The sequence below is a fragment of the Equus przewalskii genome, chromosome 11 (assembly GCF_037783145.1).
Source record: "Equus przewalskii isolate Varuska chromosome 11, EquPr2, whole genome shotgun sequence".
In the NCBI taxonomy this organism is placed as follows: Eukaryota; Metazoa; Chordata; class Mammalia; order Perissodactyla; family Equidae; genus Equus; species Equus przewalskii.
This window is the reverse complement of record NC_091841.1, coordinates 17,232,335-17,376,513: the sequence shown is the minus strand read 5'-3', so window position 1 is coordinate 17,376,513 and position 144,179 is coordinate 17,232,335. Positions and strand designations below refer to the sequence as shown.

Sequence of the window (144,179 nt, the reverse complement as noted above, 5' to 3'; positions counted from 1 at the left end):
CCTGAAGATGTCTGGAATATGGAAGAAAAACAAAAGGAGATTCTGACCAATGTCTTCAAATGTTTCAAAGCTAAAATGTGAAAAAATAACTGACCTTGTTTTCTGTGTTTTCAAGAGAGAGAATTAATGCCATTAAATTAATAACCACAGTAAAACCAATTTCTCTCCCTAGTGTCCAAAAATAGAATAGTATGAAGGACTCTTAGCATCCCTGGGTTGCTCAATTTCACTAATAGGATATAAGAAGGGGCTATAAAGATAAACTTTAATGTAAGTAAAAGGAAGTGGGTGACTCCTGAGGAAGAATGTAGACAAAACAAGAAAACTTCATGATGTCTCTATTCATTTGCCATATTCTGTGACTAATCCTCATATTGGTAGAGAGCTCTAAGATCACTTTGTTGTTCCTAAAGTATCCTTTTTTTTTTGAGGAAGATTAGCCCTGAGGTAACTACTACCAGTCCTCCTCTTTTGGCTGAGGATGCCTGGCCCTAAGCTGACATCCGTGCCCATCTTCCTCTACTTTATATGTGGGACGCTTACCACAGCCTGGCGTGCCAAGCGGTGCCATGTCCACATCCGGAATCTGAACTGGCAAACCCTGGGCCACCGAGAACCAGAATGTATGAACTTAACCACTGCGTCATTGGGCTGGCCCCTATCCTATTGTTTTTAAATTATTTTTATCTTTCTCAAATCTGAGAACTTATACATATCTAATGGATTGGTTTAACCACCCTTTCAATAAAAGTAACTATTATAGTAATTAAGTGGCATACTCTAACCTTCCTAACCAATAAGGATTTGGTTCAATGTAAGATTTACTAATTCTTTCCTGCAAATGAGACCTTTCAGGCAAGCATATATAAGTATGCAAATATAGCATACAATAGGAAATAAGAAATTCAATTTAGAATAGCCTCCCAAATCCAGTATGATATATACATATATAGCTAGAGATAGAGATTGTAGGGGAGGAAGACATTTCCTCTACCCACTCTAGGTCCTTCTGGCCAGACAACTAATTAAATTCACATGAGACAGAATAACAGGAGAAATTTAAACAAACCTTTATAACATGTATACATGGGAGAGACCCAGAAAAACTGAGTAACTCACCAAAATGGTGGAAGCTCTCACCTTAAATACCATCCTCATGTATGGGGTGGGGGGAGTCAGTTATGAGAGATTACCAGAAAAGCACAGTAAAGAAGAGTAAGGTTATTATGCAGATTTAAGTCCTTGCCTTCTGCATTGATAAGAGTTTCTAGAGATAAGGTCATCTCCCTCTCTTCCTGGTATAGAGAGGGAAACACCTTTACAGATGGAAATTTCCTTTACAAATGTAAATATCTCTTAACAAAGGGTAATTTCTACTTTTCAGAATGTCTCTCATGTCTGCAGTTATTAAAAGTAACCATCCCAAAATAACCCTCCTGCCAAAGAGACATATCTTGGGCTGGCCAATTCCAGTCCCCGACAAGATATACAGATATAAGTATAGATTTAGACAGATATATAGATAGATATACCTTTGAGAATGGAAAGCATGAAGTGTATGCCCATGACTAGTGCTCTGTGTGTAAGATAACTCTCAATTAATGTGATTGCTGGCAATTGTTTTCATCTTTCTCTGATATAAGCTGAGCCTCCAATCGAGCACATATTTCAGCAAATATAAAAGAGTTAAAGTAAACCTGATAATAAATCTCTTAAATCTCAATTTAGTATTATTTCTTATTACACAAGGGACTATATTTTTCTTAAGTTTATTCTAATTTGACACAATGAGAAAAAAAATATTGGTTTTCCTTGCCCCCAGCACTGCAAGTTCAGTTCTCATCTATTTGTGGTTCCATTCTCAACCAAACTATATAAGAACTGGTAGAATTTTTTTCATAAGGTAGGTCTGGTAGTACAGAATCCTTCTGCAAAATATCAGGAGAGGGTATGAATATGTCTTTCCAAGTGACACAAGTAGAAAAACCACTAGATGGCAGAGTGACATCATAGTTTAAATCAAGACACTAAAATCTCAGTGTATTAATTGCTATAAAGAGAGTAATTGCTAAAGAAATAGAAAACAGTATGGTCATAGTATGACTAGACGTTAAACATAATTTATTCCTTCCCTTTTCCCTTCAGGGATAAGGAAATACATGTGCAAAGGTGACAAATTACTTGACCCAGTTCAAGCATCAATTCAACTTTTATTTTTATCTTGTTTTCCCATTTATTAATTTTAAAAGTGGAGTAATATATTGGTTATTGGTCACTTACACGATCACACAGTTTGAGTAATAAAGAACATTAACAGTTCAACTCAATTCATTTATAATAAGTAAATATACAAATAAAAAGGGGATCAATAATATATACAGATATTAGTTTAAAGATAAACATCCTTACAAAAATACAAACCTTCCTAAAAGCAAAGAGCAACAAAACACACTAAATGTCAAAAAGTCATTTATCTAGTTATATATACACATATGAGTATCACATATCCATATACATATGCATGCACGGTATGATGTAAAATACCATATGCACAACCAAATAGTACAGAACTGAAACAACATATTGATTATCTTGATAGATTTAATGACAAATTTAAATTCAACACTGTACTATATGAGAAATTAATACACGAAGAAATTCAGTAACATTAAAATTAAAGAATGGTAGTGATTCCTGAATTAATTTCATTGTCACAGAAAATATTCTCAATGGTTGAGTCCTTAGACCCTTGCTGTGGCTTGCTTTATGATCCAGAAAATGATCAATTGTGGTAAATTTTCTATGTGCACTGACAAGCGTGTATGCTGTTTTTGTTGGTAGTCATTCTATGAAAATTAACTAGGTCAAATATGTCAATTAGATCATTTAGAACTTCTATATCCTTAGACATTGTATTGCTTGTTTGTTAATCAATTGGAGAAAGTATGCTGAATTCTCCCATGGTGATGAAAGACTTATCTATTTCATCTTATAGCTCTGGATTTTTTCTTTACCTATTTTGAAGGTCTATTATCAAGTGTATGGATATTTGAAGTGTAAGCTCTTCTTAGTAGGTAGAGCTCTATATCATTATGAAATGATCTTCTTTATGTTTAGTAATTTTATTTTACTTAAAATGTACTGTGTCTTATATTATTGTAGCTGCATGGGCTTTCCTCAAATAGACTTAGCTTTGTGTCTAGTTTTATAATATTTAAAGTAAACACATGCACAACTTACTACCCAGAAATATACCCAGGTCTATACCTCACAGAAATATTTATGTTCACCAAACAATATAACAAGATTCTTCATAATGCCACAATTTGTAATACCTGAGAGGTAAAAAACTTAAAAAGCTATCAATATTTTTGCTTTTAAAATTTGGGGTATATTCAAAGAAATTTGTAAACAAGGTGAATAAACATTATAAATATAGCACCAATCAAAAGAAACTAGACACAAAAAAGTGATATTCTGGATAGTTGTATTTAGGTAAAGTTAAAAATAGATAAAATATTTGTGTTATAAATTTAAATATTTGTTTTATTTGAATGAGACAAAGTTGGTAAATGAACATGATCAAGTGTGCTTCTGAGTTTGGTTAAAGCCCTGCTTCTTGATCTTTATGCTGGTTACAGAGATGGGCTTGTTTTGTAGAAACTTATGGTGCAGTTCATGCACATTTTTGTATACACATTAAAACCAAAGAAAAAAATAAAAATTTGGTAAAGATATTAGACGAAAGCAAATAAAATGATTCCAAAATCATGACATGTGACAAAACAAACACCATGTTACAAAAGCTAGAATCCATAATGAAGAGATAGCAATTATTAATATTTATATACCCAATAACAAAGCAATAATTCCATAAACCAGAAACTATAAGAAATGAGAGGAGAAATAACAGAGACTCTCAATTCAAGACAAAAGCAAAATAAAAAAGACATTTAGTGCTAAGGCTATAACCCCAAATAATACAATCACATATATATCATGGAACTCCAGTAATAGAAAATACAATATTTTTTCAACTGCAAATAAGCAGTCATAAAAGCTGACTATATTTTAACCCATGAGTAAAACCACAATAAATCCAACAAAAAAGATAAAAATATAAATAGTATGCCCTGAATACTAATAAGTACAAGTATAAATTAATAACAATGTTTATCAAGCAACAAGGCATGTCGTTTGAAAATGTAAAAGCGTGACATTATAAAATAACAAAGGAATAATATAGACCAGAACTCCAAAATTACTATATGAGATATATTTAAGGTAATTATCAGAAGAAATTTTATGGAAATATGTACTGATAACATAAAATGAAAATAAATAAACATTCCAAAGTCCTAGAAAAAGACCTTAAGATAATAACACCACCTAAAATTTAATCCTCTCACTCATTCTCCCCAAAACCAATCAGACCAGAGAGGGCAAATAAATCTCACACACTTTTTGCATCACTATGAGGACGTTAATCCTATCAAGTGGAAGATGCCTGTAAGTAGAGAAATATTTAACAAAGGTGAAAAAAATTATCTCTGGCCCTCAAATTACCATAATTCTCTGTGTGATCAGTGAGGAAATCTGAAGAAATAGTTTAGAAAATAGCAAAGGGAGGTGGAGATCCTATTAGTGAAATAAAACAGATAAAATCAATGACAAAATTCCTCTTATGTAACCAATAATTGAAAACATGTACAAAGCCTGAGAGAAAACAGCATTGGCTATAGGAAAAAGGCTAGTAACCATATAGGATTTGAGGTGAAAAAATCAGGGAAAAATATTTCTAATGGAAAAGAGGGAAGGATAAAGAGGACAGTATCCTTTAGAGTTGCAATGGATATGAGAAAGAGGAAGTATATATATATTTATGTATATATGTTGTTTATAAACCACACATACACACACACACACCCCCTTCATTTCACTATACTGTCGAAAGAAAACAATAAAGCAATCTTAAACCAGAAATCTTGTAAACCAAAAAAAAACCTTCAACTTAGTCCACAAAGTTAATAAAATGTCTATATCCATAGAATGCTACTATAAGTATGGGGGTGAGGGACATAAAATGAGTCCAAATAATAAAAATGTCCCCAAAATAGTATGACACAAAATAAGCAGGAGGAAACTCTACCATAACATTTTAATTGAACTAAATATCTTTAAACAATAATTTGGAAATATTAAAAATATGTCTTGAATAAAAATTTTTAAACAACATAAACAGAAAAAAGATTATACCAAAAAAAAGTTGATTGATATCAATAAAGAAATTGAAGAAAAAATAATAGAATAAAATCAATGAAATTAAATTTGGTTCTTTGGATACAGCACTACAATTGGTAAATGCCTAGCTTGATGTATCAAAAGAAAAATCACGAAGAAAACACTACCAATACCTACATTTTAAAAGGATAGCTTATAGATATTAGAAAGATAATAAACAAATATTATAAATAAATTTGTCATTTTTGTCCTATATCTCAAATTTATCTTTGTGTCTTTAGATTTGCTGGGACATTTCTTATTATGCCAGACCAATGTAACAAATATGTGAAATAAAATGAAAACATTTCTGATACTGTCTCATACATTTATTTTCAAATATACTACTTTTAAAGCCTTAGTGATTTCAATTGACAATATTTTATTTCATATTTTTGCATATCTGCTCATGAGAGAAATTAATCAAAATTTTTAAATCATTTTCTTTAAAATTTGAAACTTAGAATGAGATCTGAATATTTCAATATTTTCCTATATTCTGGAAAAATAAACAGTTTTATAGAATTCATTTTAGATCACTCAGGCCCCAATATTTAATAAAATCCCACTCTCCATCCTTGTTGTAGGGTAAAGTAGGAAGAGAAGCTAATTATCATTCTGTTCATGAAAATGGAATAAATAAATACCTCAAATCAAGTTTTCTATTTCTTATAGTGAGTATCTTGATATACTAAAATGGCAAATTCAGCACCCCGAGCTGTCTCTCCCCCATAGAATCACCAAAAAAAGCAAATACTATCAGAACAAACTTTTTCAGAAAACTGGAAAACACCAAAGATATACAGCAACCAAGGTGATGCTAAAACAAAACAAAAAATAAAAAGTAACTTAAAAGTAATAGGGAAGTTTTGTGGCATTTTTACTTGCCCTTGGCTGCTCCTTCCCTGGTGTGGTTGCAGTATTGAAATTTTAGCCTGTATCCCCAATGTGAGATTCTGAACTCTAGTTCTGGAGGGAGCAGAAACAATCATATTTGCAAATTATTTTGTATGTGCATACTAATCTATCTGGAAACTACATGAAAGACTGATGCAAAGTGCACATCTCTGTTTCATCTAACATAGAAATCTCATGTGGGAAGAACATCGGCACTGCTTGAAAACACTGCAGGATGAATAACAATCCACTGATGTCTCAGCTCCAGAGCAGAAAGCAGAGTACAGTTTATTTGGGCAATTAGGACATTCAAAAGCACCCTTGCATATGAGGGAATTTGGAAGATACAGTTATGTTCAGGGCAAGATAGGTGCTCAGAAAGAACTTGAGAAGACCCTAAGCTTTCATCTTGGGCAGATCCCTAGGTTCAGTATAAGCCTGGCTGACTGTTGAAAGAGTGTCCCAGCATTTAGCCAATCTGCAATGACTGGAAGATAAGTTTATACTGTCTACAAGAGACTCACTTTAGATCCCCAGAAACAAATAGGTTGAAAGTGAAATGATGGAAAAAGTTATACACTGCAGATTGTAAGCAAAAGACAGCAAGTGTGGAAGTAGTACCATCAGACAGACTTCAAGCCCAAAATGGCTACAAGAGACAAAGAAGGAAATTACACATTGATAAAAGGGTCAGTTTGTCAAGAAGCTATAACAATAATATATATAATATATAATATATTGATATTATATTATATAATATATACAAACACACATCAAATAACAAAGCCCTGTTAAAAATTCAACTGTGCAAATTTTTAAGATCTTAGTGACTCTATTCAATGATTCATTAATCAGGCAGCATCCAATCTAGCAGTACAAAGGAGCTCTGAGGAGCTATACAAAATGAAAGACTTTTATTGACAGAAGGGATCAGAAACAAAGAAGTTATAGTAGACATAAAAGCAGATTGGATCCTGCAAGTTTACTTTCCTTTAGAAAATGGCAGGGATCTATCATGCAAACTACCTAACTAGTGCTGATCAGATGATTCCTGATTAGCTGGTTTAAGATTCCATTTTTGGGTGAGCATAAAATATAATTAAGTTAAGACTTGGTTTGCTGACATGGGGCTTAGCCCAAGTGACTCCATTTTTGGCATGTTCTCTTGTTTTTGACAGCCTCAAGGTATATGAAGGAAAACTTGACAGAATTGAAGAGAGACACAGATAGTTATACAATAATATCTGGAGAATTCAGTATGCCACTTTCAGTAATGAGTTAAACATCTAGAGAGAAGATCAGTAATGAAATAGAGGCCTTAAACAATACTTAAAATAACTAGAGCTAATATATATATATATATATATATATACACAACATTCCACCCAACAGAAGCAGAATACACATTCTTACCCAGTACACAAGGAACATTATCCAGGATAGACCATGTGTTAGGCCACAGAACAAGTCTCAAAATACTTAAAAAGGTTAAAACCATCTGAAATATCTTATCCAACCACAACAAAATGAAGCTAGAAATCACTAACAGAAGGAAAACTAGAAAATTTACTCATAAGTTGAAATTAAACAGTACATTCTTAATCAACCAAAGGGCCAAAAAGAAATCACAAGAGAAATCAGAAAATTCTTAGAGACAGATGAAAACAACATGACACATCAAAACTTGTGGGACATAGTAAAGGGAGTGCACAGAGGGAAATGCATAGCAGTAAAAGTTCACGTTGAAGAATAAAAAGAATCTCAGTCCAGCCGCAGTGGCCTAGTGTTTAAGCTTAGTGTGCTCTGCATCAGCACCCTGGGTTTGTTTCCTGAATGCAAACCTGCATCAATCATCTGTCAATGACCATGCTGTGGCAGTAGCTCACATACAAAAAAAAAGTGGAAGATTGGCAGCCAATTATAGTTCAGGACGAATCTTCCTCAGCAAAAAAAAAATAAGTAAATAAATAGAATAAAGAATGATCTCAAGTCAATAATCTAAGTTTAAGCCTTGAGGAACTAAAAAAAAAAAAGAAATACAGCAAGCTAAATTCAAAGCTACTAGAAGGAAAGAAGTCAACTGACTCAAGACGACTTAGAAAATTTAAGTATACCTATGACAAGTGAAAAGATTGAATTAGTAATCAAAACCTCTCAACAAAGGAAAGTCCAGAATCATAACGTGTATCAATAAAAAATAATTAGAAAACCGGATACAGAAGGGAAGTTAAGCAACATGGTACAAGGCATTTATAGAAAGCCCAATGCTAACATCATACTAAACGGTGAATGACTGAAAGTGTTCCACCTAAAATCAGGAAGAAGATAAGGATGCCCACATTCACAACTGCTATTCCACATTGTGCTGGAGGTTCTCCCCAGAACAATTAGATAAGAAAAAGGAAGAAAAAAAGCATTCAAATTAAAAATGAAGAATTAAAACTTCTTCATTCAATGATAGCATGCTCCTATACATAGAAAATCCCAAAGTATCTGAAAGAAAGTTACCAGAGCTAATAAACACATTCTGCAAAGTACAAGATCAGCACAAAAATCATTTGTGTTTGTCTACACCAGGAGCAAGCAATCCAAAAAATGTAACAAAGTGATATACAATAGTATCTAAAAAAATAAAATTCCTAGGGATAAATTTCACCAAGGAGGTGAAAGACTTGTACACTGAAAACTACAAAGCATTGCTGAAAAAAAAATTAAAAAATCTTTAAATAAGTGGAAAGGTATCCACTTATTCCACTGTTCAAGAATTGGAAGACTTGATGGTTATAGAATGGCAATGCTACCCATGGATCTACAATTATAAAGCAATCTCTATCAAAATTCCAACAGCTTGTTTTTTTTTTCAGAAATAGTCAAACTGATCTTCAATTTTGTGTTAAATTCCAAGGGGCCTCAAATAACTAAAGCAATCTTGAAAAAGAATCAAAGCTTGAGGACTCACATTCCTTAAGTTAAAAACTTACTATAAATCTATAGTAATCAAAACAGTGTGATATGACGTAAGGTTAGATATATGGACCAGTGGAGTAGAAATTTGAGACCTGAAATAATTCCATAAATCTATGATCTATTAATAACAAGGGTAGCAGATGAATTCAATAAGGAAAGACGAGTCTCTTCAAAAACAATACTGGGACAACTGTATTTCCACACGAAAAAGAATGAGGTTGTATCTTTATATCACACTATGTACAGTAATGCAAAAGACATGGATCAATGGCCTAAATACAAAAGCTAAAACTGTAAAAATCTTAGAAGAAAACAGAAGGGTAAATCTTCATGGTCTTGTGTTTGGTAATGGATTCTTGGATAAAATAAAAGCATGAGCAGCAAAAGAAAAAAAGAAAACCAGTTGGATTCCATAAAAATTAAAAACTTCTCTCTGTCAAAAGACAGTAAAAAGACAATCTACAGAATTGTTAAAAATATTTGTAATTGCGTATCTGATAGGTGATTGATATCTAGAATATGTAAAGAACTCTTATAACTCAACAATAGAAAGACAAACAACCCAATTGAAAAATGGGTAAAAAATTTTACTCAACATTTCTCCGAAGAAGATATATAAATGGTCAATAAGCATGTGTAACAATGATCACCATCATTATTCATTAGGGAAATGCAGATGAAAACCACAATGAGAAACCACTTCACACTCACTAGGATGCTAATAATAATAATATCAATAATGGAAAATAACAAGTATTAGCCAGGATGTCTAGAGTTTGGAAACGTGTACAGTGCTGGTGGGAATGTAAACTGGTCAGCCACTATAGAATAGAATTTGGCAGTTTCTCAAAAATATATGCATGCAATTATCATGTACCCCTACTAGTTATAGACCTAAGATGATTGAAATCATGGATTCAAATAGATATTTGAACACCAATGTTCTTGGCAGCTTCATTCCCAATAGCCAAAAGATGCAAACAACCCTAGTGTCCATCAAAAGACAATGGATAAACAAAATGTCATATATACATACAATGGAATACTTTTCATCAATAAAAATAAGTGAAACTCTGACACATGGATCAAACTTAAAAATATTATGTTAAGTGAAATTAGCCATACACAAAAGAATAAATATTGTGATCCCACTTCTATTCAAAATCTAGAATAGGCAAAATTATAGAGACAGAGTAGATTATAGGATATCGGTGGCAGAGGGAAGTGGGGATGGAAAGTTATTCCTTAATAGGTACAGAATTTATGGTTGGGATGATGAAAAGATTTCGGAAATTTATAGTGGTGATGGTTGCACAATATTGTACATGTAATTAATGCCACTGAATTATGCACTCAAAGTTGATAAAATTCCAAGTTTTGTATATGAGCAATTTTGAAGAATGTGGTCTATGGAGCTTGAAGAAAATGCTATCAGAGAAGATTATGTTACTAAGAAATTGGTTACAATATAAAAAGAAGTAATCGCAAAAAAGGTGTAGGAATATCTTCCATCACAGGGACAAAGTGTATCAGGAGATTGCTTATGATGAGATGAATTATTGATAGAAAAATCAAGAGTCAAGGACACTGAGAAGGAAAGGACGACAGATTGTGTTCACTTTTTAAAAAGTTTTTAGTAGATAATAGGAGATGCACGATGGAATATTCAGCATCCTCCACAAACTATAAATTGAGACAACATGAATGCTTTTCTTTTACCTGCGACTAAAATTTCTTCTCTTTCTACTCCTTTCTGAGGTGTGAGTATTGTGACCTTTCTTTCTAGGTCACCAGAGCTTTCCCACAACTATTTCCATATTAAAATGGAAGCTGATCTGATCTTACTTTCCATATACACACAAGAAAAATATGACTTGATCTATAAAATTATTTTTAGGTCTTTAAATAAAGTTTAAGAAAAAAAAGGTCAGCTTCACCTTGGTCAAATTATCCCAATGGGAATTCCCAAACTCACAGAGATACTACAATAAATTTCTGCAAGTTAAGTATCTCCCAGGTAAAGCTGTTTGGAAATCGACAGGAACCACATATTGTCCCTGTTTTCGTTTTTCCCTGAGAATGTGATAGGTGTGCCATTTGAGGACAGAGGAATAAGAGTTGCCAACAGAAATGGTGAAGATACCAGTTTCCTCTTTTGAATATTGCAATAAAAGTGGTAAAAGAGTTATGAACTTGCTGTAAAAAATAGCTGGACACCTTACCTTACAGAGAAGGTAACTTCTATCTTCAGGATTTCTCACAACTATTTGCACAGTGATTTACTAATATATATTTGTTGAATATATTAGGTTGATTCTGAGTATGGCAGTCATGCATCACTGCATGTACCTTAATGCAAAAGCCAACTATCTGGTGAGTTGGACACATATTGTTTTATTTAAGCAACCCACAATTAATCACTGTTTATAGGTCAACAAAAATATCATGTTAGAATATATGATTAAAATGTCAATTTAATGATTATTTTTGACTTGACTCCTGCTTATTGGAAAACTTTAGCCATAAGTTGCATACAGTAACCTGTTGAAACTATTGTTCCATCTACCTGGTAATGTAGAGTATCTCTTGTGGTTACACACTTTCTGTAAAATCCGTATATGATAATTTACCCTTTGTGTGTCAATTGCATAAAGGAATTCAAAGCATGAGACTGACAATTGTTTTTTCATGACTTGAGGAAGGTTTAGGGGAAATAAATAAAGCAGAAAGTTAATGATTTTTATTTCATTGAAAGATTTAGAGAAAATCTGATGAGGAAAACAGGAAATACAGAGTGTGTCAAATGACTCTGTTCTTACGTCATGTTAATTGTCTGAATGTGTCATAATTTATGTTTCTTATTTCTGTATTTAAACATTACCTTTCTATTACAGTTCATTTAAACCTTGGCTCTCTGTTAAAATAGGAAATTAATGACAATTATCTAAATATCCTTCCAGGATGGGTGAAAAGATAGAGAATAAAGTACAGTCGGGTTTATTTCTGCACATTTTGGGGGCCACCAAGGGAAGAGACTACCAGGGTGTTGAGGAAAGTGACCTGAATTTTAACAAGATCATACTCAAAATTGTTGTCTCTGTTACAGGCTCTTAACATCAGCTCTGATATGAGTTCCCCTACATTGAACCCAGCATATATGGGGTTAAAACTAAAACCCTCCACCCCCTTTCCTGCTTCTCTAGCTCCACTCATATGTAAATACCTGTTTCTTTAAACTTGGACTCCTTGAGCTTTACAACTAAATGGGAGTTACAAATTGTTAAAAGCCCAGGTGGCCTGGAGTTGGAGGCACTCTAAAGTTTAGCTAATCATGTGTCCTTGAAGTTTGCCAGGAAAGACTCTGTCTCAAGAATATCAAGGAGCGGGGGCTTCCCAGACCTCAACTCCTCCACTCCTGGCGCTGGCACCCGCCTCAAAGAGGAAGAGGAGACAAAGGTGAAGGGCGCCCACCTGCCATCCTCCTATCTCACCATCCCCCCTGCCCAGCTGCAAGCAGCCTCTCAAGGCCAAGTGCAGGCTGGTGGAAAAGCACCCAGCTGCACAAGCTACATGTTCCCTCTCCCCTACCCAAAACCCCAAATAAAAATCCCTACCCATTCCTCATCAGGAAACTAGCAATTTTTGAGGCATGAGCCCTTGCTTTCCTCCCTGTGCCTGGCATAGTGAAAATCTTTCCTCTTCCACTCAAGACTCTGTTCTCGTTGTTTGGATTGGCATCGGGTTCAGAGACCAAACTTTGGGTTACATCTCCACAGTTAAACCAATGGATGAAGAAATGGGGGAAGGTTAAGGGTTTGGGTTTATGTGACAACCCCTGAATGATTTTTGCTAACAAACAGGGCACTGGGAGAAATCAGGACCATTCTAAATGACTCTCTCTGTATCTCTATAATTCTGAAGTAAATCTGACTATAAAAATTTTTATATCTTTTCAATACCTGGAAAAGCAATTATAATGATAATGATATTTAATTAAAATGATCTTCCATTTCATTCTTTCAAACATTGAAAGTAAATTTAGTGATTAATTTGGCAAATACATACTGATTAGTTAAAATGATCAAAATTTGGTGTGGGCTATAGAGAAGAAAATGGAATTAATGTTTTAATGCTTGATATCAGATGTCATCGGATTGATTAAATTATGAATGTATTATCTGATTCATCTAATCATTCACTGTTTGAGATTTAATCATCTAGTCACAATCTTGCTGTGGGAGAACCAGGTAACCATCCAACTAAATGAGAATTTCCGTGAAGCTTTGGTCATCTCAGGCTTTTGCCCATCTAGCAAAATACCTAGTGATGTGGATTAAGGCTGCCCCAGCTAGAAAAGCCCAAGGTGACCTGGCCTACATGCCAAACTATACAACCCAGTGGACTTTTTTTATGGTATGAATTAGGACTGCCCCAGGGAGAGAAGCCCGGGGCATCCTCACCTGCATGCCGATCTATATGGCCAGATTCGTATCTAAAGTTATATGACCAAACAATAACCAGACCCCATCTGCACTGAAATCATTTAATGACTTTTTACATCATCTTTTCTTTTTTTCCAGTAAAAATAAGTCACGTACCCATGCCTCATAAAATTAGCCCTAACCCTCAACTCAGGGCAGCAGCAGGAGCTCTGACTGCCCGTGGGTCTTGTCCCCACGCACCAGCTCTGCCTGCCCATGGGTCCTGTCCCCATGCCAGCGGGGGCAGCAGCAGGAGCTCTGACTGCCCGTGGGTCTTGTCCCCACGCACCAGCTCTGCCTGCCCATGGGTCCTGTCCCCATGCCAGCGGGGGCAGCAGCAGGAGCTCTGACTGCCCGTGGGTCTTGTCCCCACGCACCAGCTCTGCCTGGCCATGGGTCCTGTCCCCATGCCAGCGGGGGCAGCAGCAGGAGCTCTGACTGCCCGTGGGTCCTGTCCCCACGCACCAGCTCTGCCTGCCCATAGGCCCTGTCCCCATGCCAGCGGGGGCAGCAGAAGCGGCGGCAGCAGAAGCTCTGACTGCCCATGGGTCCTGTCCCCATGCTATTCCACACTATTCTCTAAATAAAAGAGCACTGCTGCCAGATCTTGAGAGACTAAGAAATCTTTCTTTCGACTCCTCGGCTCACCGATCCCGCATCATTTCTGGTGGCCCGTACGGGGAATTGCTTCATCGGCTTGTGAGCTCGAGTTCTGGTAAGTGCCCTTTTCTTCCTTGTGCCTTTCTCTTTTTCAAGGATGGATCTAAATTCACTTCTCCATCGGGAACTTTCTTGGATGGCTGTATGAATCCACGTTTGCTGCCCATGGCTACTCTATGGGGCAAATTGTGGCATTCAGCCTGAAGAGAATCAGTACCTTAAGCCTGAGGGTGATGGAAAATGAATTAATCCATTCCTTCCTGCTCTTTTTCAAGGATGGATCTAGATTCACTGCTCCATCGGGAACTTTCTCGGACAGCTGTATGAATCCACGTTTGCTGCCCATGGCTACTCTATGGGGCAAATCGTGGCATTCAGCTTGAAGAGAATCAGTACCTTAAGCCTCAGGGTGATGGAGAATGAATTAATCCATTCCTTCCTGACTCTATCTCTAATAGACAAATTTTACGTGGGCGCGGGTCGGCCACTTAAGTCATTAGGACGGCCGCCAATCTCCAAGACTCCCGTGGAAGGTTTCTTTTCCTAAGGCTGGATTGGGATCCCTCCCTCTGGCACCTGACCATGCTCTGAACTGCGAGGAAAGTCCCACTCGGGGCTCCAGTTCAAGGAAAGTACCAAACTCTAACCTTTGGTGGAGTATGGGGACCCCTTCTTGGGAGAATGGCTCTAGGATGCAATTGGGTAGAATGTCCCCCAGACTGGCGGAAAATTCCTCACTGTCTTTCTCTTTCTCACTGTCTTTGTCCTTTTATCCTGGGGACCATTCACCAGGCACCTATTACTGCCAGGCAGAATAGGGAAGATGTTCAAGGGATGCCCCCATTATCCCTTGCTACAGGAACACCAATGGGGGGATTTTCAAGGTAATGGCTCCTTTTCTCTCTGGGACCATTCGCCAGGCACCTAGTACTGTCAGGCATAATAGGGAAGATGTTCAAGGGATGCCCCCATCATCCCTTGCTACAGGAACTCCATTGGGGGGATTTTCAAGGTAATGGCTCCTTTTCTTTCTCCTTTTCTCTCGGGGACCATTCACCAGGCCTATGCTGCCAGGCAGAATAGGAAAGATGTCCACCAGGCACCTGTTACTGCCAGGCATAACAGGGAAGGTATACAAGGGATGCAATGCCGGGGGACGCCCCCATCACCCCTTGCTATAGGAACGCCACAGTAGGAACAATGGGTAGGACGCTGCCCTAGGTTCAGGGGGGATTTTTCATGGTAATGGACCCGTTTCTTTCATCTCTCTTAAGAGTTACAATGGCCATTTTCGTCTCCGTTTGAGCTTTGCAACTGGGAAACAAATAAATCTTTAAAGAGTAAAAGGCTCCACCCCTGGGAGCCCCAACTTTGGGTTTCTGGGCCTGACCAACCCAGCAACCCTAAGTGGGGGTGCCCTCTCTTGACAGTTGACTCATTGAGTATTTTAGTCACATACTGAGTCGGTTATGAGGGTAGGAGACCTGTGATTTATTCTGTGAACTGTCGTGCTAGCGTATTGTGCCCCAGTACGGGAACTGTTGTGTGACTCTTATCTTGGTAACCCTCTGGAAGAGGCCATGAGGGTGAGGTCTGATCTCTTCTTTACCTTTCTTTGTCTGTTTTGCTCATCATCTCTTCTGTTGTCACCAAGTCGAGGTTAAGTTCAGGCTAGACCTGAGCAGAACCTTGACCATCTGTAAAATTGGAAAAATAAGCCTTTTGCCAGGGATTTAACTCTCCAACCTGGCTCTGGGAGCCCCAGCCTCCAGCCAGTTCCAGGCCTTTGCCTCCTGCTTCCCTACCTCAACTTTGCTGGCTCAGAGACAAAGTGCCCAGGCTGAGCGGGACTTGACTAAATCTTATAACTATGTCAACACCCGCAATCGGCCTCTGCACACCCGCAATCGGCCTCTGCACCCTTTCTCCAGCTGCTGTCAGTCAGACACTGGCTTTACTGCCACGGGGAAGGCTCCTAAGCATCCCCAGAGACCCACCCTGTGGATGCATTCTAACTCCATCTGGGAGAAAATTTGAGGGGTTTCTCTGTGCCTTTGTGATGCAGTTGGACAGGTAGATCAACCTGGAATGTAATTTGAGTTACAATCCAGTTTCTGGGAAATCAAGAGCAACTGTCCTTAGAAAATCCTTGCAAGACTGGAAATACAGCTCTAGAGGCAGTTCAGATTCCACCTAGTTCCTTTATCACGGAAAGGATTTTCATCTCCCCTCTCCAGGAACTACTATCTAGCCCATCACTAATTCCTAAGACTGAAGAAAGAAAAAAAAAAAGAAATAAAGAAAGAGGAGGGGAGAGGAAAAACAGCCATAGGCGTGCCCTTGCCAAAAATCTAGCATCTTGAGTGTCTCCTCCACAAATATTGGTAAAAAAAACAATAGCTGTGCAGTCTCTGTGTACATATGTCTTATGTATGTTATATGTGTGACATTTTTACCTCCTGATGGTATGGCCAAATTAAGAGCTCGGTTTAATTGGCTTAAAGTAAGCGCTTACATAAATTCTAAATGTAGTAGAAATTAATCCAATGTCTTTCAAGTTAACGTGATGTGAATTAACCTTTGGTAAATGAAAGCTTGTTTAAGTTTGTTGGTTTGATTGAAAATATTCTTGTTGCCAGAGTTGTCGGTATTTGCATACGATGCAGGCCTGCAGCCTGGGTTTCCTAGTCAAATAAGTTCACATTGTCTGTTAAATTCATCAGCAAAATAATAACTTTAAATGATGACCACTTTTGTCTAATGTCTCATGAAGTTTTTGTGGGTACAATAACTGTTTTATGGTCTGTATACTTGGAAAAAAAAAAAAGCCTCCAAATTGTTTTGATAACAATCTTGAGTTTTGCCAAGTTAAGTTAAATGATAAAAATCTGAGCATCTGGGTCACTTTTGGATTGGATAGAACACAAACCTTATTGCTAAACGTATCTATCTACTTTTGGCTTCTTATTGCAGAGAGGCTAAAAGTCTTCAGCTGTTTTATTGTGAAGTGGCATGTTTCTAGAAATTATGAAGTGTTTAGAATGCTGGTATAAAAGACAATTCGTAATTGCTTACCTTTTAGCGTTTACTAGGGTCTGTTAAGGGTTAAAAGTTCTTATTAACCTATATAATTAAAGCTCCTGGAAATTAATAAGGAAAACAGTTCTGTATTCAAGGAAAGTAAAATGTATGTTTTCAGTAAAGAAGGTACAAAGAATGGAAATATTTTGTTTGATGGGTTAAGAAAGATAAATTTGTCCTAAAGTACTAGAAAGGAATAAGAAAGACTTTGGGACAAATTCTGAAGGCAAAAAGAAATTTGTAGAAGGTTTGTGAAGGAGAAATTTTGAAAGGAGTTTTATCCCTGGTCAAGTAGACTAAGATTAAAGTAAATTCAATTAAGTGAATGAGTTTTAATGTTAAAAATAAGCTGGTATAGAAATTAAAATTTGGTTTTCTCTCAAAGGATAATTTTCTTGAACTTTTGGCCTGCTCTAACTCTACCTAAAAGACAAATCTGTTTTGTTAAAATAATGACTGAGGTCACTCTTAAGATTTTTGACTCTTTCTGCTATCACTTTGAATAGATACCTGAGCATTGTTTCACAGTGAGCGTTGTTTGAACAAGTGTTTTAAAGTCTTTTGGTATTTTTGACAAGCTTCTCGTCAAAAATATTCAAGTCCTGAATAAAAGGGTTTCTTTTGAAAATACTAAATTACATGGGAAGCACTGTCAAATAAGTGATGATAAACTTTCTCAGGTGTTATTATGTGGGTAAATGCTATTAATATAGGCGTCTTAAAATTATATAGCATTCCTAAAATTTTGATCTGTCCTGGTTATCGGTTGTAATTCCAATTGTTATCTTGAAGTGTTGTATGTCACAGAAGTAAAGTTTCTTTGCCAATTGCCCCTTTGAGTCTTTTGTCCATTCACAGATAGTTGCTGTTTTACTGATGCTTTTTGCTTTTGCAAATATGTTTCATCTTCAGAGAAATTTCTGGAAAGGATTATGACACAAGATTCTAAACTACAGGTTTCTGATAAACTTTCAGAGTGTAAAACTGAACTGGGTAAGAAATTACAAAATTCTAACAGAAACTGAGCTCATAGATCTGCTAATAGAAGGTTAAACTCAATGATCAATTATACAGGACTGTGTGAACTGATGAGGATGATTATAATTTTTTATGACTTCTGTTTGAAATATTGCTGAGTTTTGATGTTTTGTTTTGTTTTCTCATATTTAAGGAAATCTTTCTCTCTTTTCTGTTATGCTAACTATGACTTACAGCAATTTGGTGAAATTATACCTTTGTCAGCAAACTGAAACATTTGTCTTTTTCTCCCTACCTGATCCCTCCAGAATTTGGAGACTCTTTGTGAGTATGGTTATTTCGTGGCAATATAGTTATTTGCATAAGTTCAATAAGAATTTGGTCTCCTTATAACAGGACACATTGGTAATCTTACTAAGGCTTTGACTGGAATGTCATATTTGAGAGAAATCTACAGGCTCAGATATGACAAGACAGCTTTTCAGGAATAAAGATTGGATTTCTGGAATACAGCGACTTGGAAACATGGGCCTGGTACCTTGTTTACAGAGATTCTGGCAATCTTACCCGGTAAGTAAGGAAGCCTGCTTGTCTGGCAGGTGCAAGGAACCTCAAAATGTTTTGGGGGACCTCGAGAAGAGAGAAGTCCACCCAAATCTGGAGGTACTGCAGGCAAAATCTGATGGCAAGTCCTTGGCTTAGCTTTTCTGGCCTCAAGAGGCCTTTACAGTTCAATCTGAGATTCCTCATAAAAAAAAAAAATTCCAGCAAAGCAGATTTTAAAAAGCCTGTATAATCAATTGGTATTCTTGCTGCACTTATGTAAATAATTGGCAGACCAGTTCATCTTAATTTGGCTATCTTTTATAAAAATGAGGGTGATTTTAGAGAGAAAAAATTATGTTTCAGTAGAAGGTATAGTACACATTCATGGATATTAGATTCTAGCTCTTCTCTTCTGCAAGATTCATCTGTTACTAATCATAATGTTTCCTTGTGGCCATCTATCTCTGATCCCTGGGAGTTCCCAGGCCACAATCAAACCTTTTCCTTCAATACTACTGCCAAAACACTAACTGGATTTGCCTTGTCACAGGTGGATCATAAACGACAAGTTCCAAAGGTAAAGTCCCCAATTTATTGATACACACAGGATGGACTATATCAAATTTGGGACGAATATATTTGGCTCACTCCTGCTAGTGGTCAACTCAGTCAAAAGGCCACTATATGTTGGGAACAAACCAATCACACCTGTGATATGTGGCCTAATAGCACCCGACCTATGGGACAAATTCCCCGTCATATGTGTTCTCATATTATAAGCTTAAAAAATACTGATTGGTTTGGGACTGACTGGGATAGACGACCAAGCACACGTTAGTTAGCCCCTAATAGCACTCAGTGGCTATGTGGCTCCAACTTATGGCCATGGCTGCCACCTGGATGGATTGGACGATGCACCCTAGGTTTCGTCTGGATGCAAGGTAGAACTACATTTAGTATATCTCCCCCTGCTAACCTACCCAACCTGCAACAGCGCTGGACCCGCTCTGTCTTCCACTGGTATGACCATCTTTCCTCAATTTTCCTTCCCCAATTAGGAATTGAAAGTGTCATCTTGCACATGGAAGTCCTAAACAAATTTACTATGAAGGCATTAAATGATACACAACATAGCCTTTCGCTGCTCGATTTAGAAGTGTCCCAAATGCGTAAGGCAGCCCTCCAAAACCGAATGGCACTGGATGTCTTGACAGCAGCAAAGGGGGGCACCTGTGCCATTATAAAAACTGAATGTTGTGTCTATATTCCTGACTACCATCAAAATATCTCCGGATTCCTGTCTGATATGAGCCACCAAATTAAGTCCATGTCTGACCCTCCCCTATCTCTAAATGACTGGTTGAACTCTTGGTCAGGTCCAGGTTTCTGGACTGCTATCAAAACCTTATTCATTGGGTTAATCATACTGCTTGTATTTCTTATCATAATTTGTTGTCTGTTTCGTTGTTTGTCTTCCGCATGTCAACAAAGTTTCACCTCCTGGACCACCTCTCATCAAATGATTCTCTCGTCCCCAGAGGCTCTGGATGCCTTGTCAGCCTTGGACTCCACGGGTGCAGTCTTCCGGTCCGCTGAACCTCCTACCTATACCTATGGCCCCATTTAGGGACAGCTCTACGACCTTGTACAGCCGGAAGCAGTTACAGAAGACTGACCGTCATCCATATCCCCAAAAGATTTCAGGGCCAAATGGGTTCGGGGGGGGGTTATGATGTGGATTAAGGCTGCCCCAGCTAGAAAAGCCCAAAGTGACCTGGCCTACATGCCAAACTATATGACCCAGTGGACTTTTTTTATGGTATGAATTAGGACTGCCCCAGGGAGAGAAGCCCGGGGCATCCTCACCTGCATGCCGATCTATATGGCCAGATTCGTATCTAAAGTTATATGACCAAACAATAACCAGACCCCATCTGCACTGAAATCATTTAATGACTTTTTACATCATCTTTTCTTTTTTTCCAGTAAAAATAAGTCACGTACCCATGCCTCATAAAATTAGCCCTAACCCTCAACTCAGGGCAGCAGCAGGAGCTCTGACTGCCCGTGGGTCTTGTCCCCACACACCAGCTCTGCCTGCCCATGGGTCCTGTCCCCATGCCAGCAGGGGCAGCAGCAGGAGCTCTGACTGCCCATGTGTCATGTCCCCATGCCAGTGGGGGCAGCAGCAGCTGCTCTGCCTGCCCATGGGCCCTGTCCCCATGCTATTCCACACTATTCTCTAAATAAAAGAGCACTACTGCCAGATCTTGAGAGTCTAAGAAATCTTTCTTTTGACTCCTTGGCTCACGGACCCCGCATCACCTAGTACACAGTAGGCATTAATTACAACTCAACTTTTCCTAAATCAACAGATGAATTCTATTTTCCATACTTGACAGATAAAAAGTGAAGTTCAGAAAGTTCACACAACTTGTCCAAAAATCAGACGCCCACCATTCAACGCAGATCTGAAAGGCATAAAATTTTGTTTAATTTTGTATTTCCATTCTGTTCAGGGTAGGGAGAAGATGAGGGCCTGGCCTTAACTCTCACCAAGATAAGATTCCTTTAGAGACTTAAGATAAAATATTTAACATCCTGGCAACAGTAAATAAACAACATGAAGCAAAGTAGTTCCAAGTGCCAAAAGAAAAGATGTTTGAGTAAAGGTTGCACGGTGGGCTGCAGTGGTCAGGGAAATCTATCTGGAACTGAACTGACTCTGATAGGAGTGAACAGGCCTGATTGGGAATGGCAAAATGTCCAGCTCCGCTGCTGCTAAGAGTAATTAGGAATCCTGGAGAAGAACACTTACATTTAACTATGGACACTGGAGATTTCTGCCTGGATTGCATAAAGGAAACAATGTTTAAGGAGTTTAAATTAGCAGGCTATGAAGGATCCAAAGAAATGGAGAGAGCCTGGAGGGTCTGCTTCTTTCTGGGAAAAAGGCCACTTTGTTGTGACTGTGTGGTTAGATCAGTTGACCTTAAAGGAGAGAAGAAAGACAACAACCGGAAGCAGTAGTTGTGGATTTATTCTGATGTGTTTGGAAAAAAGGTAAACAATTATTAATACTCAGCTGCTGATTCTTCTTAAGTTATGCCAATATCAGGGATAGGTCAGGCACAGAAGAGGTTCTTAAGGATCTAGTTCAACTCGCACAGTTTGCTTATGGTTAAACTGGAATACATAAAAGAGATGCGGCATACTAAAACTAATTGAGTTAAGAAGTACTAGAGCCAGATACAGGCGATAACGTTTTTTCTTGTTTTCCAAGTGATGTGAATTAAGGCTGCCCCAGCTAGAGAAGCCCAAGGTGACCTGGCCTACATGCCAAACTATATGACCCGGTGATTTTTTTTATGGTATGAATTAGGGCTGCCCCAGGGAGAGAAGCCCCTGTCCTGTCCCCATGCAGCAGCAGCAGCAGCTCTTCACTGCCCATGGGTCCTGTCCCCATGCCTACAGCTATTCACTGCCCCTGGGTCTTGTCCCCATGCAGCAGCTCTTTACTGCCCATGGGTCCTGTCCCCATGCTACTCCACAGTATTCTCTAAATAAAAGAGCACCACTGCCAGACCTTGAGAGTCCAAGAAATCTTTCTTTCGACTCCGCATCATAAGTAGTGCAGTATTTTAAAGGGTAGCTATTGATAAGTTGATGTTATCTATGTTTTAAAAATAAAGTATGAAATGGTTCTTGTACACATATACTTGTATCTTCTTAGCTTTCTAAAGAAATACTTGAAAGTAGGGGAAATAATACTTTCAAGTGATTCAAGAATGTAGATTATAGTTTTCGAGACATGTACTATATAGATTTTGTGTTTTAAAAAGTAAATTAGGGGCTGGTCCAGTGGTGCAGTGGTTAAGTTCACACATTCTGCTTTGGCAGCCCAGGACTCACTGGTTTGAATCCTGGGTGTGGACCTATGCACTGCTTGTCAAGCCATGCTGCGGCAGATGACTCACATAAAAAATAAAGGAATATGGGCATCGATGTTAGCTCAGGGCCAATCTTCCTCAAAAAAAAACCCAAAACTATAATGAAAGGTCTTTTCACATCTTCCATTCCTCTTTTCTGATAAACTAGATTGGGTAAATTTATGTGATTACAATTCTTTTAAAAATTTTGTATTTTTGTCTAAAATAGCTAAGTATTTGTAAAACAAAGTAATCTGCATTAAAAATGTTCCTATTTTCCTGAAAATTTCTAATCATTCCATTTATTTTTGACTTTCAGTCTGAAAACACACTCAACAGAATGGCATTTACATTGTCTTTTTTCAAACATGATTTGATCTGGTATTTGATAAAGAATTCACAGAGGCACTATGGGTTAGATCAAGTAGGAGTTTCAGGCTAATTGTGAGGGAAAAAGGCAAGAAAACTTGACTGATCAGCTCATGCAAGTTAAATGTGAAGTAAAGACTCAACTGTAATTAAAATTCATCATACCTCTTTTCATTAAATCACAAGAAGGTAACTTTTGCTCCACATTAGAGTAGAGCAATAAATTCTTTTAAATTATCATGAGTAATTTTAAAATGCTAAAGTGCAATTGTTAATTGAATAAGTTGGCTTATTTGACCACTATGAAAATCTTCTCTTCATTATTCAGTATAGAGGACATCAAAATGTCATTTTGTGGCAATTGATGTTAATTAACTCTACTCAAAACTCTGCTTAATGTACACAAATTTGAATGGTAATTCCAATGAAAGGAAAAAGGAGGAGGAAAGTATTATGGTTTTGACAATAAGTTCTAAATATATTGGTGCCAAAGTTGTAATTAATTGACGTAACATATTTTAAATACTGTGGTTCAAAGTTTTATACAACTGAAGTAGAGAAGAGACGGTGTGATTTAGTGGAATGGTTGAAAGATTTAGTGGAACGTTTCTCAAAAGTTCTTCCTTAGTCCATCTATGATGCTTGAAATTCTACCAGTAGGAAGCTATTTATTTCTCCTAAGGTTTAACAGTTTTTCATAAAGACGTTATTACAGTTGGTTCTACATTACAACAGTCACAAGGAGGAGGAAGTAAAAATGATGAGACTGAAAGAAGCGAAAGTCAGCCTGAGGTACTAAGACTTGTAATATGGAAACTGAAAGGAGGACGTGTTTGTGTTTTCAGAATGGCTGATTAGGAAGTGTTGAATAATTTGTGTACATCAGTTCAAAAGAGGCCAATTTATGCAAGTGAATAAGGCAATGCACGAGACTCTAAAGTCCAAGCTGCATCTACTATTATTATCCTCAACTGCCTTGATGAATGTCAAATACATTTGAGATGATAATACTTTGAAAAATAGAAGTAATCATACTTCCCTTGTTATCCATTTGGTTGAATGAAATGTAACTCTTATTTTGTGAATTAAGGATATTTGTAAATTAAGCACAAGAGAAATATAACTAACTGTGGCTGTAGATGACTGCCTCATGATTCCAAATACATTTGTTTATTTTTCTATTTATCACCTTTCTACATAGGACATATGGCAGGACATTCCTCCCATATAACCTTATCCACATATTAGACTTCATGTATTTGCATTTTTGTATCTTCACTCCATGTTTCATTTATCTGTGTATTTTCTCAATAATAAACACTGAGAACAGCGAAGAGATAGCTGATTTTTTCTTTGTTTCTCCAAAAGTACCATTTCTGTACTTCCATCTGGGCATAACATCCAGTTATGTTTGATAATACATGTTTATAGAATTGTTACGTAAATACACTGCATTTTACACTGCTAGTCCTTATCTCAGGTACCTAAGACATTTACCAGTAATTAATATTTTCAAGGAAAGAACAAAAAGACCTGCAGGAAAGCCTTTCTAAATAGAAATTAAATTTCTATTTTCTTCAAACTTTGCACTCTCTCCATTATAATTTGTCCCATGCCAAAGAATATGCATCACTATATTTAAATAGATATCATAAGAATTCATAATCTATCTATTTCAGGTGACTACAAACTGCTTGGGATCACGGAAAATAAGATTAACATCACAGAATTTATTCTCTTAGTACTTTCTCAGAAAAAGGAAATAGAAGTTCTCTGCTTTTTACCGTTCTTACTTTGTTACATTGCAATTTTGATTGGAAACTTGGTTGCCTTGATTTCTATCACCTGCAGTCAACTTATTAACCAGCTTACGTATTTCATCCTGAGTCACCTCTCCCTCTCCGATCTTTGCTTCACCTACCCCCTTGACAGTCAACTTAATCACTGACTTACTGGCAGAAAAGAAGACCATTTCCTGGGGCCGGCCCAGTGGCATAGTGGTTAAATTCGCTTGCTCTGCCTCCATGGCCTGGGGTTTGCCAGTTCGGATGCTAGGCACACACTTACACACTGCTCATCAAGCCATGCTGTGGTGGCATCCCACGTGGACGAACTACAAGGACTTACAACTAGGATATACAGCTATGTACTGGGATTTTGGAGAGGAAAAACCCAACATGAAAGGAAGATTGGCAACAGATGTTAGCTCAGGGCCAATTTTCCTCAGCAAAAAAACAGCATACCTTAAAAAAAAAAAAGAGGAAGACCATTTCCTACAATGGCTGCATGACACAGCTTTTTATGATGCACTTCTTTGGGGGAATTTGGGTCATCCTCCTCACAGGGATGGCCTATGACCGCGACAGGGCCATTTGCAAGCCCCTGTACTGCACTGTCATCATGAGCAGGCAGAAGTGTGATGCCATGACCATTGCTTCTTGTGCTGGGGGATTTCTACATTGCGTTGATCAGTTTCTCCCTATCATCCTTCTATCCTACTGTGGTCCCAATGAAATAGATCACTACAATACACAATACAATGTGTATTCTTTACTGAAACTGGCCTGCACTGACACAAGCAGAATCAGTTTCCTGGGTATTGCCAATTTGGGCCGGCTGGGTCTGGTGACTTTTGTGGTCTTGTTGATGTCTTATACTGTGATCTTGTATTCTGTCAGGTGCTACTTGTCACAAAGCTCTTTCCATATGCAGTTCTCTCATCACTGCAGTGGTCCTTTTTTTTGCCCTTCGAGTCTTTATTTATATTCAACTGGCAACTACTTTACCAGAAGACAAAGTGTTTGCTCTCTTTTACACTATCATTGCCTCCATGCTCAACCCTCTGATATATACACTAAGAAATGATGAAAAACCTATAAAGAAACTATGGTGCCATATCACAGGAAGTAAGGAAATAAATGGAAAGGCTCCCTGACTTTCGCTACAGAGCTGGTTGAATACATAACTTTCCTACCTTGAAATGTTTAAAATATATGATGCATGCTTATGTTTCTTGTATCTAGCAACAGGCATAGGCACAAATATGTGCAAAAGTATACGATTTCCTTGATTTACCCAGGCCTCCTCTCTGATGTGCTTTCTTTCCTAGTTTTCTGATTTATATTTCCTTGCCCTGTCGATCCTTTGGCTGTGTAACTAATTTAGATATTTAGCAGCAGACCATCAAAGGCAGTGTGCAGTACAAGTCAACACTGTGAGCCCATACAGCTCATTCTCGTGTATGAGTCTATTCAGTGAACCAATTCCAGCCACCAAACAGTGATAAAAAAATGATTCCTACTTTTCACTTGCATCACTTAGAGAATATTCTAAAAGATCTAATTTACTTTCCGCAACAATATTTCTCAAAAATTTCACCTTCTACTCTGATAATTTTGTACCCAGTGGCGTTCTGGAGTTTCTCACGTGCCCAACACCAGTACTCTTTCCCAAGACCCACATTAGCATGTTTTTCTTTTGTTCTAACTTACTTTCTTTCCCAACTCTCTGCATATATAAATCAACCCCTTCTCTCTGGCTAATTTTAGCACCTTACAGTGTATCAGTTATGTGCATGAGTTCCAGACCCAGAATTACTTACTCTGAGGACGTATGCCCAAGAAAGCATCTATAAATGGAAGCAATAGTAATACACACTCAGAGTCTAGTGAAGATTATGTGTGAAGGGCTAAAACACTGCTTGTCACACAGCAAGTGCTCAATAAGCATGAGCTGTTTTTATGGCCCAATCCCCTGTTATGCCTCAGAAAAGTACTCATGCTGATGATGACTTTCCTCTGGAGCAGTGCGGGTATGAGGATGGAAAAAGGTTAAGGAATGCTTACATTACAGTCATGCTCCTCTTACTGGTGAAATCAAATTATTCTCATAGTGGGTAAGTGGAGAATATCGTTTAAACTCAATGGGTAAGTTTTTTTTCATTCTAAAAGTTAAAGGCAGGGGGGCCAGCCCCATGGCCAAGTGGTTAAGTTAACATGCTCCGCTTAGGTGACCCAGGGTTTCCCCGGTTCGAATCCTGGGTACGGACATGGCACTACTCCTCAGGCCATGCTGAGGCTGCAGTCCACATGCCACAACTAGAAGGACCCACAACTAAAATATGCAACTATGGACTGGGGGGATTTGTGGAGAAAAAACAGAAAAAAAAAAGAGAAGATTGTCAACAGTTGTTAGCTCAGGTGCCAATCTTTTTTTATAAATAAAAGCTAAAGGCAGTTTTTTCAGTAGGAATTGGAGGAAATTTGCTCAATGTCAGAAATGGCTAGGAGCAAAATCAAGCCACTGGATAATTCATTAGGACAGAGGAGGATCTCAAAGGTATTTAGAAACTGCAATGACATGACACACTTGCATAAGAAACTGTTTTCAGGTTAGTATAGAAGGCATACTAACTAAAATGAGTTATTGTTGCTGAGGGTTCCCAAAATGGGTGAAGAATATAAGTAGAAAAATTGCATAATGCTGTGACTCAGTTTAAAATGACCAGAAATAAAACTTCAAATATCACCTGCTACACAGTCTTGAAAAATATCCTAATATAATTTCCTGGTTGTTCTTTCTCTAGTTCTCGACGGTTATTCCAAAGCTCCTGAGAGGGCTTGAACAGTGCACGTGTCAGAGAACAGCATCACAGCACAAACGTGAAAGATCACTTTCTGGTGTACAATTAGCAGGATTTCTGGTAAGAAGGCCAGCAAGGCCTTAAAGTCTGCCTCTGTTTCATAAGCTCTATCTTCCAGCCAGCCAGACTTGCATTATTGAAAAGTAAAACTTCAAAAATTAATACAAACGTTTCTCTTTTATTTTTATTTTTGGAATAAAAGTTTTGAACAGGGATTATTGGAGAATATGGAGCAAAAGACATCGGTAACACCAACCACTAAGCAGGGAATTCCTCATTTGCCTCCTTCACTCTTGCACTGGATCTCCTCCCTTCTCACCTTCTCAAGAGCATCATTTCATCATCACTTAAGTAATTAATGACTAATTCTCAGGTCTTTCTCCACATCAGCAATTTTTCTCTCTCCAGTTGGATCAGCAGTATCAGCATACCGCTGCAGGGAAACATGACGAGATTCTTTGCAATGCAGTGAGTGACCTTACTAGTTCTGCCATTCAGGTTATCCACATTTTATTGTCTTTGACTAGGATATTTTACGACTCTATAGCTAGAGAAGTCGACTCATAGGAAATGATAGCAACACAAATAATGCCTGCAAATAGAAATACAAATTGTGTACAGTGAAATACAATTGATCGTAGCCTTGTGGATATTTTGCTACTTTTGCATTCACTTATAGATTGATTTAGCAGACTATAAACGTGTGGTGCACTTTGTTCTTGACTGAACCAACGGTAATATCTTTATTTGTTTCTGCATTAAATACCAAGTTAGATAAAATCTTTGACATGTTCATTCATTATCTGGATGAAAATCACAATTATATCTTCTTTTAAAATTTATCCTTTAACATACTAAACTGTTAATTCTCTAATCTATAATAAAGCCAAACAGAAACCTCTTTTGTCCCTGCTTTCCCTTCCCAATTTCCCCAGTTCTGATTTCTCTTCTTCCTATGCTCTCTGTATCTGATTCCCTCTCCCCAGGTTTATTGTAAGCTCTCAAATCATATTTTCACCTCAACTACTTCACTGAAGCTGCTTATATCAAGGTTGTCAATCACTCCCCTATCAATATCTCCAGGATTTCACAGAGTTGATTGGTCTTTTTACTTCATGACATTTTGACTTGGATTTGGGGCCACCATACTCTGCTGGTTTTCCTTTCATGTCTAAAAATTATATCTCAGGTTTTTTTCTGGCTCTTGCTTTTCTTACTCACCTCTCTATATTGGACAGTCATGGAGCTCAGGCCTTGATCTTTTTTTTTCCCCCAATCTTGGTTATTTCATATAATTTAATGGTTTTAAATACTCTCTATGTGCAGATGAGTCCAAATTTTTAATCTTCCTACTCAGACCTTTCCCTTGAACTCACATACCCATCATTCCTGGCTGAATAATTGTAACAGCCCCCATTCTTGTCTCATTTCTGCTGCACTTGACCCCGACTTTTATTCTCAACTGAGCAATATCATTCAAACTCTAAGTCTAAGTCCTAGGTATGCATTTATGCATTATGTAATTGCTCTATTTACTGAATAGCTCAATTAAAATTAAAGCAGGGGTATCTGTGGTTATTTCACTGTGTTCTTAGAATAATGGATGGCATTAATAAATAGTGAATAAATATTTGTTGATTGAATACCTGCTAAATAAATATATGAGAAAATTTCCTAATGACAGAGAATATAGTCTTAAACATGGGGGGCATATTGATAGAACCATATATTTATCATATGTTACATTCTTTACATATATTTAGAAATCTTTCTGGGGTCCAAATTCTCTTCCAAAAAATTATGCGTCCATTCCAAAATCAGTTCCTTATTGACCTGGTATCTGAGAAGGCAATTCCTCCTTCAGAAATCTTATTTGCATACTATTTCAGATGTTGCCAAAAGCCTACCCAAATTTCTCCTTCTTTTTTATTACTATCAAACCTCTGAGATGGCTTTTGCTAGCAATTCTTCAGTCCTCTTTTGTAACTAGGTTAGTTATTTACACAGCTGACACCAATGAAACTTAGCTGGGAGTTTACTCTGGAATTCTGGGTCAGTTTTGTTTCCTGATAAATGTTTTTTCTTTCCTTTTGCTGTTCTTTATTCCTTCCTGAGACATGAACATAAGACTTTAGGTAGAGTAGCATTTTTCAGCCATAAGAGAAAATACTTCATGATAAATGTGATGGAGCAAGAATCTAGAAGGATTTTCTTCTGGATGAATTATTCAAGCAACCACATCAGCAACTATGTGATTCAGTTAACAATGTCATGGTTGTAAATAAACCCTATGTGCATATCGACTGTGTTCTTACAGATTTATTGTGATATTAAAAAAATTACTTGTTGACGTTCCTAAATTGTTTTCAAATAAATGTAACTAACAGCAATCCCAACTAATAGATACATTTTTTTCTTTTGCTTCTTCTTGAACACATTCTTCTACATAAACTTTAGGATCATTTTATTAAAAAGAAAAACGAAAAGTATCCCGATTTTTAAAGAAATTTAATTTATATATTAATTCTGGAAATTATTGTCTTTATGATATTATCTCCTCACCTAAACGTTAATTTATAATTCTGTCAGTGATTTTATGGCTTTAAATAAGTTCATATGGTTTTCTTCCTATTGATCCAGATATTCTGTTATTAAAATTTATTTGCAAATAACTGATTGGTTTCTTACTATTGTAAGTAGAACTTCTTTTCTCCTTTTCTAACTTTTATTCCTAGATTAGATGCAAGCTATTAATTTTGTTTATATATATCTTAGATCAAGCTACCTTACCAACTTTCTTATTAATTCTAGATATTTTGCCTATTGTTTTTTGTTTTCATATGTTTAGAATCTAGCCCATTTTACAGATGAATAAAATATCACAGAATTTTAGTGTCTTTCTCATGTAATTGATACCAAAAAATGTGTCTCTAACTCCCAGCTCAGGGCATGCTCCACTAAACCATTGCAGCCAATGGTTGATTTAAAGAGAGAGACATCTGAGATAAGCTGTTTCTAGGCTAAAAGCATAATATTCTGATTATATTGCCTGCATTATTTATTTATGAAGCATAGAACATTTTACATATGCTTTCACGCTTCATAAATAAATAATCCATCTAATATAGGAAGGGGAATTTTAGCTTAAAAGAAAAGAGCACATGCTAAATTGGGAAATACGGAAGGAGTTTTAACAATGTAATAAGTGGTAGTGTTAGAGTATTGAGGTAAACTTGAAGAAACTGAGAATTTAATGCTATAGTCAAGAAACTTAGAAAATAGGGTCTGAGATAATATAAATATAGTCTATGTTTAGCAGTCTCTGAATCAGGTCTCCTAAATATCCACTATTTCAAAAACATAGACAAAAAATGAAAAAAAAATGTTATTTAAAATGAATAAATGATATTCAATTCTCTCTTCCAAGAGTTAGGAGATTGAAATTCAAAGCTTTCCAAATTGCTTTATATTCAGAATAGAGAGGCTAGAATTGATGAAACTTAATTTAGTGATTAAAGGTAGACTCAGGGAAGAGTAGAGGGCAAAATGTTAATTGAAGGAAGTAGATACTGAGGAAAATAGAGCAAAATGGTAAAGATTAGGTACTTGTAAGAAACACCTAAATACTACAGAGTTTAAAAATATTTTACTATGATGTAAAACCCTGTTATTGCTTTAAGCCTATAGTAGAGTCTCCTGGAACCAGTAGACCATGCGGACTCTGAAACCAAGCTGTCTGGGTTTAGAGCCCCCTCAATCACACACACATCTATTGCCTAGGGAAAGCTTCTCAACTTTGTATCTCAGTCTTCTCAGCTGTAAAGGGGGAATAATAATGGTAGCTAACCATAGGATTAGCAAGTATGAAATGAGCAACAAATTAGAACACTACTTGGCACAGTAATCATTCAATTATGATTGACGTTGGATGTTAGCTATTAATGCATTTCCAGACACATCTTGTGGATTCTTTTGATGCAACAAAGAACCTGAGTGAGTTTTTTTAATCTAAATTACATGGAATAAAAAGATGTGAACAATTAGACTATACCAAGCATGCTTGGACTTAAGAGTACAGAGGCAGACAAACATCTGGACCAAAATTTCATCATCAAAACCAGGTTGATAAAGTAACATGGTCAAGGAGTTAGGCATATCCACTTGTTACTGCTGTAGATCAAAGGATAGACTTCAGCTTTACCCAGGAGGATACAGAATTAATGGAGGATAATGCAAATAACCTGTCAGTTGGCAAACACTTGTTCTGAAGATATTTTATCTCACCAAGAATAGAAAAAAAAACCCATAAAAGATAGTGAAAGAATATTGCAGAAAAAACGAAAAGGGAAATATTACCAGAAAGCTTAGAGAAAGAACATAACTCTTAAAATTATTTCCTGTGAGAACAAGAAAGAAAAAAATTTTGCTATCTTCAATAGGTTGCAAGAGGATGTCTAAAAAACTAAAGTAAAATGTTTTAAGGAGAAAGAATTGATATTAAAAAGGAAATGGATGTGAAAAGAGAAATATTTAGACTAGGAAGAATTACAGGAGAAAATAAAGCTAAACAGAAAAACTAAAATCAAGTCTGAAGGTATTAAGAAACAAAATATAAAGTGCTACAATCAAATAGTGAAGACTTGAGAAGATTTCTTGATATGGTGAAGAACATAAAAAAATAGATAAAATCAGTAAAGGACATTACAGTTGATATTTCAGAGAAATAAATTGATATACTATAAGAATTGTAAGTCTTCCTATCATTACATTCTGAAAACAGATTGATCAAAAGAAATTCCCATTAAAGATAACTTTCTTGAAATAGGAACTAAAACTTAAAAATTAAAAATTTAAGCATGCAGATATTAGCCTTAAAACATTGCTGAATTAAAAATAAACATAAAAATAGATCTATTCATAGACAACAGCTGTTTAAAACAATTTCCATGATAAATGAAAAGATCAGACAAACTGTCAGGCCGACAACAAAGTAAATTTTTAAAATGTTAATTCAATCACATGATCCAACTTTAGATCAAATATAAAGACAATATTTTTTTAGGTATAAAAAAGGATGAGAAAATACAATTATCTTGTAGGATTACTTAAAGACAAATTCAAGAGACAATCAAGTAACAAATATTTGTATGACATAAAAGAGTCAAAGATTTTCTATTTAATAAAACTTCAATAAATTAAAAAGAAAAAGATTAACAGCACTGTGCTCTTTTCTTTTGAATATACTATTTGTAGTTGTACATTTCTTTGTTTTCTTGTTTATTGTCTATCCTCATTGAGGGCAAAGACTATGTCTGTTTTATCCACCAGTATATGCATGCTCTACACTGAGTTTTATCCAACTCAGACTTTTTTTAGATTTAGGTGACAGTAAATACTTTTCAACGAATACATTAATGAGACCCTTTTATTTTGTTATAGTTTTCTATATTTTCTAAAATATACGCCTGTGTGATTTTAATCAGAACAAATAATATATTTTTGGAAAGGAGTTTGCCAGCGAGAGAGAAATTTGTAAGCTATCTGAAGAGCTGGCAGGAGAAGCCATGGGAGCAGATGGGCTTCCGGAAAGAACAGTCGTAAAGAAAAGGAGTGTTTTCCAGGCATCAATTAGAAATTCCAGCATTCTAGCAATCTTGCTTTTCTAGGAAAAGTTAAATCTTAAATTCTTGGTTTGCTTTGTATTTTTAATCATGACTATATAGTTCTCTGGTATTTCCCATTTCAGCTCCCCTCAGCCTCTTTTAGCCACCTGGTGGTCCACCTGTCCTGACATATGAGCACTGTGTAACATATTCTTATAATTCCCGTGTCTCATGTCTAATCTTGGTGCTTTGGATCTTGATGCAATAGGCAAATATAATTATTGACTTTGGCATAACTACTTACTAGGGAGAAATTTAAGCTACAGTTTAAACTTTGGCAAAGTATACTAATAGGAAATTTCTAAACCCTCAGAGATATTGAGAGCTGTTTTACATAGTGTGTTTTCTCAGAATTCAATTTAGATGCCAACTTGATATCAAAATGAACATATATATTCAATTTTATATATATAGGAAGAATTTTGTATATATAAATTTTCCACAGAGGCAAAGGTAAATATCAGAGAGACACTACTTTCTTTTTTTAGAAATGGAAAAATAGTTTGCTGAAAAAAATCTAAAATTTGGTTAAATTTCCCAAATGTGTCTCTTTTGATGGAATTCACAAGAGTTCTCTAATAAGACTTTATATAATTTAGATTTATTATTTATTGTACAGCAATTTTTTTTTTTAATTCTGAATTTAGCTTAGGTGGAAACCTCAGCTTACATGAAATCTGTCTGGTGAAATGAGCAGCTGGTAAGTTAAATTCAGTGCATATATGTACTGGTAATTTTCCTTAAAAGAATATTTGAATCATTCTGATTGTATTTAGTATTTAATCCCTCTAATAAACCTTTGGATGGAAAAAAGCCATAATCGTTAAAAAATGCTATTTTTACTATTTTTGGAAAAGTTCTGCTTTACTTTCCAACTGTAACAAACCAAGCTGTAATGAATTTAGATTAGTGCGTCAGCTCTTTGAGGTATTGGTGCCACATCCCACAGCAGCTATCAAAATATTACTAGATTTACTTGTTTTATTTTAAAATTTTTTTTTTTTTTTTTTTTTAAAGATTTTATTTTTTCCTTTTTCTCCCCAAAGCCCCCCGGTACATAGTTGCGTACTCTTCGTTGTGGGTTCCTCCAGCTGTGGCATGTGGGATGCCGCCTCAGCGTGGTCCGACGAGCAGTGCCACGTCCGCACCCAGGACTCGAACCGACGAAACACTGGGCCGCCTGCAGCAGAGCACGCGAACCCAACCACTCGGCCACGGGGCCAGCCCCTATTTTAAAATTTAATCACATCATTAGCCCTCCATATTCCATAATGGGAGAAAGTTGAATATAAAGAAAGATGTACCAGCCCAGCAGGTCAGTGGACAGAATGTCAGTGAAGGAAATCAATAAAAAATGATTAAAAGGCAAAATACCGGTACGATTCTAAGACTATGCAGAAGCAAAAATGTATGGCAAATTTTTCAGTCACCTACTTCAATGCATAATATCTATAGGGTATGTTTCTTTTTTCAAAGTTTAACAGAGACTTTTTTTTGAGATGAAGAAAAATTGTCAAAGAGGCTTATAAACATCCACCTAATTTGGGTAAGGTTAATGAATCCAAAGGAAAGGGGAAAAAAAGCATTAAATGGTTAGAACAAGCAAGAAGTTTAACTTCGGGTTTGTGGGGGTAAGGTTAGCTCAACTGTGAACAGAAGGTAAAAATTTGGTTTAATGAGAGAACATTTAACCAGTGTGAGAACCCCAGCCTTCAGATGAGAAATAATAGATTGTTCATGGCAGGGGAACTATGCTATGTCTTCTCTACCTACCTTCATTTATCCATGTTGAAATATAATATATTCTTAATAAGGTCTTCAAAATGTGCAAGAATAATAACAAGATGACATACTATTCTAAATTTAAGCTTATGCTCTCCAATATGACAAAAGTGTGTAATATCAATGATAAAAATATTTATTAAATCTTTAATCTTAATATATACCGATTCTGTCCTAAGCTTTTACATAAATTAATTCATCAAGTCCTTACAACAGACTCAAAGTCAATTATAGGACTACTCATTTTATAAATGAAGAAGTTGAGGTTATGTATTTTGCCTAAGATCATGCTCCAGGTGAATTTTAAAGCCAGGACCCCACCTGATTTTATATAGCTCAAGAATGTATCTTCATAATTGCTAGCATCTGCTGCTACTTGAATATCTTGAGTACCTCCTAAATTTGTGACAGTAGGGGGGTTCCAAAGAGGAAACAGGGGGCATTAGTATGTTTTGCAGCATTGAGCTTCATATGTATAGTTTAATTTGATTTCCACAGCAATCGTGTAAGTTAGGCACTGTGATGCTCATTTTATGGATGAAGGGAAAAAATACTCAAGGAGTTGAAGAATCTTACATTTAAATTTCAGAGCTGTGTTCCAAACTAGTGTCTATCTCCAAAGTTTCTGATATTTCCAATATTGTGAAGAGAGGGATACTACAAGATATAACTCAACCTGGTATGCTTACAATTTCCCTAGTGCCTTGATCTTACATTTTGTAATTGTAGAAGGTGGCTAATAATTATTGAATGTGTAATAATTTCCAAGCGCTGTTCTAAGAAATTTCTCATTTAACTGTTTTAACTAAAAAAAAAAAAAAATCACCCCGCGTGGAGGTATTATCATTATCTCAGTTTACAGAGAAGGAAACTGAGGCACGGAAATGGTAATAAAATTGTCACTCATTGATATTATATTTTCCATAGTCTCAGTACATCCAGGGGAGTAAGGGAGGCAAGAAGGAAGCAGACAGGTGTTTTCCCCAGACTAATGGAGAATCAGCAGTCACACACTATCAGAATCTGGGGAGATCTTCAGAGATTATCTAATCCAACTCCCTTATTGTATGGATGAGAGCCTGAAATCCTAGGGAAAGAACAATTAAACAGAAGGATGGGAGAGAAACTAGGAATTTTGTCTAATGATAGAGTACATTTACCAGATGATTACTTGGAATGCAAATATAACTGCTTCTATTTGAGAGACTATGAAGAGATTATTTTATGGAATTGTGCTGCTTGTGTGGGTGTATTCTCTAAGAAGCAAAGGGAGAACATGATAGAGAAAAGCAGGCTGCATCAATTTTATTGTATTGTGTTTGAGGGAACTATTTTGAAATTAAAGGAATCTACTTCTCTGTATTATATTTCAAACCTAGGCAACCATAATTGGTTACCATATATGATGTCATCAAGTAAGTTCTGAAAATTTAGTTATTTCGAAAGAGTAGATGACGAGCTAAAAAGGAAAAAAGTTTAAAAAATAAATGCATGTTGATCTTCAAATAATTTCTTCACTCCACACCCAGAGTCACAGTCTTGTGACAACAGTATTCAAAATTAGTTTATGATTTGGAATTTTGTGAGTCCTAATTCATTTGTCTGACATTTCAAAACCTTTGGTATTATTGACACAGAGAATTGAAATATTCCTATTTATTTGGCAAATTTGAACAGAAGTCGCATGTCTCATCAATCATTCAAATAAAAGAAACATGACAAAAATCCAGGCATTTTTGTTTCTCATGAAATTATCACTTAGGGATAAATGGTTATCAGTGTGAATTCCTGGTCCTAGTTTTATGTAAAAATCTAAGTGGACTTCCAGACTGCAGTGAACACATTTCTTAAATATTTTAAACTACATTTGAACCATAAATGTACAATCATATTTATAAAGATATTTTCAAATTAATTGAAGTCATAATCATTAGTGATGTAAAATACACTTTTGTTTATAAAATATTCATTTTTTCCTAAAAGTAAATACATTTATGGTAAAAATTTTGGAAAATAAAGAAAAGATAAATTGGGAAATTAAAATCTCTATAGTCCAACCATCATCAGATAGCCATTGTTAACAATTTACTTAAATTGATTTCTCTTGGATATAATGTAACTAAACATAAACAGAAAAATTTTTGAAATTTGGCTATATATTTCTCATAAAGAATCATCACTCATTCTTAAGTAATTCTAAAGTTAAAAAAATATTTTTCAACTACTTATCTCTTCATTAGCATTAAGTTTAACTTGCTTAGAGTAGAATGCATTCAATTTGATATAAAAAGCAGAAGGCATCAATGATGCATAAACATATGTGTTTTTGTTTGTTTTTGATGAGGAATATTGGCCCAAGCTAACATCTGTGCCAGTATTCCTCTAATTTTTATGTAGGATGTGACTCCAGCAAGGATTGATGAGTAGTGTGTAGGTCCGCACCCAGGATCCAAAGCCTTGAACCCCGGGCCACTGAAGTGGAGCACACAAACTTAACCACTCTGCCACTGAGCCAACCCCCAAACATGTGTTGTAATTCGTTTAAAAATGGTTGAACCAAGAATGACTTTTTAAAACTAATTTTGTTTTTACTATAATCCTGCAAGAGAAATAAACAGGAAAAGCAGAGTTGTGGCTCCATTATCCTATAGAAGCTACAAATAACTTTTAAGAAATATAAAAGTTTCATGCAGTAATTTCTACGTTATTTCCTCTTATAAGTCCAAAATGGACTACAAGTCAATTCAGAAAAATAATTTGTTCTTCAGTTTCATCATGAACTACCTGACTAATGGATGACAGCTTATTTCTAATGACATATTATTCCTTAAAGATTATAGAACATTGTTTACTTCCCAAATTTTTCTTTAGTTAATATTTATTTATCATTGACTATATGCCAAGCACTGTATAAATCATCCACACACCCTCCACCACTTTTGTGCTCTCCTTAGAAGCTGTCTAATCAGGTAAGTTCTATGGTAGCCTCCATTTTATATCCTACAGTGGTACATTAATGTGTTCACCCTACTTAACACTCTTCGGATTACCTCTTTTTTTATTCTTGATGAGTATACCTTCTTGATTTCTCACAAAAGAATTGAAATTACACAAAAGTTGGAACTTTAATTCACCATTGTATCCTCAGTTCTTAGAAGGATATTGGCTCTAGATATTCAAAAGTCTTTTTTTAAATGAATCAGTGATTCAATGGATCTCAAAATGGCTGAGGTTTTGAAAAATGCATTAGTGCCTCTTTAATTACATATTACATCTTCATTTTCTCATGAGTGATTTTTTTTTTTACTTTTGTTATTTCAGATAACTTTCTTGAGCATCAGACCATGGAAAATAGCAATAATCTTACTGAATTTATTCTCTTGGGACTTTCTAAGAACAAGAAAGTACAAATCCTCTGCTTTTTATTTTTCTTACTCTGTTATCTAGCAATTTGGTTGGGGAATTTGATCATCATGATTTCTATCACATGCAGTCAGCTAATTAACCAGCCCATGTACTTCTTTCTTAATTATCTTGCAGTCTCAGACCTCTTCTACACCTCCACTGTGACACCCAAACTTATGACTAACTTACTGACAGAAAGGAATGTCATTTCCTATAAAAATTGCATGACTCTGCTTTTTACCACACACTTCTTTGGGGGGATTGAGGTCTTCATCATCACAGGAATGGCCTATGACCGCTTTGTGGCCATCTGCAAACCCCTTCACTATGCCATCATCATGAATAGGCAAAGGTGTAACTCAATTCTCATAGCATCATGTGTTGGGGGGCTTCGGCATTCCCTTGGACTGTTTCTGCTTACTATTTTTTTACCTTTCTGTGGCCACAATGAAATAGATCACTATTTCTGTGACATATATCCTTTGTTGAAACTGGCCTGCACTGATACACACAAAATTGGTTTCTTAGTCATTGCCAATTCTGGTCTGATGGGACTGGTGATCTTCTTGGTTTTGATGGCCTCCTACTTTATGATCTTATATAATGTGAAAGCATATTCTGCAGAAAGCCGCCACAAAGCACTTTCTACTTGCAGTTCCCACATCACAGTTGTAATCCTGTTTTTTGCATCTGTCATCTTTGTTTATATTAGACCTGCCACAACTTTACCAGAAGATAAAGTGTTTACACTCTTCTACACAATTATTGTCCCCATGCTCAACCCTCTTATCTACACACCTAGAAATGTGGAGATGAAAAATGCCATAAGGAAAGTTTGGTGCAATGAAAGGAAAGCCAATGAGTTGAAGGCTATTCATCTTTTGATGTGAATTGACATCTTTACATTACACTCCCTTTCTTTAATTCCCTGCTGTTGATGGGAAAATCAGTCTGAACGTGTAAAAGTCAAGTCTTAACAGCTTCCATCAGTGGTTCTCTTTCATATTCCTTCCCTGATGTGCTTCCCTTGTTTTCACTCTTCAGTAAACTTTAAGTTCCATGAAAGTAGGTGTTTTGTCATATTTATTTCACTGCAAATTTCCTAGTAATAGGCAAAGTGTATAGCACATATTAGGAGCCCAATAAATATTTAATGAAGGAATATACGAATATCTTGTCATACAGCTTTGCTTCTTATCCCTTATAGGAGGCATTTTCTTGGTTGAGTGACCCATTTAAACATTAAATGCCACAATTTTGCTAATATATACTCCCTTCAGTTATTTCTCTACTTTAATATAGTTTGTCTTCATATTGCTATATCTGTAGACAAGGAAAGATTCCACTCTGGGTCCAGTTAGCCAGCTGAGACACCTAGAAATTAGGAAACATAGTACAGTATTGGGCCAATTATTTTAGGCTTATTCATATCTATTTTCCAATTTTCCAACAAAGTTTGAGTATGTGATAAATTTCTTACTCATAAAGTCTGTTCTTATAACAAAAATAGCTGATTTGTATAAAAATACTCAAATCACACACACAAACATGCACTGTAAATTAACACTTCTTACCAAAATTCTCTTTTTTCCATTAGTCTTTTGGTAGTGCTGAAAAAGGTTGTATGGAGGCAAAAGACACTGACAGTGCATATGCCTTTGTACTTTTAAATTTTTATTTTAAAACCTCCTATGTCAACCATTTTATAATGATTCCATAACATAAATCTCTACATTGTTTTATATATATATAGTAAAGTCACTCTATTCTGAGGGGAGAGCATTGTCTTCTTTATTACTAATTAAAGCCAATTAGAACACGTAATTTTAGATAAACAGCTAAGTTTTTTGGTAACACTTCACCCCTAGATTTAGCTGTCTCACACCCCCAATTGCAAGGCATGCTAGATCCTCACTGAATCCCCTAGGGGGAGGGGTGGGAGCAAGAACTGCCTCTTTACAGGATCACAGAGCATAGAGCAGAACAGCACCCAGCCTCTCCACAGGCAGGCACATCCAAAAGGGAGAGGCGGGTCCTGAGCCACATGCACTTTCTTCTAAACTCATTTATTAGATATTTCCTTCCTCCTACTCTGGGAGGGAGAAAGTGAGGGCTTGAGAGAGAAGTCTGTAGTGTGACTCGAGCTGAAACCCCTGTACATAGAAAAAAACACTCAGGAAAACAATTTCTCTCCATTCTCTCTTTCAACCCTCTCCTACCCCACACTAATATCTAGCACAATTTATGGAAAAATTCTCCCCTTCCTTCCTTCTTTGTCATGCCATCTTTATCAGCATCATATTATATATTCCCTAGGTTATTTCTGGCATATCTATTTTTTTCTACGAAACTACACTAGCAGTAGAAACAAATTGATAATATTATTGTTATTTTCTGTTGTGTTTTACTTTCTGGGAAAGCTAATCACTCCTTTTATCCCCCTCAAGATATATTAGTTACGATTGCTTGTTTGTCTTCCAAATGCACTTTAGAATGGTTTGTCATATTCCAAAAATGACACTATTGGGATTTGGGTTAGAGTAATAACTATAAATTAATTTGATAGGAATTGATATATTTATAATATTCAGTTCTCTCATCCAAAAGCATGTTATAGCTCTATTTATTGAAATCTTCTTTTATAACTTGCAATAAAATCTTGCCATTTACTCAAATAAATCTCATATTTCTTATTAAGTTATTCCTAGATATTTCATCTCTTTTGTTGTTATTGAGAAGGCAATATATTTTTCCATTAGATTTTCTCATTCTCACTAGTTACAGTTAGTATACAGAAAATCCAGTAATTTTCAGATATTTATTTTTATATGTGTGTGTGCATCTTTCATATATTGCCATTATTAATAGTAATAAAAGTATAATGTCTCATCTTATACACATTGGGTTGAAAAGTCAAGATATGAGGTGTATATTGAGTGTGGTTACAATTATCCAATGTCACACAGCTAGTAAATGGTAAAAGTGGGATCCAATCATTCATCTCTGCAAGATGCATTTACTATTAGAGGTACGTAACAGCTGAAACCCACCAAAAAAAGGATCAGAATAGCATCTCACATCCTATGCACACTCTAACGTTGGTTGCAATATTGGGCAGGGCAGAACCTCCCTTACTCTTTAAATTATTTTCCCCTTTATCTACTTTATCCACTATTTTTCAGAAGATATATATTTGATGCCTCAAAGTTCAGTATGCCTCTGAGATGACTATATCGTCCTGCTTGATAAGTCATGGAGGCTGGATTCATTATAGTTTAACTGGTTTGACATTACCTATACATGATCAAGGAGTAAACCACAACTGGTTTTGCTAAAAAAAAGGAAGAAAATATAAATCTCTCAAAATAAGTGGTTTTTTGACTTTTTAAATTCAAGTTTTAAAATAATGTTTGCCAATATCCTTCAATAGAGAGGAAATTGAGGCTTAATTATTAAAAAGATATTCTTGGGCCTGGCCTGGGGCCATAGCAGTTAAGATCACGCACTCCTCTTTGGTGGCCTAGGGTTCACAGGTTCAGATCCCAGGAGCAGATCCGCAGGCTTATCAATCCAGCTGTGGCAGGCATGTTAGCTCAGGGCTAATCTTCCTCAAAAAATAAATGTATTCTTTTACAAAGGGAATGTTTACAGTGACATATTTATCAACTTTCCTCAACACTGATGATCATAACTTTCATTCATTTTTCGCCAGCCAAAGCAATTACTTTTTTGCACTATATATTTTACAACAGCTTAACTCTATACATTTTTTCAGGGATCGGTCACTGAGAAACACGGGGTTTCTCTTCTTGGAAATCTTCCCTCTATACTTGGTACTGGCTTTAATGGATAGCTTGCTTCATTATCACAAAAATTTTATCTTCTTATAACCTTCTCTTCTTCTTTTTCTCTTTTAAAACTAGTTTATTCCCTTGCCAGCCAATCATCTATTCTATTCCCAGATGTAGGAAACCCTTTCTCCAATTAATCCTTTGCTTAGAGCAAAAGGCTTCCTCATAACAAAGAGACATATCTTGGAGAGGCCAATTCCAGTCCCCCACATCACTGAGGTGACCATTCCTGAATTGGCAGCTACAAGGGTACCAGTGATGTAGCTATCAGTACAGGCAACTTTCAGCAAAGGAAAATATATCACAAAATTAGTGATCAATTTCATTAGGATCACAGAAGGGCGACTTGATTGCCATTGAAAATTGAGGAAAGGAATGGACAGCCCCACTAGCCCAAGCAGCCAAGACTAGGAGACTGTATCTTGTCTTGTTCATGATAGTCATGGAATGGAGAGGTTTGCAGATGGCAAAGCAACGATCAAAGGCCATGACTCTAATGATGAAGACATTAACACTTCCAAAGAAGTGTATGGTAAAGACCTGTAATATGAAATTACTATAAGAAATGGTATTTCTTCTCAGTAGTAGGTCACCAATGAGTTTGGGTGTCACACAGGAGGTATAGCAGATGTTCATAAGGGATACCTGGTTGAGGAAATAACCTGGTTGATTAAAAAGTGGGCTGCATCAAATGGAGAAAACGATCAGGAGGTTTCCTATAAACAGGGCAACATAACAGAATAAGAAGAGTACAAAGCAAGGGGCCAGTCCTGTGGCCAAGTGTGTAAGGTTCTGCATGCTGCTTTGGTGGCCCAGGGTTCATGGTTTGGGTCCCAGATGTGGCCAGCTCCACTCTGCCCATCAGCCATGCTGTGGAGGTGTCCCACACAAAAAGTAGAGGAAGATTGTTATGGGTGTTGGCTCAGAGCTAATTTTCCTCACACAAAAAAAAAGGAGCACAAAGAAAAATATTTGTATGTTCTTATTTTAAGAAAATCCCAAAAGGATGAATTCTGAAACATTTCTCTGTCTCTCTATATATTTTAGTTTGTGAATATCTGAAAAGAAAGAAAACATTAATCTGTATAAAAATTAGTAGCATGATAATAACAATATAGGATTTGCCACAAATGGATTGACATGCATCGAATGTTAATATTAGTTATTCCTGATGTATAGAATTCAGTATATTTTTTGTCTTTTGGGGGGTTTTTTTTAGGAAGATTAGCCCTGAGCTAACTACTGCCAACCCTCTTTTTGCTGAGGAAGACCGGCCCTGAGCTAATTCCACGCCCATCTCCTCTACTTTATACATGGGACGCCTACCACAGCATGGCTTTTGCCAAGCAGTGCCACGTCCGCACCCGGGACCCGAACCAGCGAATCCTGGGCTGCCGAGAAGCAGAAGGTGTGCACTTAACCGCTGTGCCACCGGGCCGGCTCTGTCTTTTTGTTTTTTTAAGATTGGCACTTGGGCTAAAATCTGTTGCCAATATTTTCTTTTTTTCTCTTCTCCTCAAAGCCCCCCAGTACATAGTAGTATATTCCAGTTGTGAGTGCTATGATGGGACGCAGCCTCAACATGGCTTGATGAGCAGTGCCATGACCACAACCCGGATCCCAACTACTAAAATCCTAGGCCATCGGGGCTGGCCCCGTGGCCGAGTGGTTGAGTTCGCTCTCTCCGCTGCAGGCGGCCCAGTGTTTCGTTGGTTCGAATCCTGGGCGCGGACACAGCACTGCTCATCAAACCACGCTGAGGCAGCGTCCCACGTGCCACAACTAGAGGGACCCACAACGAAGAATACACAACTATGTACTGGGGGGCTTTGGAGAGAAAAAGGAAAAAAATAAAATTTAAAAAAAAAAAAAAAATCCCAGGCCATGGAAGCTGAGTGCGCAAACTTAACCGGCTGAGTGCCGGCCCCTGTGTCTTATTTTATAAATCAGTTGTGAAATCTAATGTGAAAAGAGTATAATGATATCATTTTTCAACATTACCATCAATGTAATTAAAGATTATTTTAAATGTTAGATTGATTTTAAAGAAACCATGTTATTACTGTTAATTACATTATTTAGATAACAATAAAAGTTTAATTTACATAATTAACAAAATAAAAATTTTTGCACATTTTAAAATATACTTGCCTTGTCCATAGAGTCAAAAAATGTAATTGCCCATTTTGAATTGTTTATTTCTTATGACTTTTACTAGAAATTTCATGTTTTTACATGTAATCTAGGCAATTAGAGTCAATAAAAGAAGATGATACAGGATGTAGCTCTAAGAGAGATTTGTTGTCAGCACTCAGTGACTACTGGTTTCATTAATCAATGGATGAAAGATTAATACATTTGCATATTTTGTACAGTTACTTATAATGTGATATTATTTATACAAATGGAAATAGAGTGGGTGGAATGCAAAGAATGCTCTATGGGAACTGTTTTATCCAGTGTTGATGAATTAACTCACACCTAATTTAGAAGCCATCAAACACAGTGATTCACAAATATAAAACCTGTGTCTTTAAGATCATTTTAAATGGTGAATAGGTAACTGATATAGCATTAAAAAATGATCCATACTATGACAAACCAATTCTACTTTAAATTATTATTAAATTCTAATGTTATCAAGGAGAAAAACTCAATTTGTCCCTACTATGAATTTAATATTGCTTTAAGGGTTCCTAACTATATATATATATTTTAACAAAGCAAAAATACTCATAGTTTTCAACAGTTAACAGTACTTAAATAGAGTGTAATAAATTTTTGGGTCTTTGATCAATTTTATCTTTATTATAGTTAATGCTGATTCTTTGTTTAGGAGATGGACTATTCTTTATTTCACAGATAAATTTATTTACCTAAAACAAATTTTTTTAAAGTTAACTGTTAGATAAGCAGGTTGGTGAACACTTAAAATATCTTTATAGTAAGAAAATTATCTTATGCTACAGAGAAAGTATGGTCTTAAGAATGAAATTAAATAGAATACATTTAACTAGTGTATAATCATCCTAAAGCACAGTGGAACATTCTCCAAGAAGAGTGGCATAATTAATTCATTGACTTATCAGATCTGTAAAATGAGTTTTAGATTGAGTAAAGAACTTCCTCTTAAGATATTCACTCTAGGTTTTTTTTCCAGTATCTAAATCTGAATGCAGAGATTTACAAACAATTATTTAAACAGATTTAGGTGAATTGTGTAAAATTATTTTTAAAATCTCAACGTGTCTTGGAATATTGTATACATTTGTAAGAGAAGTGGAAGTTAAATATACACTAACCATCAGGAATGCAAGAATGGATCGTCAGACTTAAAAACAAGTATTTCAAAATTCTTACAAAACCAAACATCTATTTTACGTCCTAGGAGTAATTTATTTTATGTTTATGCTTAAAATAAGTTTGGTTCAGAATGCAGAATATAAAGTGATATGACAACACAAAATTAATAGGCCTTTGAAACCTCTAAGAAATTATAATCCCAGAGGCATTTCTAAACCGATCTTCACCAAATGCCTCTGAGCCACTGTCCATGATAATGACCCTGGTGTCTCTGGCATTTTCTGGAATAACTTTAATTCTTTGTGTTAGCCTGGCTCGGGCACTGTTTCTCTGGAGACACTAAAATATTCTAGTCAGAGAAACTCTGCCTGGCTTTTGCGGATCTCACTTTCTGATGAAAAAGAGGACAAATAATGTAGCATAGAATAGTATTGTTAGCTTCCAGAAAGTATGAATTAAGAAAGGACAAAGAAAACCAAAGACAGACAGCTGTCATTCAAATGGGGATCATTATCAAGAGTAACCTACATGCACAGATTAGATAGATCAATAAAATCAGTGACCTGAAAGATCAGGACTGGAACCAGCTTATTTGTTTCCAGGGCCCAACACGGATGGAATAGTTGGCTAGAGAATGGAAGACGGGAGGAAAGAAAAGATAAAAGAATAGACATTCTACTCCCCATACACATATCAGGATACAAATGGTGTATCATTAAGTGAGGATATAATGAAAATATCAGAGGAAGTCAGCACTCAATATACAGCAAAACTTTTATTCTGGGGCCAGCCGAGTGACGTATTGGTTAAGTTCATGTGCTTTGTTTTAGCAGCCCAGGGTTTATGGGTTGGGATCCTGGGTACAAACCTACACACCTCATCAAGCCATGCTATGGCGGCATCTCACATACAAAATAGGGGAAGATTTGCACAGATGTTAGCTTAGGGGCAATCTTCCTGAAGCAAAAAGAGGAAGTTGGGAACAGATGTTAGGTCAAGGCCAGTCTCCCTTCACACACACACACACACAAAATATATATTCTATTTACCATTTGTCTCCTCTCTCCTATGCCATGTCATTTCTGCAGGTCGCACACACTCAAGTTCAGTTAACCAATTCCCCTCTCTCAGACACAAATCCATATATTAAAAGTTTCCTTCAGACACTAAAACTTCAGGAAATCAATTTTTATAGTATCTTATCTGATACAAAACATTAATAATAACAATAATGTCTTGAGAAGTTATTTCTTGCTTTAAGTTCATTATATCATTTCTTCTTCACAATAATGCATATTTTGACATAAGTAGTGTTACCTCTACTGTGCAGATAACAACACAAGCCTCTAGAGGTTAAATGACTAGCTCAAACAGCTACTAAAGAAAACAAAAAAAAGACACTTCTCTCTGTGAGTGAAAAAAACAGGTTTTTCTATGTTTATGACCTACCTCTAGGCTTTGAAAGTGTAGCAACCCTGAGGAAATGAGAGATTCTAGAACTTCTGAATGAAAGATATCAGAATCTTGTGTTTTACTGGTTTTCTCTTTCAACAGAATGTCTGATGTTGGCAAAATTTCTTCAACTTGGCCTGTGTCAATATGAAGGAGAAGATAACTGGTCACATCTCTACCAATAACACACACAAACATACCACGATACTCCTTAGAGATGTGTAGAAATACCTCATTTACGATCCCAATTCCTGAATTCATTTCAGATGATCTTAACTTTCTCTGCTAAGAGTTGATTTTGTTCTTTTCACCCTTCTTTTCTAGAATCCCCTGTCAATACCTTTGGTTTCAAGGGTTATATTGACTTATTTCCAAAATTTATATTTCTTTATAATTTTCCAAATAATGAAAAGTGGTAAAATTGCACCTAAGTATTAAGCACATGAAGGATCTACAAGGTTTACATGCATTTTTGAACAGATAATTTGAGAAGTGTCATTGAATTCCCTTCTAGATCTAGAAGTCCCAGAATGGCCAGAGGAGAAGTAACAGGATCAATTACAAGAATATATATTTTTCAAGTATATATTGAAGTGTAATTGAAATACAATACAGAATTAACATGTATGATATGAAAATGTTGACCTACGTGTATACCTATAAAACCATTGCTTAAACCAAGATAATGAACATATCAATAGTTCCCCAAAGTTTTCTCATGCCCCTTTGTAATTCTATCCTCCCACTCCATTCTCATGCCCAACAAAACACTGATCTGTTTCTGCAACAGTAGATTAATTTGCATTTTCTAGAATTTTATAAAAATGGAAGCATATTGTATGGGTTGCTTTTTGGAGGGGAGTATCTGGTTTATTTCACTCAACTTATATATTCTGAGATTCACTTGTGTTTTTTTATATATCAATGTGCATTCCTTTTTACTTCTAAGGTCATTCCACTGTATGAAAATTCCACAATTTGTTTATCTCTTTCCTCAATTTTAGGCATCTTAGTTGCATCCAAATTTGGGCTACCATTAATTAGCTGCTATAGTAATTCATGTACAATTTTTTTTATGTACAAAAGATTTTTTTTCTCTTGGGAAAATGTGAAGGACTAGAAAGTCTGGTCATATACGAAGTTTGTATGTAATTTGTAAAGAAATTTCCAAACTGTTTCTCAGTGTAGTTGTACAATTTTATATCCCCAGTTGTGGGGGTTGTAAGTCCTGCTTGTTCCACATACTTGCAAACACTCAGTAATTAGCCGTTCAAATGGGTATGTAGCCATATCATTTAGTTTTTTAATTTACATTTACCAAATGATTAATGATGTTTAGTGTATTTTCTTGTGCTTATGCAATGGGTATGTTTTCCTTGATGAAATATCTGTTCAACATTTTAACCCATACTTTTATTGGGTTGTTCATTTTCATCTTACTGAGTTTTGAAAGACTTGTATATATTCTGAATAGTAGTTCTTTAGTAATTATATAATTTTAAAATATTTTTTCCAGCATGTAACTTGCTTGCTCACCCTATTAGCTGTCTCATTCTTATGGCAAAAGTTTTCATTTAGATGAAGTCCAGTTTATCACTCTTTTCCTTCATAGGACATACTTTTAGCATCCTGTCTAAGAACTCTTTGTCTAATTCAAAATCATGATGATTCCCTCCCATATTTCATTGTAACAAATTTATACACTTGTATTTTACATTTAGATCTGGATCTATTCTGAACTAAATTTTATACAAGTTGTGATATATAGGTAGAGGTTTACTTTTTCTGCCTATAGATGTCCAATTATTCCATCAGTATTTGTTGGAAAGACTCTTTTCTTCACTGAATTGCCTACAGATCTCTGTTGACAATTAGTTGACCATAAATGTGCAAGTATACATCTGGACTCTCTAGGCTGTTCCACTGATCTACTTGTCTACCTTTTGAAAATAAGAAACTACTTTGATTACCATAACTTTATAATATACTTTTAAATCAGGTAGTGTAAGTTCTACAAGTTTTCTTCTTTTATAAAGTTGTGTGGGCTAATGTATATCCTTTCATTTTCAACACTAAAGTAATTGTTTATATTGCAAAACAATGCCTGCTTTAATTTTTGTGGTGGGTTTATTTGAGATTAATTTAAGGGGTATAGAATAGACCTCAATGTGGTCATGTCATCTGATCTATGAGCATGGATTGCTGTCTATCATTCTCTATCATTGTCTACTTTAATTTCTCTCAACTAAGTTCAATAATTTTCATGTACATTTTTTACACATATTTTGTGATATTTATTCTTGTGTCATATTTTTGATGCTACTACATATGACATTATAAACAGTATCTTCTGATTGTTTGGTTCTAGTAGAAACAATTTTTTATACATTGATATTATACTGAAATTTTGCTGAACACATGTTAACAAAAAAAAGAGTCATCAAAATTGGAAAAGGAGACATAAACTGTCTTTATTAACAAGTGATGTAGAAGCAATGAAATCATTCTGCTGATAAGACAAGTGCCTGGGCAGAGAGAAATGCTGAGACAAATGGGAACCAAAGCACAGTGCTGAGATTGGGTTATGTCCCTCAATGGACAAGGGAATAAACAAAAATTAGAAGACTAGTACCTCCTTAGTTCAGAAAATAAATAAGTTAAAAGACATTACAGGTGGTAGGGGTCTGCTGAATTTCATTCTCTCCCTGATAGACAGATGAGCTTTATGTTAAATTTTTAGCCTATCTAACAATTCATATTTTATTATTAGTGCATGATTGTCAAAGACAAAAGGAAAAGTTCTAGATGCGTGAGAACAATGTATACAGTCAAATAAGAGAAGATAATATTTTTCAATGTAATTCAGTAACTGTTTATTTACATCTTAATTTGTACCAGCTTTATTGCTGGAAAAAAGATACAAAGAAAAGTAAAGATGCAACACATAATCACCTGGCTCAGTCAAACTGGTAAAACGCAGTTCATAAGAATAAACACTACTATAGAGCAAAGGATTATTTGAAATAAAGTAAAGGTACAGTTGAATGCCAATGAAAAAACAGGGTAGGTATCAGAAATATTTTGGGTCTGTTGATGGATCTGTAAAATCTTCCCAAAGAAGAAAACATCAGGAGTACAAATTGTATGTAAGACATGGACCCTAAAGCATAAAGGTGGAGGTATCGTAAGCAGAAGGGATAGCAGAAATAAAACCATAGCGGTGAGATATTTTAGAGAACGTGTGGAGAATGTAGAGGGGTCCAGTGAAAGCACCCAAGAAAAGGGAAACATAGGATGAAGGGTAAGGAAAGAGGAAAATGACCAAGATGAGTTTCCTGTATGCCATGTACCATGCTAAAACTTCACACGCATCAGCCGAAGTAATATTACAACTTTATGAAGTATACTTTTACCCTATATAATAGATATTTTAAAAATATTTTTAAAAATTTAAAAATTTTAAAAAAATTTTTAAAATTTAAAAAATTGTTAAAAAAATTTCAAATAATTAAAGCAAATTGCAAAGGCACAGAGATACAAACTTACAGAGTCAGTTCACCAATTTGTCCCTGACCCCAAAGCCTATCATCATAACACCATACTTTCTTCCAGTTTAGTGATTTCTGAGACTAACTAGTTATACTCAGACCAATTTTGAAAAATTCTGATAGACAACTGAGAAAGTTGGATTTTATATCAAGGAAACCAGGGTTCAATATCAATTTTTGGAGAAGCTGGTGATATTACCAGAGATGTGCTTTTGAAGGACATGTCTTGCATTCCTTAAATTGAAGTAGTCACACCTGGAACTAGTCAGACCCTTTAAAGTGCAGATTGCATTCTGAATCACAGTAGCTTGCTTATTTGGTTCATATAACGCCAGATGTCATTTAGTTCAACTCCACAAAGACAGTTTATACGCTTTCTATAACATCTCAAAGAATAAATTATCTTGGGACACAGGACTGAAATTACAATGAATATCACCTTAGGAACTTTAAATTTGAATGTGCCATTTGAGACCATACCTTCCACATGGTGATTTTCATCTCCACATTTCTCAGGGTATAGATGAGAGGATTCAGCATGGGGGCAATCACAGTGTAAAACACAGAGATTTCCTTATCCTTGTTCTCACTCCCTGCAGGTAGAACATAAGTATAGATACAGGGCACAAAGAATAAAACTACAACCGTTATGTGAGAGCTACAGGTTGAGAGAGCTTTGCGTCGTCCTGCAGAGGAATGTGTCCTAAGATTATATAATATGAGTATATAAGAAGCTACTAGGACAAAAAAAATGGCAACCACCACCATCCCTGAATTAGCAATCACTAAGATACTAACAACATGAATATCTTTGCACACAAGTTTCAAAAGAGGCTTCACATCACATATGTAGTGCTCTATCTGATTAGGACCACAGAAAGGTAAATTGAGTACCATGAGCAGTAGAGCAACAGAGTGCCAAAAACCCACCACCCAGGCCATAACAATCAGCATGTTACACCTCTGCCGGTTCATTATGACCATATAGTGCAGAGGCTTGACAATGGCAACATAACGGTCAAAGGCCATGGATACCAAGATAAATATTTCCACACCTGCCAGTAAGTGGGCAGTGAAGAGCTGAGTCATACAGTTGTTATAGGAAATATTTTTTTTTGCTGCAGCTAAGTCCCTGATTAGCTGGGGGACCACAGTGGAGGTGTAGCAGAGGTCCATGAGGGAAAGGTGGCAGAGAAAGTAGTACATTGGTTGTTGGATTAGATGGCTGCAGGTGATTGTGAGTAAGATAATGAAGTTCCCCATTAAGACTGTCAGGTAACAGAGCAGGAACAAGAAAAAGAACAGCAGCTCTATTTGCTTATTTCCCCACAACCCCATGAAAACAAATTCTGTGACATTGTTCTGATTTTCCATGAGGTGGAGTTGAATTCACAGGACACAGAATAAACTCAATTCATCTGAAATGGACAGAATATAATACATCTTTAGTATGACTTTTTAAGTTTTGGGGGAGATTTATACATTAAAAAAGATGTAGGTCATACAGGATTTACTACAGACAATCTTTTCAATATTTTTTAGATTAAGGGCATCATTATATATCAAATGATATTAAATGAAAATACATAGTATGTGTGAACTTTTGTAAACATTTTGAATGAATTTAACTCATAACATTTGATACTCATTTCAGATATAGGGAAACAAAAAATTGGAAGGTTCAGTTAACTACACAAATTCATTAATATATCAAGTAGCAACCTAAGAAGAAACTGTCTGATGCCAGATTCCACGCTCTTGGGAGCTATGTAATATTATCCGCTGACCAAATAAGATTCCAGCTCTTGTCCACCTCTATAAAAGATATATTTATCCTTGCTATTAACTACCTGTATAAATATAAACAAGTTCCTCTTCTTCTCTATGCTACACGGAATTTATGTACAAAGTTTTAATCACACGCAAACAACCCATATCCTAAACTAAATAATTTACCTTGAAATAATAATAAAGGTTCTCAAACATAGAAAAACATAGCTGAATTAATTGAAAATTGTTTCAGTGACTCTCCTCCTTGACATGTTTGTCCAAGATTCAGAACATGGAGAGGCTGGAAATAGGGAACTGGAGGCACAAAGCTAGGCATCTGAATATAGGAACAGAGGTTGTTAAAGAAAAGCATCACTTTTTTGCTAATTATTCTAAAGACACATGTTAGAGGTCACTATTGAAATGCTAGAAACATTTTAGAGAGTTAGTTGTTTTCTGTTAACATGTTGAAGAACTCAGTGTGATTGAAGAATTACCTGCTTATTTTAACTCATATTTAGAACAGTGCTGCCATTTTGATGAAGTATACCTAGGAATAGAGAGTGAATATTTTGAAGTTATCACCTTTTACCCATAACCAAGGACAGAATATTCTCCACAGAAAAATCACATTTTTTTGACTGAAAGACTGATAATTTCAATTGTATCAATGGAGCAAAATATGATGTAGTGGACAGATCCCTCATCTCACGATCATGAAGATGAACATCCAGTCTCAGATGTTCTGTTAGTTTTTTCTTGTTAGCACTGAGCCATTCCTCCTCTCTGAGCCTTTTCTTCAACTCGTAAGTGGAATTAATAATACTGGATCTATTTGTCTTACGCCAAGAGTAGAATAAATGAAGCCCACGCAAAGAACATTCAATATAAAGAGCTTATGAATCTAACTTGTCAACCCCATGGAATGGTACTCCCACAAATGTTTGCAGAGCAAGACACTGTTGTACTAGAAAATAGAGATCGGCATTTTTATCAGTTAATTGGTTTTACCTGTGTATTTTTGAAATTTGCTGAAGAAGATCAATTGAATGACCCATTAGACTACATTAGGTTTAAGGAAACAATGTGAGTGTTGGTGTAAGGTTGCACTGGGTTCAAAGCAGAGTATAGCAAAGCACTTTTTTATGTATATATTGAGAATATCCAAACATGGTTTTTATTTATGTGGAAGTACCTGATCAAAGATGTAAAGAAATCTAAAGATAACTTTAAAATCATGGTACAAAACTGTAGAAAAACTAGAGAATCAAATTGTATACAGAATTGAATTTAGAAAGTGCAGCTTTTAGTTGAGAATATGTCCTGAGCATTGGTATGAGCCTCAGCATCTCTTGACATTTGGGCCAGTCCTGCCTAAATTACAATGATTGAACATAAGTTTGGAAAATACAGACTAAAATGGAAAATATCCTTCAAAGCAATGTCCATAGACTCTTTACTAGAAACCCTCTGAACAAACTACCTCATGCTGACGTAGCCACCAGATTATTTTGCTTCTAGTCTTCTTTTAAGCTACAAAAATCTCCCTGAGGCTCTTTCCTTTCTTTCTCTCTCCCCATTCTCTCTCTTGCTCCCTGTCCTGTCTCTTTCACACACACACGTAGGCATACACACAAACCATGCCCACATATACGTTTAGATACACAGGGTTGTTGGAGTGAGGAATATGAAGTCCACCTATTCACATACCTTTCAGTTGAAGACTGCCTCACAAAAATCTTTCCTTTAAACTTTATATTCTTTGAGAAAAATCTCTGTGAGGAATTTTTTGCAAAGGCAAGTCAACCATAGCTTGAAAGGAAAAAAATCATTGAAATAAGATTCTTGGGAAGTAGGATTTATGGCTAAGTGTATGAGGGTATATGGATAGTGTAAATATCCACTGAGGGCAATTTGAAATGGTTTTTCTGATTTTTTAACTATCAAATATATGTTAAAGAAAAATTGTGAAATTGAAAATCATGAGCTTCATTACTTGATGTATTTAGAGTAAAATGTTTAGATATCATATATAAGTAATTATACGTTCTAGGCATTACATTAATACTTTTTCAATTACCAACCATTTCATCTCCACAATGACCTGATGAAGTATATATTATTGTATTATTGTCTCTGTTTGTCAAATAAGGAAAGTAGAACCCAAGGTTACACAAGTGCTAAGGGGAAGTCTATCTAAGCCATTTCTCTAGGTTTTGGAAGCTCATACATTTTTCATTATGCTTAAATGTCTCCTCACACATACAAATAAAGCCTTAAAACCCTCGATTTGCCATCAAATTATTATCTAGATTTTCCTGAATGCCCTCTCTTGAAAATAACCACCAAGAAAACTAACTTAGAAAAATCTAAACCTAAAACTTTGAGTTACCAAAACAAAAATTATATAAAATAGTTGCTCAAAATTTCAACTATTTTATACATATATACTTATAAGTAATTATAATGCTTACTTATGCAAGATTTTATGTTTCTTTGGAATTTCAGGTGATCCTTCAGGCTGGTTCTTTTTATTTTTCTGAGATTGTGCTATGAAACAGCATATAAATATGGAACACCTCTGACTTCACCATGAGTCTTTCATCCCAAAGAAATCTTTAGGAAAATATTGCTGGGAATACTTTGAATTAAAAGCACAAGGGGAACAGGGGGAAAAAGTCCCACAGGCATTTTACATCAGCCAGTGTATGTGGTTGTAATGTAAAAATAAAGACAATACTATTATAGTGCACATACAGATGGATTTGAGACATTTCTTTCATTTAATCTCTTGAGGTTTATCACAAGAATGATTCAGTATTCTGTAATATTATAACACTGATGCAATATTATAGATATTTGTTTTTCTGTCTCTCTCCTCTCCTAGAATAATTTCCTCAAAGACTGAAGTGCATAATATATATTTAATAAATATTTAAATCTTTATTATCACATTATCAATATGCTGAAAGCATCAGAAGACTAATAATATTTTCCACATCAACCTAACATCAATGGCATTATGATGGTGATCTGGAAGTAATTTCTTAATTTTTAATTGCACTCACTGGAATCTTAGAAGCTGTGTACACCATTATTGTGTTACTCAGTATCATCTAGAATTTGAGTATTGGTTAGAACTGGGAAATGTCACAATGGATAATCATCTTCCTTTCTTATTTTAGCTTGTATTTGTTTTGCTTTATTTTGTCTTTTTTTTCTCTCCTTGGATGAGAGGCAGAACCCAAAAGGAATAAGTCGAGTAAATCCTAATCCTTAGTTCATAGCAGATGATCCTCAAGGTCAACACAAGGACTCTCCAAAGTTTACTTTATTTTATATTTTTCCTCTTTTAATTATTCATTTCCGTTCATTCCCTTTGCCTTGCTGGACATCCATTGTACTCTAACTTATTCAACACTTACTGGCCCCAAGGGTATTGCACACTTGTGGTTTTCCTACAGATCTTCACATCTTGAAACTGTTGTCTTACAGTACTCCTCTTTATATATGGAATTTGACTCAGTCTTCTCCTTGCTTCATGATCCTGACTCAACATTCATCCTAACATGAAGTTAATAATATAGACTTAAAATGCTTGAAACAAAATTAAATGAATCTACATGAAGAATCATAAAAATTCTTCATAGTTGAATATTACTATGTTTCTTTTTCAAATATTGATGAGTAAATTAGACAACAGTCAAAAAGGATATAAAAGATCTGCATAACAAAATTTAAAAGTTTATAGACGCATATATAAAGTTATACATCTAACAAAGAATATGTTTTTTGATGCATAAGTAGAATATTTACAAAACTAATTATTAGATCATAAGAAGCCTCAACATATTTTATTTTAACTATTTACCTTATTTTCAATTGTGGTAATATTGTTTTATAAGATTACATAAATTTAAAATGTACGTCATTATATTTTAAATTCAGTATAGACCACATTATGTTCATCACCAAAAGTCTAGGTGCCATCCATTGCTGTGCATATATGCCATTTTATCCCTTTCACCCAGCTTGAGCCCCTCTTCTCTTCTGGTAGCCATCAATGTATTCTCTGTACCTATATGATTTGTTTGTTATTGTTGTTGTGTTATCTTCCAAAAATGAGTGAAATCATATGGTATTTAGTTTTCTCCATCGACTTATTTTGCTTAGCATAATATCCTCAAAGTCCATTAATCTTGTTGTAAATGGCAAGATTTCATATTTTTTATGGCTGAGTAGTAGTCCAGTTTGTGTGTGTGTATATATATATATATATATACACACACATACACACATATACCATATCTTCTTTATCTATTTAGCTGTTGATAAGCACTTAGGTTGTTTCCAAGTTTTGGCTACTGTGAATGGTACTGCAATGAACATAATGGCATATAATTATCATTCTCACATTCTTTGTATAAATACCCAGAAGTTAAATAGCTGGATCATATGGTAGTTTTATTTTTAATTTTGTTAGGAATCTCAATAATTTTTTATAATTTGCACCAGTTTACTTTCCCACCATCAGTGTATGAGTGTTCACTTTTCTCCACATCCTCTCCAACACTTCATTTCTCATCATTTTAACACTAGCCATTCTGACACGCATGAAGTGATAGTTTGTTGTGGTTTGGATTTGCATTTCTCTAATAATTAGTGATGTAGAATGTCTTTTTATGTGCCTGTTAGCTGTCTGTATATCTTCTTGGAAAAAATGTCTGTTCAGATTCTCTACCCATCTTTTAACTGAGTTGTTTGTTTTATTATTGTTGAATTATATGAGTTCATTATACATTTTGAATATTAATCTCCTATTAGATACATGATTTACAAATATCTTCTCCCAATTGGCAAGCTGTCTTTTCATTTTTTTGATGGTCTTCTGTCTAAGACCAATACCAAAGAGCATTCTGACTGATTTCTTCTGGGAGTTTTATGATTTCAGGTCTTACATGCAAGTCTTTAATCCATTTTAGGTTAATTTTTGTGTATGGTGTAAGATAATGGTCTACTTTCATTCTTTTGCATCTGGCTTTCCAATTTTCTCAATCCCATTTATTGAAAAGAGTTTTAATGTTTGGGTTTAGTTCTGGCTTCTCAATTCTGTTCCAGTGATCCATGTGTCTGCTCTTCTGCCAGCAACATGCTGTTTTGATTACTACAGCTTTGTAGTATACTTTAAAATCAGGGAATGTGATGCCTCCAGTTTTGTCCCTTTTTCTCAGGATTGCTTTAGGTCAACATATTTTAAAGAAGTGACATTATACAAAATTCTGAGTGCAATAAATGATAGATCTAGATCTACAAATAGATATAGATAGATATAAAGTAGATACACACACATATACAATATTTGGAAATAAAAACTATACCCTGGTAAATATCTAATTTATTAAGAAATAAATCATTATGGAAACTTTTAACACTACCTGTAATTGAACTAAAAGGAACATACTACTTATCAAATATTATAAAATGCAACAATAGTGGTGCTTTAAAATATATGTATAAACTTTACATTAGGAAAAAGGAAAAATTAAAAGGATTCTATGTTTAGAAGACAAAATAGTTTAGAGAACCAAGAAGAAAATCTATTAGGAAAAATATAATGGACTTTAATGGATTAAAAAATGTACAAAAGAAAGAGCAACAAAATTTTCCTCTTTGGAAAAAACCTTATCAAAATAGTTGACCTTAAGAAATATGCATCAAAAAGAGAGAGGAAATGCAAATAAATCATACTTATGAGGAAGGACATAACTACTTATTTAAAAGAGTATTAAAAACTATAAACTATTAACAATTGAATGCCAATAATTTTGAAAATGTAGAAACAGAGTTGTTTCTCAAAAAAATTATTACAAAAAGTGACTCAAGAAGAATTACAAAACCTATCTAGACTTTAGTAAGAAATATAGTTAATTAAAAATAATTCCATTAGAGAAATACCAGACCTAAAAGGATTTACAAGATTTTATTATATTTTCCAAAATAAATAATCCTACTCTTATACAAAATCTTCCATTGAAGAGTAAAAAGCAAACTGTCATTACTTCCTGTTGCAAGACTATCCCTACAAGGAAATACAATTAATTGTTGGCCCATTTTCCTCTAAAATTGAGACTGTACAAAACCTTAACAAAATATTAACAAAGCTACTCTAATTTTATATAAAAATGAATGTTCCATTACCAAATCAGATTTATCCTAGATATTCTAGAATTGTTCATTATTACAATCTTGATAGATATATCTATCAAATTAGAAATTAAAAGGAAAATTAAGTAATTATTTTAATATAAAGTATGTAATAAGTTTAAGTATGTAATAAGTTTAATATAAAGTGTGTAATAAGTTATATTATTAATGTAATAATATTAATATTATATTAATCATATGATAATGATAATATTAATCATATTAAATGTTTATCTTATTTAAACTCTAAAGTAAATTAACACTATAAAGGAAACTGCATAACACTAAAACATAGCATTTATTAAAAATCCTACATAAAACATTAGCTAAAAGAGATTAAGTTAGACACATTCTGTCTAAAATCAAAAATGAGAAAAAGATGTTCATTCCTGTCACCACTTTCATTCAACATTATGATGCAGGTCATAATCGGCACAATAAGGCAAACATCTAATATATAGGAAGTGCAAAGGAGGAAATACATATTATTCACAGGTGAAATGATCATTCATGCAGAAAATCTAAGGATTTTATAGATATTATTAGAAATAGTAGAGCAGCATAATGTCTGCTATAAGACCAATATATAAAATTCAATTACATGTCCATATTGTATTGTAAGTAATACAATTAAAATAGACAAAAGTTACAATATTGTTAGATAATAGACTATCATGCAAGTAAAATATTTCTACAATTTTCTGTGTAGTATTCCATTGTTTGGCTATGCTACAATTTGCTTACTCATTTACCCATTGGTAGATTTTTGGATTTTTTACAGATTTTGGCTGTAACAAATAAAGCCATTTTTAAAATTCACGTACAAGTCTTTGTATATACATAAGCTTTTATTATTTTTTGGTAAATACCTAAAAATGGAATATCTGGGTCATATCAGAGGTGTATGTTCAGCTATTTAAATTACTGCTAAACTTTTTTCCAAAGATTCAGGATTATGGAACACAATCAAGAAGTTAAAGTGGCCAGGGAAGAAAGAGGCTAATAAATTTTGGAAAGAGAACATTTTGGCATTTTAACTTAATTACCATTTCCTAATTCCCAGCTCAGTGGGAGCAATGGGGATGGTGGCATACATTCCTTATGTCCCTTGGCAGAGTGAACAATACAGAATTTCATCTCAAAGAATTATGATTGTGTGTTTTGAATTTTGTGGTGTCTCCCTGAAGAATTGCCTCACTGGTTTGACTTTGCTTCACGTGTCTTGGAAATTTCCCTGCTGGAATGACCTCCAGGGAAGTTTTTGTCAAAATCATCAAAATGCAAACATACTGGCCACAAGTGCCTGATGCAAATGATAAAACAAGAAATTCAGTAGAAAGATTGAAAACCTTGAAAGAATGTAGGTGAGAAAGGTGATAAACGTGAGAAAAAAGGCATTGAAAAAGTCCTGTGTATAATAGGGAATCTAGAATACTTTGCATATCATCAGGGTTGGATACGTTTTAAAAAAATTTCAGGACACTAAATTTTCAACAGCCACTGACCTTCAGGCTCTGTGAAAGCGGGAAGTGAAGGCTAAGGCAGAGTTTCTTAGAAGAAAACATATAGGAAAATCCGTGACTTTGGATTAGGCTATGGTTTCTTTAACATGTCAACAAAAGAATAAGAAAGAAAAAAAGATAAATTGGACCCTAACAGAATTAAAAACTCTTGTGCATCAAAGAAAAACATCAAGAAACTGAAAGAAAACCCACAGAATGGGGTAAAATATTTGCAAATCATATATTCAATAAGGGTTGTACTGAGAACATATATAGAACACTCACAACTCAACAACAAAAAGAAAAACAGCTCAATTAAAAAAATGTGTAAGGATTTGAATACACATTGCTGCAAATAAAATACACAAATAACTTACAAGCATATGAAAATATATCTAATGTCAGTAGTCCCCAGAGAAATGAAAATCAAAATCAAAATGAGAAACCACTTCACATCCACTGTATGGCCATAATGAAAAAAAGAAAGAAACTGACAAATGTTGGCACCATAAGGAGTAATTTGAAAATTTGTATATTGGTGATGGGTGTGTAAAATGGTGTAGATCTGTGAGTAAACAGTTGGAGTTCCCCAAAAAGTTAAGCATAGTATCATCGCATGACCCAGCAATTCTTCTCAAGGATATATATCTAAAAGATATAAATAAATGTTCAAAGAAACTTGTATATAAATATTCCTGGCAGCAGTATTCACAATAGCCAAAATAACACAAATGTCTGTCCACTGACAAATGGATAGCTAAATTGTTGTACACCCATACAGTAGACTATTATTCCATCATAAAAAAGAATGAAGTGATTACATATGTTACAACATGGATGAACCTTGAAAAGACACTTAGTGAAAGAAGACACAGAAGACAAGGAATTGTATGTTAATATGTATATGAAATTGTTCAGAATAAACAAATCCATATAAACTGAAAACAGATTAGTGGTTTCCAGATGCTAGGGGGAGGGGGAAATCATAATTGACTGCTTCATTGGAGTGGGGTGATGAAAATGTTCTGTAGTTAGATAGTTACAATGATTTCACAACATTGTAAAAGTTCTCAAAGCCAATAGACTGTACATTTTAAATTGTTGAAAAGATAAATTTTACAGTATTTGTATGTTACCTCAATTAAAGAATTCAGAAAACAAATTAAAAATTTTTTTAAATCAATGAAATTGAATATTCAAAATATCTGAATTTTTGGGAAGCAATAAAAGTCCTCATATGGAATTTTGGATATATGTATATAAAAAGAAAATATTTAAAATCAATTACCAAAGGTTTTTACTTATAGAGATAGAAAAATAAAAGGAAATTAAGAAGAAAGTAAATAAAAGACAGGAAATAACAAAGATAAGAAAAGAAATCAGTGAATTAGAAAACAAAAATCTAGAGAAATCAATGAAACAAGAAGTTGATTCTTTGAAAAGATCAAAAAGCTGATAAAGTCTTAGCTAAAATAATGAGGAGGGAGAGAGAGAGGAAATATAGGAGAAGGGAACCAGGGAGAAAAATAGGCAAATTATTCATACCAAGAATGAAATATCATACAGCATTACAGATTCTACAGGCATTAACAGGACAGTGGGAAATATTATGAAGACATTAAAGCAGATAAATTTAACAACTTAAAAACCAATATTTTCAGGAGTGACATCAGCATCATGGAAGAGTGAGTCATTCCATTTGTCTCTCTCCTCTAGGCTGCAACCAGACATCCAGTGACCAAGAAAGGACTACCTGCACAGCACACCAGAACAACTGAGTGTTCTGTGCTTCTATACATCTGAAGGGGGTGGACTGGACCTCTGGGAGGCAATGGAACTGGGGGAGCTCTGTAGTGATGATCCAAAAATGCAGACCCTTAAACTGGCACACTGCAACCATTGACCACAGGTTGCAAGGTCAACCACTACACTCATGGATTGGCCCCTGCCTCACTCCCAGTAGCGTCAAGTGGCACATACATCCTAAGGCTTCAGGACATAGAGTGGTGTAAGTGACCCAGCCCCCATTAGTGACTCAGTGACACCAGTCTTTCCAGGAGCGGGAACAACATTCAAGATATGAATTTCCCTAGTCGGGGCAGGGTGCCCCGATCTGAGTTTTCAGAGCAGACCACCAGCACATGCCAGGACCAGTGACCAGAGTCTGTGGCTCCTGCTTCCCCAGCGGTGGTGGGTGACACACAAATCCTGAAGTTTCAGAACACACAGCGGTAGCAGTGAACTAGCCCCGTCCTCCTTCCCTGGTAGCTGCACTGGTCTCTCCAGCAGTGCAGACAGCAAACAAAATGTGGATTTCACCAGCAGTAGAAGTGTACCCTTACCTGAAGTCTCAAAAAGCACACTGGCTCACACCAGTCACCATAGACTACAGGAGCATCAACAACACTTATGGATTAGCCCATTTACTCCCCAATAAATGGCAGGTGGCCCCTGAAACTGGAGGCTTCAGGAACCACCGCAGAACCTGAGACCCAGCTTCCCATAGTGACATGAATGACACTTGCTCTACCAGCACCATGGGCTATTTACAAGAACCTAGATCCTTGAATACAACAGTGACATCTGAACCCAGATAACCCAGGAGCAGCACAATTGGTGCAGAGCAACATTACGTGAACCCATGGAGAGCAGAAAGAGAGAAAATGGGGAAACATGAGGCTCAGGCAACCCAAGAAGCAGCAGAAGTGCTCACAGCCTGGTGAAGTTGGTGGCAACAGCTGAGACTGCAGTGAAATAAAAAGCAGGCAAGGCACCAGCATCCTCAGAGGCACAAGCAGCACAAAGAGAGCACTGATGACACCTGTAGGAGAGGCAATGGGTGGTGGAAAGTGCAGGCTCTCAAATACAACCTGAAGCAGTGCAGAACCAAAGTAGCTAAAGCCATAACCAAATAAGAAAGGTGGTTACTACTGTAAATGCACCAGCAGAGGATCAATTCACCAAATACCATGAAGAACTGTAGTAACATGGCAGAACAGATGGAGAATGACAACTCTCCAGAAACAAACTTGAAGTCACAGAAGATAACAATCTGACAGAGAATTCAAAATAGCTATTATGAAGAAACTCATGAATAATAGGGATACTCAGAATGGCAGTTCACTGAGCTCAGAAATAAAATTAATAAACAGGAGTCCTTCACCAGACATTGAAACTAAAGAACAAAAAACAAAAAGAAATACTAAAGATGAAGAACACAATGAGAAGAAAAATAAAGTATAAAATATTAACAATAGAGCAGACCATATAGAAGGGAGAATTAGTGAGCATGAAGATAGAAATCAAGAAATGATTCACATGGAGGAGAAAGAACTAAGATTTTTAAAAAATGAAGAAATTCTATGAGAAATATGTAAATCAAATAGGAGAAATAACATAAGGATAATAGATACCCCTGAAGGAGAAGAAAGGGAGAAAAGATCAGAGAGATTATTAAAAAAAGAAATAAAAGCAAAGGACTTCACAAACCTGAGGAAGAATCTAGACATGCAAGTACATGAAGCTAATAGGAATCCTAATTACCTCAGTGCAAAAAGACCTTCTCCAAGGCACCTGATGTTAAAACTATCAAAAGTCAATGACAAAGAAAGAATATTAAGGGAAGGCAAAGTGAAAAAGATAACCTCCAAAGGAACCCTCATCGAGCTTTCAGTGGATTTCTCAGCAGATTCCACTGCAGGCTACGGGAGAGTGGAAAGATAAATGAAAAATACTGAAAGACAAAAACTATCAGCCAGGAATACTCTATACAGCAAAATTATCCTTCAGTTATGAGAGAGAAATAAAAGCTTTCCCAGACGAACAAAACTAAGGAAGTTAGTTAACACTAGGCCTGCCTTATAAGAAATGTTGAAAGGAAGTCGTCACATCTGAACCAAAAAGGCAAAGGTTTACAAAGTTTTGAGCAAGGAAATAAATACTTCTGCTTTGAGCAGAAATAAATGAAACAGAAACTAAGAAAACAATAGAAAGGATCAGTGGACCTAAGAGCTGGTTCTTTAAGGAGATTAAAAAAAAATTGACAAACCATTAACCACATTCACTCAAAAAAAAAGAGAAGACTCAAATAAAATCAGAAATGAAAGAGGAGAAATTACAACAGACACCACAGAAATACAAAGGATTATAAGAGAATACTATGAAAAACTATACACCAAAAAACTTGGTAAGGTATAAGAAATGGGCAAATTCTTAGAATCATACAACCTCCCCAAACAGAAGGAAGAACAAATAGAGAATCTGAATAGATCAATCAAAAGCAAGAGATTGAAACGATAATCAAAAACTTCCAAAAAACAAAAGTCCAAGGCCAGATGCTTTCTCTTATGAATTCTATCAAACATTAAAAGAAGATTTATTTCCTATCCTTCACAAATTATTACAAAAAATTGAAGAAAAGGGATGCTTCCTAATTCATTTTACAAGGCAAACATTACCATGATACCAAAACCAGGGAAGGACAACATAAAAAAAGAAAATTACAGGCCAATATCACCAATGAACATAGATGCAAAAATCTTAAACAAAATACCGAACCAAACACTATAATACTTTAAAAGGATCATACACCACAGTGAAGTGGGATTTATTTCAGGGATGCTGAGATGGTTCAACATCCATAAATCAATCAATATGATACACCACATTAACAATATGAAGAATAAAAATCACCTGATGTTCTCAATAGGTGCAGAGAAAGCATTTGACAACATTGAACATCCATTTACGCTAAAAACTCTCAATAAAATGGGTATAGAAGGAAAGCATTTCAACATAATAACATAATACAGGCCATATATAACAAATCCACAGTTAACATCTTACTCAATGGTGAAAAACTAAAAGTTCTTCCTCTGAGAACAGGAACAATACAAGGATGCCCATTCTCACCACTCTTATTCAAGATAGTAGTGGAAGTTTTGGCTAGAGCAATTAGGCAAGGAAAAGAAATAAAATGGATCTAGATTGGACCAGAAAAATACAACCATCACTATTTGCAGATGACATGATTCTATACGTAGAAAGCCCTAAAGAATCCACCAAAAACTCTTAGAAATAATTAACAAAAACAGTAAAGTTGCACTGTACAAAATCAACACACAAAAATCAGTTGCATTTCTGTACACTAATAATGAACTAGGAAATAGAAACCAATCTCTTTCTTATGACTGAAACAAAATAAATAAAATACCTAAAAGTAAGTTTAACCGAGTTGAAAGACCTATATACTGTAAACTATAAGACGTTATTGAAAGAAATTGAAGAAGACACATAGAAATAGAAAGATATTCTATGCTCTTGGATTGGAAGAATGAACAGAGTTAAAATGTCCATATTACCTAAAGCAATCTATAGATTCAATGCAATTCTAACCAGAATCCCAAGGGCATTTTTTCCAGAAACAGAACAAAGAATCCTAAAATTTATATGAAACTCAAAAGACCCCTGAATAGCCAATGCCACCTTGAGAAAAAAGAACAAACTGGAGGCATCACAATCACTGACTTCAAAATATACTAGAAAGCTACAGTAATCAAAACAGCATGGTGCCAGCACAAAATCAGACACACGGATCAATGGAACAGAATCAAGAGCCCAGAAATAAAACCACAGATCTATGGACAACTAATCTTTGCCAAAAAAGCCAGAACATACAAAGGAGAAAGAAATATCTCTTCAATAAATGGTGTTGGGGAAACTTCAAAAGCCATGTGCAAAAGAATGAAAGTAAATGATTATCTTACACTATACACAAAATTAACTCAAAATGTATTAAACACTTGTATGTAAGACCTGAAACTATAAAACTTCTAGAATAAAATATGGGCAGTACACTTCTTGATATCAGTCTTAGCAGTATCTTTTTTAATACCACATCTCAGTCAAGGGAAAGAAAAGAAAAAATAAACAAGCAGGACTATATCAGATTAAAAAGCTTATGCATAGCAAAGGAAAACAATAAAATGAAAACACAACCCACAAACGGGGATAAAATATTTGCAAATGATATATCTGATAAAGGGTTAATTTCCAAAATATATAAAGAACTCACACAACTCAACAATAAAAAAATGATAAACCTGATCAAAAAATGGGCAGAAGATATGAACAGATATTTTTCCAAAGAAGGTATACATATGACCAACTGGCACATGAAGAGATGTTTAACATCATTAGTTATTAGGGAAATGAAAATGAAAACTACAATGAGATATGACCTCGCATTTGTTCTAATGGCTATAATTAACAAGACAAGAAATGACAAGTGTTGGAGAGATTGTGGAGAAAATGGAACCCTCATACACAGCTGGTGATATTGCAAACTGGTGTAGAAAACAGTATAGAGATTTCCCACAATTTAAAAATAGAAATACTGTAAGATCCAGCTATTGCACTACTAAGTATTTATCCAAAGGACATGAAATCAATAATTCCAAAAGATATATGTACCCCATGTTCATTGCTGCATTATTTATAATAGCCAAGATGTGCAGGCAATTCAAGGACCCAGCAGTGGCTGAATGGATAAAGATGCAGTCTATATATGCAATGGAATACTACTCAGCCATAATAAAAGTCAAAATTCTGTCATTGTAACAACATAGATGGACCTTGAGGTATTATGCTAAGCAAAATGTCAGACAGAGAAAGGCAAATACTGTATGATTTCTTTCATATGTGGAGGATAAACAAACAAACACTTAGATAAGGAGAACAGATTGGTGGTTATCAAAGGAGATGGGATGAGGGGAGGGTGAAAGAGGTGAAGGGGTACACATGTATTGTGACAGAATAAAACTGGTGCACTAGTTGTGAACATGATGCTGAAATATAATAATGTACACCTTTAATGTACAGAATGTTATAAGCCAACATAACCTCAACAGAATAACTTAAAAAAAAGTTAAGGAAAAATAAAGCAATATAGGATGGGAGTGAATATAAAATAAAAAGAAAACAAACAAACAAACAAAAACAATCAGGGGCTGGCCTGGTGGTGTGGTGGTGAAGTTTGCATGCTCTGCTTCTGGAACATGGGGTTTGCAGGTTCAGATCCTGGGTGTGGAACTACAAACCTTTCATCAATCCATGCTGTGTTGGGATCCCACACACAAAATAGAGGAAGATTGGCACAGATGTTAGCTCAATGACAATCTTCTTCAGGCAAAAAGATGAATATTGGCAAGTGCTGTTAGCTAAGGGCCAATCTTCTCTGTGGCACTCCCAAAAAAGCAGCCAACATTTTCTAAACACATTACTAAATCAAATGAAAAAGAAATTGAAAACCTGTAATCTTTTATCAGTTAAAGAAATTAAATTTTGAGTTAAAATCTTTCTCAAAAATAACTTTTGGGCTGATTAATTCAGTTTGGAAGTTCCACAAAACATTAAAAAATAATAATAATACAAATTCTACACAAATTATTTCAGAAAAAAGAGAACATTGTGCAATTCAGTCTATGAAGCCAGCATTGCTTAAATGCCAAGTCACAGTACAAGAAAGAACATGACAAATATTCCTCATGAATATATGCATCAAGACATTAAACAAAATACTGGAAACACTAGTAAATAAAATCCGTCAATTTTTAAAAAAATAATAATTCTCCATGCCATGTGGAGTTTATTCCAGGAATAAAAGTGTTATTATTTTTAATTTTTAATTTTTTTAATTGCAGTAACATTGGATTATAACAATATATAGCTTTCAGATGTACATGGTAATATATTTCAAATTCTATGTAGATTACATCATGTTCCCCACCCAAAATCTAATTATAGTCCAAAAGATGTTTAATATTCAAAAATCAATCAATGTAATGCACTAAGTTAACACAACAAACAGAAGAATCACAGGATCATTTCAATAAATGAATAAAATTGATAAATTTCAATTTAGAGATATATTGTTTAAAACTACAAAAAATGAAGAATATAAAAGAAATTGCTCAACCTGATAAAAGGCATCTGTATAAAACTTACAACTACCATCATACATAATGGTGAATACTCTCTAAGACTGGAAACAGTACAAGGCTGATTACTCACCACTTCTGTTCTGTATTGTAGCCTACATTCTACCATTGCAACAAGGTAAGAAAAAGAAATGAAACGCATATAGATTAGAAAGGAAGAAGCAAAATTATAAAAATATATTTATGTGCAAATAGCATCATTTGAGAGCTGTATAAGTAGAAAATATTAAGTGCTTCTACAAAAAATCCTATCATAAATTTAGCAAGTTCACAGGATATAATATCAATACAAAAATCAAATGTATTTCTATAATAGTAACAATTAGAAATTGAAATTAGAAACAAAATTTTATGCAACATGCCAGTTAAAAACAAAATATGAGGGAAAAATTTTTAAAATATATTTTAAAAGTACATATTTGTACAGTGCTTAACCCATAGATAAAAACCAGAATAATTTGCTGAGAAAAACTAAATACATAAATAATTAGAGAGTATATTATGTTGGTGGATTAAAAGACAATATTTTTACCATATTCTTATTTCTTTTTGCTCGAGGAAAATTGGCCCTGAGCTAACATCTGTGAGAACCTTCCTCTATTTTATATGTGTGTCACTGCCACAGCATGGCTTGACAAGTCATGTATGTCTGCACCCAGGATCCAAACCCACAAACCCAGGCTACCAAAGTGGAGTGCACAGAATTTAACTACAATGCCACTGGGCCAGCCAGCATATCACTTTTTTAATTTCAATGGAATCCAACAAAAATAAAACAGGATTTTTGGAGAATTTGACAATACTGATATTTGTAGAAATATACAAACTTTAAAGGAAACTGGAATAGCAAATTATTCTTAAAAATAAAAAGAACATGATTTGAGTACTTATTTTACCTGAATTCAAGACTCACTAGAAAGCTCCCATAGTCAATGCTGGTGTTATTGACATAAGGATAAACCTATAGATCATTGAAACATGAGACCATCCAGAAAAGGACTTGATATGTGAATTTTTACAAAGATTCTAGGTATTTCAGTGGGGAAAGAATAGACTTTTCAACAAATCATACAGCATGAATTGGATATGCATAAGAGAAACAAATGAACATTAACCATTACCTCACATCATACACAAAAATTAACTCCAAACGAGTTAGAGACCTAAAATCCTACATATTAAAGTTAAATCTATAAATATTCTAGAAGAAATAGTTTTGCCCTGATGTATATCAATATTTCATAGATAGGACACAAAAAGCAAGAACTATAAGAAAAAATAAGCAAATCGATCTGGTCAAAATTTTAAATTTTCTGCTCATCAGATGTCACCATTTAAGAATTGAAAAAGCAATCCACAGGCTAATAAAAAATTATAAATATAATATTATAAATAGTAAATTATATATATAAACATATATTTATATATAAATAAAATGATCAAATTAATGCATGTGTATATTTTGCATGTATAATCTTTTTTAAATAGAAATATGTACAAATTTATACATAAAATTTTTAAGTAAACATATATTTTGTAATTGTATACATAACACATACATATGACAAAAGATATGTATCTAGAATATGTAAAGAATACTTGAAACTTAGTAATAATAAATCTAGAGTCCTTAGTGTTAAATTGTGCAAAGGACTTGAACAGAAACTTCAAAAAGTAAGATATGCAAATTGCCAATAATAACATGAAAATTTTTAGAGTGCTCAACATCATTAGTCACCAACCAAAGCAAATTAAAACCACAGTAACTTACCACTACATACTTCCAAGTATGACTAAAGAATAATAATGAACAATATCAAGTGACAAGGATTTGGAACAATTGGAACTCTGTTCTTGTGTTTTGTCATCTCTCCACATTTTACGTTTTTTTTTTTTAAGGAAGATTAGCCCTGAGCTAGCTGCCAATCTTCCTCTTTTTGCTGAGGAAGACTGGCCCTGAGGTGACATTCATGCCCATCTTCCTCTACTTTATATGTGGGACGCCTACCACAGCATAGCTTTTGCCAAACAGTGCCATATCCACACGGTGTTCAGAACCGGCAAACCCTGGGCCGCTGAATGGGAAGGTGAGCACTTAACCGCTGCGCCACTGGGCCGGCCCATCTCCACATTTTAATGTGGCCCGAAATTCCATACTGGCCATCACATGAGACCTAGAGATAACTTACCAGGAGTCTTTTAGAGTTTCTGTCTACTTCTATAGCCCTCTGAGGAATGTGAAAAACAGCTATTGGAGTCAAGCACTTTAAAACCAATGCTATTAGTTTTATACCCTCACTGTTCTAGCTCTGAAGCAGACAATAGTGGGTTCCAGAAAAGGTTTAATATTAATAAGAAAACAGAAGTTCTGTCTCTGACATGAGTCAATAGGGAAACTATATCACAGGTCCCCACACTGGATTTACGCCAACTTGCTATTCACATGGCATTCAGCTTTCTTAGAAACCCAGGTTCTGACAGAGAAAGGGGACACGCACATGTTTAGGTTCCAAGTGCAGGGAATACAATTCCCCGTTCATGAATTGGTGTTCCTCTCACACGTCTCGCCAGAATACCTACTTCTAAGACAAAGCCTTTCCATCAAAGGAGATAATTAACTCCTGGGAGAGAAAGTAGCAGATACAAGACAAGGTGCCTGAACCTTTATGGAAAGCTCTTTAAATATCCATGCAGTGCAAGGTGAAAATATCTTTTGCTGTTTACATCTTCAGAGCAAGATTCATCACGGGTGGAGTGACCCATTTGAATATGTTTCCTCTACACTTCTACCTCTTGCCAATGGACCAGAGTCATCTATGGAAGATTATTTCTCCAAAGTGTTTCAAATGAATCCATTCTAAATTCAAATCCCAGGTTTGGGGTGAAAATGTTTTGAGGATTTAGGCTAGAAGGAAAGAATTAGACTAACAAAAACACTTATCGACAGTTCATTTGATATTGAATTATCAGAATAACCTCTTTCTGAATGTGTCATGTATTTCATATTGACAGTTACTGATCCCAAGACGAGGTCAATTGGAAGACAGAATTATTTCTGCACATCCTCAAATATCGTTAATGTCATATAAGACTATAAGGTAAGTTTTTCAATAACGCTGATGCTTATTAAAGGTTGTTACTTTCCATATATAATTATCATTATGTTTCAACACTTTTGAAATATAGTAATCAAATAGTTTACAGTCACTCCAATTCTTCAAAAGGTGGTTGGTAAATATCATTAACCCAATTTGACAGATGAAAAATTTGAAATGCATAGAGATTAAGCAGATAGTAAGATCCAGCTCTCTGACACCAGACACCATGCTTTTGCAATGAGATATCTCCTTTAGTAATTGACTCATCATGAAAATGCAAACCAAATTTTAAATATACTTCACACACAGAAGACATAAATATGAATGTTAAGTGACATAAATTATCAGCTGTTAGTCTAAGCACAAACACGGAGGACCCTTTCTGGGATTGACTGCTATAGATAATGAGTCTCTGTGGCTTCTTTAAAAGCAAAATTGGAGATGATTCCTCTTGAGCTTATTGTATGCTTAAATGTTTCTTTATTTTATTGCTCATAATGCCAATTCTTCTTATCTCCTAAGTGCTTACAAAGTCACAAAAATAGATGGATATCCTATGTATGTCTATAGCACTATGTCAGATATGTTCATATATGTACCCTTAATCAATTACCATAAGAACTTGTGAGGTGGACATTACTATTCCCTCTTGATAGGGGAGGAAATAAATAAGTTAGGTGCTAAGAAATGTACCTCTGACAAAAGACATGGTAAGTGGAGAAATTGGCATTGTAGTCTGGTCTTTCTGATTTTCAAATGAATACACTTTATCACTATGGTAGTCATTTTCAACATTTTGCAGAAGATTCTGAGGGCCCATGCTGTGGGCAATTGGTGGGGTAGGGAGAAGGGACAATTGTGTCTGAGGGAAAAGTAAAAGTAAAAATACTTCCAATGAGTTCAATACCACATTTTACTTGATATTTGGGAGTTCAGTCATGGCATTGCGTGTGTATATGCATGTGTGTGTGTGTCTGCTGATGAAATTGCTTTATATACACTTGCATGTGAAAAAGGATTAAAGTAATCATAATTATTATGGTGATGTAAAGATAGATTGCTAGTTTAGCATTGCTAATTATAACAATATAAGGCAAAGTTTGAGAGTTTATATGATAAAAAGAGTTAACAAGTATAACTTGACCTAATCTTGCCTCTGCCCTTTATTAGCTGCTTGACCTTGGGCACGATCCTTAGCTTCTCTGTGCTTCTTTTCCTTAATATACAAACTAAGTTTAAAAATCAAAGTGGTAATCATATCATAGGTTTGTAGTAAGGATGAAATGACTGAGTGTCTGCAAAAACCCTTAGAGCACACTAAATGTTCACTTTTATTTAATAATATCATTGTTTTTATTATTATCAATATGTCTCTGAGATTGTTTCCTGATCTGCAAAATGGATGAAGTAATACTAACCACACAGGTTGTTATTTATCAGATCTCATTTATCAGTAATAAATGAGATCATATGTACAATGCACTTGCTTCTATGCCATACATATAGCCATCAATCATTAAAAAGTATGTATTATTACCTATTATATGGTTGTTGCATTTAGACAACAAGCAAATGAATTCTTTTATGGTACCTCTTGGATACTTTCTTCACACTCCCTTCACCAATGCCCTGTTAGTCCTTATGTCACCTATTATATATAATGTCCAAACTGGAATTCCTGTCTCAGGCTTCCATCCCCTACTGAACCTCAGCCCACTTTATCCAAGACCACAATGATCTTTACTAGGGCAATATAAATGGTTCCCCCTTGCTCAAATTCCTCTCCATCATTCCACTCACATTCTCAATCGCCTTCCATGGTTCTTCATTTCCTAAGAATAAAGGGGAAATCCATTAGCTTTGCATTTGCATCATTTACATCCATGTTGTACCTCCCTTTTCTTGCTTAGTTGCCAATCTGTCTGTGATCTACTACTTCACATCAGGCTCTCAGTCATCTCAGATGATTGAGTGAACACACATGGTCTCCTATCTGTTTGTTTACAATAATTTCTCCTGTCTATACTTTTAGTAGGATCTTTATCAGGAAGGCAATTTGAGTAACCTACAAGAACTTGAAACCTCTTTTTCTATCTCAAGAGAAATCTCATAAGAATTCACAACTCAATAGAATTCACACACATTTAATATTTATTAGAATAGATAAGTTTAATGAATTCAAGTTTACATTAATAAAGTTGTTTTCTTTTCAGGTAATGCAATTAACCATCATAAGAAACACATGGAGAATATGAGCAATGTGACAGAGTTTGTTCTACTGGGTCTCACAGAGGATCCAAAAATGCAGAAAATCATATCCACTGTGTTTTTTGTCATTTACATAGTTTCTATTGTAGGAAATGTGCTCATCGTGGTCACCATCACTGCCAGCCCATTATTGGGGTCCCCTATGTACTTTTTCCTGGTGTATCTTTCTTTTATTGATGCCTGCTATTCCTCTGTCAGTACTCCCAAACTGATCATAGATTCACTCTGTGAAAAGAAGACCATTGTGTTCAATGAGTGTATGACCCAAATATTCGGAAGACATCTTTTTGGAGGTGCTGAAATCATCCTTCTCACAGTGATGGACTATGACCGCTATGTAGCCATCTGCAAGCCCTTGCACTATACAACCATCATGAACTGAAGGGTGTGTGGCCTGCTGGTGGGAGGCATTCTTCATGCAACCATACAGATCCTCTTCATCTTCCAATTAGCCTTCTGTAGCCCTAACATCATAGATCACTTTATGTGTGATCTGAATCCTTTGCTCAATCTTGTCTGCTCTGATACCCGCACTCTAGGACTCTTCGTTTCAGCCAACAGTGGTTTCATCTGTATGTTAAACTTCCTCCTCTTGTTGGTCTCTTATGTGGTTATTCTGCATTCCCTAAGGACTCACAGCTTAGAGGCAAGGCGCAAAGCCCTCTCCACCTGTGTCTCCCACATCACAGTGGTTATCTTATTCTTTATGCCCTGCATATTTGTGTACATGAGATCTGCAGCTACTTTATCGATTGACAAAACAATTGCTGTATTCTATACTATGATAACCCCCATGTTAAATCCCTTAATCTACACTTTGAGAAATGCCCAGATGAAAAATGCCATTAGGAAATTGTGTAGTCAGAAAGCTATTCCAGGTGAGAAATAAATGTCCCTGGAGACCAAGATTGATTCAACCGAGGAAAGGGTCAAATGGATTTTTTGGATGACCTCAGCAAGGAATACTTATGGAATAAAGACAGATTAACTGCTATGACTCATAGATTCTGCATTGAGGGGAGCAGAAATGGGTTCAAGAAAATGAGAAGAATTAACCCAAAACCACTCTTTGCACATTTGGAAAAATTTACCATATTGGGGCTTAGCTTTACTAGTTTCATCCATGTATATGGATTCATAGGCTTTCCTTCCAATAAAAATATAAGAAACAATAAGACATATTGGTTTTGAGCAGTAATCTCCTCAACATTCCAAAGAGGTAGACACTGCTATTATCCCTGTTTTACATGTCAGGAAACTGACAGAAAGAAGTCAGCAAAACAGATACATTGGAGAGCCAGGAGCTAGAATCTAACTGATTTCTCAGACCATTCTGTAAGTGCTATGATACACTGTCCGGCAATGATGATTGAAAGGTAAGACAATTAAACTAGTTAGTACTTATTGGGCCCAGACTGTGTTGTGTACACTATATATTAGTTCACTATCTATAACTAAATTCGAACAATTTTTCATTAATAATCCTGCTCATTTTTATTTATCATAGTTGATGGTAATATGGTCTCTGTAACAATATGGTATCTAACTACTTTAGGGCTATAAAAAGTAATAGGCCATTGAACCTCTGAGGGGTAAGTAACAAAGATTGCACTATGTTTCCAAATTTCCTTGTAGGCTTTATAACCTTTTGGGATAGCTCATGTCACCATTCTAGGCTACTAACCCATCAGAAAGAGTGATGACTCAAATAAAAGAACAATTTAATGTTAGGCAGAAATTTCTACTTATTAAATAAGCAGTTATACTCCATAAAGTGCTTGTCTGTGTGCTAACATTAGTTAGGAGGTCATTGTAATGATTTGGGCGTGAAGAGATGGAGGACTGAACTATTGTGGTGCCAGTAAGGATGCAGAATGTGGTGGACATTGTTGCATTCAGCTCAAATCCCCTTCCCTGGGCCAGTACACCCAGGCTCCAGCTGCTGTGTGTCTAGGCAGCTAACAGCTCACAGCTCCACCCTGCTCTTGACAATAATGCCTAAGAAAATGAACGCTGTCTCACCTGGGGTATTATGCCAATCATCCCAGGGCCCAGCAGTGATCAATGACTGACTGGCATTGGGGAAAAATACTGGTCCCCGTACCTCAAGGTAGAACCAGTTCTGTAGTACAGTGTATACTCCAGAGCTCCCTTGGCTCCAGGCTGAAGCCAGACTTTCACCAGTACCACATCCTTCTTTCCGCTACCATAGTTAGATTCTCTCATCCTCTTTTCAGTATAAATCACTCTAATAAAAATATTCAACTCATGGTCTGCACCTATGGAACCAAAAATAACATGGAGAGATAGAGGAATGTACAAGAAATATTTAGAAGTTATGAAAAAGAAGTTGATAATATATGAAGATTAGAAACAGAAGAATTATGGATGAAACCTAGATTCTGGCTTAGATCACTGGATGGGTGAGGAAACTGAGAAGATGGAACAAAGAGAAGATGAGTCATCTTTGTTTAGTGCAAGAGACCTCTGGATCATTGTGGAAGTAGCTTCTCCCTTCTAGTGTGGAGGATTAACCCCACTCAAACTGAGGACAATGCAATGGCCTCCCCTGAGGTTATTGCTATGAAAGACAAAACTGATTCTTCTCAGGACTCACCCCCACCACTCTCTTTGCTTCTAGACTTAAAACTAAACACAATTTTCAACAGAACCCTAAAGGTGAGGTACAAAGTGTAACACATGGGGAAGTGCACTGCATGCCAAAAGAACTATTTGAGTTTTCTAATTTATAGAAACAGGAATCTGGAGAATATTTGTGAGAATAGAAATTAAGATATGGGATAGTAGTTGAAGGTACGTAAAGTTTTTCAGTCTAAATATATTGAATTTCACTAAGGAGAGCTTCTACATTTAACTCCAGAGCTTATCATGTTAGAAAAGGCCCAACAGCTTGCCTGAAACATGAACAACCAAAAGGTGGCCCAGAGTGTGTGAATTAGAAATGACAGACCTGCCCTGGTTTAATGTAGAGGAAGGGATTCAAGCACTTAGGGAAATTGGAATGTTAGAGTGGATATATTGTTTAGTACTTCTTCATCCTCCTTTGGAGGGTCCAGTAGACATACCTTTCACCAGGACGATGAGAAATAAATTTGCGTGGGGATCAAATACTGAGTCCCAGTATGGTACCATTCCTTGGGGTTATCAGCCTGGTGGCAGGGGGATTACATTGGACTTCTTTCATTATGAAGGAGCAGCATTTTGTCTTCAACGGCATAGACATAGATTTGCCTTAAGTGCGTACAATACTTCTTTCAAAACTACCATCAACGGACTAACAGACTACCTTACCCACCATCGTGGTATTGAATACACTATTACTTCTCAACTAGGAACTCACCTCACAGCAAATAAGGTGCAGCAATGGACTCATGCTCATGGTTTTCACTAGTCTTACCCTATTCCCCACCTGCCTGAAGCAGCTGGCCTGATCGAATGTTGAAATGGCCTTTTGAAGAGTCAGTTAGAGTAACTAACTTTTGTCAAAAATTTAATGGTATAATACAATAAGGTCACCAAAAATAATATTGAACTAAGATTAGTTATCTACTTGCTAGGTGCTGTTTCTAAGATTCACTTTTCCAGCCTGTAGCACAATATCTAATATCTTAAAACATTTTTTTTCAAGTTGATGCAAATAAGAATGTGATAAAATATTTTTCTCGGCCTGTGAGTGTAAACAGAACACTTAAGAAATATTTCTGGTAGTAAATGTGTAATTTAATAAATCCTAACAATTTTTATAGGAATTTACTAGTAATTTAATTTTTATTGTCTTATTTGATAACTCTATAATGGAATAATTTTACAGTGGGGATAATGGGAATAATTATGTATTTTATTGGTAATGCTTTAAAATATTCGATATTTTAAATATTAAAAGCTATTTATTACCATTAATTGCGTTACTTATATAACAAAGATTTTTTTAAAATTGACCTAAGTAAAAAGAGATTTTTTGGCTTATATTTTAAATGTGCGTGCCTTATTCATAGGTCAACTTTCCTTTTTCTGCCATTATCTGTCCAAATACCCTGAATTGTCTGGAAATAAATCCTCAGAAAGTGCAAACATTCTAGGCTGAAATGCTGAATATTAATTTGTCTAAAGCATATTATTCCTTGCCACGTGATCAAGCATTTTCAATGGATCATGCTAAACCAAGGTAATTGCTGTTGTATTCAAAAGCAAAGAATGGTGGAAAACTATGTAGCAAAAGAACGTCAGCTAATGACTGAAACTGTGGAAAATCAGCAAGTTCATTCATTTCTCATATTTACATTCCATGTGTTAAATACAATTAAAAACAATATCTATCATCATGGAAGTTTGTAATAGTCATCTTTAAAAGATAGATAAAAATCATTCGATAGCCCAAAAATATTTGAATTGTGCATATATTATGCCTCTTGCTAGAAATTTCATGTTTTATATGTAGAGGGAATGCTCTTCTGGGAGTTATTGAGCTTATTGATGAGGAATTAACTGACATTTGCTGTGCAAAAGTTAGTACACCTTCTACCTTTGTCTGGATCTGATGTGACAGTCATATCTGGGCCCCTAGATGTCCATTTTAAAAATAAAGAATGGTTTTACAGCAAGGTTATTTAAAAACGTCCACCTCAATGATCCTTAAAATCACTATGTTGTTTATAGTCTTGGAGGCTATTATAGATGCCCGATAGTTAGCAGTTAAAAATGTACTGTAGGGGCCAGCCTGGTGGCACAGTGGTTAAGTTTGCATGTTCTTCTTCGGCGGCCTGGGGTTTGCTGGTTCGGATCCTGGGTGTGGACATGGCACCTCTTGGCAAGCCATCCTGTGGCAGGTGTCCCATATATAAAGTAAAGGAAGATGGGCATGGATGTTAGCTCACGGCCAGTCTTCCTCAGCAAAAAGAAGAGGATTGGCCGCAGATGTTAACTCAGGGCTAATCTTCCACAAAAAAAAAAATTACTATAGGACAGCAATTGTATTTTAAATTATTATTCGTTTATCTAACTTTACAAGGATAAATTTTCAGTGTATTCTTTTTTAATTTTGAGAATAATTATCATTCACAGAGTGTTCCCCAGTTAACAGTAACTAAAACATATTGAAAAAAATTAGGGGAGTGGGGATCATTGATCTATCTTCTACTTATTGCAACTAATACCTATTCTTTGTTTATGAGGTGAAATTATGTTAATTTTTCAAATATGTTGGTTTAACCAAAACATATTGATTTAGACAGAAATATTTCATATATAGACTTTGAACAATTAAAACACAAGACTCATCCATATCTCTGATTTCAAATAGAAGGGACTCAGATCAAAAGAATCTAAGCATTTCTGTGGATTGGAAAAGAATATACTGTGAGTGTTAGAAGACAAAATTCCTGATTCTCCCTCAATCTAGGGCTACATTTAATGTGTGAAAGCTGAGGTAGATGGCAGAAGGGTGTCATGAAACACACTAATGAAAAGACTATTTTGAATCCTCATCTGAGGAGAAAAGAATACGCAAGATGATGGGTTACCAGACACCAAGTCTGCGCTTCTGAGTACTTACACACATAAAGAGTAGTGGAATATTTAGTACAAATGTGCATGCTGCAAATCTCCAATTCTAAATCATGTTGAAATAATTTTCCTTCAGTTTTACCAAAATATAACTTGCTTAAATCAGTATTCTTGCTTGATTTCTAGATCATCATTGATATGTAATCTACAATAGCTCTTAATATCCTATCTTTTAATCTGAGGGAATTTGCTGTATCATCACTGCTGTTAGCAGATGTAAAAGGGAAAAGAGAAAAGTCAGTTGAGGAAAACTATTGTCATAAAACAACACAGTGATATAAACGAAACCTCCTGTATAAGAACTGATGTCTCAACTGGTGAAATAAAGAATATCAGGCAACCACCAAACCGAAAAGTTAGAACAGTTGGCGACACAGAAAGAGGTAGAAACATTGAGAAATGCTAGTTAAACTGACCAGTGTTAGCTATTGTTTAATCTAATTGTTTGATCTAATTGTTAGCTCATTGTTTAATCTCTTTAAGCCTCTTTTTCCTAATCTATACAATTAAGATGTCATTACATAATTCAGAAGTTTAATGAAGAATACATGAGGTAATGTGAAATACCCCAGTGACATATGCGGTTAAAATAGATGGTCATTTTCCTTTTACAGTCTTTCTTCTTTGAGTGAGTAGTTTAGAATCACAGAAATCGTCATGGACAAATATACAATCACGTAAAATGGAAAAATAAAGAAAAAAATTTACAACATGAGTTTAATAACTGATCAGGTAAACTTTAACATCAGCATCTATTAGTGAAAATGTTTAAGTTAGTTTGACGATAGATTGGTTCTCTGAGGAAATTTTTTAACACTAAAACTAGCCAGAATTTTTGCACTATAATGGTGTAAACAATTACTTTTCTTCTTTGATAGTACTGAAGGAAAGTTCTGAAAGCTCTTTTGATTCAGCTATTAGCATAACAATAGAAGCTCTTATATTTAAATTAAACTTTCCACTGCATATTCAAACTTTCTCTTAATGTGTCAACATGCAGCATGGTATAAACTTACCTTAGTTGACTCAGATGAAATTAGTCTATTTTAGGATGGCAGGTGTTTTGAAATATTTGAAATTCCTCATATTTTTAGATATTGAAGCATCATTAACTGGGCTATTTCTTAATAGCAATATGGAAGATTGCATACAAGCACAAGAATGGGACACATGAAATTCACTGCTAACTTGAAAATATTTTAACTTTAACTCTATTTTTCTTAACAGGAATTTTGCTTATAATTAATGCATAATTGAAACTAAGGTATGCTAAAACATTTTTATAATAATCAAATTACCATAGGCTACAAAAGAAGTTACAGCCTGTTAAATGAAAATATATAGAACAAATATTAAAATCCTATAGTTAGCCAAGCGCATGATTGATGGGACCCTTCCCAAAAGAAGGTGACATGGATAATGCACTAACTACCAGATGTGAGCATCTTTCAGGTTAATTTTAGGCTACATCAGGAAGCATTCCACCCTCAGATACTCACTCTGCCAATACACCTCCAGTACCAAAATCTGGAATAAAATGCAGAGAATTACAAACCAGTAATTCAAACACATCCAGATTAATTCTGTGTAAATATTTTAAAAATCTCAACATGCTTTAAAACTCCTACAGATTTACACCAGAAGTAGACTTCAAACATTCAATAAAATTATCAACAATGCAAGAAGTGAATCTTTATTCCTCAGGAAAGCAGGCTAGGAATTTTGAACTCCAATTAACACTCTTAATAAAAGCTCAAACTAAAAGATAAACAAAAGTATTTTTAAATTCCTGCAAAAGCTAACACAAGTATTTAAGTCCTAGGAATTTCTATTTTATGCCTATGCCTGAAGAAAATTTGGTTCAGAAGAACAGAATTTAAACTTGTGGCAACGCAAGAATTCATAGGTCTTTGAAAGCTCTAAGTAATTATATTCCCAAAAGCATTTCCGAATAGCTCCATCCAAATGTTGCTCAGCCCGGGTTGACAATAATGTGCTTGATGCTCCTGGATAGCTAATTTCCACTTTTTCCTATCTGGAAAAAACTGGCACTATTTCCCCAGAGGCCTAAAAGTCTATAGTCCGAGCAGCTCAGGAAACTCTGACTGCTCTCTGTTCTTCCAGATTACTGAAGAACAGGACAAAACTGATGTAGCCCACAATAGTATGTGCTTAGGTTTCAGCACAATCTCACATGAGATAGGACAAAGAGGACTAAATATGGGCATTTTCAGTCCAAGAAAGGACCATTATCAAGACTTTAAATGTTTAAAGCAGATAGATGAATAAAATCAATGGCCTGTGATATCATAATTTGTACAAAGTTACTCACTGTTAAGGACTAATGTTGATGGAATAGATGGCTGAAGGATGGGAGACAAAAAAAAAAAAAAGAAAGATCAAAGAATAAACATTCTTTTCCCCATAAGCTTGGCAAGTAGGAAAAGTAAAAATATATGGAAAAATCAGAGAAGAAAGCACTCAAAGTACAACAAAGCTTTTATTGTGTTTGCCGTTTGGTTCCCTCTCCTGTCACTGAATAGTCACAAGTTGCTAAGGCTCAGCCTCATCGGCACACACTGCAGTTCGGCTAGTCTCTCTCTACCAAGTACAAATCCATACATCACATTTCCTCTTGCATTTAAAACATTATTAAATCCAATTTTATGGTATTGATGCGGGGTCGGTGAGCCAACGAGTCAAAATAAAGATTTCCTAGACTCTCAAGATCTGGCAGTAGTGCTCTTTTATTTAGAGAATAGTGTGGAATAGCATGGGGACAGGACCCATGGGCAGTCAGAGCTCCTGCTGCTGCCCTGAGTTGAGGGTTAGGGCTAATTTTATAAGGCATGGGTACATGACTTATTTTTACTGGAAAAAAGAAAAGATGATGTAAAAGTCATTAAATGATTTCAGTGCAGATGGGGTCTGGTTATTGTGCGGTCATATAACTTTAGATACGAATCTGGCCATATAGATCGGCATGTAGGTGAGGATGCCCTGGGCTTCTCTCCCTGGGGCAGTCCTAATTCATATCATAAAAAAAGTCCACTGGGTCATATAGTTTGGCATGTAGGCCAGGTCACCTTGGGCTTCTCTAGCTGGGGCAACCTTAATTCACATCAGTATCTAATCTAATTTGGTTCACACTACTTAGCAAAATGATAAGAATAACAATAATTTATTGAGAGATTATTGATTGGTGTTTATTATGTTATTTAATACTCATAATGCATATTTTGACATACATATCTCTATTATATTACCTCTAATATATTACCTCTATTATGCACAGAAGAACACGGAAGGTTCTACAGGCTACATAACTAGTTCAAATATCCGGTAAGCAGCAGAAGCAAGCAAATACGTTATTCTAAGTTTAGTTATTGCTTCCAGACTTTGAAAGCTTAATAACCACAAGTAGATAAAGACCCTAATACTTCATCATAGAAGATGTCAAAACCCAGTGTTTTACTGGTTGTCGTCTTCAGCATTATGCCCAGTGTTGACCAAACTACACTCAAGCTGGCCGGTATCAATCCACAGAAGAAGACAGTTGGTCGTATCTCTAACATGCTTCTCCAATAAGCACACACTAGGAGCCCCCTTAGAGAGATATATAAGTATTGCATTTACATCCTCAAATCTTGAATTCACCCGGGGACATATAATTATTATGCTGCAAATGTTTTAATTTTGATGAAGCACATTTTATTTTTATTTTTATATTTTTAAGAATCACACTGTTGTACTGTATTTAAAAAATATTTGTCTAATCCAAAGTCACAAAGATCTTTTCTTATGTTTTATCCTAAAAGTGTTACACATTTGTATTTTATATATAGGTCTGAAATACACTCTGAATTAAATGTTTACGTGGTGTGATGTACAGATGAAAGGTGTTTTGTGTTGTTCTTTGTACATATGGATGTCCAACACTGCCACTAGACATTTGAGGCAAAAACCATTTTGTCCACTACATTGCCAGACCTTTGTTGAGAATTAGTTGACCAATATGTGCAGATCTACTTCTCCTAGACTCTGTAATCTGGTCCATTGATAGACTTGTATATCTTTATGGAAACATCACACAGTTTAGTACACAGCAAATTTGAAATAATATACCTTGAAATCAGATAGTGTAAGTTTTCCAAATTTGTTATATTTTAGTGTTTTGGGAATTAATTTGAGTCCTTTGCATTTCATATAAATTTAAGTTCAGTTTGCAAATTCTAAATACATGTTTGTTCACATTTTGTTTGGGATTACTTCAATCTAGAGATTAATTTGTGGAGAATTCACATCATAATAATGGTGAGTCATCTAGCCCATAAACACAATATTGTTTTTCTATAAATTGAAGCATTTATACTCTCTCAACATGGTTTTTAGTTTTCAGCACATATATTGCTCATATCTTGCCACATTTATCCTCAAGTATTTTATATTTTTGATGCTATTATAAAGGGAATTTTAAAAATCCAATATCTGTGAGTGTCTAGTACAAACTATGCAACTGACTTTTTGTGTGTATGAGAAAGATTGTCCTTGAGCTAACATCTGTGCCAATATTTCTCTATTTTGTATGTAGGATGCCACCACAGCATGGCTTAATGAGCAGTGCATAGGTCCATGCACGGGATCCAAACTGGTGAAACCTGGGCCGCTGAAACAGGCCACACAAACTTAATCACTACACTAGTGAGCCAGCCTTTGCAATAGAGTTTTATTTATTCATCTTATGTCCCACAACCATGCTAAACTCACATTAAAATGAAAGTCACTCAATTCGAATATAGTTACTAAAACTGTCTGTTTTCATAATTAAAAAATTGTTAGATAGAAAATTCTAAGGACTGTATAATAAGCCAGCATAATTTATCAGCATTAGAGAATGGCTGGACTATTAGATTTAGTTCATATGTATTCACTTCTCTTCTCTTTTAATAAGAGTTCATGTAGAATAAGTATTATTTTTTTCTTTAATTTTTGGTGGAATTCACCACTTAAGCTATCTAGACAGGGAGTGAAGAGACAAAACAATAAATTAAATTTGTTTAAGATATAAAGGACTATTGAAAATATCTATATTTATTTTGTAATGAGCTTTGGTAGTTTATGTCATTCAAAGAATTTATCCCTTCTATCTAAGGTATTGAATTTATTGACCTTAATATAACCATTATAACCTTTATTATTTTTTAAAATCTGTATAATGTGTAACAATATCACCTCTATCATTAAAACCAACTATGTTTAGTAATCAATTATCTATAAGCATCCCAGGAATCAAGTTCTAGGAAAATAAAAAAAAATAAATCCAAACAATATGGAGATATGATATAACAAATTAAAGAAAGAAATCACTGACATAAGAAACAGTTCTAAACAGTGAATAGAAAAAAAGCTGAAGGACGGCTCTCTGAAAAGATGCATAAACTTAGAAAGCTCTATCAAGAACAATCAAGAGAGAAGAGAAAGAAAGAAAAACTCAAATTACCAAAATGAGGACAGGAACTCATTTATTGCTGATAGTAGTGTAAATTTGTACAAAAACTTTGAAATAGAGGTTAACAATATCTACTCAAGGTAGCATATGCTATTTTCCAGCAATTCTACTTCTAGGTATTTATTTACAATACCATAAAATTGCATGACTATCAGTCAGATTTCATCAATTAGATGTAGATATGATATCATTAGACATGGAATTAAACCTGGTCTTAGAGAAATAATGCATTGAATGAGCATATGACTCAACTTAGAGCACCCAGATGTTTTCTGTAATAAATATCAAAGAACAGATGCTCAAATTAACCTCTCTGAAATAAATGTTATCTTTGGACTTAAAGTGAGATTTAATAGCCATTTCTGCATCAGAACCCAAAAACTCTAAAACAAGTCTTCTTGCAACATGTACCCACTTAGAGGAGGCACAGGGGGCAAAAGTTTCAACAAACTGGGCAGGTCAGGATTTAGGAGAATATAATGTGTCAGAAGCCTACTTGCAATGGGCCTAAAGACTCGTGAGTAAAACCCTTCAAGCTGGATTCAGAAGTGCATTCAATTACAGCTTGGTAGTTTGGATAAATTGAACAGACAGCCTGAGGAAAGTATATTTGCATGGGAAATAAGAAGCAGCTTGAAAAAGCGCTAACTGTAAGCAATAAGGGGCCCTCAAGAAAGTCTTGATACAGTAACAAAGCTTTTGCAGTGGGAAGAAAAATATATTTAAGGAAAATATATGATGTCCTGCCCATCCTCATATTTTAGATTAATTGTTGAATTGTGAAATTATTATATCTATGTCATCTCATAAATTTATTATATAATTTACAATATTTTGGGGGTAGAACTACATAAGATTATTGAAAGCAAAACATGGAAGTTAAAGAATTTGGGGAGCATAAAATACCAACAGTGCTTGAGAATTCAATCAGCAAGAACTTACACACATGAAGGTGTGTGTGAGCGGGCACTGACTGACTTTGAGGATATTCAGTGAATCAAGTTAGGACAGTGGGCAGGGTAATCAAGGGCTTCCAAGGTTCTTTCTTTCTTCCAAGGAAAAAGTGAAGTTAGGACACACCCTTGCTCCTCTGGAAAGAAGATCCATGCAAGCTCATAGTTACCTTCAGAGAGGAAATCACCAACCCCTCCTTCTTTTCCTCATCAATAGATGGCCTCAGCAGAGGGAAGAACCAAACTTCAGTGCTTCTTTTATGAACTCACAATTAAGAACAGACCTTTGCTCCTGCTACTGGACAGGTGGGCAGCACAGTTTTTGAAAAATTCAAATTTCAAACTCAGAGAGCCTGGATAGAACCTCTTACTAGCCACACTGGTTAAGAGACACAAGGGACTTAAATTCTCTAAAATCTTGATAACAAGAGCAACTACTACAAGCACACATAGAATGCTTACTATATACCAAAAATTAAACTAGGAACTGTGGGTGAACTCTGCTCAAAGTCACCCAGCTAGCCTATCATAAACAGGTCTTACAGACAGGAGAGCTAAGATTCCTGGCCACTGTCATGCACCTGGCACATCACATCTCCTCAGAACCACCCACATGTGAGAACACATTCGAATCACTGTGGCTCTAATATATAAACTGGACAGAAATGAGGAGGCCCAATGCTTAAGAAAGGCCCTCAGTCCTTCTCTGATATATTTAGCTGCTGGACCACTTTTCTTTGTGGTGAACCCAATTCACATTATGGCTCATTGTACAGTACAAATATCAGAACTTGAATTAAAATAAGAGTATTTTGTGCAGTTTCAGATAAAGTAGCTGGCCTAAGAGATATTTAGAAAAATCAAAATGCTCTGGGAAAGTTTATGATTTAGGTACAGAGAAAGGGAAGAACTATTTGAAACTAAGATTGCTTTGAAATAGCTAGGATATGTGACACCATAATCATAGGTCTCTCTCTGGTGTTGAAGAGAATACTAGAATAGCCTAGAAGCGTCTAAATAATCCTTCTCAATGGATGCTCAGAGGTAGGTCTAGGGCTGAGGAAAGAGTGAAGGACAGGGAGTGTGAGTGATACAGGACGTCACAAAGGACTACAGCACTCTCAGCTACTTACGGCCTCCAATCCTTCCATCAGACTCATCAAGACTTCTAAGCTTTTTCTGGCCTGTTTTCTGACAATCATGGAGCTTAAATAATGGGCCTGTGTAATGTGAGTGTGCGTTAACTGACCAAGGTATTCCTTTAATAACATTTAGTAAAGGTGGATTTTTAAATTAGCCATAAATTCCCATAAAAATAGGATTTATTACACATTTACTACCAGAGATATTTCTTAAGCATTCTGCTTACACTCACATGCTGAGAAAAACATTTTATCAAATTCTTATTTGCATCAACTTGAAAAAAAAGTTTTAAGATATTAGATACTGTGCTACAGGCTGGAAAAGTGAATCTTAGAAATAGCATCTAGCGAGTAGATAACTAATCTTAGTTAAATATATTTTTTTGGTGAACTTATTGTATTATATCATTAAATTTGTGACAAAAATCTTGAAGACACTTGAGAAAAGAAACAAATGATAATAAAATATTTTTTAGTTTTGTTGCATAGTATTTTTCTGATGGCATGCGAATTTCCTCTGACCCATCCATAAGATCTACAACACCCCACATGACATAAATACACAGACACAATCATCATACATACACAGACATGCATATACACACCATGTTTCTATACTTTAAAAAAATCCATATACTCTTTGGAAAAATTCAACATTAAACCAGATCAAACAGAACTATTAATAATTTGTCAAAGTTAATTTCCTATGGAATGGACAGAATGTTTCCCTATTATATACCAGAGGTTTGCATGGATCCAGGAGAGCAAAAAAAGTTATTAGATGTGTGAAAGGTTTTAAAAGTTGAAACATGAAAAGAAGGATGTCTTGTCCTAAAGACAAACACTACTGCGTCTATGTTTTTTCCTGTATTTTGCATTTGCCTGTGGGAAAGGAGTAACTCAATCAAGGAAACTCTGTGTGGAACACTGCAATCATTCTGATGAGAAACAAGAGCCTGGTCAGAGAGAAATGCCTAGACACATGGGAATCAAAGCACAGAGCTGAGAGGTCACGTGACTCAATGGACATGGGAGTAAACAATAATTAAAATAATAATACTTCCTTAAGGCAAAAAATAAATACGTAAGACGACTGCAGGAGGCTAAGAGTCTTCCTAATTTCATTTTACGCCAGATAGGCACATAGGACTTACATTAAATTTTTACCATTCTTGCATTGTATATATTTTATATTAAAGCACAGGTGGTTAATAATATAAGGGGGAATTCTAGATATATGAAAACAATGTATACAGTCAAATAAAAAGAAAAGGTAATATCTTTGAATGTAATTCATAACTGTTTGTTTACATGTTAATTTGTGCCAGTTTTATTGCTAGAAAAAAGAGAGATACAAAGAAAAGTAAAGATAGCACATAATCTGGCTCAGTCAAACTGGAAAGACACAATTCATAAGAAAAAACACTGCTATAGGGCATAAGACTATTTGAAATAGAGTAAATGTATAGCTGAATAGAAATAAAAGAGCAGGACAAAAATCAGAAATATTTTGAGTCGGCTGAGAGATCTGTAAGATCTTCCTAATAAGAAAACATCACGAGTGTGAATTGAATGTATGACATGGATCCTAAAGCATAAGGATGGGGGTGTTGTAAGCAGAGGAGAAAGCAGAAATACAGCCATAGAGGTGAGAGATTTAAGAGAATGTTTGGAGAATGTAAAAGGACCCAGTGTAGATGGATGAAAGCATCCAAACAAAGAGAAACATAGGAAGAAAAGTAGGGCTAGAGAAAAATGACCTAACGTGAGTTTCCTGTATGCCATACGTTGTGCTAAAACTTCATGTGTTTGCCAAAGTAATGTTACATCTTTATGAAGTATAATATTACCTCCTTTGTTAGATATTTTCAAAACAGAGACTCATAGAATTAAAGCAAATTGCCGAGACACAGAGATAAAAACTCACAGAATCAGTAGCCACCTAGGTCTCTCTGACCCAAAGCCTATCACTGAAACACTATACTTTCTTCCAGTGCAGTGACTTCTAAGACCAGAGAGTCAGACTCAGACCAATTTTGGAAGATTCTGATAAACAAGTGAGAGTTGGATTTTCTTCCAAAGAAAATAGGGTTCCATATCAATTTTCAGAGAAGATGGTAATATAATGAGAGACGTGCTTTAGAAGGGCATTTCTTGCATTCCTCCAATCCATGTGGTCACATCTGGAGCTAGCTGAACTTTTTAAACTGCGGATTGCAATCTAAATCACAGTAACATTTGTCTTTGGTTCATATAGTGTCAGGTCATTTATTCCAACTCCCCAAAGAAAGCTGTTCTTTCTATAACATCTCAAACAAAAAATGACCTGGGGACACAGGATCAGAAGTGCATTGAATTTAAGTTCTTTCGATAAATACCCAGTAGTGGGATAGCTGGCTCACATGATATTTCTATTTTTAATTTTTTTTTTTTGAGGAAGATTAGCCCTGAGCTAACTGCTGCCAATCTTCCTCTTTTTGCTGAGAAGAGTTAGCCCTGAGCTAACATCTATGCCCATCTTCCTCTGCTTTATATGTGGGATGTCTGCCACAGCATGGCTTGACAAACGGTGCATAGGTCCACTCCAGGGATCGGGACCAGCAAACCCTGGACCGCTGAAGCAGAAAGTGCGAATTTAGCTGCTCCGCCACTGGGCTGGCCCCTCTATTTTTAATTTTTGATGTTAAGCAAAATATGCCAGACAGAGAAAGATAAACACTGCATGATTTCACTCATATGTTGAAGAAGACAAATATATGGATAAACAGAACAAAGAGTTGTGGGGTGAGCAAAAGTGACAAAGAGGTACATACGTATGGTGATAGAGAAAAATCAGACTACTGGGGATAAGCACGATGACATGTATTCAGGAATTGATAAACAATACTGTATACCTGGAATTACACAATGTTATATGCCATTATAATCCCAATAAAATTACTTAAAAAAAAGAAATGCACTGAATATTACCTTCTTTACTTGAAATCTGAATGTGCCATTTGAGACTATACCTTCCCCATGGTGATTTTCATCTTCACATTTCTCAGGGTATGGATGAGAGGATTCAGCATGATGGCAATCACAGTGTAAAACACGTAGATATCCTTATCTTTGTTTTCATTTGCTGAAGACAGAACATAAGTATAGATACAGGGCACAAAGAATAAAACTACAACCATTATGTGAGAGCTACATGTTGAGAGAGCTTTGTGCCACCCTGCAGCGGAGTGTCCTAAGATTATATGAGTATGTAAGAAGCTACTAAGACAAAAATAATGACAGCCACCACCATCCCTGAATGTGCAATCATTCAGATATCAATAACATGAATATCTTTGCACATTAGTTTCATAAAAGTCTTCACATCACATATGTAGAGATCTATCTGATTAGAACCACAGAAAGGTAAACTGAGTACCATGAGCAATGGAGAAATTGAGTGCCAAAAACCCATGCCTTAGTCCATGATGATCAACACGTTACACCTCCGGCGATTCATGATGACCGTGTAGTACAGGGGCTTTACAATGGCAACATAGCAATCAAAAGCCATGGACCCTAAGACAAATATTTCCACAGCAGCCAGCCTGTGTGCAGTGAAGAGCTGAGCCATATGGTTGTTACAGGAAATATTTTTTTTTGCTGCAGAGAAGTCTCTTATTAGCCATGGGATCACAGTGGAAGTTTAGCAGAGGTCCATGAAAAAAAGGCGGTGGAGAAAGTATACATTGGTTGTTGGATATAGGTGATCACGCGTAAGATAAAGTTTTCCATTAAGACTGCCAGGTAACAGAGCAGTAACAAGAAACAGAACAGTAGTTCAATTTGCTTATTTCCCCGCAATCCCATGAAAATAAATTCTGTGACTTTGTTCTGTTTTTCCACGATGTTGAGTCGAGTTCAGTACACAACAGAAACTTAATTCATCTGAAATATTACAGAACATAATATATCTTTGATAGCACTTTCTAAGTTGGGAAGTGATTTAAACATTTAAAAAGACATAGGTCATATAGGATTTATTACACTTAGCATTTTAAATCCTTTTATGATTTGGTGTATCATTATATTTCAAATGATATTTAATGGGAGCATATTTTATGTCTGGAACTTTCATAAACATTAACATGCACTTAACACATAAGAACCCATAGGTACTATTCTGGTGCTCATTTTACACATGGGGAAACAGAAAATGATGTGGATTTACTTAATTATACCAAATCATTAAGATATTTAGTAATAACCTCAGATAGGAACTTTTATATGATTCTATATTCCATTGTTTCAGAGTAGGCCACATAATTCACTGACAAATGAAATTCCGGTTGTTTTCTCCTCCTTAAAATATGAGGTCATTCTCCATTCCTGCCATTAACTATCTATATAACTTTAAGCAAGTCCCTCCTTTCTGTGCTACATACAATTGACGATAAAATCCTAATCACATACCAATATTCTATATATCCAGTGGAACTAAACTTTTATTCCTGAAAAACAAAACAAAGCCTCAAAACTGTAGTGGAGAAATTACCTTAACTTGTTAATAGTAGTTTCAGTGACTCTCCTCCTTGGTAGATTTAGTCAAGATTCAGAACATGGAGAGGTCGGAAAAAGGCAACTGGAAGTAGAAGGTTGGACATCTGAATATAGAAAGACAAGTTGTTATTAAATAAAAGCTTCACATTTTTCTTAATAATTATAAGGATATATTTTAGAGGCTGTTGAAATGTTAGAGACACTTTTAGGAGCTCGTTGTTTTCTGTTGAAATATTGATGAATCCGACGTGATTGAAGAATGACCTCTTTATTTAGACACATTTAAAACAGTGCTGCCATTTTGATGTAATATACCTGGGGGTAGAGAGTGAATATTTTACCCATAACCAAATGTCCTCCACAGCAAAATTATGGTCTTCCTAAAAGACTGTAAATTTCAATGAATTGTTTTTTTTAGTGATATAAGTGAGGGAACAATATGATATATGGACAGATCCCTAATGATCTTGAAGATGAGCATCCAGTCTCACATGTCCTGTGAGTTTTTTGTTGTTAGCACTGAGAAATTCATTCTCTCTGATCTTCCTTCTTCAGCTGGTGAGTGAAACTAATAGTATGGATCTATTTGCCCTATACCAAGAGCAAAAGACATCAAATTCCTGTAAAGAATATACAGTATAAAGAACTTATTATTCTAACTTCTCAAAATTGTATAACAGGACTCCCCAAAATGTTTGGAGAGGAAAAAACTGTTGTAAAAGAAAATAGATACCAACATTTTCATTGGTTAATTGGTTTTACCTGTGGATTTTGTGTTCTGCCACAGGGAAATGAGTTGAAGAATTCATATTATACATACATTATGTATAAAAGAAGAAACATAGATATTGGTATAAGTTTATTCCAGGTTCTAAATAGAGCTTAGCAAAGTACTTTTCTTTGTATAAATTGAGATTATCCATACCTAGTCTTTGTTGTGTGAAAGAATCTGATCAGTTTAAAGCACATATATGAATCTAATGAAAACTTTTCATTAAAATTGTAGAAAGACTAGAGAATCAAAACCGTAGAATGTGGAATTATTGGTTTAGAATGTTCCTGAACTTTGATGCAAGCATCAGCAGCTATTAACATTTGGGCTAGTGCTGCTTACGATGATTGAACATCACTTGGGAATGTATAGATCAATGTGAAAAAAGATCTTTCAAAGCAGTGCCCATAGAGTCTCCACTAGGAAGCTGCCTCATGCAGAAATAGCCCCCAGTCACATCCTCAGATCATTTTCCTTCCAGTCTTCTTTTAAACCATAAAATCTCCCTGTGACTGTTTCCTTTTCCTCTCTCTCTCTCTCTGTCTCTGTCTCTCTCTCATACACACGTACACACTCTCACACCCCACCATATACAGGTTTAGATATGCAGAGTTTTTAGAGTGAAGAATTTGAGTCCAACTTATCACATAACTTTCAGTAAAAGAGTGTCTCATCAAAATCAGTCTCTTAAGGTTTAAATTCCTTAAGTAAATTCTCTGTGAAGAGTTGTTTGCAAACACATGACAACTACAGTTTGAAAGGGAAACAAAATTAAATGGTTATTAGGAAGGGAATTTGATGTAATTTTTCTGTTTCTTTAATTATTTATCACATGTATAATAAAGAAAAATTGTGAAACTGAAAGATATGAGTTTATTATTGTATTTATTTAGAATAAAATGCTTAGATACCATATGCTAAGTATAATATGTTCCAGGCACACTACCAAATACTTTTCATTTACCAATGATTTAATATTCAGTATGACCTGATAGGATATAATTATTGTATGATTTTCCTGTTTTGCAAATAAGGAAAGTAGAAGCCAAAGTTACACAAGTACTAGAGGAAAGTCTATATCTAAACCTATTCTGTATGAATTGGAAGATCATACTTTTTTCATTATGCTTAAATGACTTGTCACATATATAAATAAAGGCTTAAAACCCTCAATTTACCCTCAAATTATCATCCAGATTTTCCTGAATGCCTTCCCCTGAAATAGGCACCAACAACATTATTCCAGAAAAATTTAGACTTAAAAATTAGAATTAATAAGATCAAATTGTTATATAAAATAGAGATTTTCAAAATCCCGATTATTTTTTCCATATATATACAAATCATAATGCTTACTGCTGAAAGATTTTACATTTCTTTGGAATGTCAAGGAAATGCTTCAGGATCATTCTTTTTATTTTTCAGAGACTGCTATGAAACCACAAATAGATGTGGAACATCTCTGACTCTCTCATGAGTCTTTCATTCAAAAGAACCATTTAGGAAAGCATTGCTGGCAGTACCTTAAATTAAAAGGCATAAGAAGGACCAGAGGGAAAACTCCCACAAGAATTTTACAGCAGCCAATATGAGTGTGGTTATAACTGTGGAAATAAAGCTAATACTATTATAACGGTCATATTCAGGGTCTTGAGGCTTACTTCTACTATTTATCTTTGGAGGGTTACCACAGGAATGATTCAATACTTCTGTAAGGTTAGACACTGATGAAATATTCTGAATATTTGTTTTATGTCTCTATTGTCCCAGAATAATAATAATTTCTCAAAGTCTGAAGTTCCTGATGTTTACCATGGTTTTATATGTGCATGTGTGTATATTTATATATATGATATTGAATTCTTTACCATCCAATTAAGCAAATATAAGAGAACATCAGAAGCGAAATAATAATTCTCTCACCCACATAGAACATCACCATTAGGATGGAGATTTGGAAATTTTTTTTTGGAGAAAAATTTGCCCTGATCAAACATCCATTGCCAGTGCTCCTCTTTTTTTCTTGCTTAAGGAAGATTAGCCCTGAGCTAACATCTGTGCCAATCTTCTTCTACTTTGTATGTGAGATACCTCCATAGCATGACTGAGTGGAGCAGGTCTACACCTGGGATCTGAACCCGCTAACCTGGAGCCACTGAAGCAGAACCCGTGGAACTTTGACCACTCAGCCATGGGGCAGTCTCCTGGAAATAATTTCTTAATATTTAATTATACCCATTGGAAACATAGAAGCCATGTACACTGTTTTATGTTACTAGATATCATATAATATTAAGATATTGGTTAGAATTAGGAAATGCCACAATGCATATTTTCCCCTGTATTTTAGTTTGCCTTTGACTAGCTTTGTTTTGTTTTCTTCCCCTACTGGCATGAGACAGGGAGATGAGTGCCAGGAGAACCTAAAGGTAACAGTTTGTGTAAATTATAGTCCTTAGTTCATAGCAAATGATCTTCATGGGTCCATGCAATGTATCTCCAAAGTTTCTTTTACTTTATAATATTTTTATGCTCTTTTATTTGCTTATTCCCACTCTGTTTACTCCTCTAGACATCCACTGTATTCTGATATATTCAAGACTTACTAGCCCCAGAGTTTTGTACACCTAGTGGTTTTCCTACAGCTGTCCAGATATTGAAAATAATATTTTACAATGTTCCCATTAAGTTATGGCATTTGCTCAGCTTCTCCTTGCTCCATTACCCTGGCTTATACATGCACTAAAAATATTGCCTCAAAAGACTTGAAACAAAGGTAAATAAATCCACACAAAGAAAACTATCAATCTTCGTTCACAATGGAAGATTTTAATGCTCTTTTTCATTATTGATGAGTAAGGCAGGCAATAAGTCAGGAAGAATATAAAATATCTGGACAAAACATTTTAAATATACGTAGAGGCATGTATAAAATTATTTTACCAAAGAACACATATTCTTTGTATGCATACATGGGATATTTGCAAAATTAAACGTTATATCTGAAAAGAAGGCTCAAGATATATTAAAGAAGTGGTTATACCCAAAGATCTGAGAACAAAAAATTATTTATCTAAATCTATCTCTAGATATAAAACTATATATATATAACAATATACCCATAAAACTATACCTTGCTTGGGGCTGGCCCAGTGGCACAGTGGTTAAGTGCACACGTTCTGCTTCTCAGTGGCCTGGAGTTTGCCGGTTCAGATCCCGGGTGTGAACATGGCACTGGTTGGCAAAAGCCATGCTGTGGTAGGCATCCCATGCATAAAGTAGAGGAAGACGGGTATGGATGTTAGCTCAGGGCCAGTCTTCCTCAGCAAAAAGAGGAGGATTGGCAGTAGTTAGCTCAGGGCTAATCTTCCTCAAAAAACAAAACAAAACTATACCTGGCAAAATAACTAAGTTGTTAAAAAAAATCATACTGGAAAATTTTTAAACTACCTATAATTGAACTTTAAGGAAGATAATACTTATCAAACTTTATAAGATGCAGGAATTGTGGCACTTTAAAAATATATATAACCTTAATATTTACATTAGAAGAAAAGAAAAGCTGAAAAGAACTCTGTCTTTTGAAGACAGATTATAGAGAAATAAAAAGAAAAAATGCAAGAAAAATGATAGTGAAAATTAATGAAAGAGAATAAAAAAGAAAGAGCCACAAATTCAAAAGTTATGTCTTAGGAAAACACCATCAACATAAAGAAACTTTCAGTAAAATGGATCAACATAAAAGAAAAACTACTACTCATATTAATGAAGAAGGACATAACTATTTATAAAAGACGAAATCAAAATAAAACTATAAAATGTTATCAGCAACTAAATGCCAACAATTTTGAAAACACAGACCAAAAAAATATACATCTAGAAAAATTTGTTACCAAAAGTGACTCAAGAAATTTCTTGATGTAGGATTTTAGATGTTCAGATGAGCTTGTATACAAATGGTCCTAGCAGTACTATTCATAATAGCCAAAACAACCCAAATTTTTGTCAACTGATGAATGGATAACCAATTGTGGTATACTCATACAATAGAACATTATTCTGCCATAGAAAGGAATGAAGTACTGATAGATGCTACAATATGGATGAACCTTGAAAACAAGTTAGGTGAAAAAAGACATATAAGGCCATACACTTATGGTTCTATGTTTGTGAATTGTTCAGAATAAGCAAATCCATAGAAATAGAAAGTAGATTAGTGGTTTCCAGATGCTAAGTGAAGGGGAAAATGGTAATTGACTGATTAATTGAAGAAGGGTGATGAAAATTTACTGAAGTCAGATAGTTGCAATGATTGCACAACATTGTTGAATACACCAAAAGCCAATGTATTTTATATTTTAACTGGTTAAAATGGTGAATATAATGTCATGTGAATTTACCTGAATTAAAAAAAAGAAAACAACAAGAAATACAACTTTTTTAAATGAATGAAATTTAATTCATGACATATCTGAATTTCTGGGATGTCATTAAAGACCCTAGAGGAAAACTTGAATATACATATTAGAAAAAGAAGCAATATCTAAAACCAATTATAAAAGATTTGACTTATAAAGCTAGAAAAATGAAAAGAAATTAAACACAAAGTAAATAGAAGACAGGAAATAATAAGGATAATAAAAAATTCAGTGATTTAAAAACTAGAAACAATGAAACACTGATTCTTTGAAAAGATTAATAAAACTGATAAAGCTTATCAGATTTTTTAGAATATTGAGAAGGGGGATAAGGAGGGAGGAAAGGTGAGAAAGAACAAGAGAGAAAGAAAAGAGGTAATTACTCATGCCAAGAATGAAAGAGCATACAGCATTTCAAGTTCTATAGACATTAACAAATAGCAGGAAATATTATGAACAAATTAAAGCCAATAAATTTGACAACTTAAAAAGGATTTCTAAAAAATATTATGAAATCTGATACAAGAAGAAATAGAAAACCAGAATTGCCCTATATCAGTTAAAGAAATTAAATTTGTAGTTAGTACCATTCTCCAAAATTACTGCGTAGCCAATTATTTCAATTTGAATTTCACAAAATATTTAAAAACTAATGCAAATTCTACACAAATTCTTTCAGAAAGTAGAAGATCACTATATATACATTTAATTATGAAGCCAGCATTGCCTAAATGCCAAATCACATTACAATAAAGAAAATGACAACTATCCTTTATGAACATATGCACAAAGATACTAAATAAAATACTGGTAAACAAATCCATCTCTTTTTCTTTTTTGAGGAAGATTAGCCCTGAGCTAACATCTGCAGCCAATCCTCCTCTTTTTTTGAGGAAGACTGGCCCTGAGCTAACATCCATACTCATCTTCCTCCGCTTTATATGTGGGATGCCTGTCACAGCATGGCTTGATAAGCAGTGCCTAGGCCTGCACTTGCGATCTGAACTGGTGAACCACCAGCTGCCAAAGTGGAATGTGCAAATTTAAATGCTGCACCACTGAGCTGGCCCCCATTATTGTTCTTTTAATAATAATTTACTAGGATGATGTAGAATTTATTTCAATTTGCATTACAAAAATTCTTTAACAAATGAAGACTAGAAAAGAACTTGCTCAAAGATAAATTGGATCCATATAAAACCTACGACTGCCATATTATTTAAAGGTTAATATTTTCCTTCTAAGATTGGACCAACAAGACAAGGATGCATACTCCCCATTTCTGTTCTGTACTGTACCCTAGGTTCTAGCCATTGAAATAAGGTAAGAAAAAGAAAAGACATACAACATTCAAAAGAAGAAGCCAAATTCTAAAACTATATTTATGTGCATATGGCGTGATAATATAGGTAGAAAATATAAGTGCCCTACATAAAATCTCATACAAAAAATCATTAATTTAGCAGGGTCACAGGATACAATGTTGACACAAAAAAATCAACTGTGGATCTCATCAAGATGGTGACTTAGGTAGATTCTGAACTCACCTTCACCCACAAACACAACCAGGTTACAACTATTCTTGGAAAAATTACCCTAGAGAGAAAAATGAAAACTGGATAAAAAGAACCCACACAACAAGGGACAGTCCTGACTGAGGCAGAAGAGGCAGAAATTAGTTCTGGAGTGAAAAAAGCCAACATCATGAGCAGCAGAACTTCACAGCTGGCTAGGTGGGAGCCATCCTAAGATACACAGCCCTCCCTGGAGAAGTAGGGACCATAGCAGGGGGTACATTACTGCTATAAGCATCCTTCAGACTCAGGACAACTGAGATGAGTGTCCTACTATCTAGCTTCACTGGCTATTAAATGCAACATGGAATGGCCCCAGAAAAGCCATCAGAGGAAAGCCGAAAAAGCTTGGCCTTTAAAGGGCCCATGCACAAATTAACCTGTCTCAGAATGCAATCTAAAATCACCAAAAAGACAGCTGCACTGTCATTTGGTGAAAAGAGACTCACCTGGTAGGCTCTTGGTGCATCTCAGTGAGAAGTGAGACCACTCCAGAGACTGAAACTTTGGTGATGGCCATTGTTGTGACCTAGTACAGGCATGCTGACACAGATGCTGGCAGACACCATTGAAGTTCTTCTCTTGGCCTGATAGTCCAGGGGTCTGCCACACCCTCTAGAGCACAGATTTAATCCAGTTCAGTCAGGGCAGGAAGCCCACCCTAGAGACTGGCCACATCCAACATCAAGCCCTAAGGCTACTTGTTGGCCTGCATACACTAGATGCCTTGATCCTCTACAGGCAGGTGGGTATGCCCACCTCTGTGGGGCAGGGCCAGTGGGGGACATTATTGGAGAGGTGGGAGCCTCTGCAGTGGGGCAACTGGGTATACTCCAAGGGGTCAGTAGTTTTGCAGGGACCAGGATTGTGTTGGCTGTGTGTGTGGACCTGTAAGGGTTGGGGCTTATCAGCAGCAGAACCTGTGATTTACAATCAAACCCAAAAATGATCAGCCCCACCTTCCAAAGCCTGAAACAATTGGGTGCTCCTGTGAGAAGGTCAGCCCCACTCAGCTGCAATCCTAAGAGAGCTGACAACAGCCTTGCAGGCCTGAGACCTACAGCAACTGTAAGCCCCTCAGCCTAGCAACCAGCTACACTGGGTACATACTAAATTAACAGGAAAACAGTAAGAGGAGTGTGCTATTAGGCCTTGCAGCCAATGGTGCTGGGCACCCTAAACCCAGTTTACAAACAGCTGTCCAGGGAAAGAAAGACTAGACTTCCTCGATACCTCTGATAAGAGCAACCCTGCCACAACAGAAGGACACAGGTGGCCCAAACATGGGTCACTCCTGGATCATTTGGCCTGGTGATGAGAGGGAAGCAGACTGCTGAGCCTCAAAAGGCATCTCTTACATAAGGCCACTTCTCCAAGATCAGAAGACATAGCTGACTCACTTAATACATAGGTACAAGCACAGAGAAAGAGGCATAATGAGCAGTCAAAGAAATACATCCCAAGCAAAGGAACAGGAAAAAAAAAAACCCAGAAAAAGAACTAAATGAAACAGAAATAAGCAATTTATCTGACAAAGAGTAAAAAAACTCATAAGGATGCTCACAGATATTGGGAGAAGACTTGATGAAAGCAGTGAGAACATCAACAAAGAATTTGAAAATATAAAAATGCATCAATCAGAAATGAAGAATACAATACTGAAAATGAAAAATTCACTAGAGGGACTCAATAGCAGTTTAGATGATATAGAAGAATGGATCAGCAAGCAGGAAGAAAGACCAGAGGAAATCACCCAAGCTGAACAGATAAAAGAAAAAAGAATTAGACAGAATGAGAAACAGTCTAAGGGAACTCTGGGTCAATATCAAGTGCACTAAAATTCATATCATAGGGGGCCCAGAAGAAGAAGGGAAAGACAGAGGAGCAGCGAATCTATTTAAAGAAATAATAGCTGAAAACTTTCCTAACTAAGGAAGGAAACAGGCATCCAAGTACAAGAAGCACAGAGAGCATGAAACAAGGTGAACACCAAGAGGCCCACACTAAGACACATTAAAGTTAAAATGTCCACAATGAAAGATAAAGAGAAAATCCTAAAAGTAGAAAGAGAACTGCAACAAGTGACATATAGAGGAAAACCCATAAGCCTATTGGTGGACTTCTCAGCTGAAACCCTATAGGCTGGAAGAGAGTGGTATGACATATTTAAAGTGCTGAAAGGAAAAAAAACCTACAGCCAAGAATACTCTATACAGCAAGGTTATCATTGAAAATAGAGGGAGAGACAACAAGCTTCCCAGACAAGCAAAAATTAAAGAAATTTATCACAAAAAAAACAGTTCTACAAGAAATGCTGAAGGGATTTATTTAGGTGGGAAAGAGGAGTCCACAAACAGGGATAAGAAAATTACCACACAAAAAATTTAAAAACCAGGTAATAAAATCACTTGTGAAGGGGCCGGCCTGGTGGTGCAGCAGTTAAGTTCGTACTTTCCGCTTCTCAGCAGCCCGGGGTTCGCCGGTTCGGATCCTGGGTGCGGAAATGGCACTGCTTGGCATGCCATGCTGTGGTAGGCGTCCCACATATAAAGTAGAGGAAGATGGGCACAGATGTTAGCTCAGAGCCAGGCTTCCTCAGCAAAAAGGGGACTGGCAGTAGTTAGCTCAGGGCTAATCTTCCTCAAAAAAAAAGAATGAAAGAGCCTACAGCATTACAGATTCTATACATTACCAGGACAGTAAGAAATGTTATGAACAAATCAAGACAAGAAATTTTGCAACTTACAAACCAATTGTTTGTAAAAATATTTAAAACCTGACAGAAAGAGAAAAGAAAACCAGAATAGTTTTATATCAGTTAAAGAAATTAAATTTGTAGTTAAATCCTTCCCCAAAATAACTCCAGGTCCAATTAATTTACTTTTGAATTCCACAAAATACTTTAAAAATAAATTATATAACTTTTTTCAGAAATGAGAGGAGAGGACACTACCCCATTCATTATTTGAAGCCAGCATTGCCTAAAGGCTAAGTCACATTATAAGGAAGAAAATGACAAATATCCCTTATGGACATAGGTATAAAGATATTAAACAAGATACCAGTAAATGAAATCTCATTCATTTTTAAAAAATAACTCACCATGACCATTTCCAGTTTATTCCAGGAAAAAAAAGGCTGGTTTACCATTCAAAAATCAATGTAATTCAATAAATTAACAAAATAAAGGAGAAGAATCACACAATCATGTGAAGAGATGCATAAAAATCCATAAGCTTTAATTTAGACCTATGATATTTTAGAAAAATCTTTCAGCAAATGGTGAAAATAAAGGAACTTTCTCAACCCAATAAAGAACATCTGTATAAAACCTAAAAGTATCATCATGCTTAATAGTAAATAATCTCTCTCAATGATTGGAAATGAGACAGGGCTGTCCACTCACCATTTATGTTCTGCATTGTACCCTAGCTTGTAGACAATTCAATAAGTTAAGAAAAAAAATATAAGAGAAATACAGACTATAAAGGAAAAAGAAAAATTGTAAAAATATATGTGTATGCAGATAGCATGAGTGTGTTGGTAGAAAATGTTAAGTGCTCTACAAAAAATCTAATAGAACTAATCATTGAATTTAGCAAGGTTACAGGAGACACTGTCAATACAAAAAAGTCAAATGTATGCCTATAAGAGCAACAAGTGGAAATTGAAAATAGAAAATAATGCTATTTAAAATACTAATAATGAAATTTGAAGGCTACATTTTAAAAACCAGTTAACAGCCTATATATGAAGCCAAAAAGCATTGATGAGATAAATTAAAAATATAAAGAAATGGAGAGATATGCATGTTGATGGATTAAATGACAACATTTTACCATTTCAATTTTACAATTTCAATTCAATTCCAACAAAAATCCCAATGGGATATTTGGAGAAATAGACAATCATATTCTGAAATTAATATACAGATTTAAAGGAACCTGGAGAAGGAAATCACTCTCAAAAAAAGAACACAGCTTGGGGACTTATTCTACCTAAATTTAAGATTTACTATAAAGCTTCCGTAATCAATGCTTTACTCATTGACATAAGGATAAACATATAGATTGCTGAGAAATAATAGAACACCCAGAAAGATCTCAATATATGAAGTTTATACAAAGATGTTAAGATAATTCAGTGGCTAAAGAATAGACTTTTCAACAAATCATGCTGGTTCCATTGACTATGCATGTGAGAAAAAAGTGAACCTCAACCACTAACTATATCACATCATATAAAAAAATTAACTCAAAATGAGTAAGAGACTTAAAAATCTACATGTTAAAGCTAAATCTACAAAAATTCTAGAGGAAATTTTTTGGACCTTGGTATAAATCACTATTCATTTGATATGACATATTTAGTATGAACAATAAAAATAATAAATCGTACATTTTCGAATTTTTAAAACTTCTACTCCTCTGATGTCACAATTTTTAAGTTAAAATATATTTCATGGACTACGAGAAATTTTACATAAAAAATTTTAAAGTATATAGCAAATTTATATATTTGTATATGTAAAATGTACATTATATAAAAATTATGTATGAAATATATTATAGATATTTATATAGATATGATGAAAGACTTATATCTATAATATTTTAAGAACATTTACAACTTAGTAATAAGAAACTCCAGGGGCCAGCCCTGTGGCGAAGTGGTTAAGTTCGCACCTTCCGCTTCGGTGGCCCAGGTTCGCCGGTTGGGATCACGGGTGCGGACGTGGCACCGCTTGCCAAACCATGCTGTGGTACGCGTCCCACATATAAAGTGGAGGAAGATGGGCACGGATGTTAGCTCAGGGCCAGTCTTCCTCAGCAAAAAGAGGAGGATTGGCAACAGAGGTTAGCTCAGGGCTAATCTTCCTAAAAAAAAAAAAAAAGGAAACTCCAGACTATTTTTAAATTGTACAAAGGACCTGAACCGGAATTTCACAAAGGAAGATATATAAAAGGCCAATATTAACAAGGAAATTTTAAAAAACAGCATCACTAGTGATCAGGGCAAGTAAATTAAAACTACAATAATTTATCACTACATAGATCTTAGAATGGCGAAAAAGAAAATAAGTAACTATACAAAGTAACAAAGATGTGGAACAACTGAACACTCTTCTTGTGTTTAGATATCTCTCCTCATTTTAATGCTGCCTGTTATTCCATACTGACCATCACAAGTCCCAGAGATAACTAATCAGGAATCTTTCAGAGTCTCTGTCTACTTCCATACCCCTCTGAGGAATGTCAAAAATGGCTTTTAGAGTCAAGTACTTTAAATTAGATGCCATTAATTTTATGCTTTCACTGCTCTAATTCTCAAGCAATCAAGAGTGGTTTTCCAGAAAATGTTTAATGTTGATGAGAAGACAAAAGCCCTGTCTCTTACAAGAGTCAACAAGGAAACTATATCACACATCCCCACACTGGAATTATGCCACTTTGCTATTCTACATGGCATTCAGCTTTCTTAGAAATCAAGATTTGGATAGAGAAAGAGGACTTTCACATGTTTGGTTCCCAAGGGCAGGGAATCAAATTCCCCATTCATGAGTGGATGTTTCTCAAACGTGTCTCTCCAGAATACCTGCTTCTAAGACAAAACCTTTCCATCAAAGGAGATAATTAACTCCTAGGAGAGAAAGTAGCAGATACAAGAATAGGTCAATGAACCTTCATGGGAACCTCTTTTAATATCCATGCAGTGTAAGGTGAAAGTGTCTTGTTGTTTACATCTCCACAGCAAGATTCATCATGTGTGGATTGACCTGTTTGAATATGTTTCCTCCACACTTTCTGCCTCTTGCCAACGGGACCAGAGCCAGCTATAGATGACTAATTCTCCATAATTTTCAAATGAATCCATTCTAAATTCAGTCCCAGATTTCGTGTGAAAATTCTTTGAGGGTTTAATCAAGATGGAAAAATTTACAATTATAAAAACTCTTTTATAACAACTGTTTATTTGATATTGTATTTTCTGAAAAGTCTCATTCTTAGTATGTCCTCTGTTTCATATTGAAACAGGACTTATTACAAGAGGAAGTCAATCTGAATATGGGAATGTTTTGAACACCCCTAAATATTATTAAGATCATCTAACGCTATAAGGTAAGTTTTTAAACAGTGATGATACTTATCAAAGATTGTTACTTTCCATATATAGTAATCATATGTTTCAACACTTTTTAAATATAGTAATAGAGCATTTCATCCTCGACACATTCTTCAAAAAATAGTTGGTAAATATCGGTAAACTAATTGGACAGGTACAAAATTTGAGGGTCATAAAGATTAAGCAGATAGTAGGACCAGCTCTCTGACACCAGCCACCATGCTTTTGCCATAAGACATCTCCTTTAGCAATCAACACTAAGTAGGACAATGAAATGAAATTTAAATACAATTCTCAAAGGTGTTACATAAATAACAAATTTGAATGTCATAAAACATCAACTGTTTACTCCAAGCACGAACATGGAGCCTCCTTCCTGGGATCAGTTGCTATAGACAATATGAGTCTCTGTGGCTTCTCTAACAGTAAAATTAGAGATGATTCTTGCCGAGCTTACTTATGGTTAAATATTTCTCTGTATTATGGCTCAAAATGTCAATTCTTCTTATCTGTGCATACAGAGTCATAAAAATAGATGAAAGGCTTATGTGTGTCTACAGCTGTGTGGAGAGAATATGTTCATGTATGTTTCCTTATTTATTCTCATAAAAATCCAAGAAGTGGATATTGTTATTCTTGCTTTATAGGTTAGGAAACATGAAGGTAAGGTGCCAAAAAAATGTACCCCAGATAAAAGAAGCTGTAAGTGGAAGAATTAGGATTCTGGTCTGTTCTTTCTGATTCTTAAACCAAAACACTTAACCACTGTGGTAGTCATTTTCAATATTTTGCAGGAGTCTGAGCGCCCATGTCTGCAGGGGGATTGGAAAAGGGTGAACTGTATCTGAGGGAGAAGTCAAGATAAAAATGTTTTCAACAAATGCAGCACCACACTGTACTTGATATTTGCAAGATCAAACATGTCACTGTGTGTGCATCTGTGTGTCTTTGCATGTGTGTGTCTGCTGCTAAAAATGTTTCATATACACTTGCCTCTGAAGTAATATTAAAGTACTTATAATTACTAGAATGATATAAAAAAGAGATTACTAGTTCAATGTTATTAGTTATAACAATATAGGGAACGGATTTAGAATACAAAGGGGAAAATAGTTAACCTGATCTTGGCCTTACCCTTTATTAGCTGTTTAATCTTTGGTGGGGTCCTTAATTTCTTTATGCTTCTATTTCCTAATGTGCAAGTTAAGCATAAAAATTATAATGGTAATCATCTTGTAGGTTTGTGGTAGGGACTAAATCAGCAGATGTCTTTAAAAACACTGTGTTCAGTTTTATAATTATTATAATGTCGACATAAGTCTCTGAGGTTACTTCCTCATCTGCCAAATGGATGAAATGCATACCAAATACACTGGCTGTTATCAGTATTAAATGGGCTCATGTGTGCAAAGCACTGCTACTATGTCATGTAGATAGCAATTAATTGTTAAAAAGTATATTTTTTAGTTATCATAAATTTATTAGACTTAGTCAAAAAGCATATGAATTCTTTTATAAAAGCTCCTGTATACTTTCTCTACATTCCCATCATCAATGACCTGTGACTGCTTATGTCAACTATTATAAATCATCTCCTACCTGGGATTCCTGTGCCTGGCTTCTACCTTCTTACTGAAACTCAGTCCACTTCATCCAAAACACACAAAGATCTTTACTAGAGCAATGGCCATGATTCCTCCTTCCTCAAATTCTTCTTCATTCTTCCACTCACGTTCTCGATTATCTTCCGTGGTTCCCCTTTTTCTAAGGATAAAGGGCAAATCCCTTAACTTTCCATTCATATCCTTTACATGCATCTTCTACCTCTCTTTTCTTGCTTAGCTGCCACTCTGTATGTGATATACTACTTCACATTTTGTTCTTAGTCATCTCAGATGACTAAGTGTGCACAAATGGTCTCCTATGTGTTTAAAAAAGATCCTCAAGTCTATACTCTTAACAGAATCTTAAACCAGGAGTCAATTTGAGCAAACTTCCCACATTAAGAAACTTTTCTTTCTATCTCAAAGAAATCAGAAGAATTTACAACTCAATGGGATTCACACATTTAATATTTTTTAGAATGGATAAGTTCAATTAATTTAGATTACATTAATAAAAATAAAAAGTTTTTTTTTCAGGTAATGCAATTAACACAATGAAATGGAATACATGGAGAACATGAACAATGTGACAGAATTTGTTCTACTGGGGCTCACGGAGAATCCAAAGATGCAGAAAATCATATTTGCTGTGTTTTTTGTCATCTACATCATTTCTATGGCAGGAAATGTGCTCATAGTGGTCACCATCACTGCCAGCCCATTATTAGGGTCTCCCATGTACCTTTTTCTGGCCTATCTCTCTTTTATTGATGCCTGCTATTCCTCTGTCAGTACCCCCAAATTGATTGTAGATTCACTCTGTGAAAAGAAGACCATCCTATTCAATGGGTGTATGACCCAAATCTTTGGGGAACATTTCTTTGGAGCTGCTGAAATCATCCTGCTCACTGTGATGGCCTATGACCGCTATGTGGCCATCTGCAAGCCCTTGCGCTATACATCCATCATGAACTGGCGGATGTGTGGCCTGCTAATGAGAGTGGTGTGGGTTGCAGCATTTGTTCACTCGAACATACAGATGCTCTTCATCTTCCAATTACCATTCTGTGGTCCTAATGTCATAGATCACTTTATGTGTGATCTGAATCCTTTGCTCAATCTTGCCTGCACTGATACCCACACTCTAGGGCTCTTTGTTGCTGCCAACAGTGGATTAATCTGTGTGTTAAACTTCCTCTTCTTGTTGGTCTCCTATGTGGTTATCCTGCGCTCCCTAAAGACCTACAGCTCAGAGGCAAGGCGCAAAGCACTGTCCACCTGTGTCTCCCACATCACAGTGGTCATCTTATTCTTTGTGCCATGCATTTTTGTGTACATGAGACCTGCAGCTACGTTACCAATTGATAAGGCAGTTGCTGTATTCTATACTATGATAACCCCCATGTTAAATCCCTTGATCTATACCTTGAGAAATGATCAGATGAAAAATGCCATTAAAAAATTGTGTAGCAGAGAAGCTATTTCAGGTGAGATATAAATTTGCCTGGAGCCTGACATTTGTTCAACTGAGTCATCAGTCAAAAGATCATTTTTGAAATAATAAAATATATTGGTATTAAACCACAACCACTGTAACAACTAATAAAGGTAGGCACTGTTACTATCCCCACTTTGTAAGGGAGAAAACTGACTGATAGGAGAAGGCATCAAAACAGCTATATTGAAGAGCCAGTAGCCAGAACCTAACTGATGTCTTAGACCTTGCTCTTAAATGTTGATACATGGCCAGGTAATGTTGATAGAAAAGTAAGATAATTAAACTAGTCATTACTTATTGTGCCACAGACTATGGTAAGCATACTGTATATATTAGTTCATTATCTATAACTAAAGTATAATAATTTTTTATTAATAATTCTGCTCATTTTTATACATCATAGCTGATAGTAATATGTTTCTTGTACTATTATTTTGTGTAACTACTGTAGGGCTATAAAAGCAATGGGCCATTTAGCTTCTGAGGGGTAATTAACAAAGATTACTCCATGTTTCCAAATTTCCTTGTATGCTTCACAGTCATTTTGTTTTGTTCATATCACCATTATTAAGCTGCTAACCCACTGGAAAGAGTGATGACTCAAATAAAAGAATATTAAAATTTCAGATAGCAATGTCTATTTATTGAGTAAACAGTCATCCTCTGTAAAGTGCTTGCCTGCTGACTAACAATAGTATCTACAAGGCAGCACAATGTCTGGTGCACTCATGATATCGAGTGAAAGAATAAAGGTATAAGGAAAGATGAATAAAGTCATTAAAATATAGAGAAAATGAATAGTACTGGAGACTAGGGAGTATTTCTTTCCACTTTTATCTGTTTCAGACTCTGAGAATTATTATTTGGGAAATCTCAACTGGTTTTTATTCTTGCTTACACTGAGGAATGTGAAAGAAATTGAAATTGAGATTGTCATCTAATGAACAAGTAGTTTACTTTGATATCCTCCCTCCTCTCAGGAAGATTTCATCATCTTGTGAATGTGGGCTGTTTATGCTGTATTTCTCTGTTGATCAGTTTACTTTTTGGTAATATTTCATTATGAAAAGTTTGTTTTTTAAAAATATAGACACATCTATGCATAAAGTATTTCAGGATAAATTTATTCCATCCATTCATTCTATCCTTCATTCATTAATCAATAAATATTTTTGAGCCCAAGGAATATATCAGGTACATTGCTTCAGTGATGCATGAAGAGACACCAGGTCAGGCTTTTTCAGAGCTTAAGACCCACAGAGAGATTGCCAGAAAAGAGCAGACAATTACAACACAACATTATAAATAATATGATAGTGGAAGCACAGTATGTTATGAAAGCATGTTTGAGGGACACACAACAAACCTGGGGCATCAGGAAAAGCTCCATAGATGAAAATACATAAAAAATATAGACCCAAAGGATGTAAATGAACCAGCACAGCTAAGAGGCATTAACTGGGATGAGAACATTCCTCGGAGAGGCAATACATAGCAAATCCCAGGAGCTGAAAAAGAGTATGCAGGAAACCAAATCAATTCAGTATGTCTGTGGCTATTAATTCATCCTTTCATTCAATGATTATTTATTGAATCTCCACTGTGTGCCAGGCAAAGTTCTGAATACTGAGTTTCTAAAAGGCTGAATAGCAAGATATGAAACTGGAGAGATAGGAATAGGAACGATCAAGAAGGGTATCATAAGTGTTTCAAAGCTTAAAGCTAAGTACCATGGGGAAAACATTGAAAGGTCTCTCAAACTAGTAAGTGATGCAGTTATATTTGAGTTTTAGAATGATAACTTTAGCTACAGTATGGGAAATGCATTGAAGGGGACAAGACTGACAGCAGAAGAGCATTTAGGAGGTTACTGTAATGATTTTGGTGTGAAAGGATAGAGGTCTGAACTCGAGTGGTGCTAGTGAGGATGCAGTTACGTTGTGGACACTGCTGCAGTCAGGGCAAATTCCTTTCAGTGCTCCAGTGCATCCAGGCCCCAGCTGCTGTGTGTTTAGGCAGCTAAGAGCTCACAGCCCCACCCTTCTCTTTAGAATCATACCTGAGAAAATTAAGCTGTCTCACCTCAAGTATTACGCCCACCATCCCGGTGTCTACCAGTGATCAATGACTGACTGGCATGGGGTAAAACAGGCCGGTCTCCTTGCCTCAAGGCGGGATCAGTTCTGTAGTATGATGTATATCCCCGAGCTCCTGTGGCTCCAGCCTGAAGCCAAACTCTAGCTGAGACCATATCTTTTTCCCCCTACCATAGTCAGCTTCTCTCAACTCCTTCTCATTATAAATCATTTTCAGAAAAACTTCCATATCAGGGCCTGCATTTAGGTACACAAACTACCATGGAGAAATAGAGAAAGAATAAAGAAATATTTAGGAATTATCAACAAAAGAACTTAATATTCTATGAAAAGAATCCATGTTCTGGCTTAAATCGCTGGATGGATGAGGAAACTGAGAAGATGAAGCAAAGAGATGGATCTTCTTTGTTAGTGTAAGAACCTCTCCACCCGCTGTGCAAACAGCATCTCCCCAGTTATCTGAAGGATTAACCCTGCATAACTGAGGAAACTGCAACGGCCTCTCCTGAGGCAGGTGCCACAAAAGGCAATGCTGGTTCCTCTCAGGACCAACACCCACCACCTTCTTTTTCTTTAGACCTATAACTGAATTCATATTTCAGCAGGTCGCCTCTTTTTGCTGAGGAAGACTGGCACTGAAGTAACATCTGTGCCCATCTTCCTCTACTTCGTATGTGGGACGCCCGCCACAACATGGCTTGTCAAGCAGTGCCATGTCCGCACCCGGGATCCAAACCAGTGAACCCTGGGCTGTGGAAGCAGAATGTGCAAACTTAACTGCTGAGCCACCAGGCCGGCCCCTACAAAGTTTATTTTAAAAACTTCTATTAACAAGAAAAAGTTTAACTTTTTACTAGCAGGCTTAACAATATTTTATTTTAATTTTGATGCTAATTCATTATATAATATAAATATATCTATTACTAACCCACTTATTTGATATCCTCAAGTTTTCTACAGTTTGCTCTTATATGCTATACAAATATCATTAATGAATATACAAGATCATATTTTCTGTGTTAAAACAATTTTTAACTGAGATATTATTATAAAGTTGAAAGCATTAATTTAAAACATGTTACCGATTATGAAGAATTTTCATTAAAAGACTTTAGCTATATTCCACAGGATAGTCTTTAATACTATATGTTTACATATCTAAAAAGTATTTTTCTCTTATTCTTTTCATTATTTTATTTCTCTTTTTAATGTATCACCTTCTTGGACATTTTCATTTCAATAAACACAGAAGAGGATATGATTTTTAAAAATAGTTTGTCACCAATAACAAAATATTTTTTTTCCTCACCCCCTTCACCCATTTTGCCCACCTCCCAGTCTCCCACCTTCAGCAACCACCAATCTATTTTCTGTATCCATGAAACTTTTTTGTTTGCTTGTTTTTGATTCCACGTAAGTGAGATCATATGGTACTTGTCTTTTCCTGTCTGACTTACTTCACTTAGTATAATGTGCCTAAGGTCCAGCCATGTTGCAAAGGATAAGATTTCACTCTTTATTGCTGAATAGTTTTCCACTGTGTGTGTTTATGTGTGTGTGTGTATAGACATATATTTACACATTTTCTTTATCCATTCGATTGGTTAGGTTGTTTCTATGTCTTGGTTATCATAAGTAATGCTTCAATGAACATGAATGTGCATATATCTTTTCAAATTAGTGTTTTGGTGGTGTTTTATGGATAAATACCCAGAAGTGGAATTGCTGGATGATAAAGTTGTTCTATTTTTAATTTTTGAGGAAACTCCATGCTGTAAAACATTATTTTAAAAAATATAACTATATGCAGTCTACAGGACACCCATTTTAAATTTAAGGGCACATATAGGCTGAATGCAAAAGTATGAAAAAAGACATTCCATGCAAACGGTAACCAATAGAGGGCAGGATGACTACACCAGTATCAGACAAAAAATAGGCAAAAGAGACAAGGATGGTCATTACATATGAAAAAAGGACATTTCTATTGGAAATTATAATAAATATTAATATATATGCATCCAGCATCAGTGCATCAAAACATGTAAAGTGAATATTGACAAAATGAAGAGATAAATAAATAGGAATGCAATAATAGTAGGAGATATTGATATTTCACTTACAAAAATAGGCAGACATTCTACACAGAAAATTATTAGACCCTAGATAGAAGAGTAGTCCCAAGACCTGACTTCACTTCTGTCTCTGTCCTTCTAAATTAGTCATCTTAATATAGTTCAAAAAAGTTTCTTCTATGTATCTAATTTACCACTACATAGGTAATTTTGAGAAAGATGATAAAGTATTACTCAATTTTTTTTTCAACTTTGTTTAATTTCTTTTATTCATTCATTCACTTAGTAAACAATTTACTATTAATTGCATGCCATAAACTGCTGTTTGCTAAATACTTACCATGATAAAGATATGGTGGAGAACAATAGGGTCATGGTCTCTGTCCTTAGTGTGTTCTTACAGCTTACAGAACTGGCTAAGAGTTTGAGGAATACAAATGAAACTCTTGGTTTCTAACCCTTATGCAAAGTCTTCCTATTTTAAATTTCTCTAGGCATTGATCATTTCAATCATGATTTGCATATGTCTGAGTTTTGGACACAGTGCTTGTGTGGCCTTGTTATGCAGGACACTTTCTCACACCTTTAAGAAAGTCTTTTCCATTGGGAGAAGTTAGTCATTAGATTCTCATGATTTTTGAACATGGTTTTGCAGACCATTCTGCAATTTTTTTAGTGTTGCTGTAACACTGCAATTTGTAATTGGCTCACTTCTTTAATCTCCCTGTTTTCTTGGGTTACTTCCCCCAGTCTCATGATTTAAGCTGTTATTTACAAGTAAACATCCCCAAATCTAGACTTACAGTCCTGATTTGAAAGTCACACTCTAAAAAATCGAACTTTTTATTGATCATTTTCCCTCGTGTATCCTATTCCTACCTGAATTTCAATCTGTCCTCATGGTCTCACTATTCATCCTTAGGACCTCAACGTGAGATATCGTTAGAAATGTCTTGCAGCATCATCACTTTGTAGGACTCCTTGATTTCAATTTAGGCTAGTAGAAGGAAAATGTTTAAAAAAGGTCAAAGCACACAATAAAATAGTTATTAGTACCAATGCCAGTATTGGAATTGCTACGTATGTAATCTGTAAAAGCTGTTTTAACTTCATTGAGTCAGTTATCTTTCATATGAAATATCATTGTTAATTCCTATCTCATGGAATAGTTATCTGAATTAAAAGATATAACATTGTAAAGAGACAGACTCAAAGCAGAGTGTACAAATGGTATTAAATAAATATTTGGTGTGAAAAAATATGTCAATAAATTGCATTCCTTAATATGTATCTTATTACTAATGTTATCATAAAAAATGGAAATAAATTTGAAAAAATATGAGTGATCAATTCAGTTTGCAAAAAGACTAGGTGTACATATTAATCCAAAAACAACTCATGATAAATCTATAGTTCTTTAGTGGAGGAGCATCATCCTCTTCATCTATTTGTATTTTTCATCTTTCTTCCTGGTATCTTTGTTTGTATCTGGTTACTGAATATGAGGAAGATTAACTTTCTATGCAATAAGCTAAATAGAAGAACCAAATTTTGAATTTGTTGCAACATCTAGGAAGTTCTAATTAGCAAAGGAAGGGAAACTTTGGAGAATAATATCCTCTAGGATGCTAAATCTTACATCATTGTGTCAAGTATTCCCCCTGGAATTTGGAGAAAATATTTTTTTCGGTGTTCTGAGATGACTGCTATCAAAAGCCTTGAAAGAGGAAGACTTGACACTAATTCAGAGTCTTCCAACAGGTAAGTGACAGATTATTTCCATTTCTGTACTCACAAAAGCATCTTTACAAAATAATCCTACTTGGTTTTCTGTTTCCATATTTATTGTGATTCAAAGCTCCCATGTTCTCTGACAAAGGAGTGGAAAAAAATGAACTACCTAAAAGTATTCAGAGGCTTACTGTTAACACAAGAAATAGAATAAAATATAAGCATTGAGGAAAAATGATCTAGTACTTAACAAATATTTTATGAGTACTAGATAAAAGGATCCAGTCCATATTTTCATGTTTATTACAGTTTCTTGAGAGAGCAGACTGTAGAAAAGTTCACAAATAATTTCCTGTGAAGTAGTTGGCAAGATATGTACTCACTAAGATCGAGGTACTAGAAAGTTAGAAGAGATTATGTCTGGTTAGAAATTATAGAAAAAGTTAATGGAGGTAGTGATCTTCACATAGCTTCTGGAGAATGCTAGCTTTTCCATCTCCACGTAATGGCTTTGAACAGAATATTCTACACTACAGTGTAGAAATATTACTTCTTGTATTCTTCCAAAAGGATATAATAAGAATATAATTTGCATTTGGCACACTTCAGAAATTTAATTTGGAAAGTTGAATACTTCTCAAAACATGGCAGTGAGGAGGCTTGAAACTAAGTAATGAAGTTGAGAGATCACACGCTATATATGGGGGAGGAGAGTTCCTGAAAATTTGGGGGTAAAAGTCTTCCCTTTTTTATCATTAATTCTCCTGCCCCAAATTCTCACACAAGTGATCATATCAATCCTCCTCCCTTCACCAGGTTCCTGCTCTATTTGGAAAGAAAATAAATAAATATTAACTATCAGATATATAGGGCAGCCAGATATAGTAATGGGTATTAAGTTTTATGGTGACATTTTCATTGCAGGCAGGCTGTTTTCTAGGGCATCTGTGAACCGGGGAAGCAGGAAATATGAGATTCATTTACACAGGATGAGGAACTCAAGGAAAGTGGATTATACACTCTTTTAATTGAGCTCTTGAGGGTTAAAAAATCTTGGGACAAGCTGTTATCCTTCTCACAAAGAATGTGAAATTCTGCATATACATAAAGTAGCATAGAATTTCTCCAAAAGAAAGGGAGAATTGTAACTGAATTAGGGAGGGATGGATAGTTTATGAGACAGTCCTTGTGGAAAGCAATGCTTCTCACTGTGACCTCTGCAATAAAACAGATTATTTAAGCATATGAAGATCTATCAATCCTTGCATTCCATCCTCATCTATTCTCCATCTTTGCCTGCCTGTCTTTTGGCTCTTCTCTGCTCCATCAATATCAAGAGATTATCTGTTTATTATAGTTTGACAAATTTAGTCATTCTAAAGTTGGCTTATCTTATCAAAAGAATTGAGGTAAACACAGTAGTTTTTAGAAGGTCTTCTGTATGATTAGTGTAGTTTTATGTCCATATTCTTGTAACCATTTTAGCATTAGATTCATAGAGAACCTGATGAAAGTTGTTAACTCTCCTCTGGAGGAAAAAAATGGACATATGTTCATCCTCCTAAACTTATGTAAAATGAGAATTAATATAGGATGATACAAAGAATGTAAGATTATTCTTGCATGCCCTAACGGCCAAGGATTCATTTTTTAAAACATGCTTTAAGATCATTCTATCAGAGTCCAATGTCTTATACGGCTATGCAGTGCTATTCAGAATATAACATCTTATATAGTAGACCATGGAGCTGATTCACTAAGTTATTTAAAATTTATCTCAGGGTTGTTTTCTTTTTCTTTTTTGGTTTTATAGAATGGGATACTATACATGATAGATAGAAGATCCAGTAAATTAATGATGCTACTATATTTTGTAATAAGACTTCCATCCAGGAAAGAAGCTAAAATAAATACACACATTCTTGCATTGTAAGCAATAATATGTAATAATATAGCAAGCGCTATAAAGAAAGACTTCAGAGAGCAGAAGAGTGACTTTCCCTTCTCACAGGCAATCATTGAAGGCCAGCTAGAGGATGTTTCTCAGCAGTTTTGTCCTTAAATTACCAGAAGATTGAAGTAGCTAGAAATGGAAAGGTGTTCCAGAAAGAAAGGAGAAGGCAAGATGAGCTTGGATATGCTGCACTTATTTATTTTTAATCTTTGGCTTCCACTTTAATTCCATTATAGACATTTCACCTGATGCATTTACTAATCTTTATATGCTCACATTGCCTCATTAACATATCCTGACTATACATAGACTTCAACAAATATTTGTTGACTTGGGAAGTATAGTCTCCCTTTTCTAGATGGTGGAGTATTATAGATTACAAAATGCATCCCTTTGTTCAAGATACAAAGAAAATCACTGAAATATACTTGAGGGCACACAACAGGTTTTCCAAAGAAATTCCTAAATATGTAGCTAAACTAGTCTGCATTGTTTGTAACATGAATGGATAGAAATTGGCTTTACAGCTGCAGATATGGGTGGAGAATTTTAAAGTCATCTGAAATTATTGATTAAATATTTGATTAGCACAAAATTATTGACAAGTTAAGTAATCACATATATTTATTATTCTCAATTTATCTTAAATATATTTGTCCAAATGGAAAGGAATAAATAAGCTTGTCCTAGAAAATGACAGGCAAATAGGATTCAAAACTGTACACCCAAAACGGTGGTCAATATCATGGAACATTGAAGTGACAGAGACTTTCACATCATCTTGCTCTCAATGCCTACCATATTTTCAAGGGCCAATGTTTTACAATACATCACTCTTTTAAATGAATAAAGGAAACAGTGAACTTATTGTAATAATTAAGATACCAAGACTCAGTTCCCTTATATTTTAAGATTTTACTCAAAATCTCACAGTGCAAAGAGATCTTTTTTTTAAGCTTTGTAAAACCAAACTGAACAATGTCATGAAAGAGTTTCCCTAGAATTGTTTTTGATTTGCAGGAATAAGTGATATTTCTGCTCTGTTGAGGAGAAGAAAATTGACCAAGGGAGAAGAAAAAATGTGTAAGGCAAATTTAATGTCTATTTAGTCTATCATAGTCTGTGCTTTTCCTACTTACAGCTTTCAAGACAATGTTTTGAAGATTGAATGGGACTGAGGAGGAGCAGAATAGAATAAATGTCTTCCAGATTATATTTAAATATATGATATTTCAGTTTATATTTTTATTTGTCACTTCCAGCATCAGCTTCACTTGAAAGATCTAGAGAAAAGTTTTGTTTCTGGAAGTGAAACCCATGAGAATAATTTTTTTCAAATGTGAAAAAAAAATCATTGAAAGAAGTGACATTCCCAAGTTAAATAATCAATGTCTTTGCCAGGAAAAAAAAGTAAATTAAATGAAGAAGTCAGTAACTGACTCTATACACTATACCTCTTTTTTTTTTAAAACTACATCTCCCACCCTCTTTGCCTTCTTTGCTCTGTTCTGGGAATCATGTCTTGCAGATACTTGAAAAATACAAACGCTATTTGGAATACAACTATGATTGCGCCCTACACTAACCACTTAGTAAAACAACCTGCAAACAATCACCCCAGATCTGAGATGCTTAAGCAGAAAACAGATACTATAGAGTAATAACCCACCCTCCTTTCTTTAGAAATGTAACTTCAGGGACTCTGTGCTAAAGGGCAATTTTCAGAAATTGTAAAAAGAAATATAGAAATGGGGAAATGTGATATATTGTCAAATATGAAAGAATATTCATTTTTGTTCATTGATATTTGTTGATTACAAAACGTCAAAAACATTCTTGAAGGTATAGCAGATTACTAAAAGCTGTAAGTGTTTCCAGTTCCTTTTTTCAAGCTATAATATCTGAGAGTAAGTGTTCGGGAAGAGTTGGAACATATTAAATTTATACATATATGCATATATATATATATAATATACATTTTGGATTATATATGTATAATAAATGCATCATACATAAATATATGTATAAATAAGACATTGTTTATGGGTTTAAGAGTGGTGTATGACTCAATATTTCTATCACAAACCTCCAAGGGCACTCAAATATTTCCTAAATGCCAAGTGACACACCATGCAAAACATGGGCCCTGAGGTTTTTTAATAACACAAAAAAGAAGGAAATAACAAAACACAGCTCTCTCTCACAATTATACATTAAATAAATTGGCAAAGTTAATCAAAATCATATCAACGCTAACAAAGACTTTTCTTTCAAAAGTCCTGTAGGAAAAAATCACATCATAAGCTTATTTGAAACTCCTTGTAACAGTTCTGAAAATGTTTGTTAAAAATTAAGGAACAAAGTATTAGCATGAATTATTTAAAAAATCACAGATAGGATGTCCTCCAAAGGAATATTTATTTTTCCTTAAAATGTTCCATAACATTGCCTAACACATCATAAATTAATCCCTCATTTTTTGCAGATGAACCATTTTACACTCATCCTTTCTCTTCATTCATGAAATCATGCGGCTGAATAATAATGTGACTGAGTTCATTCTGCTTGGGTTGACCCAGGATCCAGTTAGGAAGAAAATAGTGTTCATCATTTTCTTGATTTTCTATTTGGGGACCTTGTTGGGTAACTTGCTGATTATTGCCACCATCAAGACCAGCCAGGTACTTAGGAGTCCAATGTATTTCTTCCTTTTCCACTTATCCTTATCTGATACCTGCTTCTCTACTTCCACAGCACCTAGAATGATTGTGGATGCACTTTTGAAGAAGACCACTATCTCTTTCAGTGAATGCATGATCCAAGTCTTTACATTCCATTTCTTTGGCTGTCTGGAGATCTTTATCCTAATTATTATGGCCGTTGACCGCTATGTGGCCATCTGTAAGCCCCTGCACTACATGACCATCATGAATCATCGAGTTTGTGGTGCATTGGTGGCTGTGGCCTGGGTGGGGTCCTGTGTGCATTCTTCAGCTCAGATTTTTCTGGCCTTGAATTTACCTTTTTGTGGTCCCAATGTGATTGATCACTATTTCTGTGACTTGCAGCCTTTGTTGAAACTTGCCTGTACAGACACCTATGTGGTCAATCTGCTCTTGGTGTCCAACAGCGGGGCCATCTGTACGGTGAGTTTTGTCATGCTGATGTTCTCCTATGTTATCATCTTGCATTCTCTGAGAAACCACAGTGCTGAAGGGAGGAGAAAAGCCCTCTCCACCTGCGTTTCCCACATCACTGTGGTCATCTTGTTCTTTGGTCCTTGCATATTTATATACACACGCCCTGCAACAACCCTCCCCATGGACAAGTTGATAGCTGTGTTTTATTCAATTGGAACACCTTTGTTCAACCCTCTGATTTATACACTGAGGAATGCTGAAGTGAAAACGCTGTGTGGAAGTTATGGAGCAGAAGTTGATCTCAGATGACAAAAGACGGTTAGAAGTTTCTCAGTTTTCTTCATAGTCTGAATTGACCTAGAAGAAGTCCCTAGAGAATATTATCTTCTTATTGTGGAGTTAATATAATACTGTCTCAGGCTATGAGAGCTAGTTCCTTCAAGACTGTAAGTAATGTGAACACATATACTAGTTAGTATTGAGTCAATTTTATGTAGAGGAAAATATACCGTGAAGTATAAACAAGTTGTACAGCCCATTACCTTAGATGTTGCTCACCGCTGTGCTTCTGCCTCTCTCGCTTGCTTAGCCTCACTGTGGATTTCATCTAGTGTGTTCCCTGCCTTTCTTATGCTGCCTCTGGTGTTTCTGCTTCCAGATACTCTCACCTTTTATGCATATTACACAGCCTTGTAACTTTTAAGTCTTCCAAACCTTTTAATTTATTAAACAATTGTCTCATCACATTTGATCATGGACTTTCAACTTAGTTGTTCTTTCTGACTAGTACCAGATTCAAATAACTGTAGAAGCTCCATGTGGTAAAGGACGATATATATAATCTACTAATCTCCTTTTAAAATATTGGGCATTTACTCCAAATTCTTACCATGTGTTTACCTAGATCCTTCTAGGAAAATGATGGAACATAGAGAGGAAATTCATCCTTCTGAGACAGATCTTTGATCTTAGTAAGGTTTTGACTGTTAGGTTTATACTCAGAATACTATCATTAATAAAATCTACTTTGATGCTTCTAACTTAATTATTTCTAATTTGGGGGATGGTATTAAGGTTTCTCTTGAATCATACCAATTATGGTAATTTTTTAATAGTATCAGGTTATGATTGTAGCATAGATGGTCCAAATTAAGGATAATATATTTATATGGGCTGGAAGAAGACAGTGTAACCAGTTGGTGTTAGTGTATTTCAGAATATTAGTAGATTAGAACAATGAATGAAATGGCTCAGAGGAGGATATTTAGACCTTGAAACAGAAACATTTGTATCACAGATATGAACAGTGAATTTATCTTTTGGGGGACAAAAAAACCTGTGGAAACAGAAAAAAAATAATAATGGTTGCCAGGGTTTCAGAGGGAGAAGTAATGGGATGAATAGGTGGAACACAGGGGAATATTTGAGAAGGGGAACCACTGTATTTTATTCCCTAATGGTTGATACATGATGTATTGTATATGCCAAAACACATAAAACTATACAACACAAAGAGGAAACTCTAATAAAAATTATAGACTTTAGTAAAAATGTATCAATATTTGTTTACCAGTTGTAACAAATGTCCTGCACGAATGCAAGATATCAGAAACTGGGAAACTGTGAGGCAGGCAGAGTGAGTACATGGGAACTTTGCATTTTTTGCATAACTTACTCTAAATCAAAACCGAACTAAAAATTAAAGTCTATTTAAAAAGTTATACTTGCAACAGAAAGTTCAAGTATTCACTACCATGTTTAAAAGAATTTATTTGAATATATATACAATTCATTATATAATTACATACTTTATTAAGCCACATATTGATACTCTGAAATCCTTTATAGTTTATCCTAGTATGCTATACAAATATCATTAATGAGTACACAATATTATATTTTCTGTGGGACATATTATTTTTTTTAACTTGAGGAGTATTATTTTAAATTTGCATGCATTAGTTTGAATGCTGTTGCAGATCAGGAATAATTTGCATTACAAGGCTTTAGCTATCTGTATTACACAGGATAGTCATTAATACTTTATAGTTACATGTCTAAAAGGAGTTTTTCTCTATTTTATTTCTTTATTTTTTATCTTTTTCAACATACTAAATTCATGGACATGTTACAGTTAATAAACACAGAATATGACATAATTTTTTAAATAGTTTAAATCTCCAATAATAACAAAAAGAGTTTGAGTTTTTACTACAAATTTATCCTATCTAGATTTATCTTATATTCTGAAAGGAAGTAAATGTAAAACTTATGCTTTCAAAGCCTCAGGCAGGATTTTGCATTCTAAAAGTGTCTGAGAAAGCTTAGAGTCTAAAACTAAATTTTTAATTTACTAGAAAAATATTTTATACAAAATGAAAGCAAAAACATGTATATTCTACCACCTTCTTATTGCTATGCAATATTCTAGAAGTGGAAAATATGATAGTGAAGAAAAAACAATATTCATGGTATCATGGAGTTTACAGTGTGATGTACTGAAGATGGATAATAAAAAAAGATGAATATTTAATATACTAGGGATTTAAATAATGCCTTGAGTTAACATAAAGCAAGGTAATTGAAGAGTGTGATGGTGGCAAAGTTAGGGGTAAAGATGCACACATTTTAGGGTAGGATGGTCAAGGAAGGTCCAAATGATTAGTTGACTTTTTCAAATAAGACCAAAATTAGTGCTTCTCAATCAGGGGACATTTTGCCCCACAGAGTACAGTTGTCAAAGTCTAGACTTGTTACTGTTTGTCAAAACGATAGGAGTGGGGGATGGGCACTGCCACTATCGTCTGGCGCGTAGAGTTCAATGATCCTATTGAACAACCAACACCACACAGGAAAAATCCTTATAACAATGAACTATCATACTGAAAATGTCAATTGTGCCAAATATGGGAGCCTCTGACCAATATGAAAAATTCTTAAATCTATCAGCAGGGAGAGAGTTCTGGGTAGATGAAACAGGAAAGATAAGTAGGGTATGCTTATTATAGACAAAGAAAATCAAATATCCCAGTCTGTCTAGAGAAAGGGAATAAGAAAGACAATACTTGAGGATGACACCAGAAATATCGTGGGGAAGTTCATTTTATAGGACTACAGGATTTTATCTGGAGTGAAACAGGAAAACAGTATTTGTGGCATGATATGAGTTATGTTTTTATAGGATAATTTTGAATGACTTATTGAGCATTGTAAGTGGAAACTGGGATATTAGGAAGAAAGTGCAATAATCTAGAAAAGAGATTATGATAGTTTAGACCAAGTGAGTAGCAATATATGGTGAGAAGAAGTCTGCTTATGGATACGGCTTTCATTGTTGATGAGAATGTAACATGGTGCATCCACTTTGGGTAATGTTCTACATGGTTATCATAAATTAAACATACACTTATCACATGCCCCAACAATTCCATTCTTAGCTATTTATCCAGGAGAAATAATATGTTCTCAAATGCCTTGTACTATAATGTTCACAGCAGCTTGGTACATGGTAGTCAAGAACTTTAAATAACCCAAGTGTGCATTAATAAAAAGAAGCATAAATTGCAGTATATACATACAATTGAATCTTCCTTAACAATAAAAAGGAATTAACTACTGATACACACAACACCATTGATGAATTGCAAACATTTTTCTGAGTTAAAGTCTTATTTAAAAGAGAATTGTTTTATGGTTTCATTTATATTAAGGTCTAAAACAGGCAAAAGTAATCTTTGGTGGAAAAGTAAAATAAAACAACAATTGCCTATATGGGGTGAGGGAGTGGGTATTGTCTAGAAGACAGCATGAGGGAAATTTCTGGGGTAAAGAAAAATTTCTAGATCTTGATAAGTACCAGGTTATACAGGTGTATTCATTTGTAAATGTTAAATGTTTGAAAAATTTTATAATAATACGTTGGGGAAATAAATTTTCTTGAGTATCCAATAGTACTAGCCATTTTATTTTGTTAGTTTTGTTTTGTTTTATTTCTGTGAAAAAAAGGTGGCTTTTATTGTGTTTGCTTCCAATAATTTTTATTGCATTTTCATGCAGTACTTATCCTTTGATGGGAGCAATTATCTATTCTGTTTATTTTTCACTTTTCTATCACAATATACCATTACCCCCAGTTATTATATACCCTTCATAGGGCATTATTTTTAATAGACGTATAGTGTTTCCTCTTACCAAGCACAACAGTATTTTAGCCATTCTTTTACTGCTTGAATTTTATGTTGAGTTGTATTTTTTACTTTACTGAACAACTTTGTGAGAAGAGATTTTTTCCACATTTATAATCATTTAGATGATAGCATCTCATTCAGTTAATTATATTCAACAGAACCTGAGGTTCACTAGATATTAACAATGATTCTTTTCATACTTATCCATATTAGACCCAATAACTCTCTGATATCTTATTTTAAATGACCAAGGTATACCTCGCCCTTTGGCCTCGACTGAAACTTGGAAGACAAAGACAGTAAAGCTGACCTCCACAAACATGAAACAATGAGAAAAAGAAGTCAAGTTCCCAGATAAACAGTCAGCCCTGCCCGTATTATAGACTGTGACACTAAGCAGACTTGTTCCCTAGGTGCCAGGAAAGATACGTGGAAAGGTAGAGAGAGACCAAATCCTGAGTTCCAAGGGAGAAAGAAGAGAAAAAGAATTAACTTAAAGAGAAAGTTTTGCCCAAGAGAGCAATGTGGATTTAAGAGATGAAGCCTCAATAAGCCATTATCAGATGTTTGCAAATGAACCAGGGGCAGACAGAATATCAGCAATGATGCTGACATGATTTGGTCACTCTGTAAGGAGTGTCTTTTCAATATTTCTCCATTTTCTTAAGTTCTATTAATCCTTCAAGTTTCAATTCTGATACTATTTCCTACAGGAACGAGTTCATTCTAAGTTACTAGCCAGTCATTACACTCAGCACAGCAAATAAAATCATATCCAAACAGGATGTCTCCATCACTGAAATGAAGTTATTTAAAGCCTAATATATCATTAATATCAATAACTACATTAAAAGTAATAATCAATAATCACATTAAATGTGATTTTAAATATAAATTTAACTTTAAATATCTAAATAATGATAGATATTGTCAGAATGGTTTAAAAACATGACAAAACTTTCTGCTCTCTACAAGAAACTTTCTTGACATATAACCATATTGTTGTTATAAAGTTGATATAAAGTAGAAGGATGGCAAATATATACTATAGAAGTATTAATAAAAGAAAATTAAGAGTGGCTTTATTAATATCAGGTAAGGCAGACTCCAGAACAAAGAAAACTACCAGAAACAGAGAGGAACACTGTACTGATAAAAGAGTCAATCCACCCAGAAAACATAGCAATCCTCAATGTGTGTGCACCAAACAATTTACTGCAAAATATGAAAAAGTAACAAGTAAGGGAATTGAAAGCAGAAATAGACAAATCAAAACTCCTCTCTTAAAAATTAATAGATGTATACAGAAAATCAGCAAGGATAAAGAAGGATATCACAATCTACTATTGACACTTTAGAACACTCCATCTAACAGCAACAATATATATTTCTTTTTCAAGTGCCTACAATACGTATACCAGGAAAGACCATATGGTAGGCCATAAAACTTGTTGATGAAGTTGAAAGAATTAAAATAATACAGAGCATGCTCTCCAATCACAATGGTGTAAAACAATATAAAAAAATCACTGAAATCAAGAATGAGTTCTTTGAAAAGACAAGTAAATCAACAAAACTTTAGGGAGATGAACAAATTTAAAAAGAGATAAGAATCAAATGGATAAAAGTTAAAAAGAAAGATGAGACATCATAGACAATGCTACAGAAATTTTTTAAAAAATCATAAGGGACTATTATGAACAGGTATAAACCAACAAATAGATAATCTAGAAAAAATGGATAAATTCCTAGAATATACAACATACCCAGAATGAATCAGGAAGAAATCAACAGACTGAACAAAACAATAGCAAACAGGAAATTGAATCACTAATTAAAACTTTCCGACAAACAACAGCCCAGCACCAGCTGGCTTCACAGATGAATTCTACCAAACACTTAAAGAAGAATTACTGTAAATCCTATTTAAACTCTTTCAAAAACAGAGGAGGGAATGATTCCTAACTGTTTTTCATGAGGACAGCATTATCCTGATTCCAAAGGCGGACAAAGGCATCATTAAAAAAGGAAACCAAAAGCTTATATCCCTGATGAAATTAATTACAAAAAGCCTAAACAAAATATTAGCAAACTGAAATAAACAGCACATTAAAAAACTCATACACCATGATCAAGTGGGACTAATCTCTGGGATGCAAGACTGGTTTGTGATAGGCGAATTAATTAATGTGATACTCCACACTGACAGAATGAGGTTAAAAATCTCATTATCATCTCAATAGATGCAGAAAAAGCATTCAACAGAATTCAACATGTTTTTATAATAAAAACTCTCAACAGGGGCTGGCCCCGTGGCCGAGTGGTTAAGTTCGCGCGCTCTGCTGCAGGCGGCCCAGTGTTTCGTTGGTTCGAATCCTGGGCGCGGACATGGCACAGCTCATCAAACCACGCTGAGGCAGCGTCCCACATGCCACAACTAGAAGGACCCACAACGAAGAATACACAACTATGTACCGGAGGGGCTTTGGGGAGAAAAAGGAAAAAATAAAATCTTAAAAAAAAAAAAAAAACTCTCAACAAATAGAAATAACTGACCTCACCATAATAAAGTCCATGTATGAAAAGCCCACAGCTAACATCATACTCAAGAGTGAAAAACTGAAAACTTTTCTTCTAAGATCAGGAACACGGGAAGGATGCTCATTTTCTCTATTTCCGTTCAATATTATACTGGAAGTCCAAGCCAGAGCAATTAGACAATAAAAAGAAATAAAAGCCATCCAAACCACAAAGAAAAACGTAAAATTATCTCTGTTTGCAAATGACATGATTTTTCATGTAGAAATCCTAAAGATTCCATAAAAATCTGATAGAAATAGCAAAGGAATACAGTAAAGCTGCAGATTACAAAACCACATACAATTGTTTCGATATACACTAACAACTAATTCTCTGAAAATAAAATTAAGAAATTCCATTACAATAGTATAAAAATAATAAAATAGTTATGAATAAACCTATCAAATGAAGTGAAAGATTATTACACTTAAAAAGACAAACCATTGATGAAAGAAATTAAAAACAAATGGAAATACAGGATGTGTTCATGGATTGGAAGACAATATTGTTAAAATGTTAATACTATTCAAAGTGCTTTACAGATTCTATGCAGTCCCTATCAAAATTCCAATGGAATCTCTAACATAATTTTTTAAAAATCCTAAAATTCACATGGAACTACAAATCTCCAATTGGCCAAAAGAGTATTGAGAAATAAAAATAAAACTGGAGTCATCAGACTTCCTGATTTCAAAATATATTACAAAGCTATAGTAATTAAAACAGCATGATATCGGCATTAAAACAGATGCATAGGCCAATGTCACAGAATAGAGACCACAGACTCACCCATGCATATTCTATAAATAGCTCTTTGACAAGAGTAAGAAGAATATACAATGGGGAAAGGATAGTCTCTTCAACAAATATGTTGAGAAACTGGATAACCAAACCGTATGTAAGAAATTGGACACTGATCTTACACCATACACCAAATCAATTCAAATGGGTTAAAGACTGTAATGTAGGACCTAGTGCCATAAAACTGCTCGAATAAAACTTAGGTGAAAAGTTTCATGACATTAGGCTTGACAACAATTTCTGAAAAAGACACAAAAGTACAAGCAACAGAATCAAAATAATGAAAGTGAGACAACATCACTAAGCACAGCAAAGGAAACAATAAATGAGTGAAAAAATAATTTTCATAATGGGAGCAACCATTTGTAAACCATATATAAATGATAACAGATTAATATTGAAAATATACAAAAATACTACAACTCAATAGCAAATAACTAGTAACAATATATGGTCAAAGGATTTCAACAGACATTCCTCCAAAGAAGACACGAAAACTGCCCACTGATATATGAACAATCAACATCACTAATCATTGGAGAAATACACATCAAAACCACAATGAGATATCATCTCATACTGTTAAGATGGATTTATCAAAATAACAAAGATAAGAAGTGTTGGTGAAGACATAGAGAAATTGGAATGCTTGTACACTGATGGTCAGAATGTAAAATTAAGCAACCCCCAAGAAAAATAGGATGATGGCTCTTTAAAAAATTGAAAATAGAATTACATGTGATTCAGCTTTCTATTTCAGGGTCTGCATATTCACAAGTACTGATATCAGGACCTCAAAAGGGTATTTGCACTCTCATGTTCATTATAGCATTATTCACAATAGCCAAGATATGAAAACAAACCTTGACAAATAAATTGATAAGAAAATTTGGTGTTTACATACAATGGAATATTATTCAGTCTTGAAAAAGAAGGAAATCCTCTCATATGCAATAACTCAGATGAACCAGGAGGACATTATGTCAATAACGTCTGTACATAGAGGCACAAATACTACCTGATTTCATTTGTATGAGGTATGTATAATAGTAAAACTTAGAAATAGAAAGTAGAATGGTAGCTTCTAGTGCTTGGAGAAGGTGGAAACAAGGAGTTGCTTTTTGATGAGTATAACTTTCACTTATGCAAGATAAATAATTTCCAGAAGTGTTCTGTAAAACATTGTGCCTATAGTTAGCAATACTACATTGTGTACTTAAAGTTAGTTAAGAGAGTAGGTCTCATGTTATGTTCTTACCACAATAAAAATATTACAAAAATAAATAAAAATTTTAAAAGAATTGCTTTATCTCAAAAAATAATAAAAGTAGTAAAATATAAAAACGAAGATATACAGATGACAAATACCATACAAAAGATGATCAACATGATATGTCAGTAAAGAATTACAGTTAAAGCAATGATAAGATGTCACTATGCACCTATCAGAAGCCAAACCCAAAACACTGACAACAATAAATGCTGGCAAAGATGTAAAGCACAGGAACTCTCCTTCATTGCCCATGGGAATGCAAAATGGTAAACCACATAGCAAGACATCTGTTGGTTTTTTACAAAAGTAAAAACCAAAACCTGTACACAGATGTTTATAGCAGCTATAACTCATAATTTCCAAACCTTGGAATCAATCAAGATGTTCTTCAGTAGGTGAATGAGGAGATTGTCTTATATCCATAATGGAATGTTATTCAGAACTAAAATTAATGTGTTATCTAGTAATGAAAGAATATGGAGGAACCTTAGATACATATTACTAAGTGAAAGAAGACAATTTGAAAGGCCACATATTGTATGATTCCAATTACATAATGTTATGGAAAAGGCAAAAAATGGAGAAAATAAAAAATATCAGTGGTTGACAGAGGGTGGAGAAAGGAAAGGATGAATAGGCAGAGCACAAAAGATTTTAAGACAGTGAAATTATTGTGTATAATATTATAATGGTGGATAATGTCATTATACATAGGTCAAAACCCATACAATGCACCAGGCTAGGGGTAAATCCTAGTGTAAACTATGGACTTGAGGTGATAATGATGTGTCAGATTCCTTGATTGTAACAAATGTACATCTCTAGAGAAGGATATTAGTAAAGAAGGAGGCAGTATATGTGTGGTGGGTGTGGCGCAGATAGTATATGGGAACTCTGTTTTCCACTCCAATTTGCTGTGAACCTAAAACTCCTCTGAAAAATAGTCTATTGCAAATGTTATGTTTGCATCAAGAATTGAAAAACTGTTAAGTTTTGAACCTGATTAAAATTAAAATTGTCTGCTCTGTGAAAGACACTGTTAAGACAATGAAAAGACTAGCACAGACTAGGAGAAATTATTTGCAAAGCACATATCTGACAAAGGACTTATATCCAAAATGTACAAAGAACGCTTAAGATCAACATTAAGAAAACAAGCAACCCGATAAATGAAACGGGCAAACTATGTGAACAAACATTCACTGAAGAAGATATATTGATGGAAAATAAGCATATGAAAAGATTATTATCATATGTCATTAGAGAATGAAATACCACACAAACTTATTAGACTGACTAAATCCCAAATACTGACATCACCAAATGTTGGTGAGGATATGGAGACACAGGAACACTCATTCATCTCTAGTGGGAATGCAAAATGATACAGTCACTTTGAATATAGTTTGGCAGTTTCTTACAAAGTCAAATGTAGACTTACCATGTGATCCACCATTGTGTTCCTAGGTATTACCCAAATGAATTGAAAGCTTAGGACTCTGCTAAAAATACACTCTGTCTTTCAATAGATGACTGGAGAAACAAACTGCAAAACACCCATAGAGTGGAATATTATTCAGCAATAAAAAATGAAGTATCAAAAAACAAAACAACAGGATGGAACATTCAATGCCTATTGCTAAATGAAAGAAGACAATCTGAAAGTCCACAAACTTTAAGATCACAAATGCATGGTATTTAGGACATAAATATCTTACTGTATCAGTAAGGAGATTAGTGTTTGCCAAGAGTTGGGAAGGAGGAAGGAATGGGGATGATAAAACACAGCACAGGGGATTTTTAGAAGGGTGAATCTATTCTATATAATACTGTAATGGCGGATACCTGTCATCATACGTTTGTCAAAACCCATAGACTATGCAACAACAGGAGTCAATTCTAATGGAAACTGTGGACTTTGGGTGATAATGATGTGTCAACCTAGATTCAGCAATAACTAAAAACTTTATATAACATAATGCAAGATGTTGATAACACTATGACACTGGACTGTGGGAACTTAGTACAATTTTCATTCATTCTGCTTTAAAACTAAAGCTGATCTCTAAAAACATCAGGATACCTGTTATCTTAAAATTGAGGCAGGGGCAGGGTAGAGAAGGTGCTCAGAAATAGATGTACTTATGGGTAATATTTTATTTCTTGTGATGATTGGCAAATTTACAAGTAGTGATATTAGTTAAATAAATGTAGAAGAATAAAATATAAAATGAGTAAAATAAAATGCGGTAAAAATAACTTGGATATTAGTGAATTCTACAAATAAAATTTTACTATAAAACTTTTTTTTTTTCTGCTTATCTGTTAGCACTTCCTTCTTGCTGGTTTTCTCCACTCATGGTGCGCAGGAGATCCAGATCTGTTCTCTCAAAGACTCTTTTAGGAAAAAAAAGAATGACTCTGTTTAATAGTCCAAACAAAAGTAATGACTGTGTTTCATCTGCCAACAGATCCCTGACACAATTACAGCCTCGGGAAAATGTTTCTGATCAAACTATCTAGACAAACTCATATTTCAACCTTGTGAGATAACTCCACCTAAACCTTATATACTGAAAAGTGGAGAAGTTGTACTTTCTCAGAGGAAAATCAAGATTCAGTTATTGAAGAAGGAAAATAGACTCCTCTCAGGGATGAACAATCAGGGCCCACTAAGGCAGCTTCTGCATCTCATGTTTAACCATCATTATGAATCAGGGCAGATGTGTCTGAAAATCTTTTTAGATTTGTGCAGCAAAACAGCAGATGTCCTCCAAATGTTGACTGTATCCTCCTTGATGTCGCATTCCTCACCACATCATGAAAAATATGCATGCTGTTGAAGAGACAACCTGTCATTTTCAATGTTCCATTTGTTGTTGTCTTCCAGTGCTGTTATTCTAACTACTCAAGTCACACCCAAGTAAGGTGTTCCTAGAAGACCATTTGTTGTGTCCCAAGACCTGACCTCACTTCTCTGTGCCATCCTTCCAAATTTGTGGTCTTGATAGTTCAAAATAATTTATTTTATTTCATTTACCACTATCTAGATAATTTTGGAAAACATAATAATAAACTGTTACTCAATTTCTTTTTTAATTGAGTTTAATTTGCTTTATTCATTCATTCACTTACTAAACAATTGACTACTAATTGCATGCTATAAAACATTGTTTGCTCAATACTTACTGTGATAAAGATATGGAGGAAAACAAGACACTCATGATCTCTGTCCTCTTGAGTTCCCACCATTTACAGAACTGGCTGAGAGCCTGAGGAATAAAAATGAAACACCTATTTTCCAGCCTGTATGCAATATTTTTCTATTTTGAATTTCTCTAGTCACTGATCAGTTTAGTCAGGATTTGTGTGTGTGTTTTAGCCACTACTACTCATGTGGCCTTCTCAGGCAGGACCCTCTCACATAGATTGGAAAGTCCATTCCTTTGGGTACCATATCACTACTCTTTCATGATTTTATGCATGACTTTTGAACATTCATTTTGAGACCATTCTGGGATTTTTTTTTAAAGTTGGTGTAACCCTACCTTTGGTACTTGGTCCACTTCTCTAAACTCCCTGTTTCTCCCCAACCACATGATTTAAGCTGTCATTTACCAGTAATGATTCACAAATCTAGTTCTACAGTCCTAACTTGAAATTCATACTTTAAAAAAGAAACCTATCTACTGAAAATTTTCACCTATAAATCTTATGGCTACTTGAATTTCAACTCGTCCTCAGTGTTTTACCATAAATTCTAGGCACCTCAACATGAGATGCCATTACTTAGCTATTAGAAATGTTTTTCATTATCATCACTTTATAGTACTCTCTGCTTTTCAGTTTAGGGTAGTGTAAGGAAAATGTGTAGAAGGAAGACAAACCGTGGAATGAAACAGTCATTGTCAACACTAGAATCACTATATGTATAACTTAGGCAAGCTTCCTAACTTCTGTGACTTTCAGCTTTCTCTTCTATGAAATGGCATTATTAATACCCACCTAATGAAATGGTCATTTGAACTCAAAGATATGACATAGGTAAAGTGGCAAACACAGGGCTCAGTGTATAAAAGGTATTCTTGGTGAGAAAAATTGTTTCAATAAATTGTATTCCTTAATATGTATCTTTTTACTAACATGGGTTAACAAAGTAAATGGAAATGAATTTGAAAAAAAGTGAGATGTTAATTCAGCATGCAAAAATAGCTTTATATACATATTAATCATCAGATAGCTTCTGATAAATATGTAGTTCCTTGGTGAAGAATGTCTGTTTCAGGCACTACATTGACTTTCCTGGACTGAACTTGCAAATAAATTACAAGAACTGGATAACTTTGTTTCCTAATGCAAGGTGAGGCGACTTAGGGCACTGGGTGGGAGCAGAGTTGTTTCTTGGTGATCTACTTTCTCTTCTACCAATGATAAAATTTCTTCTTCTTGTTCTCCACCATCCATTTATATTTTTCCTCTTTCTTACATTGCAGTTGTGGGCTTTCATTCCACGTTCCTTTCTCTACATGAAGCCCTGTGCCACTCTCCCCGCAGACACCATCATGGCTGTGTTTTACTTGGTGGTCACACCTCTCTTAAACCCCAGCAATTACTCCTTCAAGAATGCTGAAGTGAAAAATGCTGTGAGGAGACTGATGGAGAGGAAAACGACTTGGGACAAGAAATAGATGATTAGGTAAGGCAAACAGGAGGAGAAAGGGTTGTGAAATTGGGGTACCTACGATCTCTCTTTGTCTCTGTCTTTACTGATGGGGTGGCCTTGGGCTAATTACCGTCATTCAGTTTCAGTTTCCTCATCATTTTGTGACTGGACAGGATCAAAAGAGTCTCTAGGATGAAGTCCAGGAAGGATCTTCCAATGCTGCACTTCCACATTTGACAGTGACCATGAGGCAGATTGGCTGGTTTTGAGAGAATGAACTCTTCTAGAAAACCAGAGCCAGCCCAGCAATAATGAAGAAGGAACTGGAACAGCAGATGAGGACCATATCAGGGAACAGTGGTCATATGCCCTCTGTGTTTGAAAAGCTTGAACTTTTGGGTTTTGGGAGGTGAAAGGTAGAGAGGCAAGTAGGGGAAATAGTTGTCACTCAAATGCTTGGAAATTCTATTGACCTGACACACTGAGGATTTGCCCAGTGGTTCTGGGCAGCCAAGCTGACCTAAAAGGGTTTAGTCCTCAGAACAGGTGATTTGACTCTTGACAAGAGATTCAGATGAGCTCATTTTAGCATTAGACTCAGTTTTTTTTAAGAATCAAATGGAGTCATAAGGAGATTTTAAGTGATTTGAAAGTGCTAGACAATAATATCTATTTTGTAGGTACAAGTTTTTCTTTTTCTTTTTTTCTGAGGTATACTTTTTGGTGAGGAAGATTGGCCCTGAACATTGGTAATAGATGTTAATCTATTACCCATCATAATCTTTCTTTTTTTCTCCCCAAAGCCCCAGTACATAGTTGTATATCCTAGTTGTAAGTCCTTCTAGTTCCTCTATGTGGGGTGTTGCCACAGCATGACTTGATGAGCAGTGCACAGGTCCATGCCCAGGATCTGAACCAGTGAACCCCGGGCCACTGGAGTGGAGCATGCAAACTTAACCACTATGTCACCAGGCCGGCCCCTGTAGGTACAAATTTTACTTTCCACATATCATTAACATTTTTTCATGTCTACAATTCTCTTCTGTTCACATCTGTGTGTCCTTCTTTTTCTCCTGTTTTCCCTCCTTATGCCTCTGATTCTTTGGCCCATTAGTTTTCTCTCTCTTCAGCATCTTAGCTTCTTGTACTTCTCAGCCATTCCAACAAAACACTGTGATAACCTGCTCTCTTCTACCATCATTATTGCTTTGATGTTCTCCTTCCATGAGCACTCTACTTCTCTTTATTCATTACTCTGGAGCTGCCTATTGATTAAAGTGTAGCTTTAACTGCCCTTGGGTCCTCACTTTTTTTCCTATGATATTTTAATCATCTTCTTTTGAGTCCTACTTCATGTAGCCACCACCCTATACCATAAGAATGTACCTCTAAACCCTAACCACAGCACTGACCCTCACTCACAGCAGATACTTTTTCACCACATTTCTTGATTAATCACTTGAAAGCATTTCTCTCATCTTGTCCTTCCACTCCAAAATTCGTCGGTGACTCCCAATTGCCTTCTGTATCAACCACAAAATTCTACTTACTATACAACACCCTTGAGGCATGGTCTTCTCTGAATGTTTTATTTTATTTTCAATTATACTCTGGTAGAGCTCACTGTTTCCTGAACATCCTCTTGTGTCTTCCACCTAAAATATTTTCCCTATATCTACCTAACATCTTATCCATCTTCCAATGCCCATCTGAAATGCTACTACCTTTAGGAAGCTTCTGTGAGAATCCTATCCAGATATGTTATTTCCCTTCTTTGAATTCCCACAGCACTCACTTTACTATCCATATTTCAGTGTTTATTTCCCCTTATTAGACTGTTACTCTTGAGAATATGACCTAAAGTGTACTTATCTTTGTATTTTGTTGTAAGTGACAAACAGTAAAATTAATAAATATTTGTCCAGTATAATTTGTGGAAGTCATTACTGCGTCAGATGAGGCAATGGTTATTATATCTATATTTTCATCTCTAAGTAATATACCAAAGTTACACCACTTAAGACAAACTAATTATCACTTCTGTTATTGTGTGAGAATAATATTTATGAATAAATAATATGTATATTATACATATTATGTATATGTATATGTATAATATTGTTATTATGAATAATAATATGTGCATGTATATGTGTGTATAGTTTACCATTAACCAACAGAGTTCATATATTTTATCTCATTTGATCCTAAAACACTCTGGTGAGGTGGGAGTGAGTTCCCTGTTTTAACAGGAAGAGATTAAATCTTTGGAAAGTCAGTGTCTTGACATAGTCACACAGTTAGTAACTCACACACCCCGAGTTCAAACCCACTTCTCCCTGATTTCTAAGCCCTCTCTCTGTACATTCGTCTATTTCCTTTATAGATCACCAGAACATGAACATATCTAAGTTTCTGAATTTCAAATCTGAGGTCTGATAATCTCCTTATTATTGGCATTTCCCCCTCGAGTCAATTCAAAGTAATAAAAAGTGTGTTTTCAAGATTGTAGCATGAACTTCCATGTGGGTGTCAACAGGCATTCTTGGATCCACAGAAAGCCAGGGACTGAGATGCCATATTTGGAAGTAGAGAATAGGGAAGCAGGAAGATATGATACTTGTATAAGCTCAAGCTCCTCTTCTCATGTAGGCAACCTGGACATTGAGCTGCAAGAGGTAAGTAATGCCTGGAATCAATACTCAATGTGTTGGCCAAGGAAATATTTTTTATAGTAACTTAATGCAGAATATGGCAGCATTCTTGAGAATACCATGTATATCAGAATATGAGAAATAGGAATCAAAAGACTAATTTGAATTGAGCATATGTCAATGAATTTCCTAAAATTAAATGTCAGGAGAGTGCCACCCTATAGGTGGGACAAGTCTCACTTTGCAGTTGAGGAGACTGCAGGTCAAAGGCTCTTCTAAAGCCTTTGATGTTTTTTCTACACCAGTTTTGTGTGAACCATGATCCAAAGTGCAGAATTCTGCTGGTATCTCAGGGATTAAGGCAGGAGAAGAGCTGGAGAGGGTAGGAGGTAGCTGAACAGATGTGTGAAACTACAATCAAGACAACTGATTATCTCTTTTAAAAAAATATGTTAATATGCATTTATGTTGATAAAAGAAATTCAAATTCTAAAAAAGTTTTAAAAATCATTATAATATACTATGCTTACTCTTCTTTCTTTATTTGTCATACCCAGGTCTTCTGTGGCTTGGTTATGGAGTGACAGACTTTAGAAAATGACCTTCATTCTGAGAAGGAAAAGCTGAGCCAAGCCTTCTTATAAAGTTTAATTCCAGCGACTCAGAGCAAGAACTTCTTCAATGACAGGGAAGACATGCTTCAGAAAATGTAGCATGTCAATTGGGGTGAACTCTCTGGAGCATACAATGTTGACTCAACCGCATCTGAAATTGCCTCATCTTTTGGGATGATGCAGCTACTGCATCTTTTTATTGTGATTGCAGGCTGTGCCATGATATTCATAGAATTCAAGATTTTCTTCATAATTTTGTAAAAAGGTGTGGCTTGTGTAAAACTAAAAGTTCTATGCTTTGATCTTTCATGTGTGTGGTTAATGTCATGAGAATTAGGTGAAAGCTATAGTATTCCTAAACTGTTCTAAGAATTCTAGGTGTTAAGGCTTTTTACCAGATTGAGAAGCTACCTTCAGAGACACCTCCCTGCTTTCCTCATTTCTTATCTTTGCTTAGCATCCACATTCACTGACAATTCCAGGAAGCACAGATATCAGATAAATAGAGATATGGCTTCTCTTGGAAAAGTCTGAGAAGCCAGATGTTGCAAGGAATGAATAACACATATGGTCATCATGGTGTATCTTTTGGAAATGGTGGCTTTCTTGTGGGTGAAAACCTACGCTGGAGAATCATACACAGTGCTGGAATTGGCATAGTCATAGCTATCATACAGGGCATCATGTAATGTGGGCACTGGGGAAGGTCTTATTACCCCTATTTCACATAGATTCTGCTAATACTCGGATAATTTTGGTTGAAATCATAGAGTAGATAGAGTGGGTATTTGATCTCACAGCTGTTCAGTTCTGGAAGTCATGCTCTTTTCATAACCAACACTTGAAGCATCAGAGGATCTATTCTGCACTTTTTTCAAAGTAGCAAGCTCATAAATCTTCAATACACCTGAGAATCACTTGATTTTCCATCTTTTATTCAATGCCAAATTTGAAAAAGCATCTCCTTTTTCTTTTCACTTATTAATTCCAGCTTTTTAAAGATATGACCTCCAAGAGTTGCCTTGAATTCCTCTCTATCTAGCCATAAAAATCCAACTCAAAGTCAGACTTCTACAGGAATCCCTCCGAGACACCTGACTCCTACTTCTTTGTTTAATGAGCACCAGTAGATATTACTTTCTTGATATCTTTTTCAATGAATCAAGGCAAACTTGTGCTATCTCTTCTATTGTTCCTTAGGACTGTGATGTAGATATTTTTATTTGACTTTGACATGTTCACAGGTTGTCTTCCCAATTCATTTGTAAACTCTTTGAAGGCCGGTACTGTTCTGTTTCTCCCTCCTCTATTCTGCTTCTCCTCTCTTATCCATTACATAGTGATATATTTGCTAGTCTTTAAACTGTAATCATACTCTTTTGGTTATTGGACCTTACAGTAAGCTTTGAAGTAAGGTAATGCAAGTCCTCTAACTATGATCTTCTCTTCCATCAAGATTCCGTTGGATATTCTAGGTCTTATTCATTTCCAGATAAATTTTGGAATAAGCTTCAATGTCTATTAAAAAAAAAGCTTAATGAGATCATGACTCAGTAAGGAAGTAGATTTTGATCTACATCAAACTGTAGATCTATTTAGAGACAATGAACGTGAACATGGTATAGCTTTCTATAAATTTAGCTTTTCTTTAATTTCTCTTAGCAATGTGTTACAAATTTCAATGTAGAATTCTAGCACATCTTTTTAAAATATTCTATTTTTTTAGGCTTTTAGGTAACATAAGTTAAATATTTTAAGTTTTTGTTAAGTGTTTTCATTTTTTGACATATTTAATAGTACCTTAAATTTATAGTGGCTCAGATTTCACTTTCTGGTTGTCTGCTGCTAGTATTTAAAAACACAATTGACTTTTATACATTGACTTGTATCCTGTGATGTTATATTCACTAAAGGTTTTGAGTAATTGTTTAGTCCATTCGTTAGAATTTTTTGCATAAATAATCATGTCATCTGCAAATAAATGCAATCTCATTTCTTCATTTCCAATCTTTATGATCTTTATTTTTTTCCTTGCCTTATTGCAACAACTACAAATGCTAGTCTAATTTTGAGCATAAATGTTGAGAATAGATATCACTGCCTTGTTCTCAATATTATGAGAAAGACGTTCAGTATTTTCATCAATAAGTAAAGTTGAGAAAGTTATCTTCTATTTCTAGTTTACTGAGTATTATTATATTTTTAAATCAGGAATGGGTGTTTAATTTTGGTAAATGATTTTTCTGCATCCTCTGAAGTAATCATATGAATTGCCTCTCTTTATTTTGTTAATATAGTGAATTACTTTGATTTATTTTTGTGAGGTTTGATCTTATTCTTTTGTTTGAAATATATTCCTTTGTTTCCTCATTTTGCTTAATTCTCTGTGTTTGTTTCTATGCATTATATTAAACATTCACATTCAACTCTCCTAGTTTTGAAGAAGTGGCCTTGTGAAGGCTATGAACCTTACCGTTCAAACCTGCCCTAACTCTTGGTAACACTTTATGATTGTTCAAGCAACCGATTTTATTTTTCATAGTTCCCAATAGTTGAGGGTGTGCCAAGACCTGTCAGTGTCTCAAAGGGGAGGATTTTAATTAGCATCTAGAGTCGGGCTGAGTGGCAGCCAGACACTCAAGCAGCAGCTTTTATTTCTTTCTTTATTTTTTGAGGATGATTAGCCCTGAGCTAACTACTGCCAGTCCTCGTCTTTTTGCTGAGGAAGACTGGCCCTGAGCTAACATCCATGCCCATCTTCCTCTACTTTATATGTGGGATGCCTACCACAGCATGGTGTGCCAAGTGGTGCCATGTCCACACCCGCGATCTGAACCAGCAAACCCCAGGCCACTGAGATGCGGAACATGTGAACTTAACCGCTGCACCACTGGGCCAGCCCCAAGGCAGCAGCTTTTAAAGTATGCAATTATATACAGTTCTAAGGGACTGTAAGGGTAAGCTATGCTGGCCACCAGAGCCAGGAGATCTGGAGGTGTCCCTGGGCAGCAGTCACAAAAGTTTGGCTCCAAATGAGTACATAAGTTCCTTTCTGGGAAATACTTTCAAGCTGTTGTGAGGCAGAAAGGAGAGTGCAAAGATGGCATCCCCATCCCTATGTTCCCTGACAACACCTCTTTATATACCCCTAGAAGTATGCCATACCAGAAGCCTGTCCTTCAGGCCAAAGCTTCTAGAAAAGCAAATAGGCCTCTTTCTCAGAATGATTGGGGATGTGTTTCATTCTGCTATCTATGCAGGGCCCAGGGCATGGTAGTCTGTCAAAAGCCATCTCTCTAATTGTTACAGTCCCATAGAATCCAAGAAAGCCAGCCCCCTGGCCTCTAGGGCTAAGCGATCAAGTGGTGTACCCTTTGTGACAATCACAAAAACTTGGGCACCACAAGCATGTAAACGTCCCCTCCTTCAGGAGATACTAGTGCTGCGGATTGCAGGAGAGGGAGAGTGCAAAGGAAAGATGAAAAAAAAAGTCTAGAGAAAAAAATGATGCTGCACTTTGGCTTTTGCAAGGAAGAGAGAGGGCACGAAAAGGGCACCTGCCAACCTTCATCTTCAGAGGGTATCCCAGTAGGTCCCTGCCCTTCAGGCTGTTGCCTTAAGATTAGCAAATTAATCTCTTTCGCATAAACTCTGGCTGCTTTTCAAATGGCTGCTTCTGCACTAGGCCTTGGGGCAAGTGAGTCTGTGAGTGAGCTTTTTAAGAGCCATTTCTCAGTTTTCTATGGCCCTTTGTGTCTCATGGACCCAAAGTTGGTTGGTTTTCAAAGGTGCAGGACTTAAAAATTGGGGCGCTTGATATGGGGTCCAAACCCTTTACTCCTTGGGGAGGAACTCTGAGTTTGTGAGCTCCCTCCCAATTGTGGGTTGCTGTGGGGTGGAGTTGATGGTGAGATTGTGTCTCAGCCTTCATTACCCACTTTGATGTGGTCTTTTGCTTGTTTGCCTTATTAGAAAGTGTTGCTCAGCTATTTTCAAAACTTTTTTAGAGGGAATGTTGTATATGTGCTTGTAGATTCAGTGTGTCTGTGGGAAAAGATGAGCTCAGGATGTTCCTACGTGGCCATCTTGAAGAGCGTCTCTGATTTTTGAATGTCAAAACAACTTGGCATTCCTGGGATCAACTCCACTTGATCATGATATATTACTCTTTATATACATTACTGAATTTGATTTAAATTTGTTTTATTAAGGGTACTTTTTGCATCTACATTCATGAGTGATACTTCTCTGTGATTTTCTTTTTTTAGGTGTTTTGTCAAGGAGTCACTTCAGCATCATGGTGGAGTGAGTTATTCCCTTTGCCGTTCCCCTCTAAGTTACAACCAGTCAGACATCCATTGACAAACAAAGGACTCCCTGCAAAAGAACAGCAGGACACCTAAGAAATCCATGTGCCTCAGAGGTTACTGGTATCTTGCTGCTTACGAGGTCACTGCAGTTGCAGGTGTCACCACCAGGTTCACCAAGCTGCAAGCACTTCTACTGCTTCTGTGGTGGTCTGTGTCTCATGTTCCTCTGCTGGTTCTCCATGGGCTCTCTATGGGCTCAGATTCACCTATATGTCTGAAGGTGGGTGGACTGGACTTCTGGGAAGCAGTGGAACTAGGGGAACCTTCCTCTGTTGTCATCTAGCAGCAGCAATCCAAGGTGCAGGTCCTCATACTGGTGTGGACATCTGTGAACAAATGCTGCAGATGCAGACAAGGTGAGGCTTAGCCACTGCTCCCTACCCACAGTGGATCTGCTATGTGCACCATTGAACAGAGGCTGCAGGGGAAGACACATGAATTGCAGCATGTGCCTGGAAACAGAGATTGCAGGAGCAGAAATGGTAGGCACGGCTTATCCCCTGCCCCACCCCAAGCACTGGTAGATGGCACACATGTCCTGAGGAATTCAGAACACAGAACACAGCCAGTGACCAAACTCCCTCCCCCTCCTCTAGCAGTGGCCTGGTCTTTCCAACAGTGAGGACAGTATAGAAACTCAAATTTTCTTGGCTGGAGTGGGACACCTTGGTCTGAGTTTTCAAAACAAACCAAATTTCACCAGAGACCAAAGGCTGCATGAGAGATGAGCGAGAATCTCTCACTGCTTAGCCCCTGCATCAACCCTGCAGTGACAGGTGGAATCTATGATAAAAGGTTCCAGGAAGAACAACAGAACCAGCGATGCAGCCCCCAGTGGCAGCACACTGCAACACTGGCTATAACAGCAGTGGGGGCTGCATAAAAGTACCTGAGTCCCCAGGTCCCTAGCAGTGACAGTGATACCTGTTAGCCCACCACCTCTGAAAGTGGTGCAGCCAGCACTCCCAGACAACCTGGGATCAGCAGCACAGGTGGTGCTTGGGGCAGCAGAATCTGAGCCCATAGAGAGCCCATGGAGAGCCAATGGGGGAAAATGAGACACAGACAACCAGAGAAGCAGCAGAAAAGAAACAACAAGATTTGTGAGTCTGCTCGAATTTTTTTCCTTTTTTGTTACTATGATGTTTGTGTAAAGGATCTTTAGATGAGATAGTCCTAGGTCACTGTTTTTTTTTCCTTCAGCAGTCTATTTAGGTATTTATTAGTTTTCTTGATATCTTCAAAGAACTATTGTCTGGCATTTGTCTAAAACTTTTTCTCTGATTTTGTTTTCGTGTGATTAACTTATCTTATCCCTCTTATTTCCTTTCTTGTACTTTGATTGTAGTTAAATTTGCTCAGATCTCATCAAAATGGCAGCATAAGCAGACTCTGAACTCATCTCCTCCCATGAACACAACCAGGTTACAACTATTTTTGGAAAAAATTACCCCTGATTGAAAACTGAAAACTGGATAAAAAGAACTCCACAACAAGGGATAGTCCTGACTAAGGCAGAAACTCCTGCTAGAGAGGTAAAAAGCCATCTTTTGGAGCAGCGGAGCTTCTCACCTGGCCAGGTGGGAGACAACCTAAGGTACATAGACCTCCCTGGAGGAGTGAGGTCTGGAGTGGGGGCTGATCCAGGTATAAGTATTCTTCAGATCAGCCCAACTGAGACAGGGGTCTTACAGTGTGTCCAACAGTGCTGATGCTCCCCAAACCATATTTACAAACAGCTGGCCAGGGAAAGAAGGACTAGACTCCCTGGGTACATGCAGTGGGAGCAACCCTGTCACAGTAGAAGGACACAAGTAGCCCACAATGGGATCACTCCTGGGTCTTCTGGACTGGTGACAAGAGGGAAGTACACTGCTGGGGCTCATAAGGCATCTCATACATAAGGCCACTTCTCCAAGATCAGGAGACATAGCTGATTCACCTAATACATAGAAATAAACACAGAGAAAGAGGCATAATGAGGAGACAAAGGAATACTTTACAAGCAAGGGAATAGGACAAAACCCCAGAAAAAGGACTAAATGAAACAGAAACAAGCGACCTACTCAACGAAGAGTTCAAACAAAATATCATGAGGATGCTCACAGAGAAGAGTGGATGAACACAGTGAGCTCATCAGCAAAGCACTGGAAGATATAAAAAAAAAATCAGAAATGAAGAATACAATACTGGAAATGAGAAATTCACTAGAGGGACTCAATAGCAGAGTAGAGGATGCAGAAGAACGGATCAGCAAGCTAGACGAAAGACTAGAGGAAATCGACCAAGCAGAACAGTAAAAAGAATTAGACAGAATGAGAACAGTCTAAGGGAACTCTAGGACAATATCAAGCATGCTAACATTCAGATTATAGGGGTCCCAGAGGGAAAAGAGAGAGAAAAGTGGTAGAAAATTTATTTGAAGAAATAATAGATGAAAATCTTCCTAATCTGAAGAAGGAAACAGACATCCAACTTCAGGAAGCACAGAGAGCTCCAAACAAGATAAGCCCAATGAGGCCCACACCAAGACATATTATAATTAAAATGGCCAAAATTAAAGACAAAGAGAGAATACTAAAAGCAAGAGAAAGGCCACAAGTGACATACAAAGGGAAGCCCGTCAGGCTGTCAGCAGACTTCTCAGCTGAGACCTTATAGGCGAGAAGAGAATGGCATGATGTATTTATAATGGTAAAAGGAAAAAACGCACAGCCAAGAATACTCTTGTCATTCAGGATGGAAGGAGAGATAAAGAGCTTCCCAGACAAGCAAAAATTAAAGGAGTTTACCACTCAGAAACCAGTTCTACAAGAAATGATGAAGGGCCTTATTTAAGTGGGAAAGCAATGACCACATATAGAGATTAAAAAAACTATCAAAACATAAAACAACAATAACAAAAAAGTAGGCAATAAAATCACTTGGAAAGGTAAAAATATAGTAAAGGTAGCAGATCAACTGCTTGCGAAGATAATATGAACGTTAAAGGACAAATATACTAAAATCACCTATTTCAATGACAAGAGAGTAAAAGATAGATACACACTGAACAAGAGATTATATATGATTTGAAAAACATAAAATGTGGGAGAAGGGGAGTGAAAAAGTAGAGCTTTTAGAAAGAGGTCAAGATAAAGAGTCTATCAACTCAATATAGAGTGTTATATGCATAGAATATTAAACAGGACCCTCATGGTAACCACGAATCAGAAACCTGTAATAAGCAAGAAAAAAAGTAAGACAAAAGAAATCAAACATACTACTAAAGATAGCCATCAAACCACAAGGAAGAGAGCAAGAGAAAAAGAAAGGAACAGAAAAGAACTACTGAAACACCCAGAAAAAACAAAGTAACACAATGGCAATAAATACATATTTATCAATAGCCACTTTAAACATCAACGGACCAAATGCTCAAATCAAATGCCACAGGGTGGCAGACTCATGCATATGCTGCATACAAGAGACACACTTCAGATCTAAAGACACTCACTAACAGAAAGTGAAAGGAAGTGAAAGGTTGGAAAAAGATATTCCAGGCAAATGGCAAAGAAAAGAAAGCAGGGGTACCAATATTTATATCAGACAAAATAGACTTTAAAACAAAAAGTGTAACAAGAGACAAAGACGGGCACTAAATAATGATAAAGGGAACAATCAAAAAAGAAAATATAACACTTGTAAATATCTATGCACCCAACATAGGAGCACCTAAATATATAAAGCAATTATTAACAGACATAAAAGGAGAAATAGACAGTAACACAATAATAGTAGGGGACTTGAACACTCCATTTACACCAATGGATAGATCATCCAAACAGAAGATCAATAAGGAAACACTGGCCTTAAAGGACACATTAGACCAGATGGACTTAGTAGATATATAAAGAACATTCCATCCAAAAACCACAGAATACACATTCTTTTCAAATGCACATAGAACATCCTCCAAGATTGATCACATATTAGGCCACAAAACAAGTCTCAATAAATTTAAGAAGATCGAAATAATACCACCCATCTTTTCTGACCACAATGGGATGAAACTAGAAATCAACTACAGGAAGAAAACCAGAAAAGCCACAAAAATGTGGAGTTAAACAAAATACTACTGAACAACGACTGGGTCAATGAAGAAATCAATGGAGAAATCAAAAAATTCCTGGAGACAAAGAAAATGAAAATGAAAATGAATATACGACATGCCAAAATCTGTTGCATACAGCAAAACCGATTCTAAGAGGAAAGTTTATAGCAATTCAGGCCTTCCTCAATAAAGAAAAAAAATCCCAAATAGACAATATAACATCGCGTCTAAAGGCAGTGGAAAAAGAACAAAGCCCCAAATCAGCAGAAGGAAGGAAATAATGAAAATCAGAGCAGAAATAAATGATATAGAGACTAAAAAACAATAGAAAAGATTAATGAAACCGAGAGCAGGTACTTTGAAAAGATAAACAAAATTGACAAACACTTAGATAGACTCACCCAGAAAAAAAGAGAGAAGCCTCAAATAAATAAAATCAGAAATGAAAGAAGAGAGATTTCAAAGAACACCTCAGAAATACAAAAGAGAAGAGAATACTATGAAAATCTGTATGCCAACAAATTGGATAATCTAGAAGCAACAGATAAATTCTTAGAAAC

At 35.4% G+C, this 144,179-nt stretch overlaps 3 protein-coding genes and 4 pseudogenes across 3 annotated transcripts; 5 read left to right on the top strand and 2 right to left on the bottom strand.

The window, feature by feature from the left end:
* Positions 1-11,475: 11,475 nt before the first annotated feature.
* Positions 11,476-26,123, top strand: LOC103563592 (olfactory receptor 4P4-like; annotated as a pseudogene).
* Positions 26,124-38,619: 12,496 nt separating this feature from the next.
* On the top strand, positions 38,620-39,570 carry LOC103563593 (olfactory receptor 4P4-like). Its single transcript, XM_008539034.2, has one exon. It carries the CDS (start codon positions 38,620-38,622, stop codon positions 39,568-39,570), a length of 951 nt encoding a protein of 316 aa, XP_008537256.2.
* An 11,699-nt stretch (positions 39,571-51,269) lies between these two features.
* LOC103563594 (olfactory receptor 4P4-like) lies at positions 51,270-52,208 on the bottom strand. Its single transcript, XM_008539035.2, has one exon. It carries the CDS (start codon positions 52,206-52,208, stop codon positions 51,270-51,272), a length of 939 nt encoding a protein of 312 aa, XP_008537257.2.
* A 21,439-nt stretch (positions 52,209-73,647) lies between these two features.
* LOC103563589 (olfactory receptor 4C46-like) lies at positions 73,648-74,562 on the top strand (annotated as a pseudogene).
* A 15,273-nt stretch (positions 74,563-89,835) lies between these two features.
* On the bottom strand, positions 89,836-90,760 carry LOC139074639 (olfactory receptor 4P4-like; annotated as a pseudogene).
* Positions 90,761-106,449: 15,689 nt separating this feature from the next.
* LOC103563596 (olfactory receptor 4C46-like) lies at positions 106,450-107,388 on the top strand. The gene has a single exon (XM_008539036.1). The coding sequence runs from the start codon at positions 106,450-106,452 to the stop codon at positions 107,386-107,388; it is 939 nt and encodes a 312-aa protein (XP_008537258.1).
* A 10,384-nt stretch (positions 107,389-117,772) lies between these two features.
* LOC103563597 (olfactory receptor 4C16-like) lies at positions 117,773-118,683 on the top strand (annotated as a pseudogene).
* The last annotated feature ends 25,496 nt before the right edge of the window (positions 118,684-144,179 follow it).

What these genes read in the sequence shown, in the direction of transcription:
- LOC103563594 (XM_008539035.2), bottom strand. Translation starts at nt 52,208, where the DNA reads ATGGAAAATCAGAACAATGTCACAGAATTTGTTTTCATGGGGTTGTGG.
- LOC103563596 (XM_008539036.1), top strand. Translation starts at nt 106,450, where the DNA reads ATGGAATACATGGAGAACATGAACAATGTGACAGAATTTGTTCTACTG.
- LOC103563593 (XM_008539034.2), top strand. Translation starts at nt 38,620, where the DNA reads ATGGAAAATAGCAATAATCTTACTGAATTTATTCTCTTGGGACTTTCT.